Below are 144,179 nucleotides of genomic sequence, written 5' to 3'. Positions count from 1 at the left end.
CCCAATGTGCATTCTCCATAAAAACTGAATGTGAATATTATACAAATCACCTTGTAGGGAAAGAAATTTTTGTTCAGGGAGACTGGAGTGTAAGGCCTGTGAAATCTTGATTTTGTCTAAGACATTAGCAAGCATTTTGTTGACTTCATTAAGAATAAGACATCACTGCTGGGTGGTTTGTGCCTTAACTTCCTACACTGACACAGGAGATGTAAAGCAAGATGCTAAGCCTGACTCAACTCTGATTGAAAATTAGCACAGACCTTAAATTTTGATGGAGCAGGCAGCAAGAAAAGCAAGAGGAAAATGTATTTCACAATGAAAGTCATAGGATGTCTTTGTGCCCATCAATAATTTATTTATTTGTTGCACCTGTTTAGTCAGCCCTTCCTACACTTTTTGTACTCGACCCTTCCCAGAAGATGTCTCCTGAAGGATGTGCAGAAAGTACAGCCCAACCCTTCCAGAGAGAAGCAGCCCAGTGTGTTGCACAAGTAACCTGGCACAATGCAGCCATTGGCAATAACTCCAGAGCACGCTGAGCCTGCTTGGTGGAACACCTGGAGATGTTTCTGTGCATCCCAATGACTTCTGCTTCTCACATCCAGCCAGGGGGGAACACATCCTCCCATCTCACATCCTTGGGAGATTCCCAAGGAATCTCATATAAGCAGTAAAAGAGAAAAGCTGTAATATGGGTTTGGAATGGGGCTACACATCACACATTCATGTGTTTTCACTTACTCTGCTCCTACTCTACTTTCAGATGGTTGGCAATACCCAAGGGTGTGGTTTGTGTGTGAGATTAGACAGGTTGAGAGGCAGGCTTTTATCATTGTTCCTGCAGTGCATATGATTTTTTTTTTAATGTGTTCCTACTTGCAATTTTATCACTTGGTTATTATTTCACAGTGGTTTTTATAGCACGTTTTACTGCAGTAGTCTTGTGGGCATTGGTGTTAGCAATCGGAGAGCAGGATCCTGCCACTGCAGCCTGCCTGTGATAAACAGGTACATAGGTGGCCAGTGCAAATTGGTATTTTCCATCTGTGGTGGTGAAATCTCAAAAGATGCCTGGTGTCATTTACCCAAGAGCCACCTGCATGATTGGTGACTACTGGAGACTTCCTGAAGACATCTCTAACACCAGCCCAGGCAGACGGCGAGTGCTGCTGGAAAGAGCTTACAGGCAGGTTAGCTCTATTATCCGAATTGGGTCACTCATTCCTAATTATTTATAACCTCTGTCTGCAGTGTACTGCACAGCATGAGGAGTGCTTTGAAACAGGAAACTTCTTGGACATCAAACTTGTGCTGTTTTGTCTCAGGAGGAGTCCCTACGCAGAGTCCCCCTCGGGCACGCCGCAACTGCCGCTGGTCCGCTGGGCCTCGGGGCAAGTCAGCATTGTGGCTGTGCTCCCTCCTGACCTCCACCAGCCTCAAGAATAACATTGGCAGGCTCCTTGCATAGCTCCCGATAATGAGGGCTCCCTCATTACCAAGTCTAATTATCAGAGAGTGATTGTAGAGGACACAACCTTAACATCCAGGCTTTCCTGACCCTTTTCTTTCCCTGGTTTCTCTGGATGCCTCACCAAGTCGAACTGGCAGCGTGCAGTTAAACATCCTCACTGAGCATTTCCCCTCAGTCTCACACCAGCAGTCAGCTGAAATCAGTTTGATGAACCAGTGGGCCAGCAGGAGAGGAACACAGCACATTAGTCCTAAAGCCTTCCTGGATAAAATGTCCCAGCAAACTCTGGCAAAAAGAATCTGAGTGGGACCCTGAAGTTAAGGGAGGGGAATTAATGGAGATTTGTTGGGTTTACTGTAAGGAAATCAATGGATTTGCTGGAGACTGGGTGATGGAACACACAGCTGGTGGAATGGACAGCCAAAGATCACTATTTTTCTTTTAAGCAAATCAATGTGTTAATTGGGATTCTGGTGGGATTCTGAAGCTGCTAATGGAGGCGGGGGCCAGTGGAGGATCATTAGTCTTTATTGTAAGCAGTACAGTTACTTAATTGGGGTGTGACTGTGGTGCTGAAAGAGAGAGCAGGAGAAGAATGAAAAGTGATTTTTAAAAGCTGCCACTTTAAACTTTCCCTAATTAAATGAATTTATTAAAAAAGCTAAGGGGAGATACAAATTGTTACTCCTTCAGGTCTTTGAACTTGGGGAGATCTTCACTTTGATGAGGCCATTTTTTATAAGGCAGGTTTTTCCAGCTTTCCAACCCATCTTAGGGAGAAATTAAGTCATGCTTGGAAAGTTACCATTTATCAGAGCCTTCTGACGCTGATGGTAAGATGAGCTTAGGTCTTCTCCAGACACCCTTACGGACACAGACACAGCTCCATCCTTTATTCCAACTTGGAATTTTTTATGGTTGTGCAGTTTCATAGAGATATTAGGGCTGTGCCTCAGACCTAGATTTCCTGCCTAACTGACAGATATCCCTTTGTCCTACCCTATGGAAACCTTCAGGATAGATTAGGCAGTAAATTGTAGAGTGTGCAGAAAATCAGGACAGCATATTTGTGCCCTAGTGTGGACTAAAAGAGCTAGACCCAAACCTTTATGAAACTTTCATACTAATTATAATTTCATGTCGACCTTTCTGAAATTTTACTTTGCAAACAGAGAGCTTATTTGTCTCATTTCTAAAAATCCAGTCCCAGTTTAAGGACAGCACAAACTTTTGCTTGTAACTTCTCCCCTGGCTTATCTGACTGTGAGAAGCTCCGAGCCTGTCCATGCTCAGGAGTCACTCAGGGAACAGAGCAGCACAAAGAGGAGCAGATTCGTGCTCAGCCCTCAGCCTGCCCTCCCAATTCCAGCAGCTAGGAGTGGGGAAGAGCGGGCTTATTCTCACTGAAAGAGAGAGAGATTTCCCTTGGAGAGCAGGTGGAGGAATGGCTGTTTCTGTGAATGCATTTAAGGATTTCTCATGAAGGGGATTTGCAAAATTGTACTGAAAAATTGTGGAAGAAAACATTTGAGGGTAGATTCAAAATCAAATCCCCCCCCCCCTATTTTAATGAAATGAAGAGAATAATTTAGGCTGAGTAAAATCTGTCACTTAGTTTCAAGTAAAAAGTGTCATTTCACTTGTAAGCATTTAAAAACTAAACCCAGGTACATTTCTGAAAGATGTACTGTTTCATGTTAAAATGTTGAAAGGGAACATTTTGACTTGCTTGAATTTTAAGAATGAAACAACTTGTTAAACTGAACATGAATTCACAAAATGTTTCAGTTGACCCAAATCTGTTTTCTTCAGAGCAGGATGTTCTATCAGAATGTATCTCCCAGTGTTTGCAATAAATCCCAGAAGTGCCCTGTTCACCACACGGAATTAGACACAAGTTTTTCTCCAGCTACCTCCCTGCTCAGAAGGTATTTGCTTTTTCCTTACTGTACAAACCATCAGTGGACTTCTCATGGATTCCCAGCTTTTAGGGCAGCTTTTGCTTATTCCACTGAAGCATGTAGCATCCACGTTTACCATGATGTGATTCCCTAATCGTCTTGTTGAATGTTGAAAGGAAAGCCGGCAGACTTTCTGGTGTTGCTAAAAGCCCTCAGGCCAGGCTGGCAGATAACAGCTCTCTTATTTATTTGTCTAAATAAGCATACAGCATGATGGATAAGCTGTCAAGGAAAAATCAAATCAGTGGGGACATAGCTTCAAGGGAATTACTCACTATCTCTGCCAGTTCTGCTGCACTACTCTTAAAAAATACAAAAATTTACATAGTTGGTGGTAAGCACCAGAAATTATATTTAAAGAATAACAGTGATATTTTCTACAGAACATTTCAGCTGGAAGGGTCCTGAACTACAGTATACAATAATCACACAGATAATTTCAGAGAGTTATTTAGCCCAGAAGTGAAAGCAGAGTATGTGTGTGAAACTGCAAATGACTCCAAGTAGGTGACTGACAGGAGGTGAAAGCAACTTAATTGTTCCAGATTATTATATACTCTTTATATATATTTGTATTTGTGTGTTTGAGAAGAAAGTACGGGGGTTCCTGAGAACCTGAAAGCTTTTAACAAACTCATAAAACCAGACACTGTAGGAAATGAACTTGATCCAAAAAAGAAAAGCTACTTTTAGAAATATAGCTCCACGTCTGGCCACAAAGTAATTAAGTTTCTTACAGCTTTCCTGTCCAGATGAGTGGTTGGCACAAAAATAATAATAACTATACAGTAATAACAGCAGTGACTTGACACTGAAGGGAACAGGCAGCAGTAAACAACTTCCAGTAGAAGGGTCACAGAAAGGAGTGGTGGGAGTGTGTGGTAGGGTAAGGGGTAGGAAGTGCATGTGCCTCTGAGTGGGTGGGTGTCGGAGGAAATGTAAGGGAGCAGAACAGAGACTTCTTAACAAAACAATGCAAAACATCTTGTCTTAGAGTTCAATTCATAAAAAGAATATAACTGAGTCATATTCTTTCCACTATTCAGTGTGTGTGTGTGACATAAGATGCAAATTCCATGTGTGATTCACAGAGTTAAATGTCAGTTTAACAAAAGTCTACAGGTTCTAAAAGCTGGCTCAGGTCAGAACTCAGCCACTGCAGGGAGGTGACTTTTCTCTTCTATCTTGTCCCTCCAAAGGCAGAACTCGGGGGCCTGGCACAGACCAGGGTCACCCACCTCTTGCAGTTCATTTAGCACTTTCCATTCTTTCTGGCATGAAGGGAAGAAACTCGTCACATTACAGAACCAGATCTGCAAAACTCATCCAGCTCCACCGGAGTTTTCCATGAACACCGATGGGCATCGGACCAAGCCACAGAGGACAAAAAACGCTTCAAATATGAGCAAAACTGCAGAACATCTTTTCCCAAACATCTGCCAAAATTCTGATGCCTCTGTTTAGTGAGTACGTGTGCCATGACTAAAACTCAGAGAAACTGCAAGTTCAAGTAAGGTGGCATCTCCCAAAAATCCAAAGTGTGAGACTGAAAGTGCCTCAGTATAAATTATTTCTGGACTGACATTCACCTCGAATTGGGCTGCAGTGCAGTTACACTGTGAATGAAAACACATGAATGATGCCTGTTGCCCTTGGAGGGAGCATTTAGTGGCATTTTTCATAAATTTTAAGTTATTTCTAACTCTGATGCTGATTAGAAAATACTCATTTTTCTCAAGAAAATGGAAATAATTTTTCTTATAGTCATATTTTCTATTCAAATATTCATCTTTAAACACATTCACACATATGTATGTTTGTTGATTGAACATGCATTCTGTCTTGCCCTCATCATATTCCACATAATCCAGCCCTATCCTGGTGGCATGGGGTACTACTTTATCAAAATAACCAGTGAACAGCTACAAATGATGTTAAGAGGAAATGCTAAAGTCACACAACTTCCCTGCTTTGGCAGTTTTGCCTTTGAAAGATCCTTTTTAGGAAAGCTGCTGCTAAGGCCATACGCATCCATTCAGTGCAGAAGCTGATTCTGAATGGGGAGATTCAGACACCCATGAACATCAGAGTTCCATCCAGGGCTCAGGTTCTGCTGCGTGTTTGGATCTCTCTCTGAACGGTTGTAGGACATGGAGAGAGGCTTGGAAAGGCCTCTGAAGCCATGGAGAAAGGCTTGGAAGAGCCTGCAAAGTCCTTGAGCCCATCTGCTGCTGCTGTAGGTCAGGACAAAAGGTACATTCCAGCAGCAGCCAGGGAAGTGCTGGGAGGCTGCTCCACTTGAAAACCTCGAGTTCATCTGGATGGAATCACCCAGCAAACCTTCAAGGGTCACTTTATTTCAGCCATTGAGAAGGAAACTATTTCAGGTTCAGCTCATGGGCTGCATTAGTAAAGGGCACCCTGAGGAACTCACACTGCCTGGAGAAGCTGATCCACAGCCTTATTTCTCTCTCCTTTTGTTTTTGCTCCTGCAGCCCTTGCTTGGTTATGATTCATCCTCAGAGGAGGAAATGAAAGCGCAGTAACTGTTGACTTTTCAGCCAGGGAGGCATACAGTTTATGGAGCAAAAACTCCAGCAGGAACAGAAGTGGGCTGAACTATAAACTGACTTCAGATGGAATAAACAAAGGAACAAAAATATCAGCAGCAAAGAGCAACAGCAAGGTTGAACTCCAGTTTGGTGTTTGGCCATCAGAGGGTTACAAGCCAAAGGAGTGTTTGTGAGGCTGCAGCAGGGACTGCAGTAGAAGTACATCTAGGAAAATACCCTGATGGCAAAATCTCCTTCATTTGTCTTTCACTTTGAGTCTGGGCATAATGAAGATACTTTATCTCAAATAGTGAAAAAGGAAGTAAAACTTGTAAAAGGGAGGCCTGCTGCAATCTGTGAAAGACCAGTAGACTACCAGAAGGGAAGAGGGCAAACTTTCAGTGGGTGCAGTGTTTTACCAGCACCCTGAAATATTTGCATGCCTCCACAGAGATTTTGTTCTATCAGCTTCAAATGGTGGCTAGAGAATCAAACACTTCTTATTGTGTATTTCCACTTTCCCAAACTTTTACCAAGTTCTGACAGAATTGTTAACTCACTCTGCCCTCGCAGGTGTAAAGGGGAGCATGGCACTACCACTGGTTTGAGATGCTGAGGAGCAACAGGGCTGGCAGGGCAGCTCTCTTCACGTGAGGGCGACCAGCTCCGAATGAGCCCAGCAGAGATGAAAGGTGCTTCCTCCATGAGGGCAGTTTGGCATCAAGTGTCCCTCCCACAGGTACAGTCTGTGTGCTAGACAGCAAGCTGTCAGGAATCTGAGCACACAAAACAGCACAGGCTGAATCAAACAAAATCACCTGCTGAGCTGAGATCAGCAGCTCTCAAACCGACTGCCTCTGAGCCTCCAGGAAAGGGGGAAAATTTCTTCTTGGGTGCCATCAACAGATATTTTATTTTTTTAAAAGGAATGTAATGTACCTACCAAACTGAAAACTGCCCCTCAGAATGATTAGGAATATCCTGTACATGTTTAAATGAACCTAAAGCAAGAAGTGATGAGTACACACCTAATGCTGTCCACTATAACACTGCCATCCAAGTGATATCCACCTTGTGGGGCTGAACCAAGGAATGTCTGCCCATGCTCCTGGACTGCCCAAGGAATCACAGCAAAGTAACAGGAATCACTTGCTGTTATACTTGTGAAGCACAACCTTGTGCTCTGTAATGTGCGACCCAGCAGCAGCCACAGGCCCCAAACACATCCCATCTCCAGAGCCCCCCACGATCACAAACACGTTGCTGGTCCCAGATCCCGCAGGCACTGAAGGCAGTATCTGCTCTTAGAGCTGCTGGGTCTGTGCACAAACCAACCCATTCATCTCTCCCACAGAATTTAGGGGATATTACAGTTCCTCGTGGCACCACAGAGAAGTATGAAATCACTGTTTGCCCTGGCTTAGAGACAGAGACCTGAAACACAAGAGGATAAAGCGTCTGGATGGCAGTCAGGCGGGAAGTCCCTGGCAGGCCATGGGACTGAACCCATTTCTTCCATCTCCTCCTCTGCTGCCTGACTTCTGGCTGCCTTCTCCATGCAGAGGGAGACTGTCCCAAACCCACCACAGATCCCTGGCAGAACTGGAGGTGAGCTCAGGGGGCCAGTGTTCGGTTGGATGCCCCCAAAAGTGAACAGGGCTGAACCTCCCATTCTCTGCCAAGGCAACAGGAAAACACTGCCTGACTTCAGTTTGCTGCTGGCTAATTACAAATGGGAGAAGTGAAATGCACTCCTTTGCCCTTAGCATCTGATTTAGAGAGAGGAAGGTCATTAAAATCATGACTGCAGTAGATCAGCCCTGAGCACAGCAAGAGATCTCTGACATGAAACTAAGCCAGCAGTGCCTGCCCAGGTGGCTCCCCCAGTAATGCTGAGCTGGGAGTCCTCTGCAGGCTTAGACAATGCCAGAGGCACATCTTGGCCTGGGGAGTGAAGGGGAAGAGAAGGATGAGATTTTTAATGCAGTCAGGAATAGGATTCTGGAAGATGCCTCAAGCAAGAGACAGGTAAATGATGTGGCAGAAGGTCAGAGACATAGGTGGGTTGAAAAGGTACTGGGACCCTTAATTTTTCTGAGCATCCTTCCCACCCCCACAATTTCCTGTCTTTAAACCTCAATTCCCTGCTTCATTGGGAGACACCATTCAGTTACAGAGCCCACATCTCTGTAAGCTGCATGAGAAGAAGAAGCTCTGTAGCTCAGAAGTTGCATGAGAAGTTTTGAAATCCTGGAAATAATGGTCTTATCTGGAAGATTAGGGCAGCTTTCTTTCTTGAGCCCACTCATTTGGAGTAAATAGGATAGTGGGAAAATCCTTTAGATGTAGATCTACAGGTAAATCAGGAAAAGTACTTCTCTAGTTTGTATTTTGGAAGGTGCTTCCATTAAAATTACCACAATGATTGCGGCAATTACAGAAAACCTATGCAAATTCCATGAAAAAATATAGAATTAGTCATGGAAAAGAAAGAAATAAACTCTTTCTGGTTTAACTTAACCTAAAATTTCAGCTTTGTAGTAGTCAGCTTTAACAAAACTTGTATTTCCATGACATCTTGTTGTAAATTCCAAAGGGGAGGGAGGAGAAAATTTAGAACAAAGATTCTCTGAAGCCCTTGCTTTGTAAGAAGGGATGTGAAGCTGAGAATCTCGCAGTGAGAGTGACTTAAAGCCAGCTGGGGTGGACGTGGTCAGGAATTTCTGTTCCTCCGAAGGGATGCTGCTCCCGCTGCTCCCTCCATCACCTTCCTAGCAAGAGGCACTGATCGCTGCCAGCAAGTAGAGGATAAAAGCCTGGAGCAACAGTTTCTCAGAGCTGGGTTCAAAGAGTTAATTGCTGGAGCCTGGGCACACTTGCCTGAACTCTGGTCAGCTGAGGGCCTGGGGCTGGGTGCTCTCCAAGTGCCCAAGAGCCAGGGCTCCAGCAGGACCTTGCTGAGGTCAGTCCAGCCTGTCCGAGCTCCACCTCGACTGGGAGCCTGCTCCAGGGTCATGAGCTCTTGTCCAGCAAGAGAACAGCCAGCAAAGAACTGCTCACAGAGCTCTGCAGCAAAGAGCTGGGGGGGCTTCACAGATGGGAGAAAATTGGGACTTGTCCTCCAAAAATCAGCTGAAAATCCTGAGGGGTTCCTCTTCAGCAACAACCCTAGAGAGTCCCTCTCCCTCTATGGGAACTATGGCAGAGTTAGGGACCTATGGCAGACTCAGGGACCTCTGTCAGACTCAGGGACCTCTGTCAGACTCAGGGACCTCTGTCAGAATGTTGCCAGTTCAAAAGGGATCTCCAGGCATATAGAAAGCAGGCATAGCCCATGTGCTCACCTGTAAACCAGGAGAGAGGGTGGGAGGATTTTTTCCCAGTGAGGGTAGATTTCTTTTCCTCAAATTTTTTCATCTATCAGAAGTATTTATGCATAAATGTGAATTTATGGCACAAAATGAGAAGAAAAATTCTAAGTATTTCTGCTGAACACACAGCAGCAAACACACATAAAAGAATGGACCCTAACACAGATGCCTATGCCATCTTTCCCTACAGATCCCCTAGCTGGGTGACCTTTCCTATGCTCTGTGTTGGAGCAATAACAAGTGGTGAGTTCCACGTGGTGTGAGGAAACCATAATTCTTGGAAGATAAAGTCAGGCTGACTGATGCAATGAAATGGGAACAGGAAACATGGGACCTAAAGCTCCCACCACGCAGTTCACATTGTATGCATTGGTTTGATCTTCAAAGATCAAAAAAAGATCTCATAGTCCTTGCAGTCCCTCCAAAGTATTTCAATTAATCCAAAATATTTCAATTAATCCAAACCCCATTTTTGTGTCCCAAAAAAAAGAGATTTTTCATTAAGTCCTAGATAGGACAATATTCTGACATTAGGAAATCAATGCTGATACTGAATATAGAATGCAATACAACACTATGTTATAGTGAACAGGATTCTTGCCTTTACAAAACTTCTGGTTATCTCCTGCTGAATCAGACTGAGAACCTCATGGCTACAGTTTGGGCAAGAGAGCTGGAAGATTTTTTTTTTTTTTTTTCACATAAAAAACATCTTTGCAGTGGAGTTCCCCAAAAGACATCTCTAAAAGTGTTTCCAAGAAATACATGGACACTGAGGTATTCAACAGTAGTTTTACTTAACTTGAAATATGATTTTAAAAGTGTTTTTTAATACTTATTTGGCAGCAAAGCAAGGGGTTCTGATAAGCACCGTGTCAGAACAACCCCAGCAAATGCACAGTGTGGGCCCCACATTGGCATTTAGTTTAGTCTGGGGCTGGACCATCCAAAACCTGCCTGAACCTCTTAAGAGAACATTTCAAGGACACTTTTAGGCAGATTTTTAATCACAAGGGGGGAAAAAACCCAAAGTATTTGAATTATTTATCCCTGCCAGTGTATTTTTAGAGAGAAGAAGTTAAAATAAACTTTATCTGTAGGAAGCCTTAGCCTGATTGAAACCCTCTCCATCCATTTGGAGTCCTGCTAATAAGCCATCCAGACAGAGGGAGCATTCTTCTGGAAAGCCCGTTTGGCACAGCAGCCTGCAGCAAGAGCTGAGCAGGCAAATCCCACGGCAGGGGAGAGACAGCACTTTTTGACCCAAACAATGTCTAGACAGCCTGAAAACAGATAAATTAACAGGCAAGCAGCAGCAGCATCACCCAGCAGCAAAGCAGTGGATATTTGTCACCTCAGTGATGGGTTAAATGAAGACTCAAGGTCCCGGTATAGTCTTTATGAAACACAATGTGCTCCAGCTGTCTCCCTCCCTCCTCCTGAGCTATTTACTGTGTTAACAGCTCCATGCAGAAAGTTCACTGCCATAGGACACATTTCCCATCTCTTACAGACTGCCCTAATGAGGCAGCAGGATCAGAACAAATTAGTGGCAGAATTCCCCCGTCCCCTGGCTCTCAGTGAAGGAACAAACATCCTTCCCTGCTGCACATGCTGCAGAATCCGAACCCGGCCATTCAGGGCAGATGAGAGGAGCTTGCTCAGCCTAATGGTGTAATAATATTTTTAAATGCAGCTCCTGCTCGAGGATGCTGCATTTGCTTTGCAGCCCAACTCTCCTGTTGGAGAAAGCACATGGTTTGCTATATATAGTGGGGCTTGAAAAATCACTTCCGTTACTAAACCAAGCACAAATAGTTTCAGATGACACTTTTGGTAGAGAAGATCCGTGATTTCATGCACTGTGTTTACTGAAAATTATGCACACACAAATTACCTTAATGAGATGCAAACCTTGTCATCTGCACTTAGTGCACCAGGAAAAAAAATCTGGTAGCTGCAATGATAGTATATTTAACATACAGAAAATAAATAGTTTGTTACATCAATGCTGTCAAAATGAAACAAGCCAAACTGTGATTAAAGCAGTTATCATTAAACCAGAGGCTGACTTCCAGAGCTGTTGTGAAAACAGCAAAAGAGCAATTTTCCTAAGTGCATTTCAAGTGATTGAGTAAAAATTGAACTTATGGTAGACTATGTTATAGAATACTTCTTAAAGTGTTTGGATGATGATCCTTCATAACACAGAAGCCTTCATGCAGTACAGTTCTAATGCTTTTTTGTTGCTGAGCTTTAAAGCATATTAAAGATGGTGAGACTTTTTGTCGGTGAGACTCAGCCCCACCATTCTCAAACATGACAGCAAGGAACTTTTGTCCCTGTGAGGTTCCTTGTGTATATAAAGGGATGGAAGGGAGAGACGTAGAACTTCTTATATCATACAAGATGCATGTCTTGGCTCCTGCCAAGCAATATTCTGTGCATCTTCAGTATGGCAGGAGCTGTAAACATGTTGTATAATCACATAACTGGGCTGTGACCCATTTGTTAGCAGCATTGGAAAAATACATCAAAGTCACAGAGAGTCTCTTCAGACAGGCCTCGACAGATACCCATCTGGTAATAACCCCAGACTGTGAAGGATGGATGATTTATAGAGGTGTTAAGGAATCCTTCTTTTTATGTATATATAAATCCCTGTTTAAACTCTGTACTGATTAACTATGAAGTGCAAGGAAAATATAAGGAAAAACAATGCAATGTTTTAGAAACAGTAGGGGCTTGAGCAATGTGTAAGAAAAGATTGTGACCATACTAGAGCCACATGTAGTGCTGAGTATTCCTGAAGATCACAGAATCCTAGAGTGGCCTGGGTTGGAAGGCACCTTAAAAATCATCTTTTTCCACTCCCTGCCATGGGCAGGGACACCTTCCACTGTCCCAGGCTGCTCCAAGCCCCGTCCAACCTGGCCTTGGACATTTCCAGGGATGGGGCAATCACAGCTTCTCTGGGCACCCCATGCCAGGACTGCCCATGCTCACAGTGGGTTATTCAGTACAGAATGTGTTATTATCAGCAAAGAAGCCCATTTCATGCTGGAGTATCCCATTTTTTGCCAGGCACATACAAACACTTGATGGTAGCCCCTTTCTTAAAAAGTCTGCAATCTCAGTATCTCCTTAGTAATTTAAACAAGGGTGAATACTGAAAGCTGAGTGCATGTAGATATCGTTTCTTGCCATGAGTCCAAACCCACAACATGGATTTTCTTCATAGCACTATATTCTGTTTATAATAATTGCTTTGCTTGGGGCCCTTCCCTTTCCCAAAGCTCTTTGGGATTTAGGGAGGATACATTAGTGTTGGTATCTTCTGTAGTCTAGACTTGTAAGTTCCTACTCTGTTGTTACACTGCTCCAGTGGAAGGTTTGTAAGTCACACTACTTGTCAAAGTTATGAGGATGCTGAATCATTTTTATTAAGCATCAAAGTCTCCCCCCCACCTTTCATTTCTTTAACTGAAAGCTTCATTAGATTGCAAAATGGCACCTCTGTGCTCAGACAGGGCTGTGGGCAAATCAGGTTCTTTCCTTTGTTAAATCTGATTGATTTATTGCACATATAAAATGAGCAGTAAATGTTGAAGATCTAAAAAGTTATTTAACAAGTGTCTGAGTGGAATGAAAATAGCTTTCTAAAATAGTGCAAATACTTATCATAAGCATATTAAAGAGACTTTTCATTTTCAGACGTTACCAAATGCCCATAAATTCTTGGATATTCAAGCAGTCAGGCACCTGAGGAAGCTTAGGATAACAATTAATTATGAAACATGCTGCTCAAGAAGCTCTTTACAACCCTGAGTTCTGCAGCACTTTAGGAAGAAGGAAGGCACCATTCTATTTAATAGCAGGAAACAAGAGGCAGACAAGGCTTGACTTGTGTGAGATGGAATATCACCTCAAGTCTCCCTCCAGCCAAGTCAGAGGGCATGTACTGGACATCAGTGGACCTCCAGATGACTCCAGAAGGACTCTGGACCCTTCTTCAGGCAATTGTCAGTTGTAGCGAACGCGGGTCTCCAGGACGGTTTGGATGGATGAGAGATCTCTGAAGTCAGGTCTTAGAAAATGTGGTTTATTAAAAGGGGGAAAGGCCCTGCTTGGAGTTGCCAGGCGCAGCTCGTGGCAGGCCCAGGGGGAGACGGAGAGGGAGAGAGCGAGGGTTCCAGGTGAGGGTCCCAGGGGAAGGTCCAAGAGAGCGTCCGGTCCCTCGGGCACACCTTATCAGGGGGCTTCAAGGTGTGCTGGAGCAGGACTTGGGCCAATGGGGTCACAGATATCTGATACTTCAGGGGAGGGTCACAGGTGTGGGATGAACCATACATTGGGGGTGAGACAGAGCATTCCATTTGACCCTTGGACCTATCTGCAGGTAAAGGGCATTGTTTAATCAGAAGGGGGATTGCTTTCAGCCTGGCTATACTATTGTTTTCTAGTTGTTCAGTAGTCAAGGTTTGCTATTTCAAATCTAGTTCTCGTCTCAATGTCTGTATTTTCCAAATCTTTTGCCAGGCAATCATATTTATAAGGTTTTCCTATTTCATCTTCCCCAACAGTCAGTGATCTCACTAATTCAGGATTGTGCTCTCTCCTTAAACCACTCGGCACTCGGCGCCTCTATCAGCTTGCTGAGCTCATTGGGAAGAGAGGGCACTTTAGAGAGACTCCCATCCCTCTCTGCCCTCTGCAGGGTGCTGCCTCTCCTGGGACAAGCTCTGACATCAGAGTGCCTGCCCCCTTCCTGGATAGATCCTGGAGCAGGGAACCTCCCTACAGGCAGGAAGATGGGTGTTCCCTTGGGGCTTAACCAAGACTTGGAGGAAGGAGAGGAGAAGAATCATGGAGTCACAGCTTGTAAATGAGCAGAATGTGCCTAACAGAGACTTAGGGAGAAAAGCAAACATGGAGGTGCAGCTGAGCAAAACTTAGTTCCTATTTCACATTAGTTTTGCTACTGGTGCCTTGTCCAACTTCAGATTTACTGTGCTCACAACCAGTTTCTTTTCTAATTTCCACTGACTATATAATAGAAGAAGAGAAGCAAAACAAAAAGGGAGAGAAATGTGTCAGAGATGTGAAAAGATTGAAGAAAAGAGAAAAATTCAGTTGAGAGGTGGCAGAGGACATCTAGGGATTATGCTCTTGGAAAAAAAAAAAAGCTAAGAGCAGAGACTTTCATAGCAACTGAAGGGGAAAATAATAATAAAAAAAGGCACAACAAAAAACCCTGTCTCCTGTGGTGAAACTTCAGTGAAATGCTATTAAGGATAAATCTTTTATTGTATTGTCCTGCAGGCAGTCTGGTAAAAACTGTATTCTCAGCAGAAATGAACTCTCCCATTATAAAAAAGGAAAAACTGTCTGCTTTCAGGACTGGCTCCATGTAATGGCTGCTGAGGTACCCACAAGGGGATATCTGGGAGCTGCAGCAAGGAAAAGTAGGTCCAGATATTTCCTGCTGAAATAAGGTCTTCTGACTGAGAAGAGACATCAGTTGTGTTTGCCACCAGCTTCCCATGGGCTGTCAAAAGACTGCAGCTCACATAAAAGATTTAGCCCATGGAGAGCATTTGGAGAGGAAATAACTCCCTTTGCAGTGATTTGTCAGGACCTCTTTTAACTGGGTCTTTGGCTGAGAGATAGGGAAAAACACTGGCCAAATTAGCCTTGGTGTAGTTACAGAAAGGAGAGATTTGACCCCCAAGCTGTGGAAGGGAGAGAAAAAGTTTTCCAAAGGAAAGGGAAACACCAAGCTTTTAAAATGTTGGTCCAGAACAAGAAGTCTCCGTTCCAATGAGAGATGATGCAGTGGGCTCCTGGTATAGCCCATCCTCCCCAGCAGTGGTACCTACAATAGCCAGGAGCCACCCAGCCACCGTCTCCCACAAGAAGCACATGGGCATGGGGATGGAGGCTCAGACAAACAGCACATGCAGCCAAGAGAGAACCACAAAGTTGTAAAATGCCAGAAGAAGATCCAGGAGGGGCTCTCTGGAGGCCATTTGCTCCAGTCAGGTTCCAGGCCAGCTCAGGGCTCTCTTCAGCTGAGTTTAGACAAACTTGAAGGGTGGAGATTTCGCTGCCCCTCTGGGAAGCCTGTCTGGGTGCTGCCCCACTCCCAGGGTGTGCCATCCCCATCCTCCAGATTGCTGGTGAAGATATTCAAGAGCACAGACCCATAACAGAAAACTATATCAGAAAATTCCTTTTCCAGCCCAATAAGTTAGACTTTTAACTCTCACTATTCCCACTGAAAAGTACATCTTACTGCCTTGTGGTCAAACACGTTTAATAATTTCATTCTAATTTCAAGCCCTCAAGACTTCATGACAAATATGCACCTATTTGTACCAGTTTATGCCTGTGTCCTATAACAATCCTTATTTTCCCTGGGCAATGTGAATTCCAGGCCTACTGCTGTCAGAAAGTGGCACTTTCAGACTTCAAATAACCCCTCTTAATCACCCATTTCAGGCCTTTTAAATACATTCTTCAAATTATAGGTTTGGCACTCTCAGACTTTGAACATGTGAGGAATTTACCTGAATCAGTTTTTATCCATTGCCTCATAGTTCCAAACACTTCCATTATTTAGGTCAATTTAGCCTCACTCCCTCCTTCTACTTAGATAAAAGATCCATTTTCTCACTGTATTTTTTTTTAACATCTCACACCTGAGACAATTTTGCTGCTGCTATGCTGAGCAAAGAATTGCTTTATCTTTTCAAGGGACTAAAGACCACTTTTAAAATCTTGTGTTCATTTGAAATTGCAGAACTGCTTTCTGTTTGTGTGCATTATTATTGCATTACAGAACAGGCTCAGATCATGACTGCAATCCCCCTGCAGTTGGAAGTGTTCAATGCCAAGTTTCCACAATTCTGTGAACTTACACATTTCTTTACATATTACATGGTCCTAAAACCTCCTTTTCTGATTATAAAATGCTATTCTGATTGAATCTTTCCATGTAGGCTTTGGGTTGGGCTTTTTTTTTTTCTGGCTTTTCTCTCACCTTGGAGAATAAAAGTCATTGTTACTTTTAAAGCCTGTTTCATTTTTTTGGGGTGCAGCAGGGATCACAAAGCAGGATGTTGGGTAAACTAGAATTCATAGTTTATCCCAAAGTAGGTTCCCTGCTGGAACTGGGTTTAAATGTATTTTTCTGTATTCAGTATGATTAATTCTGATGCCAGGGGATTCTTGGTACATTTCCTAAGGATAAATCCATGGGAATTGCAGTTCAATTGCTTAAAGATGATTGTTCAAAGTGCAAAGCACTAGGAAAGAGGCCTAAAAGTAAAACATGATCAAAATTCTGCTGTAGCTGTAGCCTGCAGAGATTTAGGGGTCCTGGATGTTTTGGAAGCAGAGTTACAATAAAATGAAACCTGCCTCCTAACCCAAAATAAACTGGGACTGAGTAACACACAGTGGCAGGCACAGACTGGCAGTAATGTGCTATAATTATATACAATTTCCTGCACAGAGAGGGATATTTCCAGGTAATTTCTGACTAGCCTTTAAAAACTATATTTTGGGCATTAAAAAACCCTCAAATTTTATTTAAATGAACTTTAAAGCTATGTGACACACTAAGGCAAACTAAGTCCCACTTGGCACAACCTGGCAGGTGGAATGGAGGAGAACACGTGGCTGCAGAGCAATGGTTCCAACCTGAGCCTGGGAGCAGGGAAGGGAATCAGTTCCTTCAGCAAAAACATGGCAAAAACAAAGCTCCTGCTCCTGCCAGGAGCCCCTGATCAGCAGCACCCACGGCATGTCAGCATCCTGATGCTCCACAAGGATAAAGATGCCACTTAGGCAGAGGCAGCTGCTGCTCCCAGCTCTTTGGAACAGCTGGCTGCACAGCAGACGCCGAATTCCCTGCTAAGGAAGAGCCTGTTAAAAGCCTGCAGAGGGGAGACAGCAGCAAGGAATAACGCTGGCTATGTCTGTGTTAGCATTTTAGGCCAGGGCAGGAATGTGCTTTCAAAGCAAATCAAAGAGGAGGAAGGAATTGAAACCAAGAAACTTTTTCCAAGCCTCTGCTGGAACAGCTCTGCTCAGTGGATGTGCACAGTGGGGCCTGAGAGGCTGCTCCTATGTTTTCTCACTCTCTCTGCACAGCATTCCAATTCCTAGCACTTGAGTTCTCTCTTCAAGATATTCTGGAAGAGCCAGGTTAAGCCAAAGAAGCCTTTGACTAAACGCTGGAGCAAGACAATAACACTGTTCAACCATTTCCTGAACATTTGCAGAATGACCTGAGTGCACAAAATTAGAGATGGTTCATGCTCTTACTTGAAGGCTAATTTAGTCCCTTGTAAGCAGTATTTATATTTTTTGTATGAGGCTTTAATAACAACCTAGACTTACTAACGTGTAAGTACGAGATGTAAGACTCTGTAGAGCATTTTTTAAACCCTGAGAGAATTCGAGACAAATGCACTGGTCTAAAAATGAATTGTCTAAAGCCCAGGAACTATAGGAAGCTTCAATGTGGCCTGGCTGAACTGCAGATTGCCCAGCTGAATTCTTCCTCAGTATGGGGTGCACAGACACTGGAAGTTTGTGCAGCACCAAGCACTAAGGGACCATGTGTTCCAAGCTTGAGCTATGCTGCCGTTAGTGAAGTTATCAGAATTTTACTGGTCATACAGGTGGGAGAAGTTAAGCCCCATGCTGTTGGAATTATGATTGAGAAGTCATGGTAAAGTAAATTTCACATCTGAAAGAACTTAAGGCACAGGAACCAAACTGGCAACTTTCCTCTTACTCAAAATGTTAGCACAAAAAACTTTTAGATGCTTTCAAAGACACATTTGGTCCCTTCACACTAAAGTGGTGCCAGAGCACACATTACAGTCTTGGATTTACCCATAGCAACTGATGAATTCCCTATTAGGAAAAGATTTTTTTCAGTTCCATCAAAATTAATACATTGAAAAAATCTGGGTTTAAATGGAGAACACAGGCTCAGAGAGGTGGAATATCCTCTGAAAGTTAAGCAAGGGTATTTTTTTTTCTTTACTTACAGCTAAGGTGGATTAACAGAGGCATATGGAGAAGATCAAATATACCTTGAAATAATGGATGTATAAATCTGCAGACTAAATCTCTCTTGAGTACTGGACAAGAGAGAATATAAAAATGTGGAGATCATTTACTGAGGGAATATAACACTGCAAAGCCAGAGGGGTTCTAGGATCTTCAATATTTTATAAGAGGAAGCTTAAAGCTATTTTAATAAACCATTGAGGCCAGTTTTTAAAAAATGTAAATGTACAACTGTGCACACAATCTGCATATGCAAATCATCACAATTGGACAAGCAAATCAGATAATTGCATGCAAATATGCCTACTCACTCCATGCCTGTGTCTACAATGGTAGTAACTGTGCATGCAAATTAGGTACACATTTTGTACACATAAAGGTGCAGCTTAAGTGGCATATGGCATGGAAATATGGCATCCAATGTAACAAAAGAGGGAGAAGGAAATAGTAGGGGATAGAGTTAGCTGTAAATAATAACATGGAGCAAACACAAACACACACACATGGATCTATAAACACAACATTATCAAAAAGAAAATACATGGGTCTTTTAGTGCTTGAGGAACTGAAATGACACACGTTGTGTGGAGAAGGCATCTGTGCAAGCTGAAACAGCTTCCCAAGGGACCCCGTGCCCATCCACAGCACAGCCTAGGATGGCTTTTCAAAGCCACACCAGCCTCTCCCTGGTTTGACCCAATGACCCTCTCCTTGAGGAGAAGTTGGAGTTCAGTGTTTCTTAGACTGACACAGGCTGAAGACTCAGCTGCAAATGCTGCCAAATGAACATCAAAGGTGGTGGTGGTTTCTTGTGACACACGGACGATGTATTCAAGGAAAAAGGTTTTGTAACTCTTTTGTCTTTCAAGAGTATTGATTTTGCTTCAACTACTTTCCTTTCTGCTTTGAAGCTAACCCAGTGTACCATCCTGGCCCTTCTGCATCAGGCTCATTTGGATTCAAAGTGCACAAGACTGAGATGACTGGCAGACAGGATGGATGGATGGAGCAGAGGAAAGGATTCTAACCTTAACAGTATCCTTGAACTTAAAACCTATGTTACATTTTTAAACACACTTAGACCTTTAACTTAGTAGTTAGCAGATTAATGAGATGCACAGACTGACATTTTATTTGAAATTTTCCAGGCAGAGAAACACAAAGTGCTCAGCATGAAGAGCAGGCTGAGTTGCGATGACAGCAAGCCCCCTCAATCACTCCAGGCTTCAGCATACTCAGATATAAAACAATGAGCACAAGTTGGAGAACAGAATAAAAATGTTGATTAAATTTGGATTCAGTCCCCTTTATGTGTGATTCCGCATTTTTGCCACACTCATACGGCCAGAACAGCAAAGGTCACTGCCCAGTCAGTGCCTTCAGCCCTGGGCTCATGACACTCTGGCTTTGAAGAGCTCTTTGGAGGCTCAACCCAAAAAGGTCTTCATGGTTCAGAGACAAGCTGGAGTCACAAGGATCAGCCTGGCCCATGAACAGCTGAAACACATGGCTGCATAGGGAATTTAGAGGGAAGGTGGACAGCTATCCAAAACCTCCCATCTCCAGCTTTTTCCATGCTTTTTTGTCTGGCTGTCCTTCGCACCTCAGAAACCCAGGCGATGTTTGTCCTTGCCCACACATCTCTGCAAATCCACTGCTCAGTCCCACCACATGGATTCTTCTGGCCATGATGTTTCCCTCCTTCCTGCCTGAGGAAGGTTCCAGAAAAGAGACCTTCCCAGGAAAACCAGGTACTGAAAACAAGGGAATGGCTTTGAGAATCCATTGGGCATCTTCCTTTCTCCTACACTAAGAAAGAATTTCTCTGCCCAAATCTCATCCTTGTTTACCTTTCTTTCATTGTTCAATGCCCTAATCTTCTAAAAGCCTGAGGCAGAAACTGTGGAGGTGTTTGTGTCATGTGCACCACTTGGCTCAGTCCATCTTGTGACACACTGGAACGAGCAGCCCTGTCTCCTTATGACTAATAACCCAATTGTTTTATTTCAGAGCAACTCAGAGTTTTAAAGTCTTTAAGTCAGCTTTGGCCCACGTTCAGAGCACATATTTTCCCTCCCAGTTCTGCATAGCCTTACAAGCCACAGCAACAGAAAGTTGGAGCTGCTTCTCACCCACTGAGCCTGGGTGCCCATGCACACATTAAGAGACTGTTCACTTTTCAGTACGTATCTAGGCTAAACTGATTTTACTTTCAAGAAAGAGGAAAACTCAGTGCTTAATGGATTTTTACTAAACTCCAAGGCAGTTTGGAAGTACATTCTGACATGCAGCATTAAACACTACTGCAGCTGCACTCAGAGGAATGGGCAAATACATGCGAGCTCACAGAGCAGAGCTTTTACCTCACCTCAAATTGCTGCCTGAGCCTTTGGGGGCTTATTCCAGCACCCAGTGGAGTTAATGAGAGAATAACCAAAGGATTTGGGAACACTTGAGTGAATTTGTACTATAAATTTGCTTATGGAAGCAGCTATCTTGGTAAAGATAGATATTCCCAAGCTAGAACAGGTTAATTTTACACCATACACTACACGCCCCCAAAAATGTAGCAAAACTTGGTGAACAAATGGTTTCATTCTGATCAGATTTTGTGTCTCTTAGTGAAATCACAAATTTACACACAACATGCTGGGTGACTGATAGCCAGGTGGGACTTGGAAATACATCTTAACAAATACATTCGGCATCTTTGTCACAGACTTGTATGTGTAGGAACTTTGCCTTAGCTGACAAAATACACTTCTTTTTCCCTGTCAAATGTAACAGTCAGGTATTCAACTAATTTGAGCACTGTAGATAGTAAAAATTGCACTTAAAAAATTAAAATAAAATCACATAAACCAAAGGCTATATCCATCTTGTCCATTTCTCCCTGTCCATGCAGTTTTCCACTCCTGCATGTATGTTGTATTATTTTTCCTCTTTTCTTTATGGATCCACACCCTTCAGAGCAACTATTTTCTCTTTACGTATTCATAATCTCTAAAATAGGGGCATCCTGGTGTTTGTAGGCATAATCTTAAGAGAAATAATAGTAAAACTCTATGTTAGAGGCACAGAGAGACAGCCAGCACAGTGACACCCACCTCAACCTGTCTTGAAGTTGGGCAGACAGCCCAGGAACCAACACTGTTACAGATGTGACAATGGAGGACAAGTTTGGATTAGGAAGTCTTATTTTATTCTTTTTTTTTTTTTTTTTTTTTTGCAGGCTTTTCCACTCAGCTGGCTTTGATACCATTTACCCTCAGGTACTTTGGAAACAATCTCAGCAGTTGTTAGCAGTTGTTTTTGAGGATTCCTAAGGGACAAGGAAGGGCCAGGGTTCTGGCAGAAGACCAGCACAGCACCCACCAGAAAGCAGGAGATGAAGAACTGGGAAATTACTGTCTGGCAAATAAATTTCAGCTTCTGCACAGGTACCTAAACAAAAGAATGAAACCACTTCTAAAGCCACAGAAGATAACAAGAAAATCAGCAAGCACAAACATACAGCTACTGGGAACAGATGATGTCAAACCAAGCTCTATTCTTTCCATGACAGGATTACAGGCTCAGGGATAGAGGAGAAACAACAGTTGTCATGGCTTGTTTTAAGCAAGTCTTTTGACTCTGACTCATGAGACATTCTTATAGGCAAGCTCAGAAATTTGATCTTCAAGTAACTCAGTGGTGGATGCAAGAGGCTGAAAAACTATGCAACAGAATATTTAATAGGAAATCATTGTCAAATTGGAAGCATGTTGTGAGTGGATATCCTGAAGAGCTGTTCTGGGTCTAGTTCCATTATTTCTGTTAATGTCTCAGAGTGTGGAATAGGAAAATTTGTAGAAGACAATAGAAATTCTTCAGCAAGGTTGGGCAAAGATCTGTCAAGAGTGATGTGAGTAAAGCTGATCTTGCCACAGGGCACAGTTGGACTTCAGTCAATTCCTTTAGTCCCTGTTCTTGTGCTGTTTGTGCATGTGGGTAAAAATCTTAGGGCCCAAGAGCAAGAGGTGGAAAGTTAATAGTTAACAACTTGCTTTTTGAATAGTGCAGCCACAGAAAATCTGAAAAATATTGCCAACTACCCCTTCCCATAGTCCTTGTAACCTTACGAGATAATTAATAATAGCAGAAGGTTGCCCTAAAGCCAAGGACCAGGGGGCAGGTGATGATCTCAGTGCATTTCCTGCACAACTTTGCTGCCCAGAGCCAGCAGAGGTTGGGGTCAACTAACTTGGATTATGCACCAGTGTCTTTTAATTTTGTCTGCAATGAAATATGGACGTGCATAGACTCCAGAAGTGCCTGGCATGTGACACCTAGTTATCATGGGCTTCATAAAGCCTAGGTTAAATCCTCTAAGAGATCAGAGAAGAGTGCCTTGTCATCACAAATCTTGAGCCCTTCCAGCACAGAGAGAATGACAAAGTCCTTCAATGCTTTACAGCCCAAGTCCCTGTGAGATTCCTTAATTATCCTTTGCAATAATTAAGGCACAAACAATTGATACAAGAACCTCCATTTGTTTAGAGTGTGCAGATTCCCTTCCCCCAAGGCTGGAGAAAGCTCAAATACATTTATACTCCAAAGCTGCTCTTCTCCAAAGGGGGATTGTTCTGCTTGGCTGGGAATGAAAGCCATCTCGGCGCTGTGGCAGGTAGGGCTGTATTAAAGCAGCAGTTGGGGGCCCACAGGAGCTACTTGATTACACATTGGAACAGCTTCATTCTTCAAGGACTGGCATCAGGCCAATTAGTCCTATAGGAAGACTGATGTTTTAACTAAGACACATCCATCTACACTGCAGCTTTATAAACACACTGTTTGCTGAGTAGGGACTGCCTGTGCAGTTCTATTTCTGATTTTCTAGAAAGGTCAAAGGACATCAGGCAGATATACTGGTAACCTGAAAAGCACATCAGTGAAATTCAGACAAGATCTAAAATTATTCAGTACAGCCTTCACTTGATAATCTGCTATGGATTTAAATGCTACAAGCAAAACAGTTGCATTTTGTAAGTGTTTTTTAAGGTCCTCTCTGCTTAGAAAATCCAGCCAGAAAGAAAGCAGCCCCTCAGGAACCTGTAGACACTCAGCAAGGAGGGAATAAATGTACAGCAGGCAAAGCAACAAACCCAGCTACCTCAGAGGAAACCACAGCCCTGAAGGCGACCCTGGACACATTCAGACTCACAGTGCAGAGGGAAAGTCACACAACTGGCTCTGGGGGCAGCTGGTGGCTACAAATACACATCCCTCACTCCAGCCCCGTGCCAGGGCCTCTGCTATGGTGCAGCTGATCCAACAGATCCCACGCTGGGAGTCGGAGCAGCAGGGGGAGGCTGCGGATGGATGCTGCCTCTGAGGCTGCTGTCAGTGCCACCAGGCTGGAACTGCCACTCCTGCTGGTGGCTCTCCAGAGCTCCCAGGTCTGCTGACCCTTCCCTTCCACCTTCCCACCCTTTCTGTGACCTGATATGAGACTTGTGCACTGGGAAAGAAGGAACCTGAGAGGCTTTTTCCCAACTGTTGACTTGACTCACAGGGTGTGTTCCAGCATGGAAGCCAAAGGCCACTCCAGGTTCACTGGGAATGGGAGGTGCAGATTCTCAGTAGAACTTTGGCAAGAAAGCTGCTTTTGTCAGTCTGTCTTGCAGCCAGCAAATGGGAGGGAACAGCCCTGAGATTCCAGATTCTTCCTAGCACACACAGTTGTAAATGAGAGCCTCCGTAGCTTCCAACATTATGCAATCAGTTACATCAGAAAAAATAAATTAATCATCACCATTTTTAAGATCTACAGTAAATATAAAGAAGATAATTTTAAAAGACCCTAATTATATTACAAAATGTAGTCCTCTTAATACCAAGCTATAAAAGCTGGTTGCAGATTGTAACTGGGCTTCAGTTTTACAAGTATGACTATAAGCTACAAATTTGCTTCTTCAGAGAAGCATGAAGACAGGATGGGGAAGAAGCTCTTGTTCCTGCAATGCACCAAAGCTGATCTGTAGCCAGGAGAAGTTTTGGACATTATGTATTTACAGCACCAGCACGTAAACCAGGAGTCAGCCAGGGCAACCCTGCCAGGCTCTGCAGAACAACTCTGCTATTCTTCCCTCTAGGGATAAACTCAACACTCAGATCCTATGAGGGAAAATGCCCCTGAAATTCACACCAGGCAGCTCTGAAGGTGCGAAACCCATGTCTGCCACAATGCAGCATCTGGACCACTGCACCTCCGAGTATCACCCACTCGAATGAGCAATGCTCAATGAGAAAGGTCCTGCATGCACAGGCACCTGAGGAGGGTTAAACAGTCCCTAATTTCAGGTATATCCATCAAAATTCATTGGGTGAACTTCCTTTATAGTCCATGGGCAATCACACTTGCAGTGTGATTCATCCACCTTTTTTAGTAGCCAGCTGCAAGTCCAGGTGTGACCTTTGAAGTGTTTCTTTCTCTTCACTGAGTACAAAAGAAGTAGAGAGACTGTTTCATACAGGGGTGCCACATTGTGGACATCTTCAGTAGGTGAGATGAATCCAGCCAGGCTGTGTAAGAGCAGGGAGAAAACTGCAAAGCTGAAAAACTGCTGCAAAGCATTTGGCAGCATCCTATGAGTTTAGTCTTCTAGTTTTGCACAAAGTCTTCAAAGATCCTGAAGTCAGGTCTGATTTTTAAATTACTCAAATTTTCTCCCTCTGTTGGCAGCACTCTGTTAGAAGAATTACAGAACCACAGTGCTTGTTCTCTGAACAAAATTTAAAAAAAAATACTCCCTATGTGGAGTTCTTTATCATCCGTTTGGTAAATAATTTCCTCATTAAATGTTGACCATGAGTTTACAATAAAAAGTAATTAAGCGAGGCCGCAAGCTGCAGAGGTTGGATGAGCTTTTGAGCACTCCCTAATTGAAGGCCTTGCTGTGTGCCAAAGGGTAGCTGGAGCATCTTTCCAAAGGTGAGATCAACAACTTCCAGTGAAATGACAGCTGTCAGGACAACAGCTTCGTTAACCTCAGCCCACCCAGGGCTGCCTGAGCTGTCCCAGCACTGCCAACCCATTTCCTGCTTGTCACATTTCAAATGGCTCAAGTCCCTTGGTAGTCCCATCTTCTAATTAGTCACCAGTTACACTGTCAGGTATTTTATTCCCACAGCTGTGTGTGGAAATGAGGATTAGCTCTTGAATTCTGCAAAAAGGAATGGTTATCATTGGTTCTGTGCCTCCTTTTCTACCCACAGCAGTCCCTCTTCCAGCAGCATGAAAGCATTCTAGAAAGCACCTGAATACCTTCCTGCATGTTTTTGGTAAAAAAACCTCTCCTCTGTAGGGAAATGTGCCACAATTCAAGACTGTTCTCACACACATCCCCAATTATTTTCACTTTCTTTTAAAGCACCAACCTCTTGTTTACTCACTGATGTACCTCGACATGAGAATCTCCTAAGTTCAAAGCTTATCTATTTTTTTTTTGCTGATACAAGTATTCCTTCCAGTGTTTACCTAGCTCATGCAAGCCCCTATAATTTTGTCAGTGTTATCTTTTCAAAGGTATTTTGTCTGTTCAAATACACTAAATGTAAAACAAAACCAAAGGCTGCATACAGTTTGAAAAGAAGAATGCAAAAGGCAGTAAAGCAAGAACAGCCTTTCCAGGGCCTTTCCATGAGGGATCCAGGATAGCTGGGGCTCAATTCTGACAAAGGCAACACTGCAAGCAGTGGAACTAAAAATGCTCTAGTGGGAAATATGTGTAAACTGGTTTTAAACTGCAGTACAATACAACACCTTTGATCTGAGGGCTTAGTTCAGACAGAACAAGACTGAAAGATAAAATAATATTCCTTCAGATATGTAAACGGCTGCTGCAAAGGGAAAAGGAATTATCTGTCCTCTGGTGGGAAGGATTGGAAGACTGGGCTACTACTTAACAGGTGAGGCATGAAGAAAAACTTTCTGCTAGAAAGAGGGGGAGTTTGTAGAATTTGAGTAATGGGAAAGGGTCAGAGAGACAGTGTTGGAACAGTGTTGGACTGTCTTGGGACAGCTGATGGATAAGATGATAGTTTGATGTGCAAAATATTTTCTAATCACCATCTCTTCAGAAAGTCAGAGTTTAACATATTCAAAATGTGGAACCAGCATTAATATCCAAAGCAACTCAAACCCTACTCTGAACTACAAGTCTCACGATAGTTCATGGGTTTACTTTTTTAAAGCCCCAGCTGCCAGATTCATGCATTGCAAAGCGATCTCATCTTTCATTTTAAAAAGTTATATTTCCACTTCTCAAAGCTGTGGAAAGAAGCCTGAAAAGATGAAGTGCCAGTATCCTTAACAGCTCCAAAGAGAGAAGGCAAATAAAAGGAATTCAAAGTACATTGGTTTAAGCCAAACTCATAATTTCTTTTTCCCAGGCCTAGCTCATGATTTTTGAGAACTGGCATTTGGAAATGCTGGAAACACAAAACTCTTAATAAGGAACAGGGGGGAGTTACTAAGAAGCTTGAAGAAAGCTGTAAGATTTGTTCACTACAGTAAAAACATGAGCATTAAGGAACCGAAGAGGGAGATTTGTTAAAGGCTACCAAAATTCTGGTACTTTCTCACACAACAATCAGCTCCACAGTCCCTGGTGACTGAGCTGTGCCTCTCTTTGTTATAGTTTTACCTTTAATTGTAAGTCAGCCTGCTGGCTGGAATGTGACTAACTCATTTTGTTTCCTGGGGAAAGAGAGGGGCCTTTTGGGGCTATAGAGAGCCTGATACCTGTGACCAAAACAATCAAACAAATACAGACAGAGAACAAACCCAGCTTCTGTATTAAGTGTTCATGGACTCGTTTATTTTGCTCTTACCAGCATCTCTGTGGTGAATTATGCTATCAGAAAGCCTTTTTTACTGACTTTCGGAAGTATATTTTTTTGATAAAGGAACAATTATCGAATTAATTTGTTTTTAAACAAGCTTTTCTTACAGGAATTTTTCTTTTTTAATGAGCTTGAGTAGCAAAAACATTCCATCAAGCTTCTGTTGATGTACTTAAATATGTCCAAATAAATAGCATATTTTCAAGTTAAGTAAATAACAAATCTGGATCCTGTTTAAGCCCCAAGAAAAATAATAATATTGTCTATCCATGCTGAGGAATATGCTATAATGTATTATATATGCTTTGAGATTGCTAGACAAAAACCTACATATGTAACAGAATATGACTGAAATTCAGTCAGACATGTTTTCCATTCCTTAGAAACTGAAAATCCACAGCAGATCTTCAATTCTCCCACTAGGACAAAAATATTTCTTTATTGCCTCTTGCCCATCCACCAGCTGAAAGGAGCTAACTCCTCATGCACACTCTTATCTCCACACAAGCTGTACACTTTGGGGAGCATATGCTGAATAGATTAAATGAGAAAACAAGTTGTTGCAAATTTTTTTTGCCTTAAAACATCCCAGGCAATTTTTGATGTAAGATAACCTTGCATTTGAGTAAAGGAAGAATAATTAAAAATATTTATTAATTTTCATGAAAGAAATTTAGTGTTTTGTGATCAATTTCAATTTTACTGTAAGTACAAAACTCAACTCCTCTAAAATTGCAAAATGTCTCATTGATAATACAGAGACAGAGACCATAGATCAAGCAATTCCTTTACCCAAGGTCTTTCTGTGCAGTGGTGGGAATTTATAGTCCTAAAATTCCCTGCCTAGCCTTTTCAAATAGACTATGGAAAGTAAAAGAATGTGTAAAATTAAGGAGGACACTGCTCACATTGGTCGTGTGATCACCCTGTGTGTGCATGCACAGCTGCCCCAGCGCTGTCCCCTTCAAATGTGCTGCTGCATTAGTGCTGAAATACAACAAAATGCAAAACATTGAGATGCTTAAGAGGCTTTTAAAGAAAATGCTGTGACAACTCAGCCTTGCACAGAGTGGTACCGTGTTTGACTACCTGAATTAGATTTAATCTGGCTCCCCCAGCGGTAATAATAATATAATGTGCTGTAAAAAGGAGTCTAAAAATCTTAAATTGAATCTCTATGTTTGCTAAGAAAGTGGCTTTGTCGGCTGTACATTACAAAATTTTAATATTTTCAGCAGGCAAGCAATACATCTTGTCTAGACACTGGTGAAATTTTCAGACACAAAATTATTTTAAATTCTAAAACAAATAATGCAGACTTCACCCCCCCATCCCTAACAGATTGTGGAATGTCATTTACTTTAAATTTGCAGCCAGACATCACATAGCCAGAGAAATTGCCTGTAAGAAAAATAGGCTGACACTTATCACTGCATTCCAGGGGGACCAGGGGGTGATGTCAGCTCTCTCTGTTTCTCCCAGACAATTGAGCGTCCTACAAATCAATAAAAACAAGGTTTATTGGTATGTTTGCTTTATCACACTTGAGCCACTTTCATTGTCCTAGTGACAAAGTCTTCACAAATTGAATCATTAAACACAGTAATTGTGTTTCAAATACATTTTAGAGAGAAGGAAGGGAAGGGAGGGTGTAAAAGATTATTTGCTGCAGTATTTACGGCTACAGAATTTAGGTTTGTAACAGTTTGCCGTACCTATATTTTATTTTTCAATATGGAAAAAGGAGTAGGGGGAGGGGACAGAGGAGGGACCCCAGTAAGTGGAACAAACTCAAATTTAGCCCAGCAAAGCTTTTAATATTTCGCTGAGCTAATGTTATATAAGGAATTTCTCAACAGCTCCTCGCGCAAAATGTCAAACTTATTTTAAAATTATTTTTGTAAAAATAGATGGGCTTGAAAAAAAAAAAAAAATTAAAAATTGCACCCTGGAGTCAGGATCTAAGGACTGTTACCATCCTGGTGGTTAAAATAATTCCTTCCCGGGTGTTGCTCAGTCCCTTACGCAAGCCTGTAAACTCATTTCGCCCCAGCACTCTTTAAATCTTTGTCGCTCTTTGCATATGTGGTTGTGATTTACATGCCACCCACATTTAAAGAGGTATTGACATTTTCAAGGCGGCTATTTTAGCCCCTGGATTTTTTAAATGGAATCAATCACACTTTATTTCTTCCCTCAGGAGCGCAGACCTGTGTTTGCGGCTCGCCCACCTCTCTCTCCGCAGCCCCAGGGGCGTCCCAAAGCCCCATGTGAACGTTCAGCATCCCCTCAGCGATTCCAGCCATGGATAGCGGAACCCCGGCAGGGCTGGGTGCCCCCGGCGCTGGGGTTTCGGCCTCCCTGCTCTCACAGTTGCTATGCAGGCCGAGCTCGGGTGTCAGAGCAAGAGAGGCACATTTCACAGGAGGGTCCAGCGCTGCGCACAGAACGGGCAGCGACCGGCGCTCGGGCCCGGCAGCTCCGTGCCAGCGGCTTTGTTGGGCTCAATGGCGCTGACTGGGCCCACGGAGCTCACATGGCTTCCGCACGCTCCAGGCCTGCCTCGGGACTACAGCACCGATTGCTCTGGGCAATGGCGTTTGGTTTTTTGTCTTAGCACCCTTGTGCAGCAGGGAGGGGATGGGGGCACAGCAGAGGTTCTGTGGCTGGAAAAGCCAGGCTTAGCTGCACCCACACAGCCACGAGTCTGCCTAAAGAGCCACCGTGCAGGTGACACTGCCCTTCCCCTGCGTGAATCAGGGAACGCGTCTCCCTCCCCTCCTTTGACCTTTGCATTTTTCTTACTCAATTAGCCTGAAATGGAACACGGTCATGCTTCCAGCTGCAGTTTCCTTCGAGCACAGAGGTATCAGACCTTTCCACGCATTATACAAATTGCACTTCATCGCTGAAAATCAAATCTAAGAGGCAATGATATCCACGTAAAAATACCATAAGGATGTACAAGTGCTTCCTACCCTGCACTGTCTCCTAAGATGAATAGAGGAATGTCAGTCAGGAGCTCTGGCTCCTCCAGCAGCTCTCAGTTTTTTGGGGCCCTTCCCCACATTCCACTGCTGTTGGGAGTGTCAGCAAGGCAGTGTCTTAGGGAAACCCAGCAAAGCACACTTAGTGCCCAGCACACATCACAGCGCTGATCTCCAGGCAGAGTGTCTGCAGACTCAATTCCATCTTGGCCAGCAGCAGAACTATAGCTGTGTCCTGATGTTTGGCAGGGATTAATTCAGACATCCTTCATCTCACACAGAAACAGCCTTATATGGGCCCTGCCAGAGATTTCGTTTAAAGACAGTTAATGGTTAGTGATCCACTTTGATCCTGCCAAGTGAGGGTGGACAGGATCAGTGGACTTGCTTGGTGACTCTTCTCCCTTTCTCTTTCTGAGGTAGTTGCTGAGGCAGGAAAAAGCTCCTGCTGTGTGTAGAGAAAATATTCTCCAGGAGCTCCCTGGTACCACTTCAAGTCTAAGGCAGAGCATCCTCCAGCCCACCATGCTTCCACCCAAATCTGCTGCTGCAGCCACCAACTGCAACCCATTGGTGATCCTGCAGTGACAGCAATTCTCTTCCCCCTCTGCTATTCACAGCAATGCCACTCATGGGCACTAACGATGATAAAAGTCTTCTTGAAACTTAGAGGGGAGGGATATAAGTACATTGTTCATGTGTGTGAAAAAATTCACCTGCATCTGGGTCATTCCTTCCATCAAACCATGCAAACCAAACTCAGCAAGCTCACGACAGACACATGGGCTTACTGATGGCTGCACCTTACGTTTTAAAAAGATTCTTGTGCAAACTGGCTCCCGTGGCTGTATTATACACCATTTATCTTGGAGGAGGTCTGCTCCAAAAGGAGAGTCTGGGTTTGGTGAGTCTGTCAGTGACGGCTCTATTTCCCAGTATATATTTACACTACCATCAGACTTGGTGAGTGGGTTTGCTGTCAAACTCGCAAAGCACAAACCTGACAGTTTGGTTTGAAGTTCCCTTCCCCACTCTTGGGTCGCATGAGAACACTGAATAGATGCATTTGCTATAGGTTATAGCAATCCTGACAGTAGTGAATGAATGACTGCTCCTAAAAAGTACAGCTTGTTCTGACATTATCTCTCCATTGCATTCTAAAAGTGGCTAAACCAGAGACATCCTTCCCCGTCTCTCCCCACCCCGCTGCCATTCAGCATCTCTTCTGGTTCAGCAGCCTGCATTTCCTCACTGATGTGAAGGGGCTATAGATTTACACCAGTGGGACGTGATGCCCAGTGGTAACATTTACAGCATAACAACCATTTATTTTTCCAGAGAAGTGTTTAGCTTATTGATGAAAGAAAAAGTATTCTACCCTCTTGTGTGTCTAAGTAGTCAACATCCCTAGTGAAATGAATAAAATTCTCATAATCTGTTCCGCTGGAGCCTATTTCTGTTACAACTGAAAGCAGGAAATGTTGTTGCAGACTTCCATGGGAGCAACGTTTGCCTCATGAAGAAGAATTGGTTAAACATTGCATAATTTAGTAACTCCTGACTTAAGAAAACTCCGAGACACGCTCCCCAAGAAAGCCACACTGTTTGTAGCTGGGAACAGCCTGGTTGGATCAGCAGCACTGGCAGCAATGAAAGACTCTAAAACATAGATATGAAAAATGATTAACTGACTTCATATGACTATTTGTGCTTAAAATTAGGGCAGGCACTCAAGAACTCTGCTGAATCAGGTCCTTGATTATTGGTACCAGTAATGAATGCAGACATTTGGGAAGGTATGTTTCATTGCTGCCATCATGTTTTATTTTTGGAGATGTTAAAGAAAGATATCAAGAAGATATAAAACAAGTAATTAAATTCCTGTTTTGTGTAATGCAGAGCAAATATTTGCTTCAAGTTTTATGGGCATCTTGCAAATCAAAATCATAAAGGCAGATGAGCTTTTGTTTAAAAAAGGCACGCTGATGGCTCAGCAGAAAATAATAAGAGTTTGTTTTTGGAAGAAAAAAAAACTGACATGAAGCACAAATACATTTCATTAGGTGACACTAATAGGGGCTGTCAGGTGCCTTCAGTAGCAGCAAACATCCTCTCATATCTCAAGATTGTGTGGAAGTCAAGAGCACAGACTTAGCTCAGATAAGATATTTGATTTGTGTTTGCTCAGGAAAATGCTCTGACAGTTTAGCTAAAAGGAATTTGTATTGAATTGGAGTAAAATTTGGACTAGATAACAGCCAAGAGAATACTGGGGCTGGGCTGGACCCAGCATTAGACAATGGAAACAAGCTGATGAACAAGTTACTGGGGAATATTTACTGAAGCACATTCTTTCTTTCTTTCTTTCTCACATGGACCTTGGAGAAAGTTAAATTCAAAATGCCAAAACTGCCTGGTTTGGACACAGTAAAAAAAAATGGTCTTCAAAAAGTACAATCCTACCATTTTCATTCTTTCTCTTTTACTTGTATTAACACTTTCTGACCCCTCTAAAATCTGCCTTGAGTTTGACCTACTCAGAAACCAAAGGAATACAAAACAGTTATTATGGTATAGTTTCAATACTATTTTCATGTTTAAAGGAGGGAGTAAGGACAAATACTTGGTACTGGAAGGGGCAGAGTTTGAAGCTTTGTAACTTTACCCTCCTCTCTCAGCTGAGCTCCCTGTCCATATTATAAATCCATGACTGGGCCTTTCCAGGAAGAGAAGGGAGGGCAGCCTGTGGTGGAAGTTTCTGGGTTTCCAGGTGTGTGGCAATCCAGCCACAGGGAATTCTAGAAGCACAAATTGAGAGCTTTCGAATTCCCACCAGGCAATGCTGGCATTCCTGGATTTAAATATTTTCCCATTTTAGAGAAAATATTTCATTTAGGTTGATCTGCTCCTATATCCATTATTTCCATAACATTTTATAAAATAAGGGAATTACTGCAAAAATTGTCCAAGATAGATTTTTTTTTACTTGCTCTATTTCAGATTATGCCCACATTAGATTTTCACCTCTCTGTTGACATTCCCAAGGTAGAAACCAAGGTTGGTATTGACATAATTTTGATATTTAACATACAGTTAGGTGCACAAGAAAGATCCCATAAGGAATAACTTGTTTTCCTCAGGTAAATTAACCCTGTGGTGGAGTAAAACACATCCCCTCTTTGCCTCTGAATTCAGCACTATAGATGACAAGGAGAAAAGGTGAGGTCTGTAAGAAGAGCCAGTGATTTTATCAGGGCAGCTAATGCAGACGAAAACAAGGAAATAAAACATACTAATATATTTTCTGCTGTTCTGTTCTCAAGAGGGTTGAAACAATGAAGTAGGCTAAGTAATGCACAGAGCAGACTGGATTTATAGCTGAAGGACCATCCTTGACCTGGCTGCATGGGCTGCACTGCCACCACTGCACTGCAAACCCACCCTGCTGCAGATTCCTCTGACACACCACAGCACCACAGAGTAACAAATCTGGCCATTAAGCATCCTCCCACTAGCACAGGAAATACTCTGCTGTCCCCACGGAGTAGGTAGGACAGACTCTCTGTCATAATGCCTTTTAGCATATGGTCAATGGACAGAATTTGGGAGAGTTCCAAGGAAATTTGTACTTCCCCAGCTTTTGCCATTTGTAACACCATAGTACTGTGCCCTGGGGGTAAATAATCAGCCCCATTTTCCTAATGAGGAAATTCATCCAAGGTCATATGCTAAGTCAGTGGCACTGCAAGCCATGAAATTCAGGTCATGGGCAGGAATTACCTCTGCTGTCTCTGCAGCTTAATTGCATTTCAGAAACTACATTTATTTGGTATGATAATACACCAGCACCTGTTGTAACGAGACAGTACAAGAACAGCAGCCAAAAAGAGGCAGAAATACGTCAAAGAAATGTGGTAAACAGTAGTAACTAACAGAAACTATAATAAGCTTCAGGAATTAGTAGCTAAGAATATTTCTGGGAAAGAGTATTATGGCAAAACAATACTGATCAAAGCCTGTAGACTCTAACCCTGCCAGTGCTTTCTTATATGTAGAATCATCTTAGAGGAATCTCAGCAAATTCAGTTTAGTCCCAAATTATAAGGTTATAAATAGTCTTTCAAAACTCTTTCTAAATGAGTCTACACCAGTTCCAAATGTGAAGCTACCAGAGGGGCAAGTGATCCTGAGTCAAGCCAAGAATTGGTCTTGTGTAAAACCAGCCATTCCTTCTCTTTATTTGGACTTTTTTTTTTTTTTCACTTGTCACTGATTCTAAATTTTTTTGTGCACGCTATCTGGTTAGTCTTAAATTATACAGAGCTTTTGCACTGTTTTCATTATGGATACCCAAATTCTACCTTCCTCAGTGCTCACTTTGCCAAAGCATCAAAGACCAAGAATGAAATGTATTATAAATCCAGGAGCAAATGCACAGAAACGAGGTGGGAAATGGCACTATCAGTAGCAACAAATCTAGTGCACTTAAAAGGTGGAACCTTTTTAAAGGAGGTATCTGGGTGGGGGTTTGCCTTTCTAATAAAAGGCACTATCATTTGAGCCATGTCACAAAGTCAACTAAATATATACGAGATTAATGATGCCTAAGTGAGTTCTTGAAAAATATTGAAAAGCAAGTCCTGAAAGTTCTTTACCCTCCCAGATCAGGCATATTCAATATCAGAGCTACTCACCAGTTTAAAGGCATTTTGCTGCTCTCACAGAATCTACTTACCTTGCAGAATGCAATTTAGCTGAAAGTTTGTCTGGGAGTTGAGTTTATTTTCTGGAATTTCTATTTTTATATCCTAATGGGGAAACACCCCTCCTCAGCCAAAAAAAGAACCCAGCAACCCACATTTTTTTGTGTCTAGCTACAAGTAGGCCATGCTTCTGAGCTTCCCACCACGTCCTAGCTCTGGTGCCTGGAATGATTCTTTAGGCTGCAGGTACAGCTACATTTAGCTCCTGACCCCTCTGTACTCAGAGTCTTGGTTTATTAATACACTTATTCTTCTCTTTCCCGCTGGCCTTATTGATTTCCCTTTACTGTGAAATACTGAGGTTATTTTCAAACCTGTCTTACACCAAAACACTTAACTTTTCCCACTTGCACTGTACCATGACAGACCTGCAAGTGGCAAGTGTGAGATATGAATTAAAAATCAAACCCGAAAGATGTACTGCACTGAAAAACAAAGAAAAGTAAAACTCTCATTATGCAATGTTTTTTCCTAAAGAAAGTTTTAGAGTAGGATGCATGCTAAGTTCATTTTCCAGCTCTTTCTCTCTCTTGCTTGTAACAACAGACTTTAGGGAGATGGATACTAAGTTTGTTAGAAGCAGCACCCACAACCAGAATAGTTTGATGGGAATAAATTGTTGTTTGTTACTGGAAAGGGAAGGGATGAGAGGCAAACCACAGGAATAAAACCAGGCACCAGATGTTTGAACCTGGAGGCTCAAGCTCATGGTAACACTGTCCAACTGTAAAACTGGCTTTGAACAGAATTAAATCCTGCTCACTCCGAAATGAAGACAAGAGACAAAACCATGAAGGCACAGTCATGCAGCCAGCTCAACACTTTCTGGACTTCTATGTGGATTTGATAAATTCCAAGCTTCCCTAAAAATGATTACACTTCCAAGTATAAATCAGGTTTAACTGATGTCCTTGTGCTGGTGTTAGAGAGATTTTGAAAGTGACTTTTTTCTCAGGAAAGAACACTTGTCAGGCTTTTAGGACCAATGTGTACTTGGAAAATTGTTATCACAGCTGCAAAAATGTCATTGTTCTTGAAATAACAGGTATATTCCATGGAATTTCTCCTTGGTACTATAGATCACTGCTGCAGGAGGCCTCTAAGCTGAAATGCCGTTGCTAGTTTTATTGCCTGTTTTAAGTAGAATTTCACAGAACTCTCTGTTCTGGATCTATCCCACCTGCTGGTATATTTTTGTTCCTAATGATGGGAAGGCTTGCAGCACATTAACCTTCCAGAAGAAAAGTATTTCATATTTCTGTACCACATCAGCAACAAGACTCGTGACTTACATAATTTCTCTATCAAAAAGAAATAAAAGCAGTGGTATAGATTTTAAATGGTGGAATAATGGCAATAGAGTCACTCTTGTTACCATCACAAGACATTTGTAGCAATAAATATCACTTAAACAGGGAATGTTAATGGATTAATTGTGTTTAAGGTGGTTCCATTCCTTGGAACACTCACAATATTGCACAGATTTCTCATCCAACTGCATTAAAACTGTGCTCAAACCCCTGTTCCCAGCTCACAGCCTGCTGCAGTCCCAGCCAGCAGTGGGATTTAGCCCTGGACATCAGGAAAACTGCTGGGACCTGCTCCCCAGGACACAGTGATCCTGCAGCAGGATCCTCCCTCTGCAGGGGCGGCGTGCTCAGAGCCCAGCAGTGCTGTAATGCCATGACTTCATCCCGAGCAGAGGATACTGCAGCATCCTCAGAGCCCAGCAAACTGCAGAGCCCACTCAGCAGCTTTATTGAATGCAGCCATTTATTTTACTTATTTTCAGAGTTACCAGTTGCTTTTTTCTTTCCTGTTGTCATGTTTGTGTCTGCAGTTCTTTACTGTGGTTGCAGAAAGAGGCTGGAAGCTCGGACCCCTGGGCTCTCCCTGCTGTGCCTCTGTCTGGCTGGCTATTTATAGCCTTTCTCTCACTAAATTGCAGAAGTGTTGAGTGTTTTGCAACTGCATTTTGGGGACAGAATCCTGAAATGTTTACTGACAGGCAAAATGTGAGTGAGATAGAGGTATTTTTTTGTCTCAACAGGAGTATATATGAAAATAAAATTTTAAAAAGCCTAAAATTATTTTGATCAAGTTTTAGGGTGGCTTTCATTCTATTAAGTAGTAAATTTTCAGAGGAAAAAACTTGCTATTTTCCTGCTCTGTAAGAACAGTCACTAAACCCATGTCTGCCAGTCCAGAGGACACAACCCGCAGGGCTTGCAACAACTTTCCATAATGCTGTGTAGAGAGAAAACGTAAATATAAGAGAAAATGAGAACTCTGCAGTTAAAACTCTCTAATTCTCTCTAATTCTGCTCCATCCCCACCACACCTCCCATTGTAACAGCTGTATCCATAACCAGGGAGTTTATTTTCCTTAGCTCTACTTTGATATTATTTAAATCTAAAGAAATCTGAAGTTTTAAATAACAGGGAGGACAAATTGTGCTTTCAGAGAAAGGGAGTTGGGACTCCTGCTTGAACAGATGTTAAGAATGTTTCTGAGTGTGCTAGACTCATTTACGAGTCTCTTTCACACATTTGAATCTTGGGGACATCAGCAGTTTGTTCAATATTTTCAGCCTCCATCCTAAATGCCACACTGGGAAATGAGAGGAGGGAAAAAAAAAAAAAAAAAAAAAAAAAAAGAGAGAGAAAAAGAAAAAAAAAAATAAAGGAAAAAAAAGAAAAAAACCACACACACACACACACACGCAGAGCCAATCTTCCATCAGTGTGACAAACTGCAAGCAAGAATCACAGCAAAATAGTCAAGCCAGACAGTTGGTAAGATAGAATCAGGCTGGAAAAATAGTGCAAGATGATTTTAACAGACAGATGAAAGTAGTCACCTTCTGGCCTGTGCTCCTGGGGCGAGTTCGCAAACAGAAGGTTCTCCCTTCCCAGGGAGGATGGAAGTGTCACTGGCTCAGCACTGCTCAGGCTGGCTGTGGGCTCTGCAGACATGACGTAAAGAGCAGCCTGAGCAGCACCTCGAGCTCTGATTCTCCTTTCTCCCAGCAGATCTCAGTCACCTTTAGCAATGCACTTGGGGTTCCTGGGCTGGAGATGCAGCCAGAAGACAAAGCATCCTTTTATACCAAGTTTATAGAGGGCACAGAAGAGAGGGGGCTCAGCTGTGTTCAGAACAGAGTGATACAAAAATATAATTAATGGCAGGGCACCAGTTTTGAATGAAAATAATTATGGGCTTTGGCAGATAATAAAACTCAACCATTTGAGTCTCTCCAAATCCCACTGATGGGCACAACTCTAGGAATGGACTAGCCAAGAAATAAGAAGGTTTTCCTCTTGTTAAAAATACCAAAAGGAAGGAAGAGAGGTCTCTATGGAGGCTTTGCAAGACTTAGTTTCTTTCCTGTTCAGCTTTTCTTCTGTCCTTTATTGATGCAAGCAGCTAAACTTGTAAAAGGTTTAATATTGGCAGTTATGAAATTCCTCATCAGATTACTGGAGATCCCAAAAGACCAGCTGCACTTTGTTGTTTCCACTGAGCAGACCACAAGCCATCAGCACTGAGTCTCCTTATCCTTTGCAGGGTTCTGTGCCTCAGCAGAAAGAACAGAAAGAATCAGAAAGCCCAAATACCAAGTCTTGGTTCACCAAGTGCCAAGTCTTGGTTCCAGGCAGCTATTGACCTGCCATACTCTTTTGAAAAAGTCATCTCCCTCATCCTTGCTTTGTTTCCCTTCTCATATTCAGTGTGTTTTGTTTCTGGAATAAAGTTTCCTGGGGTAGGTATTTTTGCACCCATGTTCCTCTAGGGATGACAGTTTAACTTTGCTTCTGCATTGAGCTACTGAAGAATCATTTTTTGTCAAGCATCCTTCTTTCCTCTCCTTCTGTTATAAAGCCTTCTGGTTTATATTAGAACACTAATAAAATTCTCCTGCCACTGCTAATTTCAGAAAGCTGAAGCTGGTGCACAAAAGGGACACTATCAGATAATTTGCTCTCCCTCCTACATTGACAAAATATAACACCAGTTTTATTTGTGTGTGATTTCCTGTTTTCAGCTGGAAGCATTTCACCAAATTTAAAACACTCCGAAAGAACTTCAACAAATATTTTTGTTTGGGTAGAAGGTTTCTTGTCCCTGGTGATTTTCCATCCTACTTTGAGGGCCAGCCCTTGAGCAGTATATTATCAGTGACATGGCACAGTGGTTGTGGATAATGGGGCCAATTTTGCTCTCAGGCAACCCCAGTGACTTCATTGTCTGGTCTATCTGATGAGAGGGTAGAGGCTGGTAGAATGACTCATCAAGAAAAAAAAAGAAATGGGAAAAAAAAGCAAAGGCAGCCAAGTAAAGACACAAGGCTGTCTCCTAAGGATAATTTAAATAGCAAGAGAGCTTCAAAATGCAGCAAGGAGCCAGAAATCTCTGCAGAATGGCTCTCAACAAAGAGCTGTGATGCTGTGCCCCACAGTGTGGAACAGAGGGTTATTTAGCTTTGGCTTTTTTGTTTGTTTGTTTTGAGGGGGGGTGGGTGCATCTCTTTTTGGCTTTTCTTTCAATAAAGGCAATCTCTTTTTTCTTGTTCCCAAAGAGCCAGTGTCTCCTCTTTCCTCTGAGCACCCAGGCCAAGGAAAGGGAGTTGCTTTAGCCCCCTTTCTGTGCATGTTAACTTGGGGCAATAGCAACTCCTCACAGTCACTGCCTTTGTTGGACACAAGCTTTTTCATTTCTGCTTCACGACCAGCAGGGGAGGGAGGGATTCTGCCCCTCTGCCCTGCTCAGGTGCTCAGGTGAGACCCCACCTGCAGAGCTGCCCCAGCCCTGGGCCCAGCACAGGGTCCTGTGCAGCTGCTGGAGAGAGCCCAGAGAAGGCACCAGGCTGGGCAGAGGGATGGAGCAGCTCTGCTGGGAGGAACGGCTGGGAGAGCTGGGATTGTTCACCTGGTCAGGAGAGCATTTGGGGTGACCTCATTGTGGCCTTCCAGTACCTGAAGGAACCAACAGGAGAGATGAAGAGAGACAATTTTCAAGGGTCTGGAGTGACAGGACGATGGGAAATAGCTTCAAACTGAAAGTGAGGAGGTTTAGTTCAATATTAGGGAAAAATTCTTACCTGTGAAAGTGCTGAGGCCCTGGCACAGGGTGTCCAGAGAAGCTGTGGCTGCCCCAGCCCTGGAATTGTCCAAGGCCAAGTTGGATTGGGCTTGGACAACCTGGGATAATGGAAGGTGACCCTGCCCAGGCCAAGTGGAACAAGATGGGCTTTGAGGTCCTTTTCAACCATGATTCTATATAATGAGTCTATTCTATTATTACTTCATTCTCAGGAAACAGAAGGCCCCAAACAAGGTCAGGATCCCTCCTGCAATGCACTCTGCAAACCCCTGCTGGGAGAGAGCCCCAGTTCTTAAAGCATTTAAATAGATACATCAATAGAACAGAGAGGAATAAAATGGCTCACAGCCAAATTAGATGAGCAAGACATTTAAATTTCCAGTGCTCCAAGTCTTCTGCCCAGTGAACTTGGTTCCAGCTCCTCCCTCAGGGGTACAATACAACCTGGTGGGAGAAGCAGCCCAGGATAAACTATTCTGCCTGTCTCTAAAAACATTTTAAAATGTCTTTAGCCAGAGCTGGCTGGGAGTTGTCTGGTCACTAGGATCACCAAAAGACTTAGGGAGAAAAGCTGCAATATTTTTCCCCTGAGAGTGGGAAAAATTCTGCAAGTCTTTCATTTTCTCAGTTCATCCCACTGCATCTATTTACTCAACTCAGGAAGATTTGAAGGAACATGAGTAAAGGACTGGAAATTTACACTGAAAAAGAATCAGAGTAATTAAGCATCAGGAGAGCCAACACCACAAGAAACAACAAAAAAGGAAAAATACTTGTGGGTACTTAGACTGATTCTAATTAATGTTTCAGTTTTTGAAAAACATTCCCAAGCTAGAAGTTTTTAATGTTACCTCAGGTCCACTTAAATTTTTTTACAGTACCTTTACAAAATCCTGAAAATAAAGATTTTTAATGGGATTAAGAGTCAGAAGAGCAATAACAATGCTGAAAAAGATGGACAACAGAACATTCATAGACTCAAAGTATCTGAGGAGTCATGCTCTAATGTACGAGATGCTTGAGAACATACTGTTGGTATTCTGCAGTTATTTAGATAATGTTCTGATTGTGGCTTGAAATCAGTAATAACAAGCCATATGTTCACTTTTTCTGAAAAATTATTCTTTATTAATTCTATCAATAGTTACTCCTTGAATTTTAAGGCGAAAAGCATCTAATTTGTGCCTATGGTATTTAAATAAATTCCAGTTTACTTTAAAGGTCAGAAAATACTATAAGGTCTCTTCAGAAGATTTCTTACTATGAATCTATTGGATACATCTCCAAACTTAATTCCATTTATTATTTTATGTACCAGTAACAGACACATAAATCTGTCTTGATTTAACTTGAACAGAGATTTCCCTCTACAAAATCCTCCTCAAAAAGGAGAGAAAATACTACATGAAACCCACAGCTCCTGCCAACCCTAACCCTTATCCATTGGTTTTAGAAGGAATATCTCAATTTATGAAGCTGGAAGTCCAGCTGTCCACTACCTTGGCCTTCATACGCAGATAAAATCATCCTAAAGGATGAAGAGAATCTATCCCAACAGCTGCGAACCCAAGCACCTGGACTAGGTTTGGCCATACTGCCAGCTTGGGGACCTAAAATCATGACAGGGGGATGCATCCCCTCCAGGCAGGGGATTATTCTACATCTCCTTCCACCCAATTTATGTTGAGAGAGGACCAGGTTAAGTGGTTTGACATATTTCATCTCATCCTCAAAACAGAATTCTACTACAGATAACTACATTCAGTTTGAAACTCAGTCCTTTCATTTAGAACAAAACTCAAGAACAACAACAACAAAAAAAAACCCAAATAGAAATGCAGCACTTGGTGATAATCTCTCTCTAATCAAGGACACTTACTGTTTGAAAAATCTTGAATATCCAAAGTAATGATCCATGTAGGACAGAAACCCCAATGTTCTCAGCACAGTAAAAGACAATGCTTAACAAATAATAATAGTTATTACTAAGTCTTATGCACCATTGCACTTTCTAATACTGCCTTGAAGTGAAAAGGACACGATGACGTGATAAAAAAGCTGTTCCCAGGCTATTTCCCTCTCTAATGGAATCCCCAAAATCCAGAAATATCAGACAAATCCTTGTTTGGGGACATTCCCTATTTGTTTCTCACTAAATTAATTTAAAATTTATTTCAGAGAAATAACCCCTCACATTAATGTGACTCACTGAGTACACTGTGTGCCAAGCAGGATTGACACACTGGAGATTCCCCTTCATTCTAAATCTCCAAGGGCAAGGGTAGTGAGGCAACATGGGGAAACCAGAGCTTTGTTCATTATTGTGGCAGCCAGGTACCAGCACACAAGACTGAGATTAGAATGAGATTTCATTCAGCAGGAAAATGAAAATCCTCCCAAAGCATTCAGGATGCAGGAAAACCAAGTGCATCTGTTCTACCAGCACAGACATTTGGTTTTTGGATTATTGGGTACCTTCTAACAGACTGGGGAAGTGCTGTAAAATCTGTCTCAGCTCCCTGTGGAAGCAGCAGGTACCCCCATGCTGGGGTCCCTGCCGGGGAGGAGCAGGGAATGCCCTGGGGCTGCTCCAGGCTCAGCCGTGTCCTGCATGGACACACGGACACGGCCGGACAGGCAGCAGGGGGACAGCGACTGCCGGGACCACAGGGACACTGCACAGCCACAGCGACAGGGCACGGCACCCACCGGTGACGGTGACGGTGACGGTGACGGTGACGGTGATGGTGACGGTGACAGTGACAGTGACAGTGACAGTGACGAGGGCCGAGCGCTGAGGATGGAAACCCAAGGAGCCACGCGCTCGGCGGCACACGGGAGCAGGGTGCAGATTAGCTGCAAGGTCAAATAAACATCATAAAACATTGCCTAAGCTGTCAATTAAAGAACAAACAAGCTCATCATAATTATACAAGATAATTGTTATCTGCTGGGTGTTAATTAGATACTTTTTATCAGAGTTGTTGTCACTGAATGGAGAGTAAAACTGGTCAAAGTTATTTTTTTCTAATTGAAATTATTTCATAACTAGTTTTGTTCTTCCTTCAGACGAGACTAACATCTTGTTTTCCCTGGGTATGTTTTCTTAATTGTACTCCTAAGAAGCTTTAAATTTTCAAAATAAAATTACATTACTGTGTAACTGAGCTTAGCAAAGAAAAGCATGTGCAAATAAAGATATAAAAATAAAAATTCTAAGCAGTATTCTCACTTTAAAATAGAAATAAAAATAATTTTTTCCTATACAGTTTTAAAAAATAAAATGTTCCATTTAATTAATTTTAATTTAAATGGAAATCACAACACTCCAAATGATAAATAAGGACTACACTGCCAGAGAGATCAGTGCAGGTATTGAGCAGTGCAGGGTAGATGAGGCCCAGTATCCAAGGCAAACACTTTCCTGAAGGGTTTCTCACTGCAGGAGACAGGCTTTGGAAAATGCAGGTGAAGCAGACAAGATGGTCTGGGTCAGACAAGATGGTGGTGTGGAACCACCTCAGTGTCACAAGGACAGAGCAAATGCTGGAAAACACACACGTGTGGAAGTTCTGATCAAAGACTGATTAGTAAAATATCAGCTTGAAATAAAAGTAAGGGGAGAAAGAGAGGAGGAACCTTAGAGTGTCACACACTGGCTTCCCCCATTACAGCAAGCCTCCCTCCATGCCTTTTCCTCCTCAGAATTCACTGTTTATCTCTCCAGGAAACAGTTGCCCTAATGTATCACTTTCTGGTGAGAAGAGACAAATGCCCCATATTTATTCAATCAATAGAAATATCTAAACTTTCAGCCATCAGGGCAGGGGCCTTTTGTTCTCTGTTTGTACATCACCAAATACAACAGGAACTTCCCGACACTATTGTGTGGAGCAGCAGCAATAAAAAGGAGAGTCAGTAGGCCAGCAGAAATATCAACCTGCTTCGTTTCAGGATTGGTTCATTATGAAGATAACCAACATTTATTTCATAAGATAAAGAGCTTGATATAATTTGTATTGGGTTTAGTAAGAAAATCCCAGAATTTTTTGAGGAGAACAGTGGCACAAAGGTTTACCACACACAGCCTAAAATAGTGTGAGAAAGGAACTGACTTAAACTTGAATAATAGTCATTAACTCAAAACATTGGGAAATGCATTCCTTGTAAGAACAGAGCCACTGGAGCCTTGCCCAGTCCTAAACAAAGAGTAGCAGTTCACAGCTGTAGGGGACATAGTGTGGGTATACACTAAGCTAAGGTTTAAAATATACTTGTGGTTTGCAGCAAACCTGGGGATTCCTGGGACTGTTGGGAAACGACATTTCAGGTTGCCTTCATTTCTCTCCTTGATAACAGCATTTCTCTGGAGTTCTTTTGTCATCTCTGCTTAAGTGATTGAGCAATTGCATGGTTCAGCTTTATACTGAAAAAAATTAGGAATGAACATCTTCCAGAGCTATATATGCATGGAAGAGTATGTGCACTCACTGACTATTTCAAGCAACAGGGAGGGTTTTCATGGCAAAGGTGTTGAGGACAAATTCCAAAAAGTGCTCCTCTAATGCAGTAACAAAGTTCAACGTGACTCATGTGTGCAGGTAATTGACACTATTAACACAAACAGAAAATTTGAGGTCACTACTGGCAAGCAGTATAAAAATCAGGTTTGTTTTCTATGAACACTGAAAAGGAATTACAAGAAAGGAAAACTGAACAAAGATCAGGTTAAATATTTAATATATACATCTATATTTAATATTCATCCGACAATGCCTCATTCATAGCTTAAGCAACCCAAATGTATCACAGGTTGAAGACATTTCCTCTTGTTTCACAAGTTAAACATTATAATACAATGTCCTTTTTTCCTTCCTTCCTACACTAAATGTCTGTTATTGGTAGCAGCAGATACACCTCATACTCAAGTGAAGAGCTGAGACCTTTCATATCTACAGAGTTAAATGAACTCAGAAAAACTGGATAAGAACTTGGAGTAGAGACTATAAATCCTTTGAACTGTGCAGAACCAGACCCAAAGCTTAAGTGAAGCTAATGGCATGATCCAAAGATTATTGAAAGCAATGAGAACCTTTCTCCTGCTGGATATTGAGAGATTTTGGATCAGCAAGATGAGAAGCAGCCAGACATTCAGATTAAAAAACTAATCTGGAGAGCAGACAGCAGAGGAGGGGATAGAAATAACAGCCAGCAGAGCCTGTTACCTTTCCAGATTCTTTACAAGTTTGGTCTAAAACAGAATTGCTCCTTCACACTTGGGCTTCTGGCCAAAGGAGATTTTCAAAACCATTTGAGATAAGAGGAAGCAGGCATCTGTCACAGGGCACCTGGATGTGCTCTGGGATGAGTCACTGACAGGAGGTGCCACAAGAATGGAGGAAGCCAAAGCCATCACTGATGGCTCTGCCTCCCTTCCTCCCTTCCCTTCCTGCTTCTGGCGGTCCAGTCTTCCAAAAGAGCGATACTGAAAAATGCCCTTTCTCCAGAAATGGCCATGTTTGGTACCAGAAATATCTCAGGCACATCTCTAACACTCTTCTCATGAAAGCCACCGAGCCCTGCAAAAGGTAACTGAAGGGTTTCTACCTTCTCCACAGAGGATGGCACATTCCAGGGAGATGGGTGGACTCTCTCAGGAGAGAATTTTGTGTGTGAAAAATACTTTGAGAGCCAATCTGGAAGACAGTCTGTATTTTTATATCACAGTTGGAATAATGCAGGCAACAGAATGAAATTCTTTATAGCAGAGGGCCCTAAGGTGTTTTAGCATCAAGAGTTTCTTCCCCTTTTCTCCTCCTATATAAAACACCTGATTTAAATGTCATCTCTTTGACCCACTCAAGAAAAGATCAGTTGTTCTGCTGTCCTAAAAATACATCTATGTACCAGATTTCTGGAAATTCTGCAGCATTGTAATTTCAGACCAGAAACACAAGAACATGAAAAGACAAAAACAAACACTTGAGCTCCAGAGCTCACTTGGAGACCCTGACATTTACAGAAAAAGGAAGATGCAGCTGCAACCACCAGTTTTGAAGGCAGCATCAGGGAAATCAATAGCAGACATAAGATGCCACCTTAGCACTGCACATACTGCAACGATGAAAAATCACCTATTTAGTGCTGACGGAAACCTTTGCAACCTAAAGAGTATAAATGTTGCTGCGTTTCTGCTAATTCAACAGCAGCAAATCTTTCACATGTCTGTGACACACACAGGATAGCAAACCCTTCCCAGAGATGCTGTAAGTGGAAATCTTAGTTATCATTTGCCTGCACTGGGCTTGGAGCACCTCCACTGTCCTGCTGCTCCAGCTGAATTTCTCCTTTCTCAGTAGCTGGTGAGCTCCTAGGAGAGCAGCTCCAGTGCCTGTGTTTAGGGAAGAGAAACCCAGAATTCTGGTATCAAACCCAGCCAGGCTGGGACAGAGCACCTCGAGGAGAGCAGAGAGGAGATCTGGAGAGTGTCACACCCAGCCCGTGCATCCCTGGCTGGTGAATAAAACCCAGAACTGGTTAACAAATGATGTAAGGGTTTTTCTTGTCTCCTGAAAGTGAGATTGTTGCAGGTTAAGTTCTACATGTAACATTTCAGTCCACCTGTGCAGCGCTGTGAATTTTTTTCCACGGGATGTTTAACATAACACCTACCTCATGCTCCACTAATTATGATTTCACTCACGCCATTGCCTTCCTATTCATCATCACTGGTGGCCATTAATGTAACCTTTAGCATGGCCATGCTGTAATTAGGTAATTGCTGTTATTTTGGAATGCTACTGGAAGCCTTCCCGACACAGAACTTATTTTTGCTGCAGGACTATGGCAGTGACCTGCAGAGGAACTGGCTGATGATAAGGTGACTAAGCCTCTTTACAGTTTACAGACTAAGTTTACAGATTTAATTGAACATTTGTACAAAATAGAAGAATTCAGTATATTGTATAGTAGATATTGTTTAGTCTAGTGCACTGATTTATGCTCAAGTGGGATAAAAATCTACATTTCATCTTCTCTATTAGAGCTTCCAAAATACTGCCAAGAACTACTTCTCGGAATAAAAATGAACATTTGTTCTCATGTTTGCAATTTTTTTATCCCTTTCACTAGCAAATCATCTGGCTATTTTATTTAATTCTTTGTTCTATTTTTAGGAACATTGACAGAAAATTCAAATCATGTAAATATTTCTCCAACTCTTCTCCTCATTATATTTGCTTTGGGAATGATTTGTCTTATTGTCTTTATGACTTTTTCTCCATTTCTTCATAAAAGCTACAATTAAGCAGGCAAAGAATAATAAAAAAGGCAAGAAACCAAACCCAAAGGCCCATATGGCTAAAATTGAAAACTGAATGCCATAAACCAGGCAAATGTGAAGAGCTCCCGACCAGACCAGTGATTTCAGTACATTTGCTTGAAGAATATGCCAAACAATCCAGTAGAGGAAAAGCTAAGAAACTCCAGTCGTGGGAAATACAAAAGCATAAAAGGGATAAAGCTTTTGAATAAAGAATTTAATACACCCAGTTCATCCAGTTCTGCTCCCTCTTCCTTAGCCAGAACCAAGGCCCATTCAGATATTCTGAATATAAAAAGGGCTTTGCAGTTATTTTGAACTAGTCTGCAGAATTCTAAGGACTATAAAACATTTTACATATTGGGTGTTTACTGTCTTCAGGGTTTCTCCTTTGCCTGATGAAAACATCATCAAGAAAATGTTTACTGATGTGTATTGGCACACACAGGGCATGAGTCAGTGCAAAGGACATGCAGAAATGAAGAAATTAAGTAAACAGAAAACTCCAGGTTTCTCCCCTATCAGACCATAGTCCCATAAATATAAATGCTCAGCGAGCAGAATCTATAGAGAATATTTACATACTAAGTTGTAATATTTTTCTTTTCTCTCCAAATCATAAAGTATCTGCCCCAAAACATAATGCAGAGTATATAGTTTAAATATATATAAGTGTACATATTTCTTTAGCAATGAAAAGGAAGAAACAATAAGGTTGTGTGTGCTGCTACAAAAGAGAGATTTAAATTCATTCATTTTCTAAATCTAGACCCCAGGAAAATATCTGAATAATCCAGAAACAGCTTTTGGATGATCCATTGCTCAAGAGATGGAGTCACGGTGCAAAATTGGTGTTTGAGTCATCATGTCCAAAAAAAGCACATCTGAGGCATTTGGAGCTTTGAGCCTCATTTAGGGTCTCCCCGCTGGGAACAATCCCAAATTTCAGTCAGCTACTCCACTGGCCTATCACCACCTCTGAGCTACCTTTATTGAGGTGGTTAACGTGTATATAAGCATGTTCCTCATCGTAACTGAGCACTTTTGAGACATAAAACATTGTACAACTTCCTCATTTGAGTTTTGTCCTGAGTCAGTCAAAGTTTGTCCAAAAAAAAAACCCCAGGTTTTTTTCTGAGTCATAGCCAAGCATCCTTCCCACAGGAGAGGCGAAAAAGGGGGTTCTCATCCTTTGCTGCGGCAAGTGACAAGAATTACATGACTAAATGGGGATTTGCTTTCTGAACAAGACCCACTTTGTCCATTCCTCTTGAAGGAACAAAGACATGTAAGAGCCTATTTCTTTGTATTGTTGCCAAATAGTGGAAATTTATCATCATAATTAAAGAAACAAATTGGCAAAAACAAATATTATTTTCAGATGGATTTCTCTCTCTTCTGTGAAAATTCTCTTTTTACATTTCAAATGAGTGTAAAAATCAGATTACACATTTGAAAAAGCCCCAGGGCAACTATTAGGAGAGATAGTGAAGCTCTGAACTTTCTCCTGCAAAACACACCTGAAAGACTTTCTAATTTCTCAGCATGTTGACAGTATTAAAAATCCTGTCTTACTGAAATATAGGCAAAAGCTGAAGTTCTAGCCTTCAGAAAATAAACTCTTGTTTAATAATGTGATGGGTAAATGTATCCAGGAAATGTCACAAAATAAAATCTGAGATAAATTAAAGAAAGCTGACTTCCTTTCTATGTCAGATGCCTCTAATTTTGGCAGTTTGGGCTAACAAAGGAAAACAAGCAAGTACTTAGAGATGAAAATGTCTGTTTAGCAACAGAGTTACAAAGAACAAGTAGCACATTTCCAAATCTGTAACAGAACCTAACAACACCCAACCTGAGTCCTCTGGCTGCACCCCACACAAATCCCCCTTGGTTTCTACCAGAAATACATTATTATTCCTCATTATTTACAACATCCCTATTGCTCATGAACAGGGGGGTAGGAGGGCTGTGCAGAGAACACCAGAGGTTGTATTCACCCTTCCCTCCCATGCCAGATTCTTGCCACCCCCTGTATTTCAGAGGATTTTCCTACAAACCATCTGCTGAAAGAACAGAATGTTGGGGTAGAAGATAAACTGTCACCAACACCAGATGTGTGGAGTTACAGATCACAGAGCCATTAAAATCGTGGTAGCCATGGCTCTTCATCAGCAGCAATGCAGAGAATTGGCAATCAAGACTCACACAGGCTGCTGATAATCAGCCTTTTAAAATAAAACAGATTAATATAATATATGGGGAAACAGAAGCATTTACCAGGAAGGATAATCTGGGGTCGGAGCAAAATATGGAAAATTGAGACTGCAGTCTTTATCTCTGTGATAACCAAACTTCTCCTGCTCCTTGTTTTCTCCTGAGGTGCCTGGCTCACTCTCCTCAGCAGAGTTGCACTCCCTTAGCCCAGTGCTCTTCACTCTGAGTCACACAGGCTTTGTCTGAGCAGGGCTGGAAGCCACCAGAGCTCCAGAGGTGAGACTTGCAGGCTGCTACCTGAGCCTGTCACCTTTTACAGATGAGCCTCCCAGATGGCTGAGCAGATGCTGCCTGAAATAAGGAAACAATTATCTTTGCACCTGGCTGAGTCCTTTAGATCTTGCTAAGAGACAGATGACCAAGCATGAAAATATGTCGAATAGTCGCCAAGAATATTTAAGGATTAATTATAAAATTTGCCTAAGTCCTGTGGGTAAAGATTTTTTTTTTTTTTTTTTTTTGCCAGATACTCTCTGGATATTGCAGGATGCTCATGTATCACTCTGACCTTACTCACTACTCTGGACTGGGGTTTCATTTCTTTCCAGCACCAGATGCTGCTCTCACCACAGTCACCAAAGGCATGCCCTTTTGGGTACGCCACACTCAGCAATACATTTTGGGTGAGGGTGAGGAAAAAAAATCTGTCAAATGAAAAGATAAGTAGGAATTAAGAGAAAATACTTGTCCATTGAAACAATGCAGGGTAAAAAAAAGAACTCTCAGCCAAGCTCTGCCCCTCTAGAGATTTGAAGAATGTGCTGTTTGTGTTTAGTTCACTACAATTGCCCGTTTTCTAAAGAATAATGTGATTTCAAGCCTTTTCCCCACTCACTGCTTTCCTCTAACATCTTTCTGAGTCTCCACTCTTACTGCTTCTCTGGGAGCACAGAGGTGATGCTGAATGCTAAAGACACAAATAAGTACTGCAGTCCTGGACCAACAGGATGCAATTCCATCCATTCAGCTGGCAGGTATCTCATCAGGCACTGGATGATTCCAGCTGTCCAGCCCTCAGTGAGCCATTCAGTGGGCAGTCTGGAGGTAATATTCCCACAGCCCTTACTTTAATCTGTGGGGCTGCTTCATCAGGACCTTAAACACAGCCATAAATGGGATGAGGAAGATACAAAGGATAGAAAAACAACAGCAAATGAGAGCAGCCTTTCCAGCAGTTTACTTGGAGAGGGAGGGTGGAAAAGGGATCTCTAAACTAGCATCAGCTTTCCCTTATGAATAAATCAATTACAACAAGATGCTTTGCTCCCCCATGGCACCCAACATCTGGTAGGGGATTAAAAAAAAAAAAAAAAAACCTTCATAATCACCCTCGAGAAAGGAAATATCACCTTCTTCACATGGATGAAGAAACAAAGGGGGCAAAGAATGATGTCCTCAGGATCACAGAGAATAGAACAAAGACTAAAGAAAAACATCCAGAGTGTGCTTATTCAGCACTGGAGGAGTTCTTGGAAGCCTGAGATAGTTCCATGTGTTATGATCACAGAGCATCACATGGGGCAAAGGAGGGGATGGGAAAGTCTCAGTACTTCCCACAAAAACCCCCACAGTAATAAGCCTGGGGAAGGAGTTTTCCCAGCAGACTTCTTCCCACATCACTTATTTGAGAGGGTGGGACATCAAACCTCAAAATATGCAGCTTGACCTGACATACTTGTTTTTGCACAGACAGACAAGGCAGCTGCCTGCTGAAGGCATCCTGTTACTGCCATGCAATTCCAGAAGTTTATTTGGAGGGTTTTCTTAGCCAGCTATCTCCATACCAATCTCCCAGTGTGTTGTTATGGGAGGAGAACTAGGGCAAGGGAGCTTTCCAAAGGGAGGAAAACCCCCTAAGGCCTGATTAGTGGAAGACATTGCATGCCCCATGTGGTTTCTTCCTCTGTGGGAAGAGAGGAATGCAGCTGCCTTATGCACCAAAAGTAGAGTCCTGAGGGCCAGGTAATCTGTGTTTATCCTGTGTTTGACACTGACACCTCTCCCAGGAAATAGATCCCTGAACCCCAGGGCAGGCTCTATTAGAACAGAGGATCCTTGAGGTCCCTTGCAATCCAAACCATCCTCTGATTCTATGACCCTGAGTTTTCTCTTTGTCACCTCCATGAGCTGCTTCACTGCTATGAAGAAATATAACAGTGGTAAAGCCCACTCAGAATGGGAAAGCATTAATCATTATTCTGAACTTTCTGTTCAGTTCTGCAGTTGCCCAAGGTAGGTCACAAAATGCCTGTTTCCCAAAGCAAATGAAATGAGGAAATTCCTCATCTCTTTCTTGAGTAATGATACCAATAAATGCTACACCATTATGTACTAAATCAGCATAAACCTTCATGGCTCATGTGTCTTGAAAGTGTTTATTGAACCTGTTTTGAACTGAAGAGGACTGCGGCACCCTCGTGAAAAAAAAAAAAAGGGAGGAAGGAGAGCTAGAGAGGCCAAACAAATCCAACTTCTTTTAACAAATAAATCTCTAATCTCACAATGATGGAAAATTCCAGGAGAATCTCTTCTTGCTCCCTATTTTGGCTCCAAGTAAGAGCCAGAAACTCTGAGCAAGAAGGAGCTGTTTGTATGAATGCATGATTTTTAAAAGCCCAGCCAAGTGCATAAGAGAAACAAGGCAACTTCAGCCTCCAGAGAAATAACCTTCAAATCGCAATTTGACAAACAATATCAAAAACTATCAGAGAAGCAAGAGATCTCGCTGACTGCAGTGTTTTCACTCCCTTCTCAGCAGTGTGACCTCATCACAGTCGCACTCACACAGAATCCTATTACTGCTGCCTCAGCTGCAGAGCTGCAAGACAAAGGAAGGTTACAGACATCACTCCCCTCTGTGCCTTGCTAATCAATAGTTTTTATCTAATTTCTTTGCTTCAAGATACAGGAAAACAAGGTGCTGCATTTGAAATGGAAGGCTGGGAATAACTGAGCTTTGTGGAAATCAATACAAAATAGAATAGCTGACAATGTCATCCTGCTGAAACGCTATGAAGACAGATTTGAAGTTCCTCTAATTATCTAGATGTTTGTATTTTTAAACACTGACTTAACGTCTGCAGAAAAAAAAATTGGCATTATTTAATAACCATTGTGGTTTCAGAACTTTTTGTGCTACTGCTCAGTCTGCTCGATTTCCTTATATTTCCAATCTGGATGGAAGTTTCCCTTTTGGTGTCAATTTAGGACTCGGCATGGAGCAGCTCTGTTAGCTTGCTGCATTTAGGGAGGTAATTTACACATGGCAGCACAGTGGGCTGAACCCTGGCTGGCAGGGATCCACACAGCCCAGGTGATGGACAGGAATTACTGCAGTGGACACACTTTTTTCCCATTCATCTAAATTCTGGGTAATTTTTAATAACCCCACATTACTCAATTTCCTCACATTAGCTAATAAGAAACATGAAAGCCCTGCACTATTTAAACTAGAGCCAGGAGGATTAAGAAATCCCCCAAAAGTCAAAGAAGGAACCCAGAGATAATTAACTCCAAAGAGGGCAAGAAGCCAGAGTTAAGAGATGTAAAACCACCTCCATTGTGAAATGGAAGTGCCAATATTAAGCCTACCCTGCCTCTTCCTAAACATTGGAAGGCTTTTTAAGTTAAATCACACCAGAGAGAATCGAAATGAGAGCTGCTCAGCCACCTCCACTGGCTTTAGTGCCTCTCCAGAGTCTTCCCCCGAATGCCACCAGAACCCCTGTCCTTTCCCCTCTCAAACTCCTACAGTGCTCCCGTGGGAAGCCACCAGTTCCTTCCAGCCCTGCACTCAGGAGAGGCAGCAGAAGGGATCTTGGAGTAGAACCCAGGCTGTGCTCAGCTAAACCCCTCCCAAAAATGCAGTGCAAGCACCAACTACTCCATGGCGCCGCTTCACTGCAGATTCCGACCTTATTTTGGAATGTTGGGATTTTAGTCTGGAAGGGGTTGTTTTAATTTAAGGATTTAGATACAGCAAACTCTAAAACTCATTCAGGGTTATGGACTTGCTTCTGTTTAATGGATAAACCATTTTTTCTGTAATGAACTTTCATAAATCTGCCACTAGGCAGGTTTTTAAATAAAAATATAATTTGAATGCAATGGGAAATTGCTCACTTGTTAAACAGTAATCATTTCTCTCTCCCTTATTTCTTTGTGCACCATAGAACTGCTAAGTTGAAAGCTAGACACTGTACAGTGCAAAAGTAAAGATAGATGATAGATAGATAGAGAGATAGATAGATAGATAGATAGATAATCACTAAAAAGTCCAAATCTGAGCTGCAATAAGGCAAGAACTGCTTTACAAACCTGCTTGTACAGTTCCTTGGCTGTTGTTTCATTGCTAACCTGGCAGGAAGATTAGCTGCTTATCCAGGGAAAACTACCAACGCAAGCAATTCTTATTTTCTAGACAAACAGTAAATTCAATTTAAATTTGGTGAAGTTTCAGATTGAAAAAAGGGAGACATTTTTCAAAGTGTCAAAACATTTCATGTTGTCATTTTTTATCTAAAATGTTTGTTTCAGAAATGCCAAAAAGTTTTCATTTTGACGTTTTCCCAATTGAACTTTTTTTCAAATTGGCATTTTTCATGTAAAAGTTCAGGTAATGTTTAAAAAATGAACCTCATTTAAGGCAAGCTAAAAAGCACAAAATTTCAGTTCAGGTCAGATAAAATATTTCCCATTGATCAAGTAGAACTTTAAGGTTTCCCAAAAAAGATCACTTTTGTCTGAACTCAAAACAGTTTTTCTCTAGTTTTTTATTCATTAAAGAAAGAGAAGTTTTGCCTGAATTTATAAACATCATGTTGATTTTTAACAGATTCCTTTGGTTTTCATAAATGTTATGGTCAGGTCCACAAATGGGTACTTGCATCTTAATAAATCATTGTGAACTGCAATTATTTTAGAGGTCCAGGTACATCTTTTAGCCCACCACAAGCATGAGATAAATCAGGTAATTTCAGCTTCTTTAGTGAATGTTTAGGCAAATTTATTGTGTTTTTGCAATGGGCTAAAATTTTTGCTAAAGATCATTCACCAGCAGAGGGTTCAATTCACACACATATCTGGGACTTGGTCTTGGCTGGGGAACAGCCATGATTTTTTATTTATGAAGCTTCATTAAAACTTAGGAAAGGATCCTAAATATTTTCCCTGAAAGAACATCAGCCAAACAAAATTACGAGCTGGAGATCTGGAGATGGATTAGACCAATTAGGAGATGAGCTGGGACTATGCACTGAATGTTGAGATTCTGCAGCTCCAGCAAGTTCAAGATCAGTCAAATATTTCCTATGCATTATGTCTGATTTATTTTATATTAGGGTGTGTTATGAGCTGGCAAAAGCAATCTGAGAGCTCTTCCTGGGGATCATGGACACATTGCCCTCTGTGGAGAGTAGATCAAGTTACAGATGTTTGGAAAAGGTCGATCCCAACATTTAGTCTTTAAATGGGGAGGGGGAGGGCGAGGAGAGCCAGAAAATAGGAGGTCAAACATCTTGAATCACCAGATAAATATTATAATATACTACAAAATATGCTTTTATAAGCATCTAAATGAAAAAAAAAAGATGAAGGTGAAATTTAACATCATCCAGGGATTTGTCAGCATCAAAGAAAGAGCTCCAACTATTTTCCTCCCTTCTCTGAATTTCTACTGCTCACTTTAGAGCTGGTCCATCTTTTATTGATGGACCAGCTCTGTTCCAGATAAGGAAAAAGGTGCCAATTCCATATTTATTTATATTAATAACTTCAATATTTCATATGGTATCTCAAAAATAAATTAGGAAAGCATAGTCAAGATCTATAAAATTAATTTATAACTGGTCATAAAATCTTCTGTAGGTAGTGATGATCAGTGGAACAATAAGTGTGGTGCAATTGTTCATCTGGCACTAAGTCAATGTTTTCATCATTGATTTTGGTGATGAGAACACACCAAAAACTGCTGCAAAGACATGAGAATGTAAAAGGATTTTGACAAATTGGTGAAGTGGAATGAACAAACATTCAATAAGGAGAGGTGGAAGGCTCTACAGGTGGGCACAAACACAGGCAGAAGACTCAATGGAGGACCAAACAAGCATCCAGGTGTTCCCAGAGAGCACCAGCTGAGCAAGAACCAACAACATAACATGAATTTTTGAAAAGTGGAATCATTTCTGGGACATGGGAGACAATCCCTCAGATCTAGTGATTATTGGAAAGGCCTCACCTTGAGCCCTGCAGTGTGGCACCTCCAGAAGGCTGTGGACACTGGCAGAGAACACAGAGGAGCCCATGACAGAACCACAATTCAGGTGCATGAGGAGACTTTGATGGAATGTAGAGAGGGTGAGATGGGAGATGCAAAAGCAGTTTAAACAAAGGTAGATCACCAGAATATAAACTGTTCCTCATGTCCCTGTTTAGCCAGATGAGAAGCAAATTGCAGCAAGGAATGTGCCACATGAATGCAAACTATTATTAATTAATTCTCATTACTAATTTACTAGTACTATACAGCGTGTCTGCCAACATTCCATTAAACGCTGCCAGGCTGTGGGTACTTATGGTTAGTTACCACTTCTAAAGTCCTCCCCAGGGACCAATTCTGGCCATCAGCCAGCTGGTGTAGTCTTTCTTTAATTTACAAGTTGTCCCACTTGTCCAGACCTATAAGGAAGGCATTCTACATGTTTAATGTTGGACTAGGAGTTTAGGGTCCCTTTGGTTGGCTATTTACTGAAGGAGAAGAAGAGACATGACAGCTGTAAAATTCTTCAGGAGTTGGATGAAATTGTTTGGGTGCATCCTGGCCAAAGGAAGCAAAACAAGTGGCTCAGGATTTGGGCTCTGCTGGAGCAGTAGAGCAGTGGGAGCACTTTCAAACTGCAGCTTGATTGCTTGTAACTAACTGATATTAATTTTAATTAATGGACTTTCTCAGAAGAGTTAACTTTTGTTTTTCCAAAGAATGCCAGTTAAATAATAATTGGTTACAAATATTTGGCTCACTGCTGCCTCTGGTAGATGTTTGAACAGAAAGAGAAAAGTAATAACTATTTGGGCTTGAGCAAAAATGAGGTTTTGGGACACAGAGTGTCAGAAACCTACCTAAGTCTCAGTCTGATTTTATTGGTAGTTCTGAGCCTCAGGAAGAAGAAAAGATAAGAATCAAAAATCCAAATCCAGGAGTTGCACTAACACTCTGACATATTCTATAGTTAACTTGTGGCATACTCTGACTCATGGAGTCAAGGGGTTAAGAGCCTGTGCAGTGTAACAGAGAACCAGTTCTATGGATAACACAAACATTAGTCAGGATCAACATCTGTAAGGAACATCTGTCCCTGACACTGATTACTTGCACCTTTCTCCCACACACCATCCTATCCAGAAACAAGATACTCAAAGAGGGAAAATTTTTCATGTCCAGCCTCTTTTCTGTGAAGAGGAAGAATCCAGCAGGAATGACACATTAATTTTTAATGACTGTTTCATCTTGAATAAAACTTCAGAGTTCAAAAAGGATCATTACAAATCTCTACAGGAAACAGTCCCCTTTTCTGTTTGAGATCAGTTTCTGTTTCAAAGGTTTTAAATATTGGTTTAAAATGCACTTTTCAAAAAAGCTCGAAGTCGAACATCAAAATTACACTTTCCAAAGAAATGAAAGCTTAAAAAATTTCATGCCAGCAAAAATTTGAAAAAAACAATTTCAAAATACCACAGAATTTAATTTCATTCATTTCCCATTCAAGTATTGCCAGGAAACCAAAACCATCAGATTTCTACCATCTCTAAAAATACTGGAGAATTCTCTGTGGTTGTGAATCATTAAGGCAATACCCACATAGCTGTGGGCAGGACTTGTCTCACCTAGTCTGAGACACTGACAGTGTTGAAATCCCTGTCTGAGCGAGTCATCACAACTTCCTTTAATATCAGTGGTAAGAACCTTGGGTGATGCAACTCTGTTTGATGGTAGGCATCTAAAATAGGTCAGAGCATTCAATTTCTCTCCAATGACAGTAACAGGAATCTAGATCAGATGGAGAACTTCTGCTTGTTGATGTCTTACACTGAGCATTCACGTTTTATAAATGAAGCAGTTTTCAGACTGGGAATCAGACTCAAAAGGGATCACACAGCATCTGTTAAGACAAGCACAAGGAAGACAATGTCTACAAGAGACACTGCAGAATGGATTCTCTTCACCACCCACTGAGTGTGACCTGGAGGATCTTCTCCAGGGCACTTGCAAGGCCATCTGCTTTCTCTTCTGTTGTGTCTGCTTTTTATTTGTTGCTCAAGGCAAAGATGTGTAGGTGTCTTTGATAGTTTTGCTTTCTGTAGCCCCAAAGACTTAGGCACAGAAAATAGATTTCACTTAGACATTGAAAAGAGAAAATGTGTGAAAGAGATTGCAATGATGTTCTCAAGGTTGTTGGATTAACTTCCTGTTGCTGTCACTGACAGTGATTTATCCTGGTTGTTTAAATTCTGCTGGTAAACATGACGCACTGAGGTCGGCTGTGCCTCACTGTGCTGAGACAGAACTTTCCAAAGCCAAGCACAAATCTCTTTTTTTTTCTCTCAGTGCTCTGTGGACCATGTTTTTAGTAACACGTCCAAGGAAAATAATAATTATAAAAATAATCCTTGCTACTTGGACAAATATGTGTAGGTCACTTATTGTTCCACCATACTTCTCTGGTGTAACTGTTTAAGTTCCTTAAATGTCACAATTGGAAGAATTCGGCTTGTGCATAGGAAGCAGGACCTCCACTTAATAGATGGGAATTAGAAACATGGATTCTTCTACCTCAGGGTCATTTACTTGACAGAGTGTGCTTGGACTTCCCAAGAAACTAAGGATTCTGTCCTGTGAATTTACAGCTGGTACCATGTGTCGTCATTACTTAGGATGTATGAGCACAGCATTTCACAATTCTATGAAGTCATTTCTTTCCATGTGATGGGGGTTACTGGCTAAAGCAAAAGGAAGGAAAAGCTGTAGTGAACTGTGCCTCAAAAATACACCCTGAGGATGCAGCAAAGAAAAGAGCCCAGTGAGTGATGGAGTGGTGAAAGGCAGGAGTTGGCAGTGGAGAGGACACTGGTTCCACAAAGCACAATACAGTAAAAATGTGGTTATCCTGCTGCAGACATGAGCTGGCTCAGATGGAGACAGGTTGGCCACAGCTCCTCCTGTGAAACAGTCAATCCACCACCGTAATCAAGATTTATTTATCTGATGCCCAAATTCTATCATCAACATGAGCAATAGCAACAGCAAGAAGTAAAAAAATCCCTCTAAATCCCTTTTGATGGTTTTATCATCCACAATATCAAAGGAGCTATTGACAAGGAAAACCTTCAATTAAAGCATTGATGTGATACAGGGGCAAATGATTAAACTCATCAAAATAATTCAAAAAAGGTTTGGGGTTTTTTTTAGGTTTATGAACTAATTTTTTTTAAACCTCTCATTCTTCCTATCATTGTAGTACTTCTTAAATAAACCCAGGCAGAGGCAAATTGCCCTCTGCAGGAAACCAGAGCACATTCTCCAACGATCAGTGCTCAAGTAACTCTGGCACTCAGTAGTGCCAAGGAATCTGAGGGGTGGATCAGCACTTGTGTCCTGTAAAGTCATACAGCAAAATGACAGAAGTGCTCCAAAAAATCCTTGTCCTGGAAGGATTCTCTGCTGAAGGATTCATACTCAGTTCAAGTCAAATGGATTATCCAGGTTTCAGGGACTATTTCTTTGGAATGCCCAAGTCCATTTCAGTCCAGTTGTGGTGATGGGAACTGGACCTGCAAGCCTTAGTGTGTCCAAGGTCACAAGAAAGGGAGAAGCTGATTCTTAAACTTTTCCAGCCGCAATCCAGGAGGGATCATTCTGTCTTTGGTGAATTATAAATTATGTTTGGCACCATTTCGAGCAGGACTGAGCCTAATACCCACAATCAGCCAAATCTGCCAGCAGACACATCACATGAATTTGCATTGAAGCTTAGTTGCCTGGGATTTTTTTAATGGACAACATAATCAGCTCACTATATATTCTCCTTGTGTAACCATCTATCCGTCATCTACAATATGCACAGCTATAAAAGCACAAACCAGATTGTCATTGTTATTTTTTGAGAAAACATTTCTTTGTTCAAGTGCAAAGCTTTGTCTCCTTCAGTTGTACTGGGTTTTAGTTATTCTAAAATCTGACTTTATAAAAACCTTCTGCAAAAGCAGATAAAATGAAGGCTCTCTCTGTGTAGGAGTGATTAGTATTCTGTAGCGTCGCAGTACATTTTCATGCTGATTTTTTGTGTGTTTTTCCCCCATCAGAATAGTACAATTGTGGGCTCTACATATCTTAATATAGATTGAAGATAACATTTTTTAAATCTACACTTGGGCCCTTTAATTATCCAACTTTTTTTGCAACTTTTGATGGAGTATTATTCATTTTAGGAAATAAAATATGAGTGACTACACAAAATCAAATAGTGTTTGAAAGGAATGCTGAAAATATTTTGTTCATGTATACTTTCCTCAGGTGGAGAAGTGCTTGGAAATGTAAACAGTGCATGGTGTAATTCTTTCTGTACATTAGTGGAAAACAGATATTTCCTAATTTTCCAAAATTAACATACTCACAAGGACACAGCCCTGTAGCTACACCCAGACCTCTTCAGCAGTGCTGAGCACCCAGTGCCCCTCTCCCTGCAGTCCCTGGGAGTTGGGGTTCCTCAGCTCCCTGGAGAACTGGGACTTCGTTACCTTGAAGTGCATAAAATGCCCCAGAAGATGTAAGAGGCTGTGCCAGAGCCTGGGCCTCAGGTAAATCAGTGGAGCATTTGAGTGAGCACAGCATCAAGACCTGAACAAATATTTAAACCTGAAACAACTTCAAGCAAGTGCACAAAAGGATGTTCAAATTGGCCTGGGCCAAATGTCAGGGAAACAAATTTGAAAAGAAAAAAAACCCACAAAGACCATTTTAATTACTTCAGTAGCTTTCAAACCAGATGCCTCTAAAACAAAAAATCACATCTTTTCCTTCCCTGTGTGTTTTACTGCACAACTGTAGATTTGTATTTTAATTCTTGTTGCCCTTGATCAGTGACTTCCTTTCTTATTTTCTTTATGGATACTATATACATAAGCAGCTGTGTTTCACCATTCCACTGACTCCAGTAGTATTACTAATATGCTTAATGATAGGCACATGCTTAATTACCAAGGAGAAAAGAGACCTTAAATAGTTCCCTGATATGGGAAAACTGGTTTAGGTTAACTACAAATGTGATTTGCCTTTTGGGAACCTTGGTGTCACTTCCATGATTGAGGGCAAACCATAATGGAGTAATGGACAGATAATGCACTTAACTCTATTTTTTAAAACAATATTTTATTGATTTACCTGAAAATCTCAGGTCTGTGGATTTGCTCTCTAAAATGCCAGCCAATAACCGTGAAAAAAGTGGGGGGGATACAACGCTAACATTTCACTCTGAAATTTTAACCCTTTCCATTTATTTTCCTTTCAAACATCCTTTGTCTCAGAAGATGGCACAAAACACAGCCAGAAGCATTTCCTTGGCAGACCAATGGGAAACATGGAGAGAGAAGAAGGGCAAAACAGGGACAGCCCAATTTGTGTCGCAGCTCACTACATTAGAGCATGTCTGAGCCCTGGATTTTCTCTCTGTTCATGCCAGTACTCTTTTGATGATTACTTTATCTGAAAAAGATAAGACATTATGAATTTGATTATGGCATCACTCCACATGGTTTGACAGGGCCTCAAGCACATTGGTAAATTGCTGTCTGAGCGGTTCCATTATTATTACATGGCATGGCTCGCAGTTAAGGACTAAGCTGGAATAAATATAGAATTAAAAAAAACGATAACAGTCACTCTTAGCCTTTAAAGAAATTACTCCTTTAGAGTTACAGTGTCTTCTCATTACTTTCAATGTCATTCAGTTAAACATTAATAATTGCTGGCCTGTGCATAACCTGCAAGCTCAAAGCACTCCCAGAGCCCAGCCAACTCTACAATGTTGAAATGTCATTTTTGACCATCTTTGTAGAGTTTAATCAGTACTTAAACTGTACAGGACTGACAAGGAGAACTGTTGATGGCAGTTGCTTTGAGACTGCTCATATAATTTTCAATCTGAATTTTATGACTGCAGTATTTTAAGCAGAACAGTACAGTAACTGTAATTTTAACAAGAGGAAAATTTTACTGGGTTTTTTTCCCTATGCATTAGTCTGGAATTCTACACACTTAATAGTCTCTCAGTTTAAAGACCTCAGTCTTGGTACAAAGAAAAATAATGCACGCTACAGTTCAGAGTAGGTCATCTGAAGAGCAAGCAAATACATCACTTTGTTGTCAATACAATTTCAGAAAACCCATTATTATTATCACTATGCCTTAAAAACACAGGATTTTAGTCATAGGGGAGACTAGAGAATTCTGAGGGAGGACCATTACATTTCCTTCTGACTGTTCAGAGACATTAGAGCTGCAGGCAAGGGAGAAGGTTTGTGGAAGACCTTAAAGGATAAATGTCCCACTTGAAGAGGGAAAACTTTGGAAACACAGTTGGAGTGAGTCGGAGGTGTTGCAGCAGCCTCTCTGTAGGGTCCAGTTGGGCACAGCTCCCTCCCAGAAGTATTTCCAACCCGGGCAAGTTTCCTGGGACTGCGTTTGTGTCTCAGGTTCACAGAGCTCAGGGCTGGGCTCGTTTCCTCCTCAGCTGACAGGGTGTGCACTGAGCCAAAGCAAAGAGGGGCCCCTGCTTTGATGTGCCTCCCTAGAATCCAAGAGAAGTGTATAGAGAGTCTTTTAATAATTAAGAGTTATGGATTTGAACGCAAATCTACCACCATTGCCAAGCTCGACCAAAGTCTTTGAAAAGAACTCTGTCAAAATGCGTTTCTAAGAAGAAATTATGTTATAAATTGTTTTTATGGAATGTTCCAGTGTTAAATGAATATTTAGGTTGCAGTTCATGAAAACCTCCCCCTTCTGAAAAAAATGTTTTCATTTTTTAGATTTCTCTTTGTCAGCATTTCTAACAGTAAAAATGACAAACTTTCATGGGTAGGTGCCAATGGAGACAGCTGTATTTTATTATTGAATACTTCTGGTGCTTAGTTTGGCACCAGTCCTGTTTATATTGCTAGTAAGATTTCATGCAAGCCTTTGCAAGGTCTTGTGTTTAAACTTAAATGTCTGATATGGTTTGTAATTGATTCCACCCAGTTCCCTCCCTCCTCCTTCTCAGTCCAGTTTGTAAAAGAGAATTTATCACTGTGTGGGGAACACAAAACTTCCAGTGCTGCAGATTCAAAGACAGAAATTCCGTAGCAAGATCCTAGAAACCTCTGGTTCAATTATGATTCTCTTCAACTGCTAGGAAAATGTATTAATCCCTGCTGTTCTTGCCCTTGGATTCTTTTTGTTTTGAGTGTGTGTGTATTTTGATTAATTGACTTTGCTCAGGGTTGAATCAAACCAATCCATGTGCTTTCCATCTTGGAGCAAAAATTTATTTATTACCAGAACATCCTAGTTATTTAGTCATTACCAGTGTATCCTTTATTTCCCTGCTTTTTGCGCCCTTACCTGTCTATACCAGGCAGTTTGCTGAATGCTTGTATGAGACTGAATATAAAAAAGCAGCTTCAGAACAAAATCCCTAAACCAGGAAGGTGGATTTGCTTTGGTGCCTTTCTACAAAACACTAAATGGGTGAACTGCACTTCTGTCAGGGCTCAAATTACACCAACATGTAGTCACTAAGATCAGAGGATTTGTTTTATATGAGTGAATTTCAGCAGAGGAAGAGTGGTTTTTAAAACCTTTCTACTGGAGCTCCATAATGATAAACAAGGCAGGTTCATCTGCCATGGTCTGGTCTATGCAGAGCTAAATATAAACCAAGAACAAAATACCCACTGGCCGATTTAGCATGTAACGAGCTACTCCTCATGGAAATCAGTGAGCTGCAGTTGGCCTTGAGAATCACTTGTCATTGCCAAGACCTCTGCGATAGCCAGTCTGCTCACACCTCTTTTATCACTGCCATGTCTTGCAGCAGATCCTGCTGGGCCTGAGATGCTCTTTTTGGCGTTGGCCAGTATGGTCAGAATTACAACATCCATGTCTTTGGCTGAGGTCTTCAGGGTTATTGCAGTACAAGAACTGACTGTGTGCTCCATTTTGCAGCATTCTGATCTTGCCCTTATCAGATCAGGCAGAGAGTTTCACGATATTTGAAATTCGGCCCTGCTTTTGCATTGTTTTATATCAGAACAGCTTTCACGCCTTCAAAACTCATTCTCTATGTGCTGCCGATAAACGTTACGCAGATAGATAAAATGGTTATTCACAATCCACTCAGGTTCCCATGTTACTCTGTATTCTGTGGTGGGCCCCTGTTAAAACTGTAAATATACTCCCTTACCTCATTACTTTAAATTTTGTTACAGTGAACTGCATGTGCAGCTTATCTCAGCATAACAAATTTCTCTATAGCCATGGCTGGAAAGACAACGTGTTTCTGTAGAGGAAGAAAAACTATACAGAGCTTTAAACGTCAGTGTTTCTCTCCCACCCACCATAAAAAAAAAAGGGGGTCTAGAAACTTCCTGTAGCCATAAAACTATGAAAAGTGTTGCACAGGGTATGATTGTCCTTCAAGGGAAATGAAAGAATCCTCTGTAGATTTCAATATGGAAAGAAGGCTATAATTGCATGTTCTGCAGATATCATTCATGACAGAATTACACCAAATATCATATGCCAGTAACTCAGACGAAGAGCTGTCGCGTTTAGCTAATCCCTCTCTCAGGGGGTGAGCAGAAGATGGTGCATCAGTAAATTGGCACCAGAGTCTAATTAGTGCTCTCATTCAGCGTACTAAGTAGGAAGAGATGGCAGAAAAAGAAGATAATATTCAACAAGCAGAGGGGCAGGCAGGCAGATCTGGAGTAATAGAAATTGCAGACCCAAAGATCTCCAGAGAGCGCAAAACACAAGCTAAAATTTTATCCAGCTTAATCACAGTAGAATGCCAAACAGAATTCTCCTAACTTCTTTTGCTGTAATGGATACAAAGCCAAATGAGCACAGGTTTCCTCTAACTGTTTATTTCACCTTCTGCTGTGCAGCAAGGAGGGAAAGCGGGGCTAGGGCAATAACTTATCCTGAAACATTTTTGGAGCTAAAGGTCAGGTAGAGTTCCAGGAGCAGCGAGTTCCAGAGGAATGTAACTCTGAGTAAGAATTCCCATATCCAGCTCCCACTCCCATCCTGATGGGGATGATTAGCTGAGGTTTCCTGATGAATGTAGGTGTATGTAACAAGTCAGAGGGAGAGAAGTGATAGATTAGGTCATTTAGCCCAGTCTAGCAACTCTATATAGATAGGTCAGCCCTGCAGATTTGACAATGGACTTGTAGGCAGCATGAGGCTAAATAACATGGGCTAAATAACACCAGATAATGAAGTTCTCTTCCAGCTGGAAGGTGCTTTGCAGCAATTCAGCATTTGTCAAAGGCTCTGGACAGGATTCAAAACTCCCCTGGTACAAAAACTTCACTACAGGTCTGCCTAGAAGCTCATAAGCTTCTTGGTTTTAACATCTGAGGAAAAGAAAAGCATGTCAATTCTTGACTAGGGGCAGATAAAACAACCATTTTGCTGGGCTGGGATAGCATTTCAGACTCTTGGGCTGAAGGTGCATCGAGCAGGACCTTGACATGATGCACATTTTGACAAGAGGCAGGTTTATTGATTGAGCACAAGTCAGGTAAATGGGACTTGCTAAGAATTGACTCTGGTAAACAGAGCTTGCTCCAGTGCCAGGCAAGCCTGTGTTGCAGCCAGCTAGATTTTATGATTATAATAATCGGCATTAGATTTAGCATCCCTTTAAGTGGAACTTTAACTATGATTTAGAATTTTCTATACAAGGGAAAAAGTAAAAGAACTACAAAACCACTGAGATAGAGTATTAGTTGGAGAAACCCTTGCAGAAATCAGTTTTCCCTGCCCACAGACAGTAAAGGCTTTTTCTTCATCTCCTTATTGACTGAACCCTATTGACAGGATCCTATAGACTACATCTAAATCCCACTAACATGTCAGCAGGTGGACCTAGAAGAAAACAAATCTGGCTCAGTGCAAATTGAACAGAGACCTAAGAAGTTCCAGACACCTTTGCTCATTCTTTCTTTTCTCACTTTCAACATTTGAACATAAATTGACCTTCCAGATGCTCAGTTCCAGTCTTGATCCAGCTTTTATGAGAAAGATTACAGAGATTTGAAAAATCAGGTTTTAAATGAAAAGGCTTGTGCAATGACATCTTTAAGCCAGGCTCTGGAAAAAAATTGTGAATTGCACATTTCAGCAGAAACGCATCTGTTGTCACACTGCAAAATGTAAGAGGTGCCATCCTTCAGCCTGCTTGTTTAAGAAAGGCAATGAAAGAAAAAAGACTCATCAACATTAATATCTCCAACAGGGAATACTCAGTGTCCAGGAATGTGATAGGTCCAGCCCATTTTAACGCCAATGGGGAACTAAAGCAGAAAATCATATAAATTTTAACAATCATTAGAGTAACACAGCTTCAGAAACACAAGGAAAAAACTCTATTGGACTTGCTTTGGGGCTTTAGCAGTTGGAAAAGATTCCCAAATCATTCATGCTCATTTAATTATTTATCCATGATTTATACAATTGCCCACCAAAATGGTTTATTATAATTTTTACTTGGGCAAACGTGACAGCGCTTCTCCCATCCGTGCTCTTTCCCTCACTGCCTCCCCTGGCTTCCAAGAGATTTACTGCTCTACTGACACAAGTTTTTCAAAATCCATGGTACACAGCATGGAAGCTGTAAGGGCTCTTAATTCATTTGGCAAAACCCATTAAGATTTTGTGAGTGCTGTAGAAGTTTAAGAGCCCTCGCGAGGCAGCGATGGCTCGGAGGACGACAAACGGCTGCGGCTGCTGTCACCAGCGGAGGCTGCTCGTGGCTGCACTGAGGGAAGGCTCTTAAAAGCAGAGTCAGACTGGATTGATTCTTGACTTTGCCACACACTTTGGGTGACCTTGAGCTTCTGAGCTTCCATGAGACTGAGGGAGGGTGGCACAGATCAGGATTACAGCTGCCAGCGGCCTCATCGTTCACAAATAAATATTGTGTGTTCTGCTCATTTCCAAAACCCAAACCAAAGGCTGGTTCAGCTCCAATGCAGAGAATCTGCTCTTAGAGAAAAGCTCTGATGTGAATGCAAACTTCAGGATTATTTCAGCCACAACTCTCCATAAAACAAAAACTCCTGGGTCTGGATATAAAAAACAAGTGAAGATCATCCCAGTAGCAAGACTTTTCCAACCCTGCTGACAAGGAACCTTACTTAAGATCACTGAACAGGTATAGATGGTGTGTTCATCTGTTACTCAAATCAATTGATTTTGGAAACGTTTTTAATTCCTACGAAGCATCCCTAAATCTTCTGTGCATCCATCAGTGGAAATTCATTATGATGATTTGCTTCAAATTGGAAAAAAAAATAAATGAAGGTTCCAGAGAAACATGGGACAATTAGCATTTCCTCAGCTCCCTTCTTATTTTAATCTGCCTGGATACTTTAAACTTTTCAGAGAATGAGAAACAGCACGAAATGGAACATTAACTCCAGTGCTTGCTGCAAGATAGAACACACTTCAGAATACACTTCCTTGCATGCTGAAAGAGCTCTGCATTTTATCTTGTTCGATGCCTAAATTAAACCCAGTAAAATATTCCTTGGTTTATAAAGTGGTATTAATTAACAAAGTGCCTCATTTCCTTTCTATGAGTAGGTTAAAACCAACAGATTTTAAGGGAAAGTTTCATCAGAGTTTGGTCCTAACTAGACACTGAAAACCAATAATGCAGCTCTCACATTACAAGCTAGAAAAAGAATGTTCAGAGCAGGGACACTAACATGAAAAGGAATCATCAATGTTTTAATTACATGCAGTAGACTTAGATCACCAATGCTTTGTGTGCTGCCAAATTTCCAGGCCCTGGTGACAGATGTGGAGTATTTAGAGGTTTATTGAAGTGGGTCAAAATACTGTCCAGAGAGAAACAAGAATTTATGACAATTTATAAAAAGATTGGTGATGCCCTATATGTTTCTGAAAATTTTCCTGAATAAAGACTGTACTTTGAAGGATCTCTGAGTTTTGCGTCCACAAACACAAAAGTCTAATCTGTGTAAAGTGAAGAGTTTAAAGATATATTCAGTACCAGTAAGGCTGCCTATGGGACAGTGTGCAGAGAAATTTAAGTATTCCAAATTCTTGTACACGTGAGAGAGAAACTGCAGTCATCTCCCCTCTCCCATTTCATATTTTTCTGAAGCAGGAGAAATAGCTTCATCCAGATTTAGATTATTTTTTTCCTAAAGACATCAGTGTCCTAAAGGTTAAAAAAGAATCAGTAACTATCTACTGGAAAGTTTGCCAGACAGAATCCTCAGTTAAATATATGATGTGGTTTCTACCTACTAGACAGAAGACCACATCACATTTCATTTTGGATAAACCTGCTATTAAAATGGCAATTCTTTTGACAGAGCAGGGATGGAGACTGTTTACCACAGAGACACCTCAAAGTCACCTCCAGGACACAGCAGACGAGTGTGCTCTGAGGTTTTGTGCCTCAGAAAGGTACAGTCAGCATTGAAAAGGAAAGCCCACGAGTCAACAGAAAATTTGGTTTCTCTCGGTTGCCAGTTCTTTGGACTCTGCAAACACAAATATTCCCTACAGAAAAGAAATGCATGAAAGAAAGATACTGTGGGCTGCCTGGAGTTGTTGCTTCCATACCACCCACCATACTAACTCTCAGAAATAGGACTGCATTAAAGTAATCCCTACACATTTCCTTTACGTAATGGTGGTTAGGCACAGGTACCCAAATGTCCACTCTTCTTCCATGGCATCCTTATTTAAATTACCTGATGTTAATTTTCAGCCCTTGCAATTACTGAACAATTTCTGTGTTTTATAGAAGTTGTAGCAGGAATATTCCTCTTGGGGTGAATCAATGTCAGTGTATACCAAGAAAGAGATTATTTTACAGGAGATAGTTACCCTTCCTTTTTTTCTCTGCTTCATAGAGAGTCATTAATTCCGTGGGTGATTCTAATATTAAGTGTATATGCATGTGGTAGGTGGGTGGCAAAGACAGTTATTGATTATTATATGGACATATCTGCCAGAGCTCATGCCAGTGTAATTAGAAATCCATGGCAATGAATACTGGAGTGTGCACAAAGCTTAACAGCAGCTTTTGGAATGGCATAGCAGAGCAGATATCCATGGAGAGGGAAGATCGCAGCTCACAAAAGACAAGGTATGGAACAAGCAGCGGCAGAGCAATCCAGTGTAATTGGGTTGGTTTTATAACACACATGTACTGTTTATTTGTTTAGATAAAATGCGTGCGAAACTTTGTAGGGGTTTGGATGTGTATCACCCCAAATCTTCCCCTTGAGGAACAGTCTAAAAAGGTAATGGGGCAAATTAAATCTATGAGAGTTCCTCACTCCTCATGCAAGAGAAATGAAGATCTACTGCCCTTAGAAGGAAGGGCTTTGATGCACTGGACACTGAAGTTTGGGCCAGAGATGATTTTCTGACAGTTCTGGGCTACATCTCGTTAGGAGGTTCTTGTTTTGTTACAAATTTCCCAGCTTGCCAATCTCCTTTGCTATGGGGAGCTATTTATACATTGCCTTGCTGCAATTGTAGAATTTGAGATGCCACCAACAAGCTCAGGAAGGAATTGTTTTGCCATTCCTACACCACATCAACATATGTTCCCACTTGCCCTTTAAATTAAATTACATTTCAGACACTGAGGTGAGAACATACACATGGAAGAGTTGTGTGAAGGATAAACACCCTTGGACAACAGCTTGGATTGTAACAGCTCTGGAATCTCTGCATTGGAGGGCAAAAATGAGTCTTGAAAAAGGAACTCAAAGAGCTCTTTAGGAAACAGATCCTTCCTACAGACATTTCTCCTCTACAGAAATTACATTGTACAGAAATCCTCAAAGTTACTAAATCCTTCTGAGAACCACTAATGAACTCCAGTATCCACTGCTTTTGGCAGATGTTCAGGGTACAAAGCATCTCACAAGGGTTTTACCTTGAATCATTCACCAGAATGGAGCATCTAAATTAAGCAAACCAAAATTAATTTACTGTGCTGCAGTCTGCAGCAGCCATCTCATGAGACAGAATCCAACCTCCCAAGGAAGAGCTGGCAATGCAGCATTTGGAAACCCTCAGGACACATCAGCAGGGCCCAGCAAGGTACAAAGAGCAAGATTTGCAAATCAAAATGCTGAAATTATTAGTAAATATCCAAGGACATGCAGTGGCCATGAACCTCATAGTTGATATTCTAATGAACTTGGAATTGGAATGTGAGCAATTGCCACAATATTGTGGATAGAAAGCTTGAATAAAGAACAGAGTTGGTTACAGCAAGATTTGCACTGGATAAAAAAGTCTGCTGAGCATGACATGGAATTCTGTAATATCCAGCAGTGAAGAACTGTGTAAATCCAGGTAAAACTCTGCAGGCACGAGTTTTTAGCTCTGCTAAATCCACTTTCTAAAACTTCAGCATTCATATTTTAAAACAGTAAATTCTACTTGTCTCTGTCATTTGTAAAATGCATACTATTACCCAGCAGAAAACATCATAAAACATCCATCTTTGGGTGGAAAATTGCTTTTCCCCATTGGTTTGGTGTTTTTTTTTTTTTTTTTTTTTTGTTTTTTTTTTTTTTTTTTTTTTTTTTTTTTTTTTTTTTTGTTTTGTTTTGTTTTTTTTTTTGGGGGGGGGGAAACCTGTCCACTCAGTTTTCATTTAAAAACAAATAGGGAAATGAGAATGACAAATGTTTCTCTTTTTTTTTTTCCACAATAGGGAATTTAATTTAAAAAGAGAAATCTGTATTTTTACTGCAAAAAAACATATATATTTTAGCTTCACTGAAGGCATGAATACTGTCTTGAAATTTGGTGCAGGAGAAAAGAAAGCAAGCATGACTAGCTCCTGTATTTGTAAAATGTTCTGAAATCCATGGAGACAGAGCTGTATCCTGACAGCCTCCTTCCCACTCTGTGTCATGTAGAAGGCCCCGAGCACGAGCAAGGCCAAGAGTCTCTATCAGAAAATTACAAATGGCTACATGTGCAATTTTAATTAATGAACTGGTGACCTGATGATGTAGATTTCAGGAAACACCAGCTGGTAAAACTCTGTTCAACAAACTAAGGCCAAGCAACTGGAAAATCACTGACAGCACAGTGTCTTTTAGAGACAGCTTCGGCAAAGAAATCCTTTTACTTTAAAAAGAAGCACAAAAGCAAGTGTTTAAATAAAAAGTATGGGAGAAACATCTTCGTTATCAGTCTTACTCTCATAGGAAATACTCCTTTTCTGCTATACTGAGTTTAATTGAATTAGTACCAGTGTAAGAAATCCCTTCAAAGCAGTTAAAACCAAGAATGAGTTAAGGCTGATCAGAGTCTTCACAGAGAAGAAAAGTGAGCCTGAAAACACCAGAGCTGGGGTTGTATCAGCACTAGTGGCACAGAGTTGTAGGATTGTTTGGGGTGGAAAAGACTCTTCAGATGATTGAATCCAACCTTCCAGCCACCACTGCCCCGTGTCCCCAGGTGCCACAACCACGTGGCTTTCAAATCCCTCCTGGGATGGTGACTCTACCACTGCTCTGGGCAGCCTGTTACAATTTCCTAGTCTTCCATTTTTAAACTCAAATACTGTTATTTCTGAGTAGATCAATTTTAAATGTGAGTGCAATGTATTAAACTTAAAAGTGGAGTTTAAATTATTAAAATGATTTCTATTAGCTTCAAATGCCCTGGCTCCATTTAAGCAAACGAATTGAGGACATGCTTAAGTACATTTCTATTGAGTTAAGCTGTTTAGCAAATGCATTCCCTGCAGGCCTACTGAAGCCAAAAGCATGGAATCATATGCAAAATTTGGGGATAGACTTAACTCCTTGGTGTTAGTAGAGGTGCAACACCAAATTTGAGATTAATCTTGGGCCCAGGATTACATTTTATATGAGCAAGTAAGTACCTGCATGGCTTTGTTTTGGGTTTGCCTTTAGCAGTGTAAAATACTGTTGGTAAGAAAAAAAAAAAATCAAAATCCTTTCCAAGTATTTACAGAAAGGTAAATTCCAGGAATGATCAATGAGGTGGTACCAGAGGCAAACAGACCCCAAAGCAGGGGAGAAAAGAAACCCCACAAACACTGGATCATTCCATTCTCTGTCAGAGCATAATAAACACCTTGCTCTTCCAGGCTACAATTCACCAGATTCAAGATTAGATCATTTAAGAATCTCTGTGTGACACAAATAGAAAAACATATCAGCAGCAGAAATGCGATGATTAATTTTACATGTAGCAAAGATATTTGCCTGTTCAACTCCCCCTGACAGCAGATTTTTTATTTTTATTTTTTTTTTATTTTTTTAGTCTACAACTGACACAGTGTTGCTGCTGACTTGAAATGGGGTTGTCAGGGGGAATGAGTATCACTTATGAGGAGGTTCCACTGACCATGGGTACTAAACCAGCAGCAAAACTGTCCTGCAAAACCAAATCAAATGTTCAGGGCAAAATTGCAAAATTTAAAAATACACAGAAAAGCATGAAGTTAAATAACCATTTACAGCAGCACCAAATCTGCTCTAGTCTGAGAATCTGCATATTTATTGGTTGTTGTGACTTGGCTGAATGTGAGAACCTCAAGGACAGGCAGATTCAGGGCACAGCTCAGGTCAGCTGGATCCAACCAAAATGATGCTGTTTGTACCAGCTGGAAGGATGGAACCATGGAACACATATTCCAATAAATCAGCAGTCATGATACTCGTAGAAGCTGCAGCAGTTGTGGAGTCATAGGACTAATAAATGAAAGGAAATGTTGTATAGTTTAGGGAAATGTTTTATATAATCTCACAAACGCAATGAATATTTGCAGGGAACAAGAGCAACAGGCCTAACCCTGTACCTGACAACAATAATGGGAAAATCCCGCTAATAAAAGCTCAGGAGAAAGGGAAAGTTTTGTAGGCCACTTCAGTTTGTGAAAACTTCTCAGTATTGAAGACTTTTAAGTTTCTTTGTCTTGATTAAACAATACAATCATACAATTAGCACTAATTACTAATACTACTGTCTGTCGTGAGTAGATACTGTGCTTACTCCCTGGCAGCATGAGGCATGTGAATATTCTTTCTCTTTCCTTAATTCTGCCCATTTCTGTTCTGAAAATTCTTTTCCTGAGATCAAATCAGATATTCCTGAGATCAAACCAGATTTATTTTTCCTGCGATCAAATAAAATTCACTCCATTTTATAATGTTTATCAAGGTGGAGTCCTTGATTCCAGTTGAAGTTTGAGCTTGCTTTTCCAAGGAAGCCCCACATTCCCAGAAGCAGGCTTGCTTTAATTTGTAATCTTTATCCTGTGCTATAAAATAAATGCCAGGATGATGGAGAGCTGCTTTTCTAGGTCAAACAATTGTAGAAGAGTCAGGGAGAGGCTGGAGGGGAAATGCCTGTTCAATCAAGAAAGTTCACTAATGATTTCTAAAATGTCTTAATTGCTTCAGCACAATCTACAGGCATCCCTTTCATGCCTCAGACAGGACAAGTAACTGAGTCTAATACTTCAGAATTAGCAACTTGCTGAAGTAACCAGACTATAATCTTCCTAGTCATGGGTTAGAATTTTTGAGGTCTCATCAGCACACCACAGCTTCTTTCTTTAAGTGTTTTGTGTAACTGCAGGCTTATCTTCAAAGAGCAGATGTATGAACTATCATTTTTGATTAAAGCCATCCAGTCGGAATTAAAAAAAAAAAATCATCTGTTCATTGCAGTTAGAATCATCTATTTTAAATACATTTACATATTCCCTTAGCTGTCCAACTATTTTTTTCCTCACTTTCCCTTCTTTTTTGCAGCTTGGAATCCTGCCACATTTATATTTTGTACTAACTACTCAGGGTCCTAATTAGCAGAAATGGGATGTCAGCAGGGTACCAGCCAGCACGGGAGGGGTTTTGCTTCATTGGGAAGATGTGCAGCATGTGGCATGGATCAAAATCTTTGCATCCCATGCAGAGAACAGCATGACGTGAATTGCAGAGCAAGGTAAATGGGAGAATTTGGGTATCTTGGAAATCTGTGAATTGACAAAAGGTACCAACTCACATGTTTTAGCTGTAGACAAAATGAAGGGGGTTTTGCCAGCAATAAGGCAAATTATTCCAAAGTTTAGTACTTCAGCATGTAACAGACTGAAAAATAATCTGCAGTTTCTGAGCTCACACTGTTTGGCACAGCCCAGTCCCATCAACATCTAGGACTGGATAAAAATAAGAGATTTGTATGTAACAACAGATATCACACATTTTTAAATACATATATAAATATACATATATATATATATTTGCTTATTATAACTAGCCTTCCAGTTTAAAGTCTGTTCTGCTACCAGAATCTGTTTTATTTCATCTTCTGCTAGTTTGTTATTCCTCACATCTGCTCAGCACATCCTGCCCAGCTCCTGAAGGGAGCTCAGGAGGCCTCCCCTGGCTGATGTTGATGGACAGAAGTGGCACAATCAGGGAGTCTGAGTGCATTGCACAAGCCACAGCATTTCACCAAGGGCTTTCTGCAGCATTTCTACTTAAGCTGTGCTTTCAGGACAGCATCTGGTCTTGCAGCAACAACTCAGAGAGGTTGTGTCAGTGGTTAATTGCCTTCATAGTTTGTGAGTAGATGCTGATTTTCAGTTGGTCATAGGCAGTAAAAAGCTGTTTTTTCACTAGTTTAAATGGAAGATATTTGTCAAAATATCCAGACTCAGTGGAAAACTGAGTGAATTGTACCACTGGTCAGACTGATGGCTTTGGTGCAATTTGCTCATACACACTCTCAAAGGGAAATATAATCCTTGGAATTACAAGTATGGTCCTTTGAAGTTGGAAATGTAGTGCTGTCAATGGCTTTCAAATGGAATGTTGAGCATCACTCACTAATGAAACAAGAGTTGCCATAATGTTTGGTAATGATAATTCTTAATATGCTAACTGTATATCCAGTATTAAAATCTTATCTAAGCACTGGAAGGTACTAAAAAGTGTCAGACTGCAGGGCTGAGGCTTTAATCTGTGGTGAGGTCTGGTTTTATTGTAGATACAAGAGGAAAAGGAAGAGAAGACAGGATTCTGCTGACAGTAAACAGTAAAAATACTTTTTCTTTGCTTTTGAAAAGTTTTGGGTTTGCTTTAAATTCTCTCACCTTCATTTTTCCCTTTTTTTGCTCTCTAACTGCAGAGTTTATGAAGTGACAGAGATTAGAGTGGCACTGAAAAGGGAAAGGAACTACAAAATACCTTACACTCACCCTTCCTTTGTAGTCAGGGAAAAAAAGGTCAGTGGGAGGGGAGAAGCAAAACTCAAAGCAGAAAAAATGCCAAAATATTGAGATTTCAGAATTTGAATAAACTCCTCAAAAATTAAAGAATTAGAAGAGACTTCACAGTTTTGAACATATGACCCTTTTTCCAGTGTTACTTGAGAAAGTGCCACAAATGTTATTCCACCTTTGAGGCTGGAGTGTCCTTGGCTTCAGGCTGCCAGAACACCAGGAGGAAGGTGTTACATCTGAGCAGGGCTCACAGTTAGAGTGCACAAGGGTGGGGAATGAGTCATGTGGGTCAGAACTATGAAGGGAAGATATTAATGAACCCTCGGAAGCCACAGGGTTTTAATTAAAAATTCCAAATGACATGAAAGCCAAGATTTATCGACCTGAAGCACAGACATTACTCAGCAGAAAGGATTTATTTGACCCAGTTGTGCTGGGCTTGCTTCATCACTCCTCCCTGGTATTGTGCTAGCAGGATATTGTTATCCCTGGCCACAGAATTCCTGGTGATGAGGGTGGTGATGAAACATTGCTCTGTGTCTGCTGTATTTACATTCAGTACCATCAGCCAGGTGGCTGAAAAATAACAATACAGGTACCTAAAAAGAACTGGTTCTGTGGTCTCTTTGTTACTTTCTTCGTAATGACTGTGGACACAGTTAAAAAAACCCCAAAATCTTGGGCCATAAAGATTTCTCTAATTAGAAACACGAATACTCTGATCAGAGCTTGTGGGCAGTTGTTTTTATCTGCCCAGTGGAATGCAGCTCCCAGCAGTGAATAATCTCAGGCACCCTCCCTGTTTCCTGAGCACTTTGTAGGAGGTCAGATACTATTTTGCTGTCATTGTTCTGCATTACAGCAAAGCTGAAATATCTTCGGATTTTTTCATGGAAAAGTTAGTCTGTGGCAAGGGAAACATGTCTTTGGCAGTGTAGAATAATCCTTTGAATGACTAAATAGTTACAGAGAGTAAAGACAGACAAAGCCAAGTAAAGAGAGTCTGCAGGTTGCCTTCTCCTCTGAGCTGGGGAGTGAAGGATTAAAGCTGACCACTGGAAAAGCACCGTGGCCAGTGACAGCTCTGGCAATGGCCCACGGGCTCACTGGTGGAGTGAAACTTCTCCGAGCAAGTGAAACATTGCAAACGTGAGGCTTTGACCAGAAGGTGTGCAGGAAAAATTTGCTATGGATTAGCAACTCCAGCATAAACTGTCCTTCTTGGAATAATTCCTTAACAATTGCTGTTTTTCCCAGGAAAAAGAAATCCCTGGACTCTGTTCTGGGAGGACACAGTGAATCAAGAGCACAGGCACTTCATCCTGGAAGAGTCTGCCCAGTGCTTTTCCTCTGCAAGTGGAGTTCTTTCAGTTAATGCCACACTGCAGGCAAACCACAGAGCTTAAGGAAGAGAGAGAACAGGTCATTGCACTTATTCTCTTTTTTTTATAGAAGTGAAGCCCATCAAGCACATTGCTGCAAGGTGCTCCACACCCCTGATGCCAACCAGAACAAGTGAACATCTTACAAGAAGTGTTGGTGTCTGCAGTGCTGCTCTCATCCGAGGGCTCTGTCTCCTGCCCCAGGGTATGAATAACTCTGAGCAGCATCCATGTACTTGCTCCTGCAGCAGGGGGACAGGGCCCTGCAGCATCACGAGCTCTGTTCTGTGCAGTGCTGTGACAGGGGCTATGCGACAGGATGACCAAAGGCAAAGCTGACCCTGAAAGTTGTTATTCTCCTTAACCATTGCACAAAAACTGTTTTATCAATAGGTTACATCCAGAATTATCCATATACTTTAACTCTGTACCTTAAGGATCTGTCTAATTAGCACAATACAATGTTAGCATATTAACCACACTCCAGCAGACTGGGACTATTTATTACTGAGAGAACTCCTACCAGAAACCTTGGAATTTTTACAATACATTTTTGTCCATACTTTTTGAAGCAATAATAATGTAATACCATACTCCCTCCCCAAATAGCTGCAGGGTCCCTTTTAATGAATAGGAACAAACAAACTATCCAGCTAAGCCCAGAAACATGACCCCTATCAAAAGCAAAATCAAACAATACCCTGAAACAATCTACATATACAAAGAACAAACTTTTCTTGTTCTTCCAAAGATTAACTCAGCAGGTATTTGGCATTCAAAAAATTCTACAACAACAGAATGATTCTGTGTTTGAAGAGGGGTTTCTTTAGAATTATTGTTGCAATTATTTGGAAAAAAAAAGAGAAAAGGTTTTAGAAAACATTTTTGAAATATGAATCTACATAACATTCTGTAAAGGCAGTACCCCTGTGCTCTCTCTCAATGACAATTTGTAAAGTCTGTTATGTTTTTTATGTAAAACTTTTTTCAAATCTCTTGGCCATCTACTACCAGCTTCTGCTCAACATTCATTGCTCAGTCAACAATGGTGGCATTTTCCATTTCTCCACAGAACAGTATCTGGTGACCTCTGCGCTGTTCTGGGCATGGAAGAAACTACACTTCTTTAGCCAATTTTATGGGAGGAGATGGAATGGCAACGAAAATATTAAATAACCTGGTCATCCCTCTCAGACATGGAGCTTCAAAGCAAATATCGGCAAAATTTCCAACTTTCTATTAATGGAAAATTCAGTCTCCATGTCAGTAATTTCCAACAGAAGGGTTTTATTTGGCTTATTATTAATACTATGGATATTAATATTTTCACTAAGAAACCTAAAATGACTGCTCAGCTCAGCTCAGATCCAAATGACCCCAGTCCTTCCTCTGAGAGAACCTTTCTCTGTACGTGGGCATCATCACAGCAGTTTGCCATGAGGCAACTGCTCCCATTCCCTTCACCACTTCGATCCATCCCAAACTCAGGATTTTTAATTCTGTTGTGAAGCCATGGGTGCTCCTAAGTAACAGGATGAATGTGTCTTCAGCTTGAATTGGGGGGCTCATTCTGAGGAGGATTTATTGATTTGAAACCAGTCCAACCATGAGTCACTGTGCAGAAATGTCACACGGAGATCCTCGCAATCTTACAAAGCTCTGAGGGCCCTCGAGTGTCGCAAATAACCCTGGAGCAAGTTCCTTGGGCGCAGTCCCGGTGAGATGAGGAAGGGCCGGGGTGGCTCCAGCTGGGCAGGGCAGCTGAGCCCTGGCCGGGAGCGCTGCCCCAGCCGTGGGCAGGGGAGCGCTGCCGCCTCCCGACAGCTGCGCTCCCTGCACCGAGCTGCGACCCGGGACAGCCTGGGGTGTGGGACAGCTTGGGGTATGGGACAGCTTGGGATATGGGACAGCATGGGATATGGGACAGCTTGGGGTATGGGACAGCTTGGGGTGTGGGACAGCTTGGGGTGTGGGACAGCCTGTGGTATGGGACAGCCGGGGACACGGGACACAGGATAGCCTGGGACATGGGACAGCCTGGGACCGGGTGCTGCTTCAAGGGCATCCTCAGTCTGTGGGGATAAACAAAGGGTGTGGTAAGAGCTGATCACTCAAAGTAATCGTTTGTATTTTTACCACTTGCTTGAAAAAAGAAATGTTCAGTCACAGAGTTTACAGCTGCTTTTAGGATGTCCTCAGCACAGGAGCGATGTGCACACCTGCACCACCCCTACACCACCCCTACATGACCCCTACAACATCCCTACATGACCCTTACACCATCCCTAGCTCCCCACACTGCACTGCTTGAGCACCAGGAGCATCCTCCCCTTCTAGAGGCAGCAGGGCAGAGCAAGCTGGCAGTGTGGGGTGGGTACCACAGGGAACAGGGCAATACACAATTCCTCCTAGACAGGACACTTCAGTCACACAGGCAAATCCTGCTCTGACCCACAGTCACCAACCAGAGGTAGTTTAACACTATTTTATACCAATTTTGAACCTAGCTTTGCCTTGTCTACATGTCATCAGCCTGGGCCGTGCATTTTTTAGCTCTGGGACTCTGACACACTGTCTGAACACTGCTACAGGAGGGACGGAGCAGTTGCAGTTCTTTAGCTTGAAGCTGATCACCGAAACACAGAGGTCTGTCATTCCTGAACACTGAAGGTGAGAGAGTAACTAATTTTTCCTGGCTAATTTTCTTTCCATTTCCAGCCCCCTAATTACTTCTCTGCTTCGGTTGCCATTCAACTCCACCTGATTAGGCTGTTGTAAAGAGCAGCTATGGCAAAGGAACACATGAGGTAGGAGCCTCCTCAGAAATCTGCAGGTGATGCATTTTCTGATTGCACAGACTCATGTTTCTTTACACGCAGATGCAAAGACTATTTTGGATGTCAAAAATATTCAGCATCTGCTTCAGTTTTGGAAGGATAAAGTCTTTTTTTTTTTCCTTAGTTACCAGAGCACACTACCAAGCATGTCTTTTTCTCATTAACGTGAGGAGCTTTTGTGTTGGTTCCAGTGCCCAACTGTCCGGTGTGATTAGAACTGCCAAAAACAGTAACCCAGGAAATTTCATTTTCCACAATATTTTAGCTCTGGCTGACTTGGTAGAATCCCAGCAGTGAGCTGTGAGCAATGATATATGAAGTGAAAAATGTTTGCCCTCCCTCCCAAGCCTCTCTTCACTCTGCATAAACCGCTCACAGTCCGTGCTGAGGTCATGGGCTCTGCTGTCAGACCCAGCTCAAAGGAGATGTTCCCTGCCTGTTTTCCAGGTGGTTTTGATACCACTGTGGCTTGATAGAAAGCAAATTTCCATCTCAGGAGAAGTTCTCCCTATTGCCAGTATTACTTTCAGATCAGAACTTCCCATGAGATAATACAAAAAGACTGGCTTGAGGCCCAGGGTTCAGCATAATTTGCCTTAAATTTGTGTTTGTTTAGTTCATGTTATAAGGAAATAGTTTTGTATCTAGTCACTGCATATTATGTAGAGCAGCCCTGAAAAGAGCCTCAAATGCCATATTCTAAGGGAAGTAGAAAAACTATAACAAAGTTTGTCTGGCAGTTGGAAAGTTGGTGAGTAATGTGAAAGTGTGCCTGGAACAGGAAACAATGCAGTTTACTGTAGTGGGATCTGCACTCAGAGATCCTTCTGAAAGCTGCTCATGTGGAAAGAATGAAAAACTAGAGCGAGGCAGGCAGGTAGAGTTCATAACAAGCCATAACAGGCTTTCATCGATGGCTTTAGCAGCTCTTCACTGCTCAGATGCTATTTCTGCATCCTGAGGTTAGGATATAATGGGATGTGCAGATGCATAGATATTTTCCCTTCTTTTGACTGACAGATTTGAAGAATATGAACCACAAGCTCTGTGTCATAAATGGGAAAGGCAGTTCTTCAAGCTTTCATGAGAAGTTGCTTAAATTATTAGTTTCAGCAGTAAAATGTTGGCTATATTTATGTTTAGAGAAGAAAAAGTTGGGTAAAAACTTTCCAACAACTATACAGACTCTGAAAAGTTTTTCTGTTTCCTCCCTCCCCCCTCTGGCATGGCTCTATTTGCTAAATATGCTGTAAGTTTATTTTTTACTCTTAAAATCACACAAGAAGGTCACCAATTAAACTACTCTTCCCATATGGAATTAAGTAGAAGCAGATTAGTAGTTAAAGCAGGGACTCTCTTGTGGGACTTCTCTAGATCTTAATGGATTACTATTTTAATATTTGAAGTTTACTCTGAGTATCCAGTTTAGCTGGAAAAGAAGTCACAGACCTCACAGGGTTTTCAAATTTGTCTGTGCTTTTTATTTCTCTTCTTTTAGGACACCAGAATCCTGTTTATTCAAAGGTCACTGTGCTGAAAGCAATATCTGCAGATAACAAGAAATCCTGAAGACAGTCACAGAAGGTAGAAAAATATTAGTTCCATAACCCTTCACCTCTATTCCTTTTTTTGGTCTGTCTATTGGTTTTGCAGATGAAAACAGAGGGAATTCTATTGTCTTGAGTTTGCCTGTGCAAAATAAATTAAATTTTATTCTTGGTTCCCTCCCCCTCTCAAAAGAACACACTAGATTCTTCAACAAGGCTTTGGTTTTTTAACCCTTCCATGGTTCCTGCATCCTCAGCAATCTCTGTTCTCTACTTTCCAGTCACATAAAAATTTCCACACATTTTAAATGAAATCATTGTGGGTAGGAGGAAATATCCTCCAATGGTAAAGAAGCACATTTACACCCTCTCAAATGTTTTGATTAGATCATAATTCAAAATAAGATTTGAGTCTCACAAAACCACTGATCTATTAAAAAACACCTCCAAGATATATTCTTCCATGGCAGACACGGAGCACTTGTGTACATGGCTGGAAAGGAAACCTGAGTCTCCAGAGTCCCAGGTTCTGCTGCTCAAGGCTGTTCCAGCGGTGTCTGATGTCAAAAGGACATCACTACACAGGAATTAGCCAAGGGGGTTGACTTGCTGGTATCACTTCTTTTCCAGAGAAATATCCCCCATGCCTCAGTGACCTGAGGGCAGCCAACAGCCCCCACACTGCCTGGGACAGAGGTGCCACTGAAATCAAACAGGTCAGCAGGACACAAGGGGACAACACCCAGCTGCCTTATTCCAGATTTTTCGTTTTGACTCCTGGAAGGAGTTTCAGGAAGGGGGCAGGTGAGGTGGCCACAGCAACCAAGCAAGGCCCTGCTGTGAGGGTTCTGTGCCCTCCCTTGGGCTGTGCAGGTATAGTGTGCACATAAATGTGTATATAGGTACATCTGCAATATCTTTTCTGGGATTGTTCTCTTCTCAAATTCTGTAAACGTTACGTAACACTCCTGGAACAGAATCCTACTGAAAATAAACGTCTCCTGTAAGGAAAACTGTCTATCCCTTCAGAAAGAACAGCGAAGATTTACAGACAGTGCACACTGGTAAACTTTTTCCATTCATTACACCAACGAAAACGTTTCAAGAGAAGTAAAATTTCGGCAAGCACTGAGCTTGGAAAGCAGAACACAGGAAGTTGACATGTGCAGCCAATTCAGCCAGCGGAAACTAGACATCAATATCCTCAGACTGGATCTGGGGCCCACAGCTGATCATGTACAATTCAATAGCCTTGGTAACCTGTAGATTTCCAATGGAAGCCAAAATCTCATATTATGAATTTAAGCAGAACAAAAGCTGTTCTACTGACAAGAAACGTGGAGATTGACCATAATCTCATCTTAAGGCAGCCTTTTCTTTGGGTGTATCTGTCCCACAGCCTCCTCTGAGGCCTTTAGACACACCAGGATTTCCTTTGAGCTGCAGAAAAAGGGCTGCAGACAGCCCCAAGCTGCAGAGGCATATGGCACTCTTCCTCTCTAACCAAGGACTGGTCTTCACCACTTCTGTAAAGGACAAGCTCCCAAGCAAATCCCTAGAGCAACCTGCATTTTTTCCATTAAGCCTTTGTCAAATGAGAACATTGATTTTCTAGGAAAGAGTCTGCCTTCGTAAAACTTTTTTGTTATTTCCCCACAAAGTAAACAAACATGGTCCAAAAAAGTGAATTATCTTGTGTTTCTTGGCAATTTTTCAGCCAAAACAATTCATAAGGTTTTCAGTTTTTGACCTTGCATGAAAAGCCTCATTTTCCCACGTGAAGGAAACTGTTTTCCCTTTTCCCGGGTGTTGCTAAACTCAGCAGTTAAATAGCAAATAATTAATCTGTAAAAGGATAACAAGGAAAATGTGGGTCTGCTGCTGACTGGGGCAGGGGTCCTGGTTAGGGGGGACAAGGTCCTCACTGCCTCTCCCATCCTGGGACCAGCTTTCCTGGGGGCTGTGATGAGAACACAATTCTGGTTTGGGCGGCAGCTGCTGAAGGCACCGTACACAACGTGTGGCTGCCCTTTTTTGCTGTGAAGGGAAGGTGCTCCCTATAGGCATCAGGATTCCTGAGGCCAGAGTGGGAGCAGCACAGGCTCTGGGCTGCCCTCACACCCCAGCACAGCACAAACTTCCTGCCCCTTGGAACTGAGAATGGGTACTACACAGCTTCAGCTCTAACAGTTACTAAAATGATAAACACCTGTCTATCTAATCATCAAAAATGCCAGCTTAGAGCACCTATTAAAGCTCTTTTTTATGCAAACATCTCCCATTTTTAGCTGAGACTTAGAAGAAGCCTGCTGCAATTCTGTAACCCAGCCAAACCCCTGCCTCTTTCTTCCATTTGCTCTCTCTCCCTCGCCCTTCCTTCCTTTTCCCACCCACATATTATTTACTCAGAATACGACCTAATTACAGTTTGTGCTTATCTGAACGACCTGCACTCCTCCATTTCAGCTAAGGGTGATCTGAATGAGGATGGACAAAGGACCTTGCTTGTGAGAGAGGGAAAGAGGGATTGTTAGACTTGGTGGAATAATGAGCAGAACCCCTGGGGGAAGGTACCAGAGGAAAGGCAGTACCTCCTTGAGACTTGGATCTAAGGCTCTCCCTGCAGGTCTGGAGCACAGCTTATTGTTCCAGCCAAAGTCAGTTTCTCCTCTATTAAACTCAGTTGGGGTTTTTCCTGGCCTAATCTCACCCACACTGAAGTAAGTGGTGATTTTGCTGGAAGCGATGCCGTGTCCTTTGTTGCTAACCATAATGACAGTGCTTGCTGTGTTTCTAGCCAAGATGCTGAAGAAACTCCAGAGAATTTTTTTTTCCTCCCTGTAGTCTCACAGAACTAGTTTTACTTTTCTCTTTTTTTTTAGGACAAATTGAAAGAAACAAGCAGAGCACAACACCGGAAAGCGGATGAAGAAACAAAGCCCTGCCTTTGAGAGATCTCTGTGAATCTCTGGCACGTAGCAGCAAAAGGAAGGAAATGGGAGGCTAAGAAGGACGGAGCATCTGCTCACATTGTGGCTGCACTCCCCATCCAAACATCAGCCTCTGGAAGGCCAGAGATCAAGTTCTGTCTGTGAATATCTTGGCTCATGTCAATGCTCTTCCTGCACCCACCTGACTTCAGCTGGATTTTTGCCACTGACTTCTTTGAGGGTAGCATCACCAAAATCTGAACTGGTTTAATCTTAATACCTAAGGATTAATAAAAATGTTCCCCAGGACCTACTGGAGCAAGTAAATTGAGTAAAACATGAGTTAATGTGCTGGCTAACATGTTTTCCAGCAGCTGGCCTCCAGCAAACAGCTAAAGGTCCTCACTTGGTAATCAAAGGTGCTGCTATGCTGAGAAGTTCTGGCCACCACCAAATCCTACAGCAGCTTGGTCAGCAGCCCTCTGGGATTCCTGCCAGGTAGGGAAACACCTGCATTTGCACAAGGGTTTATTGTCACACGGGTCAATCAGATACACTGATGAATAACCAAGAAAGCCTGTCTGTGCTGCATCCATCTCATTGATCACTCCTCTCACACAGACCTCTGCACAGCTGGGACAGGGTTATCCTTGCATCTGAAATATTACTCAGTGCAAGAGTCCCAAGAGATTTTCACCTTATGGAAATTTAAGGAAATGTGAACTGCCCAGAGAAATTTGAATTTGGAGCCCTATGGTGCGCCAGAAAGCTGACTGCACAGAGCTGAAAAAGTTAAACAATTGGAGATGATACAACTGAAACTCAATGGGAAAAAAGGACAAGAGAGGCCAATGGGAATAAGTGAGGATGTGAAGATTAGCACCAGCTAATGTCTTTCAAACATAAACAGTCTGGGAAGGAGGCAGACTGGGGAGAGCTTGTCTGAAAAAAAACCCAAACCAGCCTGAGGCTGGAGCAAGTTAAAAGACTAGTTAGAAGACAAAAACAAGATACAGAACTGCTGATAACAGCCCTGCATTGTGCAAAAGCTCTATTTTTGCAAGCTAAAGGTAAAAAAGTATGGGTAAGAGCAGGAGAGCCTCATGCCTGGCCTGACTATCAGAGCTGTTCCAAAGAGATGGGAAACATCTGCGTGGTAGGGACGGTCATTTACAGGGATATCTGCCCGGATGCAATTTGAGACATATTAAATGTTGTTTGTCAGGTTTAGTGTGACAGCCTAATCTATTATGTGAGTCAGTATGGCTTTATTGGTGAAGGATGACTTGGCTATAGAAATCTTGGGAGTTTCCATCTACACAGCTGCCATGACAAAATGGGAGAAATGCAGTGGACAGGAAATAATAAGGACTCAATCCTGCCTTCACTGCTATTTATGCAGCTGAGCTGAAATCCACAGGTCCTTTGTCTCTCATAAAACACTTGGGGCTTTCCCCCAGTAATCCTTCAACAGGCTGACATGGAGTTACCTTCTCAGACCAATGAAGTGCAAGGAGAATTTTGTTCACTGATCTCTTATGAACACATTAACAATGGAAGAATTTGGCAGGTGGCATTTTGCATTGCACTTTATTGGAAAGAGTCATAAGTTGAAGAGAAAAATGATGCTTTAGGGAATTAAGTACTTCAACACACAAGTGCTGTCTAAGAAACTGAAATTAGCACCACAAAGTTTTTATGGCCAGAACTGGCATCTCCCAACTTTCTTCTTCCTCAGTGACAGCACTTGTGCTGGAGCTTTTCAGGCTCTTGATGATGTCTGTGGGAAGATTCCCACTGATGTCATTGTCCCTTGGATCATTTCCAACAGACATCTTTTACCTTTCCAGACCAGGTAAAATCAGAAGTTTTGCATTCCATGAATTCTCACAGGTTTCATCAAATAATACCACAAATCCCAAGATAACCTCATGGGTTGTCAGGAATTCTGAATGGGTTCAGTAAGAATATAAAATGGAGATGTTTGTGTCTGCTGACAGCACTAACACTGCCAATATGAAGACAGACAGAAAACACAGAATCAGAGATATTCTGGTCTTTTAGAAGAATGAGATAGAAAACTGAAAGTGCTGCTTTCCTGGGGCAATGATCTAAACTAGAAAGGGTTCATTAAATTAATCAGCTATTCAATTTATTCCTTCAAAGAAAGGAAGATTTAGAGTGCTATAATACAAAAATCTTTGTCTGTCCAGTCTATGGCAGTTATAAAATCAAGAAATAAGAAGGATGTGATAAGAATGAGACAGAGAAGGAATCAAGGGAATTATATTGTTGCCATATACAAGGCTGTGATTCATTCTTCTGGAGAAGGTTGAGCCAAATTCAGTTCCAAGTCACATTGGTACCACTACTTTGTCCCCAAAAGCTTTCAGTGCTATAAAAACTGTGGAATCTCTTTCATTGGATAATTTTTGCTTTTTTTTTTCTTTTTTAAGAAAGTTTATTCCAGTTGTGCAAAAAGATGTCACATTGTCACATGAAGCTAATAAGAGAATTCTGTGAATTACGAGTATTTGTTATAAGAAAACGTTTGATCATGCAGTTAAGAATTTTTCCAATGGATCAGAAACAGAGCTAAATCCAAAGTGATTTCTTGAGATAAAAAAAAAATAATATGGTCACACAGTTCCTTTTTCTGTTGGCTTATCTGAGAATGCATCCTAGAAAAGTGAAGAGCTTTGCAGCAAAACAGAAATGTGAAACTCACAGCAAGGTTTGCTAAAGTTTCCAATAGGTCTGCTAGTTTCCAGCACAGCAGGAATAAATGCAGCAGCATTATCAGGAAAACCTGCAGGGCTGTGGGGTGTAATCACAGACACTGTGCCCTACAGGACTCACTCAGGACCAAGTACTGCAAAACCTCCAGTTTCTGGCTGGCTTCTGCAAGGGGTAACAAGCCAATATACAGCTTTTCCAGTCTGCAATGAATAACCTGCGTTGTCTATTCCTTATTTATAAGCATTCAAATTGCAACAAATGGTTCTGATGACAATTACAGCACTTCTTTATTTACAGAAACATACAGCATGTAGATAAAAGCCCAGCTCTGCATTGATAGTTACAGATATATATAAATCTGGTAATTATCTCTGGACTTGTTGAAAATGCACAAGCTGATCAGGAAAAATAGCACTATATTGTTTGTTAAAGTAAAAGAAGAATATCTGTTCATCCTTCTGTTATGCTGAATCCATTTAGAGTTAAGTTCTCTGACCTGGTGCTTGGAATGTGAGGCCTTCCTTTATGGAGGGAACATAGAGAGCTTTAGAGAAATCAGATTCATGAGTAAGGCAAGAAGTGGAGGAGATATGCACAAAGCCAAAAATTTGTGAGGAAATTTGCAAGGAAGGAGAAAGCACTGTGTCAGTCACACACAGGAACGGATGGAAGGCAGGAATGAAGGGGCAGGAATAGATCCAAATTCTTCCTGAGACTCCTAGAACACAGATTTCAGTGGCAAGGGTTTATTTGGAACATGGATGAGCCTCAACACCTCAGCATCTAGTGAGTCATATGCCCTCTTTAGCCCTCAAATCAGCACTAAAGGGATACACAGGTTTTATGTAGACTTTCTGCAGCCTGACTCTGCATCACAGTCCAGACTACAAGGCAAACATTCTCTCAAGCAGTAACATTTCTCCAGAGCAGGGTTGTTCCAGCAGAACTCAGCTGGATCAGAGCATGAATCAGTCCAAGTTGAGGTTTCATGATTTTTCAAAAAGAAGAGGGTTTGTTCTCTACATTAAATATTCAGTGGCTGGATATTACCTCCTCGCACAGTGAGACAACTCAGTGAGGTGTTCTCTGCGTTTTGTCATGTGCCGTTTATAGAATCCAGGAGACGGGGCTTAAGCTCCTCGAAATGCTGGAATGTGGAATCACTTGTCATGAGCTGCACCATTGTCCTTCTTTTCTGCACCTTGGCTGGCCGGGGAGAGGTGTTGTAAAGAGAAAAGAAAAGAGTGAACAGTTTGACTTTCCTCCAGCTGGGGAAAGAAGCAGAAGGTGCTGAATTAAACAAACATCTGCCCTGGTGAACAGCAAATAATGTGTTTGTCTAGTAAACTGAACAAAGAGGACTTGGAAGTCAGAGAGAGGGGAGGATGAGACAGAGGAAGCCAAGAGGACCATTTTGCCAAATGACTTTTTTCATGCTCCAGCAGTCTTTGTTGTAATTACAAGGATCTCTAGGGAAGTGAGCAGTCTCGATCTTCAGTGCTTTAGAACATTGCCAATAAGATACAAAAATTGCTAACACAGTGAAAACATTCATATGCAATGGAGTTTGGGTTTTTGCTGGGGATTTTTTCCTTTTTTTAACCAGCGAAATGTCTATTATGCAAAAGAAAAATCCACTATAAGTTCTTTCATAACACAAATTCATGCACATCAAAAGGGCCAATTAACAGTGGCAGGAACCAATGTCCAGTGTCCATTCAAAGGTGAGGCACAGCCACTAACAGGGAATGTTTTCCTGCCAACACATCCCAACGCTGCCAGGGTTGGCAGATCCAAGGTCAGGTCAGTGACAATTCATGGACAAAAAACCCATCCAGCCAAGGTCACAACAGAAGTAAGAGTATGATCAAATGAGCACAAGGCTGTGAGGAACACAGAGAACTTCTCAGCACAGCTGCCCCGGGTTATGTGCAGTTTCTAGATTTATCGAAAGCAGCCCCGAGATCAGGAACACACAACTGCATATTTTCTGTTCATGTGGGACACCCAGTTAATGAAATTATACAGACACATACACAAAACCTGAAAGCTCTGCCAGAGGCTGTGTCACTTTGTTCTCCACCATGTGTGTGGATATCACAGGCAAATCTGCACCTTTGTAGGATGAGGTGAGGATGGAAAGAGCAATCCCCCTTTCCTCACACTGCAGAGGTTCCTTCTCCTCTGACCTTTGATGGATCTAGAGTGAGCACATCGTTCCCAATAAACCTTCAGGCCTCCACATCCCCCAGCCTTGTCAGACCTTCCCACTGCAGCCCTTAGCCAGGGATCTGCATTCCCAGGGCAGGCGCTTGGCACTCAAAGAAACCAAAATTTTCCTTCTTTCTTTCCTTCCCCCAGCCTGTTCTCTTCTTTTGTAAAACCACTTCTATGTTGGGTCACAGCTTTTTCTCTTCTGTCTTCAACTTTCGTGAGAATTTGTGCCTTATTTTGTGCTTAGGAGCTCTAAATATGGATGTTTAAATCAGTTTTTAGCCCTGAACTCGGCTCTCAATAAATGATGGCAAGTGCTGAACATATGGCTCCCATGTGCCATGTTTCTGATCCCTCAAGAGCTCCATATAAGGTGCAGTTTGAGACACCACATTCATTCAGGGTGGCAAGAAGCAAACACTGACCCCACAGACACTGAAGGAAAGAAACTAAACTTGGAATTTCCTGCTTTTATTAAAAATTTCCCTTCCCATTTTTTTCTGTCTCACAAATAATTTTCCACCACTTTTATATAAGAATGTTTCTTTTTCTATGTTAAAAGCAAGGCTGGGCCTTCAACCATTGGTCTTGTCCATCTTCAGGAGACAGGAATGTGTATTTTATGGAGACAATTAAACCAGTTAACTCTCAAAATGTGTGTAAGGTTTTTCCTTTCCTGTAAATGCTGAGCACTGGTGTAACCTTCAGTGGTGGGTGACAATAACTCAGTAACCACTTCCTTTGATTCTAATAACTACAATGGTTTTTGTAATCATTTTGTTGCTGTGCTTCAATGATTTAAATTTATGGCATATAGGGTATATTTCTCATCTGCCTCGTTTCAGAAAACCTCTGCAGGCACCGAGAGGACAACAAAATTTGCAAACTGGGGGAAGGAGAACCAGCACTATAAGCTGGTGGCTGGTTTAAGATATTCCAGTCACACAGCCTTTGGTGGAGCAGACCCAGTGCACTGCAACAAAAGGAGAATTTCATTTTGTTTTTTAAATGCTGTTATTACATTCAGGAAATTTGCAAAGGCACCTTGACAGAAAATGATCAAATATCTGAACTTCCAGTGCAACAACATTTACTTAGTAAATGACATTTTAATGCAGAAAGTCAAATTTGCATACTAATTAAAATTTTCCTTTAAAACATTTAGACTTTTTGGCCTTCCCACCTACCCACAGTGACAGAGATTAAAAGATTTTTTTATTAAGTCCTGTCAAACAAAACACACTTTCATAAAGTGCTACAGTACAAAGTGGCACTTTTAACCTATTTTCTAGTCATTCAGAATTTAGTCAGTGGAAGCATTCCCAAATGCTTCCTGATCTCAGAAAGGCACTGATGGCAGAGCAATGGGGAAAATGGAGTTTTCTCCCTCACTAAATTTATACATTGTGGGAAAGCAGTTTCATGTACTGCATGCTGGGTAATAAAATAAAAAGTCATTACACTTGTAAAACTACCCTGGTGCTTTACTAAGAGATTTATAGAGGTGCTGTGAGTTAGAGTAACACTTCAGCTGCCTTCACCTTGTGTGACTTCCAGGCAGGGCTGGAGGGTGGCACGGGTAGAGCAGCAGTGAGAAGTGTGAGGTGGCAAAATGAGGATGACAACAGCAGAGTGGAGCTGGGGGAAGAGCTGAGCAGCTTCTGCCTCTGCTCTTCCCAAGCATCCAGGGTCTCCCAGGCCAGCCTTGGGTTGATGTTGCTTTGTTTTTTCTAAAAATCAACCACTGAAATAAAATTCCTCCTCTACTAACTTCCTGGCCAAGGGGTTTCTTAACAGTGAAACGAGCATTTCTGTATCTTTTAATGGAAACAAAAATATTTCAGGAGGATCAAGAAAAACTTGTTGCACCATTTTTTCCAATCTCCCCTTTGCATGTGCCTGTTACCAGCAATAACTTCCTAAGATGTGGCCTCCCCACAAACCACTGGGATCACTACAAACAGACAAGCAATTCTCATAAGCTTCAGTTGTTTTTCACTCTTTTGTAAAGCCAGGAGCTGAAGGCTTTGCCTCTATTTTGCTTGACACGACAACTTTCAACACTCTTCAAAGGCTGTTTTTTTTGAGAATTTATAAATTTCTGTGTATGATCAGACTGGGCCATTCTGTGCTACAGTGTGCCAGTAAAACACATTTACACCAAGTTTACACCTTGACAGGATCGTTTCAAAGACACCTGAGAGGCAGATCCTACAAGCCCGGAAAGGCTGCAAACATTTAAGTCATTGATGTATTACCTGAACATCACCCAGACCCCATTCACAGATTCCAGAACTGCACAGACTTATTTTCCCAGACCTTAAAGATAAAATGTGTTCCTGGTCTTTTCTCCCATGGACACTTAGGCCATCTTTTGCTGCTCTGCCAGATGTCTTTAAGGGATGCTAAATTGCATTTGGTTTAAGTGCCATCTAAGGGTTTCCCCACACAGTGGAACAAACAGGGCAGCTCCCATCACATGAAATTAATGTCACACTATTAATTAATGTCTCATACATGCTTTATGTGCATAAACAAGGGCCGTTCTGGACCTGGAATAGGAGTAATTTCTGATTCTCTCCCCCACCTAATAGCCTGGCCTTTGCATCACTGTCCTCTGAGTGCACAAATGCCACAAACAGATGTTCTTGGAGAAAAGGAAAATTCTACACAACATAAGGCACTTTGTAACTTGGGTAAGGACTTACACAAAAGGAGTTCCAGTGATACAAATAATTCACTGAAAATTATAACTCTGAAGGCAAATTATACCCACAAAATGCACTATCATAGTCCAGGCATCACCTCAAAACAAAAAACAATTCTCTGCTGAAGCACAAGCTCTCTTAACCAACAGTTTGGGGCTTTTTTCCCCATAATGATGGGCAGCCCATTGCTTTCTTTTATGTCTTTTTCTGCAAAGTTCTGCATATTCCATTTAAAGGTGCCAATAATTTTCACATCCTGAAAAATGTTCAAATAGTTTCACTTGAAACCCTTACTCTAATTTCTCCTTCTTTCTTTTTCCCATTGATTTGGAGCTCTGAAAGGATATTTCAAACACAAGCACCTGTTCTACTTCTTTCGTTCCACACAGTGGATCCCTTTCCTCCTCCTCTGTCTCCTCCTTATTCCCCCTTTTACAAATTTAACAAAGAAATCCCCTCCACCCTTTAAGGACAGTTCTATGTCTGCAGGGGACTGTAGCAACTTCCTAATTTAACTCTTTAAAATAATAATGCTTTGGCATGAAGTTCCAGCACATCAGCTGCAAGGAGAGCAGGCACAATAATGGAATAGCACGGGGAAAACCAGAAAACTAATTTTTGACAAAGAGCCTAGTTTGTCTTTAAAATAGAGGGAGAGAGGAACTTTGCAAATGCTCCTAAAATGTCGATATGTTATTTCCACATAGGGAGATGTTCTTAACTTTGCTGTCTCTGGAGGGGACTTGAACATCAAGATCACAGAGTCTGATATCAGTTGCAGCAAGGCATGTACAACCCTTGGGCCTCGAATCTTAATTATATCTGCAACTGTTTACAGCTTATAATTATTGCTGTTAATTTACTAAGGGAAGTTACACTTCTCGCCTCAAGTTATATTTTTGGCATGTTAATCCATTTGCACACAGACTATTACATCTGATTGTGCAGACTGAAATTAAAGCATATTTTTCATTTTCATTTCATTGTATTTTACCATGTTCTATATGATTTTAAAAAGCAAAAGTAATTTGACTGTTTCTAGTAATATTATTTATATTGTTTAAGTAAAGCTCAGCTTCCCACTGCCCAACAACAGCAGGATGTCGGAGGCTGTGAAGGACAGCAGAGCAACCTGCATTTTTGTAAGATCTTTGCAATCTCTAAAGCAGTGGAATTATGACCATCTGACAGCAAAACCAAATCATGAAGTTAGTATTGCTGAGCTTTATTGCTCAAGAGCTATGTCCTGCCAATACCTGTTGCCACACAAGGTTTAGCTCTCTCAGTGTAAACTGGAGCACTTGCAGAAGTTTTAATGGGATCAGTATTAATTCTTTGTAGGCCATAGCTTTGTGATAGCTCAATTTGAGATACTCTGAGCAGCCACCATCATTAAAATCAGTGCTTTGGGACCAGAATTTTATTTGTTCCTGCTTCTTTATCGTCCTGGGCCAAACCCTTTCTCTGTTCCTGTCTCCAGGTAGCATGGCAGAGGAATTTGTACAACTATAACAGGAGGAGGAAATATTCTTCTAGAAGGAGTTCTAACTCATCAGGTTCTCCGGGAGTCCATGATGTGTCTGAGCTGCCTCAGTCAGTCCCAAATGTCCATCCAGGGTGAAGAACAATATTCCTGATGGTTCTCTCCTACCAAACACTCACCTACCCCCCCTCACACAGCTCATCCTGTTCTATCACAGCAATTCTCTGCAGTAACTCAGGCTATCAGAAAGAATGATAATGTTTATAAACCAAGGTATTGAATACAAGTCAAAGGGAATATTCTTGCCATATAGAAGCAAAAGTTTATTGCACACTCCTACTTCTCTTATCAGGTAATTCTAAGCTGATGTGATAGAAATGGAAGGTACAGGAGAGGGCAGACAACGATAGGGGGATGTTGGATTTTTTTAATCTTGTCTAGAGGATTAGAAAATCTGAGTGCTAAGAGGTTTTTTATCTGGCAGTACTCACAACTGAAGACATAAGATACCTCTAGAGTAGGCAAAGCAATGCTATTCTTAAGAATATGGCACTGGGGATATCCTAGAGCAGAGATGTTTCACTGTGGGCTGACTGGGAGGCAAGCCATTAAAAAACCACCCCACTTTGAATCATAGTTATTGGAAGAGCAAATTAATTTATTCTCTGCACTCTTTTTTGTTTTCATCACGACAAAGCCACTGGTAAGGTTTTATCAACATGAGATTCTTTTCATTAAATTTTTTAAACCCCGATTTTCCTTGCTAGGGAAATTCTGGTTGTTGCAGTCAATGCATTCAGAATAATCCCTAACATGGAGGCACAGATGGAGACATATGTCTACATTGCATCAGCTTCATCTACATTACATCTCTCAACACCACGGGAACAGTTTATCCCATAATATACACTTGGCACTTGTAAAGCAGCAGTTTTGTCATTCCCAGGTGTTGGTGAACTGTGAGGCCCTCTGAGGTGGGGATTTTATGTGTCACTTAGGTGTAAACCGAGGCATAAAACAGTTCCATGATTCAACCTGTAGCCATTAGGAAGGACTGGAAGTGAATCCAGGACTCTGAACTGTCGTGCTTTTATCTTTCCTACCAGGAATATGAACAGGCCTATGGAAGAGGAGAAGGAAGGGGAACGTGAAGGAGTGCAGCCCGAAAAAATGGTAACAAATGTGGATTTCCATGACATTCAGCACTATCCAGAGCTTCCTAAAGCAAATGGGACTGTTACCACTGACTCCAGCAGAAAAACATTTGGCTCAGTGGTGAGTGATTTTGAAAATGCTGCTTTGACATTTTAGGTCTGAAACCAGACATTTTCCCTGACATTATGAAACACAGCGAGGTAATATTACAAATAAGTGTAAAAAATAAATCCAACTTGGAAAACATCAATGACCTTTCAAAGCCTGAAATCATGTAATAATCACTGGCCTGACCCATTCCAAGGTTTTATTGTTTGAGCTTCACTTATGTTTCTGCCTTTCTGCCTTGGATAAAGTGAACAGTTGGGGACTGAAATCCCAGAACAAGTGCATGCCTATTTACCAACAAAATGAAAAATGTCTGGAAAGAGTTCCAAATATCTAATCTGCTGGGGGGATGGACAGCATACAAAGGAAGGAGCCCAAACCTTCTCACCCTGCTTCCTCCAGGGTTTGCCTGTATTGTTTGCTTCAGACAGCCCAATTCTAATGAATCCAATAATCAGCTGGAACTTGAACCTGCTCTGCCATCTCTCACTGTTCTTTCAGTTCCAGGAAAGCTGAAGCAAATGATATTTTTCTTGCCTAGCAATAAAAAAGCCATAATAATACTGATGTGCACATCTGGTTCCAAAACCCGTTTTGGGGCTTCAGTCAAAACAGAGATGAAATTTAATACACACAATGTTCAAAGTTTTGGGAACACATAATGTTTTTCCTTGGTTGGTTTTTCAAATCTTTTTCTTCTTAGAGCTTTTCTGTCTTGCCTTACACTGTTATGTCTCTAACATCTCATCCTTGACAGTTTCCCCAGGCTGCTCCCACATTTCCCAGATGTTTAGATGGACAAGTAGGACCATCCTGGTTCAGACTGCTGACACAGAATATTCTTGTTGAGGCCAACAGGTCTGACCTGCTCTCCAGCCTGGGAATGGTTGGATTCAGTTCCATCTCCTTTCCCTACCATGGAGACCCTCAGGGTCTCCTGTCTCAGTTGCCAAGTTCTGTTAACTTTGTTGGAATTCCGTGTGTTTGAAAACTCTTCTCTTTGGTCATTTCTCCTTGATAATGGCAAACAGATGAATAAATTAATAGGAAAGGACAGATGCTGACAGACAGAAAGGCAGAAAGGCAGACGGCCTCATTTCCTTAGGAAACAAGGCTGAAAAATGAACACACTCCCCAGAGGCTTCGGCAGCAGTGACTTAGGTACAGTTGCACAGAGCTACCTTTAATTGAATACTGTTGGATTATTATGTTCCATTTTTCCTCTTGTCCTGACCTGCTCGTTGAGTAAATAGAGCCATCTGCCAGAGCAATGGCTCCTGGATTAGAGAAGTGCACCTTCCCCTGGGACAGGAAAGTAGGCCAGAGATTCACCAGGGCTTTCTGCAGCTCAAATTATTATTCAGGTTTCCACACTGCAGGAGCAAGAGATCTGTATCTAGCTGAATAATCTGGCAGGAAATTTAGCTAAATCACAAAAACATACTATCTGGGAACCATAGGTATCTTATAGAGAGAGTTAAAGTGACATTTTCAGATAAAAGTTTGTCATTCCTTCCCAGCTCCAAACTGGTTTTTATTCACAGAATGCACTTCTTACCTTAGAACAAAGTGTTTGCAGTGGATCCTTGGCCAAACAGAGAAGTTAAAAGTCCTTAGCCATAGGCAGCTGAACTGTACCCTGACTGTTGTTTGAACTCTAGATGAACAGGAAAGCAGTTGTTTATCATGGGAACACATGGTGTGGTTTTTTTCCTCTTGATTTTTGTAAATAAAAACTAATTTTATTTTTACAAGTAGTCCTACAAGCAGAAGAGTTTAGATTCCTCCAACTACTGTCTCTAATGAAGAGAGTTTGTATTTCCAAGGACAAGCATTTTTATAGCGATACAGAAAGAATTTTCCTAGAATATATCTTTTCATGGTTGGAAGTTTCTTGTTAACAGTGTTTTTTTTTTCTATAATCTCTGCTGGTAAATGTGGTTTGGCTTTTTGGCAAAGACAGGGGAGGACTGAAGTCTGTTCACAACCTCCAGGCATTCCTGTGATGATCTCAAGAGCTCAGAACAAAAGGCAAAACCAGTCCTAGTCCAGTTTGGGAGAGAAGAGGGTGCTGCACAATTAAGCAGCCACATCTCTGACAGGTTTGTGCCAATAGGAGAGATAAGGCAATGCCTCCCTGCCCAGGAAATCTGCACCTCAGAAGACATTGCTGGAGAACCAACTTCCCAACTCCATTTCACCTCTGAGACAAACCTACTGAAAAATAATGGATTAAGATTCAGGTTTAAATAAAATTTTAAATAAAGATTCAGTCTGCCAACCCATATCACTCTCCCTTTTTCATTTAAAGAAGCTATCCATCAGTAAAAAAAATTTAAAGTGATTTTTTTTTCCTCAGAGAAATACTCCTTTGGCATCCTGAGCACCCTGTGCTCTCCTACAATCATGTCAGACTGTGGGAGGCTGGCAGAGGAGAGCAAGGAGTGCTAATCCCCCTGGATCCCACACAAACCAGCCCTGCAGACTCATCTCTGCCTTTTAAGTACAGCACATCCTTGATGGATGTTATTGATGTCTCCACAGGGACTGTCTGGGCACCTTCTCCCCGCACAATGATCTTGCCACATTATTACAGGATGCTGTGGGAGCATCTGGGAAATTATCCCAACTCCCTGCTTGGATGGACTCTCTGCCCACGTGCAGGGGAGGTTCATACCCTGAACACTCAGCCAGAGCTGGAGGTGTTTGCATCATTTGCTGTCTCTGGCATGCTTTGGGCAGCCAGGTGAGCTTCTCCAGCAGAGCCTTCCAGGTGCTGCAGCCTCACAACAGTGCTGGACAAGCTCAGGTACCCATTTCTGGAATCCAGAGTTCAGGAGAACTTGAATGAATCAGTTCTGCCAAACCAGTGCAAAGGAGCTATGAGACACCGTTAAATCAATACAAACTTAGATGATATCAATTTAAATGCAATTCATTGGGAAAAAATCATAACCAGTCTGAAATAATCCTTTGTTAAAGCACAGTAAGAGTGGCTTTCTTTAAAATCACTTAACTAAATCCACTTCAAAACTAATTTAAGGTATGTTTCTGACATATGTAGGAAAAAACCTGCTGTGAACATCACAAACAGCTACTGAGGGCTAACATCAGGGCTCTGAAGAGAGATGCTTCTGGAAATTAAATGTGTTCAGAAAAGCTTCACATTCTGTGGGATTTTTTCAGCCCTGATGCAAAAAGGACCACCCTAAGATTTTCCAAATTAAACCCACCAGTTTCAAATTCCAACTGTTTTTACAAAGTTTGAAAAAATTTTGTTCAGTGATTTTTCCAAGACTCCACAGGCATTTCGGTTAAAACAAAATAATTTTTTTCAAACAGTGAAGCAGCATTTTTCAGTTCAACAGCAAAGCAAGGACATCAAGAAATGAGCCTCTCAAGCAGAATGAGACATGAGTCATCAAGCCACTCTTTCAAAAGTGAGGGAGCTTCCCACCTCCATGCTCACACCTGCCCTCAGGACACCCAGAAATGAGAAATACTGTGGCAAGAACATCCAGAAACAAACCATTTAGGCAGCAAAGTCTGAAGCTCTAATGAACATAAATATGAGAAGTTTCTTGAACATGAGGCGCTTTTTGTCTTTCTTGTTTGAGTCGGCAAAGCACCTAATGGTGTGTGATAAAAGTAAAGCCAGGCAATTATTTTGCTCTGTTCTGCAATCTGTGAAAAAGGATGTGGGGAAACGTCATGTCTGCTTGCAAGTATTGTGCTGTAAGGTCTGGAAATCCAGGTTCTCCCAGCCCAGACAGACATGAATTGACAAGCGCTGGCCATTCCCAGAGCACACGTCAGGTTCAGAGAGCCCTTTCCTCAGAGAAGTGCCCCAGTTTTCCAGGCACACACGCAAACTGGGTCTTGATCCTTGACAACACAACAAGCAAGCACATAAGGAATCTTGAAATGCTGATTTTTGCTGATTTTTCCTCTTTCTGGCTGCTGGACTGGAAGGCCAGTTAAGAAAAGTCATAGAAGACATTTCAGGAAATAGGTTCTCCAAATCACATATTGGGATCTTTGGTTTCTTGACAAGTAAACAAAAAAATTCCAGTCTACCAGAAAATCAGCCTACAATGATATTGCTAAGTCTTACAAGAACATACTAAAAAAGCTGGATTGACTTATGTGCAAGTGCCAATAGCTGCTCTGGATAATGTTTACTTGTTGAAATTGGTTTTAGTTTGGGATAAATTGTCAGACTTCATTCTTTATCAATTCAGAATTATAGTCCAGTTCTCTAAGGCACACAGAGATACAGAAATATAAAAGGAGCCCCCCATTATATAACAAGAATCAGAGAAAAAAAAAGTTATTGTGTTAAGTCCTTTGACCCATTCTGGCTAAATTAGGAAGTCCAAAATATTAATTATAATGAGGTATAATATCAGTGTTTTTAAGTTAGTAAAGGTAAATTTAAATGTTAAGATTTTCAGCTAAGAAATTTCCAATTAGTCTAACCTCCTAGTTTCCTCAGGATCTGTTTTCATAGTACCCCGGACAACCTTATCTCTCTAGTCATATTCAGGTAACATATTCAAGGTATGTTATTTTACACTTACCTCATCCTAACCAGGTAATTATCTTGCACATCTTGTTTCTGAGAAATAATGAAATAAAATATTTGCTTCCCACTAACCCACCCACTCAGAAGCAGTGTCTTCTCATGCTTTGCTTGATAGGGCACATGTGGTCCTTTCAAACAGTCTGATTTGACATCTCGAAGAGATTAAAAGTCATATCAAAAAGCTATCTGTTGAGTGACAACATAAGTACTTATTTAATAAGTATATTAAATACATATGCATGGCGATATACTGTACATGCAAGGTTTTAAATATATACCCTAGCTAACTGCCATATGGATATGTTGTTGTGGAAAAAAATATTTATAAAATGTTTTTTCCAAATGTTTAATCTACAGCAGATGCGCCTTGCATTCATCTGTTTGGCTTGGCTTTCACTACAGGGAGATCTTATTAATCATACAGACCTCCTGTAGTAGAGGAAACAGAGGCTATTATGGGATTCATCTGTTTATGACTAAACAGAAAAAAGGATCTTCATCAAATGAGAGATCCCTTTCTGAAATGTAGAAGGTTGTGAGGAAGCCACATGCTGCCTCTCATCTCGCAGCATTGTACCCTTACTCCTCCTCTTTATGTCGCAACAACAAAGCAGGACAGGCTGTGTGGGTCTGGGGCAGAACAGAGCAGCAGGAGCTGCTCTGGGGATGGACCTGGAGACCTCCGGATTGCATCTGCTCCCTTTCCATACTAAGATTGTGGAAGTTTTTTTCTCCGGACCCATTTTGTTCCATTATGTTTGGAGAAATGCGTAGGATTTATGGAAGGTGCTTCAAAGTCTCATCGAACTCTCCACACCTCCTGTCCCTATCCCTCCCTCCCAGCACTGCTTCACAAGGCAAGTCAGTGCCAACACTTACAACAAAATCTTACAAAATCTTTTGACTTCACTGCAGCCCATGATTTTATTACTCTTCAGTTGTTGTGACAAAGGGAGTAGCTGGAGGTGACCTTCTGAACTGGGCAGGGAAGAAGCAGAGAATCCAGCGAGGAAAAAGAATGAATCAGGTTCTACTGAGGGGAGGAGGTCAAGTACCCCAAGCACCTCAGCTGAATGGAAACCAAACAGGAGGCAGCAGATCCCAGGCCCTTGAAGGGGGCTTGGAAACAGGGAAATTTCTTAAGCCCACTTTCTACTTGCCCAGTTTCGTGGGTCCTTACAACAACAGACATACTCACAATTTCCTTTCCTTTTAAACTTTACTGCTTTGCCGACATGCTATTAGAATTAAATATCTTAATTATAACAAATCCCATACCTAACAAATTTGTCCTTATTTTCCAGAGGCACACTGACAGATCACCATCTCAGCTTGTCTGCTCAGCCATTTGAATACCAAGTTATTCCAGCTCACAAGTGTGTGTACACCTGGAACATCAACACAAAATTGGAAATAAAACGTATTCAGGGACAAAACATTTAGCTAATTGATTTCCAACAACAGTCTCCAAGTCATTAAATGGACTGTGGTAGTTTTCATCTTTCTCTTTCGAGTATGATTAGCATTAGCCCTTTCTTATATAAAGTGCAACACTCTTGCTCAGCACAGGATTTGTAAGAATTTGACTGAAGTAGAAATATTTTGAAAATTATGTTTCTTTAATTTTTAGTACAAGATTTCTTGTCCTATTTTGATAATTGACCGTGAAAGTCATGTTATGAATTTTGTTTCATCACTGGATAAAAATGTGGCCTGTAAGGATGATTCATACTCACATCAGTTCTTCAGAAGGAAAAAGCTTCTAAAGGACAAGGGTGTCCTTACACCTGTTCTGGTGATTTAGAAATAAAGAGGTTGGGCTTGCAAAGGCTTGGCAGCTCTAAGGGGTCCAACACCTCTGGGGCACAGCTTAAAATCTGCGGGTGAGTGTGATTAGAAACTGTATTTGGGGTCACAGCCAAATGACCAACTATTCCATTTTCCTCCCTCATTTTCTTTATCATCAGGTTATTATCCCTTTAAAGATCAGTCCAATAAAGTGACTCTCCACAGTTCAGCCCAGCTCCACATGCACCCTCTGTGCCCTGACTTACAGAGCCCACTGTTATCACTCTGTTATTGTTGTTATCACATTGCTGTCACCAGCTCCCGTGTTTGGCCCCAGATGTTCACTCAGTGATTTCCACATGAACAAACTTTCTGGCCCAATATGAAATCGGTCAATTTACAAGTCTACACCAGAGCATATCTCTAAAAAGGATAATCCTAAATCCCCTTGGATACAAAACTCAGAGTTTTTATCAGCAATCCTTGTACAGTAAGGAAGCATGTCAAGTAGCATGCCAAGAGCAGGTAAGTTGCCCTGTACAGACACTGACAGGTCAAAGTCAATTCAGTATTGCAATGTGCACATCTCTTAGACTCATGTCAGAACAATTCTTTCCCAGAATCCTTTTGGATGTCAGTGAAAACTCTAATGAGGCTCTTAGAAGGCGGACTCATCAACAGAAATTGTCATGACATGCCAGCTGTCATTCCTAAGATGCTCAACCTGTTCAAGATGGAAATTAGAGCTTCCACAGTAGCATTAGCTTTTCCAGATATTTACCCTAGACTCAGTTTGAACTGAAGTTGGAATATTTTGGATACTTAGGTCACCCTCATGTAACCCCCCTCAATCTCAGACTCACACAACACCTACACTATCAGACAGATAATAAATGTTTATATCTGTTTTATACAAAAGCATTCAGACAGACAAGTTCTTTGATATGCTGCAGGTTCTCACGAGTGCCAGCATCAGAAATGGGATTAAACCAAGGTTCTGATGCTAATTCCCACTTCCACACTGTTCTTGTGGATATGTTTTTCTCCATACACATGAAATACCATGTAGGCACTGTCTGAACATGAGCCTTTTTTTCTTGACAGTTCACCATTCTTTGAGGGAAAAAATTGCTGAGGGAGGTTTAGAAGGCATTTTCTCAATCACATTGGGGGACACTGGATGAGAATTTAATTGTTCTCCTGGCCTCATGTAGTCATTGGCTCTTCCTCAATTTCAGTGACCAAGAGCTAAACCTATCTCCTGGTTCCCAGCCCAGTGCCCTATAACTTAAACCTGCTTGGAAAGGTTCTTTAGAAAAGAACTTCTCTCAATTTGGATCCAAGTTCACAGGCAAAATAGTGTACAAGAAGTGGAATCTTATCCCAAAGTATGTCTGGTTTTTAATCTGACTGTTGTACATAACATCCTGTAATACACAACTCTGTGTTAGCAAATGTGGAAGTCGGGAGTGAGTGAAGTCTTGAAAAACATTACAATACAAAGAAATAAATTTAAAATCTTTCCTGAATGCTGACAGCATCTGCTGAGGTCCAGAATGTCCTGAGCACTTCCACAGACACAAAAAAATGCAGAACTAGAGGCAGAGCATTCCCATGCTGATTCCAGGGGGATTTGTACCATTCATAAGGTTAAACTGAAAGCACCCACGGGAGGACCCACAAAAGCAGCCACGTGAAGGGAATGGGCATTGTATCCCCAAAGTCTTCACTCCTTCTGGAAGGAGTTTCTGGTTAACACACTGTTGTCTGAATGCTAGGCCAAAACCAGCACAAGTTGTCATCTGCATTTCTGAATTATTATGGTTTGTTTAAAAATACATCATATATGGGCCAAATATCCCATAAATGCAGCTCAGTGCTTGAGACTGAGCTCAGTGAACTTGCACCAGTTTATATTATCAGAGCAGCTGTCCCACTGAATCCAGATTTCCCTGCTCCATTTTCCTGCTTTAAACCCTAATCTGCCTCTCTCCCAATATTAACTAGATCAAATCAGCTTAATTTGCTGCTAATGTTAATTCAAGTTCATGCAGCATCTTCTTTTTAAAGTGGGTACAGTATTTTACAGTATCTGAAAAATGGCTCAGCTTAACAAACTGAGGGAAGAAGAATTCTTTAAAAATAATCAAGGGACAACTCTTGAATCCAGATTGCAGCATTACCCAAAGAACATCTGCACACAAATCCTCCTTCAAGGCAAGTGCTTGCATGACAAGCAATTCACCAACAAAAGAATTCCAATAGTATTTGAAATCCCTTTCTGGCTTCTACAGTGGAAATCTGCATTCTCCTCTACACACAAGAGCTCAGAGCTCAGACAGTTGTGTTCCACTGGGCAAGCACTGATCGTGCTCCCTGCCCATTCCACATGCTCCGTCTCTCTGTGGAGCATCTCTGTCTCCACCTACCATCCCTGTCACCTGGCTGGGACACATAAATGCTGTTCCAGTGCATGAATGAGCCTGGATACCTTTGGAAGCACGGCATCCTTTCAGGTTCATTTCCTGAAACATGTTAATAGCTTTTTTTAGACATTTGATATACACATTTCACTGAAGATGGTTAAAACCAACATCCATATTTAGATCACTTGTGTCTTTTCTAATTTGTTCACACTCATGTATTGTAACCCTATATATCATATACAGCATTTAATGCCATATTTTGAACTGCAGGAAGCAAATCAGCTTCAGCTCTGTTTTTCATGGTTCAGACATGTCTGAAATATAATGAGAGCAGGGATTTGTCTGCCCTGATTTAATTACTACAATCCAGATAACTCTGTCAATCAATTTTTCTCCTTGTGACTCCTGGCAGGGTGAAAAATGCCTTCATTATGAGGACTGATCATTAGTGGATGTGAAGTTGAGAAGATGATGAAGATGGGTTGTTGGCTCTGGCAGAGAATTGACCCATCAGTGTCATTAAGTGAACTCTGGCAAGCCCAGCAACTCCCATGGGCTAAATCATTGAATTCCTCAGGAGCAAAGGTCTGTGTCTGTCTACACCAAAGCACTTTGAAAAGTACACACATGTAGTTTGCAGCAATCTGATGGATAACCAAACAATTACACAGGCAATAACTGATTCGTCCTTCCCTTTCCACCACAGAAACAACTTTTAAGGTACCATATTTTAGATTCCATTTTATGTGACAGTTTAAATAACACCCAGTTACATCCATTGCCCTTTCAACTTCACATAACAAAAGTTCAGCTCAGAGCTGGACGTCCCAAAGCCCAAATGCTCTATTTCCCACATAAATCACAAATCTAAATCCATTTCCTTGTAAATATTGAAGGACAAGAGTGAGCCACTCCAAGAACTGTATTAGGGTAGATTTTTAATCAGTGTTTTTCATCCAGCAGTAAAGACAGTATTAGAAACATCTCACATTTACAACAGCCCTGAGTTATAAGTAATTCAATGACAAATGAGCATTATCTGCTCAATGTTTTTTCTAAATTATGCTTTAATTGCAAAAGCTAATTTCACATAATTGACTAATTAATCATTAATAAAATAAAAATAAGATAGATGCAATGATCACAATGCCAAAAAATTGCTAACAGAGCTACCCACACAGAGAACATTCTGCTGGAATCAAGGACATACCCAAGAGACCTACAGAGAGCTCTGGTGACCAAACTAGGAACCAGTGTGGGTGTGAAGGCTGCAGGCACAATGCTGCTTCCAGAATAAGAGGTGAAGCACATCCTGAGGGGATCCTGGCCTGGCTGTGTGTTCAGACCCCAATGTATCTTGGTCCAGCTCTGCAGCTGCAGTTTTGAGACTGCAGGGTTGTGCAGTCACCAGATCAGCTCCGCTGGCTGTGTTAAGCAAACTGATGCCCTCCACAGCAGCACCTGTCTGATCCTGAAAATTATCCCAACCAAACACCCCTGGACTGTCTTTCCTCTGGAGGACTATGAATATTAACAGAGCTGATTTGATTGCAATGAGTTGGATTTCTAGCACAGGCTCCAAATGCTGGTTTGAAGGGAATTTCAACATGTAGGTGTGCAAGTAGGGCAAGGTGAAACATGCAAGCAACCTTTGGGTACAGAAGGGAACACAGCTTTGGGTATTTCTGTTACTGAAGTTATTGAATCAGGTCTTAAAACTGAGAAAGAAGGGAAGGTGTTACTTTGATGGGAAAGGTGCTGGCTGAGCTAATTGATTCAGCAGTGAGACTGGAGCAGCTTTTTAATGCTCTGAGTCAGAAGATCTCAGCATTAACTGCACTAAATAGTTGGAACTTTTCCTCCAGCTTACAAAATCTCTGAAGTATTTTTCCATCTTGATGCCTGGGATGTGTTTAACCACTGAGAAGGCTCTCGGGCACTGCTGTGACACTGACATCACTCAGGGTCTCGTTCTTTCCTAGCCCACAGCTCTGAGAACAGAGCATTAGCTCCTGGACAGGCACTATTTAAAAGAAATTCTCTTTTCACTGGAGAGGGTCACAGCTGGAACCAGAGATGCTCTCCTCTAATTCACACAAAGGGCTATCCAGGACATGCTGGCCAGACTAATTATTGGTAGTGTTTACTGAAATAGTGAGGCAACTTGTATCAATGAGGCATCCAGAGCCTTAGTATATCACAATGTAAGAAAAAAGTGCTTTCCCAAATATTGTCAAAGCATAATAAAAATGAAGGATGGGAGAGAAAAAGTAGGACTATGGAAAAGTGACAGTTAAATCTTCATTTTGTCATTTCACGGAAATCTTCAGCATGACAGGAACTGGGATTTCCAAAGCAGCACTGAACAAACAGTGCTCAGAGCTCTGCTGTGGCAAACACTTCTAACAGGGAATTCTCCTTCACTCCTGACCATTCCTGCCTTATAAGAGGGCAGGGTGGAAAATGACTTTTAAAAGTCAAATTTCATTTTTCTTCCCACCTTCCTTAACTAATGTGGGTTTTTAACCAATTTTCTTCACATTTTCCAAAGCAAGTGGCATTTTGGCTGAAGGTAGGTATAAAAGGCTTGGTCCCAAAATATTTTCTCTTCCAAAAAGCTAAAAAGGCATGGAAATGTTCCTTCCCAACTGAGCTTGATATCTGGCCTCATGACCTATGTCACTTCCAGCTGGCCACTCTGCACCTTTCTGAAGGTAAAATATTAGAGAAAAAATAACCTGACAGTGAAATGAAAAACAGCCCAAAACTTAAATTCCAAAGGGAACTAATCCTGAAATCTGAACATGGAGTTGTGACTCTTAGGCTTCACAAGCAGTTGCATGGAAATCCCCAAGGCATTTCGGACCAGCACCCCAAGGGACTTCACAACACAAAATTTGGGAGAACGTTGACAAAACCAGGAATGCAAGAGTGGGGAGTAACAACATGGCAGAGGTGTGATACTTTGTGGAATGTGTGAAAGAAAGAAAAACTAGCCAAATTGACCATTCCTGGGATTCAATCAAGACAACGGGAGCCTTACTTATTTCTGCCTGCTTAAATAGCTTGGATATCCAAATGTGTGGCTGCAATTTGAGATGGCATGCTTAAAACTGCTCCCTAAATCATTCATGAGCTGGAAAGATCAGAACCAAGAGATTCGTAAAGCAAGCCAGTAATCTTCAGTAATCATGAAAACTACATATAATTCAATATATTTACATTAAACAAGTCAACCAAGACAGAGCCATTGAGCTCAGAGCACATGGTGGTACTTCAGGAAGCAGTTGTGATGGTGGCTCAGATTTAGCCATGCTGTCATTCCACCCATTTCAGTGAAGTTACAGTGGTGATGAACACAGCCCATTTCTGAAGGCACAAAGCCAGTAAGTAGTCTGCAGTGGGATTCTGATAAATGCTGCCATCTGCAAAATGTTATATCAAATGCAGGGCAGAAACAGATGGAAAAGCTTTTCAATCCAGAGTACCAACTTAAAATAAACATCCTTAAATGTATCTGTTCCTTCAACGGGTATTGAAGAACAGGCAAAAATAAATGAATGAAATGAAGGAGGCTTATAAATTCTTTTTTTCACAGTGACCAAAGTAAAACCCCTTGAGCTCACATAAATCTTCCACATGCAGGGATCAAAAGCTTCTTGTTTTCAGGACAAAATGAGCATGTAAGTCATAATGGTTCCTGAAGATAAAAACCACATGTGTGCCCATTCTGGTTTGTTCTGATGAGAACCCCAATTTCCACCCAGTCATCTTCACCTCAGCTCCTTCCAAACACCCAAATTGTTGCCATCCTCTTTACAGTGGCTGCCAAATTTTCCTCCTGAGCCATCACCGAGATCTCCTGCATGGTCAAAGCTGGCCATTAAGCACTACAAGGCCTCTTTCTTTCCACCAGGACACCCTAAATATGCTGCTTCTATAAACCAGGAGTCCAGGTTTGAACAGCAGAGTTTCTGTTAGTCACTGCAGATATCAGCTCCTAAGCATGGGAAATAGTAGAAGATACAAGGCTCAGTCCAGCAGGCTCTTTGAATAAAAGCAGGGAGGAAATATGCTGCCAAATGTGAAATGGCTCTGCTTTTTTCTTTGTCAAATACTAAGGGAAGACTTTGTGTACATAGATTGGAGTCAGCTTTGAGCCCAGGAGAGCAAGCAAGCAAATATCAACTATCTCTGGTTTCCAAAACAAAATTTGAGTTTGGTTGCCCTTCATTATAAGACACCTTTTTGCCTATAAAGTCAGGATCATTTTGTTTAAGAGCCGCATGTCTCAGAATGCAAAATAAATGGCTACAGTCACAATGCTGAAAGGATTGACTTGGAAAATTGCAAATTGAATGAGGAGAATTACTTTGGCTAGACACACACGTCATTAAGAATTATTGGCACAGGGGTTTCAACAGCGCTGGATGTCTGAATGAGAGAATTTCAAGCTTAGAGGAGACAGATTTAAAAGGCTTTAAGATAGACTAAATACACTGCTTTATCTGGCAAATCAGTGTGCCATGGAAACATGCAACACACAATGAAACATATGTAACCAAGCCTAATTTTATGGAAACATTTAGGAAGGTAGTTTGGACATGCTTTCAAAGAGGTGGAACTGAGCTGAAGAACAGATGTGGTTTTTTACCTAGCAAATTTTATCCTCAGGATTTAGGAGATAATGAACTGGTGGTTGGCATTTGAGTCAGCAAGTCTTAAACTCTCCCAAAAGAAAATAGGATGTTTTTCTCCTCAGCCCTCTCCAGCAACTTTCTCCCTGTGCCACTTGCAAAAATAAATTTCAGGAAAAATCTTCATTCAGTATAAAATTGGTGTCTCTCCAGAGCAGTGATCTGTGCTGATTTGAACCAGCTGAGGGTCTCATTCCTGCTTTTCTGAAATAACCTTGAGGCTTTTATTATTACAGCTGTATTTTGGAGCTATCTTTGTGCTGGTGTTGCTCAGACAGGACAGTGGGACAGCCCAGAGAAACTGGGGTGTAATGGAATGCAGTGAAATAAACTGGAAACTATTTCAAATTATGACCCAGAGGCATCCAGACCAAGCCCTGAATCAATGGACTCACACCTGAGAAGCAAGAAAGAAAGCAGAGACAGCCTCAGTGAGTATCTCCAGCAGTTTACACTTTTATGTTGTCTTCCCTCATGATCAGTACTTTTCCTTCTCTGCAAATTCTGGCATAAATAGGAGTGACTTCACAGAAACCAGTGGCAACATCTGCAGTTACATGAAACGTGAATCCAAGGGGCCAGGACAGAGAAGGAAAAGGAAGTGTGAGAGCTAAGGACAACAAGCAGGTTTGGGTAAGGAGCATTCTTGGAAGCTTCTCCTTCAGTTTCCTGCCAGACTCACATCCCAACAAGTCCCTCTCTGCAGAATGTCAGATCTCCTTTTGAAGTCACAACGGTGCCAATAACAGGCCTCAACTTTTTGAACCCTCTCAGCTGCCCTTCTTAAAATACCCAAAACCCTCCCATTTTTTGTTTCCTGCATTCCTCACCAACATCTAATAAACATCTCCAGCTCTCTGTCTTTCTCTGCAGGGCTAAACTTTAGATACGCTGCCACACATCATAGATATTCTTCTGTGCTAGGAGTACTAATGGAAAAAACTGTCCTCTTGCAGGAAACTAATGTAGGCCAAATTTTGCTTTCTATTACACCACCATTACTCAAGCTTTTCCATCCTGAAACTGTTCCCTTCATCCTGGCATTTAATATGCTGCTTCCTTTTAAAAAATGTCAGCAGGTGAGAATGGCCCCTTGGACAAGTGCTCATGAAAATCCACGGCCGCCAAGCATCTGCTCAGACTGAGAACTGTTGTGTATCTGCATTGCAAATGCAGAATAACGCATTTATTCTGCTGTAACTAAAAAACGGAAGCTGGTTCTGCAGATTCCTCCCACTCCTCCTGGTGCTTGTTTCCATCCATAACATTTTTTCCAGTAAGCACCTGCCTGACTCCTATTTAATACATCCACAGCTGCAGTTTCCATAGCTGCCTTTTAACAGCACAGTCCAAAATGAATCATTCTCTCTGTGAGGAAATTTCTCCAAAATGCTTCTTCTTTCTCATCTTTTCCTTAATCATCTCTGGATTCCCATTCTTTCTAGAAGGTATATGATTAAATTCCCATTATAAGATGACACCACCCACTCAGAGTCAAATAGATGTCATGGCACTAAGTTGTCTGGTCGTTGTTTTAGTAGCCAGGCTCTTACAACTTCCTACATTGCCATCTCTCATGAGCCATCACTGACAATTCTGCTACAGCTCCTTTATGGAGAAAGTATATTCTGTCAAAAAATGCTTTGGATGAAGCCATGGTTTAACCTCAGCCAGCAAAAGCCCCACACAGCCCCTCACAGAAGCACAAGCTGTGTTTTGTCAAGCTCCTTCAACTAGTGTAGAATATTAATCCTGACGAGTATTTTAAAACATTCTGCCAACAAGCCTCAATCTTTTCAAGAGGAAAAAGCACTGCATGGCAAGATTTCTTGTGTTGAAATTTATTTTTGCTATGTGAAATCATCAGCTCATCCTCAGCAATTGTTACTTCTTCCCTAGGTCTTTGAGAAACCCAGCAATAAACATTGATCAGATACTCAGGTGGAGGAATTCCTCCCCGTTCCCTTCAATCTCATGTTGCACCTTTCCATTCTCAGCTGGTCAGGAAACTTCTACGTCACTTAAACGCACACAAATCTGTGGGGTTGGATGGGATCCACCCAGGGAAAGTGTGGGAGCTGGCAGGAATGTTCACAGAACCACCCACAATCATTTATCAGCAGTCCTGGCTAACTGAGGAGGTCCCAGTTGACTAGAACGGGTTGAGTGACCTACACTGGAGGAGTTTAAAAGTTCTGTAGATGTGGCACAGAACATGTAGTTGTGGTAGAAAAATGGTTTAGTGGTGAACCTAGCAATGGTTGGACTCAGTGATCTGAAAGGTCTTTTCCAACTGAACCAAACCCATTCTATTCTGTAAGGAACCAACACAAGATCTCAGGTGCAGGCAGGAAAACTCTCCAAGCATGGTTTCACTTGGTTCTCTCTCCACATTTGTGAACAGCCTGTGTTACTCTATGCAAAGGGAGAGATTTGGAGAAGAAACCAGGCAAAAATCAACCAAAAATGAAGATTAGCATGGAGATTTCTCCCAATCAGCAGTACCCATTTCTCACACATGCCACACATTTCCTTAGGAATGTCTGAAATTTCAGTGATGTGAAGTGTTCACTAGGGACACATGCTTGCCCAGGAAGGAAATCAGTACCATATTAATAACAACCTCTTATTTATATCAGTGCCCAGCACTGGAAATTAGGGAAAAGAAGGAGCATACACAGGCAAAGAATTTGTCCAGTAATTAAAAATCCAGTCAGTAACTACAGCAAGCTCATCACCATGGTAATAAATCATTCATATAGATTTGCATCCAGGTGCCACTGTGGGATATTTTTTTCCAGTCTTAAAAAGTTCCTTAAGGAGATTTATCAAGGACAGAGATTCCTCTTAGCAGTTGTGCTTCCTGCACTGCAACCTTCTGCAGTGGCTGAACCAGAGATGAGCAGACAGCCCCCCAAGAGCATTTGTTCCTGGCTTCCCTTATGGAGGGCCTGACTCCAATGGCAGGGGTGGAAAGGCCATGGCTCCTCACAAAGCTTCCAGTGACACAATTCTCCAGTGGGGAAAAAAGGCATATTGAAGCAAATGATGCTTTCCTATAAAAAAAATCAGATTTCCCCCAAAACAATAAGACTTCATTAAAAGACATATGGCAGAAAACCCATAAATTATTCCGTTTCAGGGCTGAAAAATATTAATATAAGCTATGGAAAAAGTGTTACAGTATTAATCTGAGTTTTAAGTGCTATATAAATACCATAGTCACTTCCAGCTACAGTGGGTTTTGATCCTTAAACCTGGAGGTGAAAGATCACCACTCAGAGCATTACTGTTTCTAAAAAAATATTAGATCAGAAGTCAAAAATCAGAGGTCCTGATACAACCACCTGCAACTGAAATCACATAAAAGCAAAAAAGAATGGATAGGAGCAGGAAATCAGAAAGGTGATACTTGATGTAGTCCCAATTGATGTAGATTCTAAAGTGCTCTTCCATATTGAAACAGCTGAAGTTGGGAATGCAAACAAAACCATTCTAGTAAAAATATTTCACATACTTAAAAGGATTGCCATGTGAATTTACAGAACTTCACTTTCCAAGTAATTTTCTTAGGTATTTTCTTCCCCCAGCTGACATAACAACAATGAGCTACTCTCACTAGTCCTTTCCTGTAGCCTTCCCACAATCAAAGCAAATCAGCAGAAGAAACAATATGGAAAGAACAAGGCCATGGTCATTAGGATACTTTGATGCTTCCTCTTGCTGAGACAAAGACCTCACCTGGCTGTGCTTTATTCCCTCTAGAGGAATAGCAAAAATGAGAGGGAAGGGGTGGGGGAGAGAAGTGTAAGATTGTGAACTCCTGTTAAATGGCACAATCTGTTCTCCTGCACTGGGAGAGTGTCCCGGAGCTCCCTTCCACCAGACCTTGACACAACACGAGCCACCAGGACAGGCTGCCTCCCATTGTGCTCTGCCTTTTCAAAGCAAACACTGCTCATAACATGCATGTTTTAAAAAGGGTGTGCTCCCTTCATAGAAATATTTTGGCACATGGATTTGGGCCAGAATCAACACAGATGAGTCCCCTGAGTTTTCTGCCTTAAGAATTGTCACGCACATGGCAAATGCTGTCAGTCTGCTCATGAACATCACTCCCTGCTCTCCCCTTTGGTACCATGGTTATACCAGCACATAAATATAGAGCACAGAGTGTCTCAAGTGGGAAGGGACCCATAAAGATCATTGTGTTCAACTCCCTGCTCCTCACAGTACCACCTACAAATAAACCAGAGAGCAACCACCTGCTCAGCAAAGAACCTTTTCCTAATGTCCAACCTGAACTTTCCTGATGTAGTTTCAACCCATTTTCATGCACCCATGATTTAGATTTCAGCATTAAGCCCTGCTCTAGATTTGCCCAAAGTTTGAGGGAAAGGATTGTGTTCTATCACTGAATAGTGAATCATCAAAGAGAGCAGAAAATGAAAAAACAAAGGGCAGAAAATGAACAAACAAAGGGCAGAAAATGAAAGTCTATTTGGAACAGACTGAAACTACAGGAAGCTTTCTGGAAAACAGCATTTTCCCCTTTAGTTTCTTTGGGCCTGGATTAAGATCAGCACTCCCAGAGCAGCAGATCCATTTCAGTGGCTAGAGAGAGATTTCCCCACATCACAAGCTGGTACACAAAGTTACACACACAGCAGTAGCTGCATGGGAGAAATCAGAAATGTGAGAAGCAAATCAGGATAAGAAAAAACACCTTCCCACCAGATTGGTCCTGGCCTGGTGACCATGTCTGTCTGCCAAAATACAAGCTCTTCTCATTAACAACTCATTTTCTAGCTGGACCAGTCCAGGGTAAAGCTGCTGAAAGCTCAGCTTTTTGTTCCTTTTGGGAGCAAAAGGTGCTTTGCATCTTCACCAAATGAAGTCAGTGGATCCTGCAAGCAGCAAGATCTATTGTGAACTGTAGCCTGTAAAAATGTCTCCCTTAGGATAATGTCAGGTGCCAGTACAGTTCCATGACAGTAATTCTGGAGATAGTGTGGCTCTTGCAGCCATGATGAATAAACACTGGCAGCCCAGGAGCTCATGGTATTGATTTTTGTGATAAATCTGCCTTTGTGCTCTGTGCTTCACCCTGACAAAGATGTCTGCCAGCTTTTGCCAAGTCTGGATAGTGATTTTTCTGGAAGCACCCACCTCAGATGAGCATCACTGCCAAACCACAATTAGCCAGAGGCATTGTCAGATTCTCAGCAGCTTTCTCTTAAAAGGGAGCATGTCAAAAGGAAACTGGCCAAAGAGGTAATCTCCACAACAATGGAAAAACACTCCCAGGAAGAGAAGTTCCCTGGCTTCATCTACAAGCACATTGCTGCAGTAGCACCATGATCTTATTTCCAGTCACAAGAAGGCCCTGCAGGCCTTTCTCCCAGATGAGGTGTTACCTTATCCTGCTTTGCTTCCCCCCTCGGTGATGGCTGTCATGGCCAAGGAAACCAGAGGGGAGGATGCTGCTTTCAAACAACTTTCCCAGAGCTGCAGTCTTTGCCCAGAACTGTGTCATGGAGTTCCTGGGATAGAACACAAGTCCCTGCATTTATACACATCTTGGTGATTTGAAGCACTCCACACCTGCACAGTGAAAATGAACTTTGCTTGTTATATCAACTTCTGTGGGCTTGTGGATGTCTATTCCCATTTCCTGATCTTGGGTTCCACTGATGAACATTAGGTACTGCAGAGGGCAGAAGGAAAAGCAAATGCAAATAAAGGAAGAGCTTTGTATACGTCCCCAAAAGAGCAGACAGAAAAGGTCAGATAACACATATTAAAAACAAATATCTGGAAAAATAAACAGGATGCCTTGAAAATGAACCAGATGAGTCAAAAGGGACAGGAGGAATCTGGGGAAAAAAAAAAAGGTAATGAAAGGGAATCTAGGAGAACAGCAAGATTGTTCCTGCAGGAAACACGGCTCCAGCAAAATCAGCAGCACACCTCTACAGAGGAAAAACCAGCTGCACAGAAATAATATAGGGAAAACAAATAAGGCCATAAATTCACTCAGAGGTCCAAGATTCCTAAGAGGAGCAGTGGAGAAACATTCTATAAACCAAAGATGCTGTTTTCACAAATCCTGATCCAGGGCTGGGGGACTTGGGGATTTCTGTTTCTCACCATTTCTGGTTGTCTCCTCCATGTCCCAAGCCATCTGCATTGCCATATTTGTTTGACAAGGTGTGTATATACAGCAACCTCTCTGGGTCACTGAATACAAGGCAGAGCTGGTTTCCCATGAAACCTTTTACAAGAACTAGAAGATTTTGAGGAAATATGACAGCTTGAACAAAAACGTTGCTTTGTGTCAGATATGGAGATAACTGAAGAAGCTGCAATCCTAAAGCTGAAATAACACTCCGTGGGACCAAATCTTCCATTGTCCTGTCCCTGGTAAAAAGCACAGCCTGCTCTCTGCTCTGGGGCCTGTATCCATCGACCTGTCTCGGCGAATTTTAAAAGGCCTTGCTGTCATTTCCTATTGGAAAATAAATACACTTCAAGACCTCAGAATCTTTTGCTAAACAGAATGGTTGTTTTCCCAGTCCAAGAGCAATACTCTCCTCTCTGCTAAATTCTGTCCTGCTTTGGAACCCCACAGCTTGTTCTCTGGATGTTGATTTTAAACCAGCTTTCATGGGCAGCTGCAGTAAATAAACCCCTCAGCTGGTTTTCCATTCCACAGGGGGTGGGAGGGCCAGGTCAGGTCCCACGCTGCAGAGATCCTGCTCCAGCAGAGCCAGGCACTCGGAGCTGCCTGTGAACCCCTCAGATCTCAGCTGAGCTGCACGCTGCCACACCAGGGCCTGAAAACTTCCATATGCCTGAGCTGGATTCTTGCCCTAAATTCACGACACACGTTAGCCAGGGCAGCTGATGAGAGGGTGATGAGGTGAAGAGGCACTGGGACAGGAGCAAGACATCTCCAACGCTGCTATAAACCAGAAGTGAGTGGTAGGTACTGCAGTAAATTCAAAGGAAGAGAAGGGAGTCTGCATTATCAACAGAAAGCTGGAGTTTAATAAGTTAAGCCTGTCAGAGCCTAACCATTATAGGGCCATGCTGGTAATCATGCTGAAGTGTATTTTAATGTTAACATCTGTATTGTTTGCACGTCTTTAACATAAAACTATAGTTCAGCTAGGGGTTTATGGCAGAATTGTTACTTTCTGATTGTTTTACTTAGTTTATTTGCAGGCTGCAAAACAGTAAACTCTTCCAAGAAAAAAATGTTATGATATTATGAAAAATCTCCATGCCTTTAAAATGTATTTAATAAATGAGTAAAAGGCAAAAATGCAATATACCTAAGTAAAAGTAGAAGGTTAATGATGAATGAAAGGCATTAATTTTGCTCCACGTTGCACAAAGACTGACACAGACTTTGGAACATCCCAGACATGAAGTTACTGAGCTCATCCTTTTCTGCAAAAACCTGTTTTGTGGGGCAGTACCCAACAGGAAGGTCCAGTTGTGAGAACTCATGAGCTAACAATCTAACCAGAGTCTGAGCTGAAGGCTTGAAGCATTTCATATGAAGAAATATCCATGATTCAGCTGAGATAATAATTTTTAAGTGAGGTAAACTAGATATTGCCCATATTTGATACATGCTGAATTGACACATGACCAAAATAGAAACACATTAACCCCAAAATCTAATCAAAATTATATATTGCTTTTGATGAGAAGCGGATTTAAGGGCTCGCAATGACCAGGAAAATGGAACAACAGAAATACACTGATCTTTTCCTTTCCTATAAGCTTACATGGAGCAAATTGAAAAACAGAACAGCCGTAGCACACCAGGAACCAATGGTGTGAATCATGCTCTGAAATAATTCTGAAAAATGCCCCAGTCCTGACCAGTTAGCCTAAAAGGTGAAAATTTCTAGTGACTTCAAGTAGTTCTCAAGCAAGTTATTTGAATTAGCTGAGATACCATTTATAAAGTGTCTGTCTTCATGCTATAAAAGCATCACCATTTCAAAATTCAGACAAGAATTGGAGATGTGAGCTCCACAACTTTCTTTCCAATCTGCTTTGCTTGTGGTCTTGGGGACTAACCCACATAAATATGAATATAATTATATCTTTAGAAATAGCAAAGAGAGTTCATTTGCTACAGAAATCTACAAAGAACAAGAAAGGGTTTTATAATCCAGTTTTGGATTTTAAATTGGATTCTTCATTGTCTGAAGTCTGTTAGTCATTATTCCCTGGGTGCAGTGCTTGAATTGACGTCTGCAAGGGTTTGTGTATGTATATGCCTCTAAGAAAACATTCTGAATTGTGAGATTCCCCAGGGAGTGCTGACACAAATAAAGGACACAACATATTTTATCTATTAGAAACACTTCAGGCTTTTAAGTAGTGCCAAAACCCACAATTAAATCAATATTAGACCCATAAGAAGAGATGATTCAGAGAAGTTCTTCCCAGTAATGCACAGGTGGGTATTTGCATTGTGGGAACAAGCCAAATGGAAATTATTTTAACTCTGAACATGCAGAATGTTTCCTGGGACTGACAATGATCCAAAGCTGTCTTATTCCAAAATTACAGCTCAGTTCCAGAAACTCTTAGGTGAAAGTAACTCTTTCCCAAAATAAAGATTCATAATAGAGAAAAATGCAGAGAAATCATGTTCTGATCATGCGTGTTCTAGGTGTTATTCAAAAGACAGATGTACAAGCATCTTAGCTCCAGAGAAATCAGGAATCTACAAAACGTGTAGATGTACTGTGTTGAGAAATCCACCTTTTTTTTTAACAGAAGGAATTATTTTCTAAAGAATTTTCCCTTTTTGTCTGATTTCCACATTTCACCTTTCAGCTTTTCACTTTAACTTGAGTTTTGATCACTTTTGCAACAATTTTATTCTTCATTCTGGCCATGAAGGTGTCCAGAAGACTGGGTTTAGTACTGTGGGAAAAGCACCTGAGTGCTCTCTGTGCCCATGGTAAGACACCTTAGAAAAATCACCTCAATGATTTCTGAGAAAGGGAAATGAAGAAATTATCTGGTCATTATTACCTGAAATATAGCACCTACTACATTAGTCAACACCGTCCCAGGTCCCTTTCCCATCTTAAGCTGTTGTAAATGTTATTCTGCAGCTCTCTGCAGCCAGGTTTGTCAGTGCTATAAGGCAACCGTGCTCATTCTTTTGTTCACAGAACAGATGCCACCAATAATCTCATGTCTCTGCATCAGCTCCTGAAAGCAGGTGCATTTTTTTTTCCTGCACTTGCAATGATATGTGCAAGCCTGCAGAGACTGGAAAAAAGCATTTTGCAAATTTTACCCTTTTAGATAAACCCCGCACCTTGCAAATTCCTGTCTCTAACCAGAAAAAGGCACAGATCAGTCTTGGCTTTGTTCTGAGAACAATTTGCATCATTACTTGCCCTGAAATCACGTGTGTCCCTTGTTGCAGATGTCTGCACAGTCCCTTATCTGTAACTTGTTCTTCCACTCATCTGACACAAAAATTCCCAACGTGCCAGAAGACTTCTGCAGTGCCAATGAGCCTCACTTCTGATCCACATTTTCCCATCTGCCTAGCTGCAATTTTGGATTATCTATTTTCTCCCACTCATGGAGAAAACACCCAATTGTTTGCTTGTTTTGCTGCGGAAGTGCAGAGTCCCAGGTGTGACCTGCTGCTATAAAAGCACAGCCAGCAGACACCACACCAGGCAAGGGAGAGCAGCTGACGTGAGGACAAGTCTCACTGTGGACCTTGATCCTTCCCCTTCCAAGGAACAGAAGAGACACACAAAAATTAAACAAGTCTTGTTTTGACCTCCACAATGGTATTTAATGTGCCTGTTGACTGAAACTGTTTGTGTTTGTTCCTCAAACTGTTTTAATCAGTATTTAGTTTGGAAATGTTTGCACAGAAGACATCTGTAAGAAGGAGAAGGGCCAGTCCAGGGGTCTGTGCATGTCACGGCACTTGTCTATGGATTGGTCTATCAAATAAAGTTGTGAAATGGTAGTTTATGTTCCATTAAAAAGAGGGGGGATAATTAAAAGCAAAGGAACAGAAGAACAAACAGTGGAGACAGATGTTTTCCAGATTTCCTTGACAAATTAATGAAATATTTTAAGCCCTATAGTCTCCTTCACATCACTGGTTATTTGCAAATATTTCACAAAGGCCAAGTTTCCCAGCATCCTGAGAAAACCAGGGTCTGTAAATATGAAAGCACTATTAGAGAAGCTGAAATATCTACAGCCAACTCACAGGCAGCCCCAAGGAGACTGAGAGAAGGCAAAAACACCTACCAGAAACCCCATCTTTACTACATTTACTTTTCATCTTGTCCCAGCATTCCTTATGCGCCAAACTCCAAAATTAAATGGATATTATGGGCACACAAATATTTTACCAACTTAAAAATAAATTTGAAAGCAATCCTTTCATTTCTGTATCCTTCAAATGTAAAACAGCTTCTTGTTTCTGTGCATCTGAATTATTAATAAGATTAGGGGTTAGACTCCATGGGTTTCATTAATTAAATCAACTTTAAATATACATATACAAGTAATAACATTCTTGTCATCAGTTTGGCATCCTCAAAAGAGAGAAAGACATGATTGCCTTGGAAAATTTATCTTCTCCCTTGGTTTAATTTGAAGTACTTCTTTGTATAGCAAATGGAGATTACAGTGGAAGAGAGGTTTAGAGACTGCAGGTAGAAGTCTAATTTGCCAGATTTAGCTGAACAAGTTTATTTTAACATTCCTCTTCCTGTTCTGTATTTCCAGCTGGGTATGCTGGAAAATCTGGTGCTCAGATTCCACTGGTATCCAGATCCCACTTTGACTCAGTTGTGATCTTTACAATTCCTTCCTGTCTTGCTACAAATGTTTCTGAATGGTAATAAAAGTGCAGACAGATTGAAGGACCAAAGAACTGCAAAGGATACATGCACAGAAGAGAGAAAAGTTCAGAGGGAAAGAGATGTCACCATATTCTAAAATACCTCGGAATAAAGAATTATGTAAAGGAATTTTGCCATCAGTCTCTGTAACATTTTCCCATTGATTGCAATGGAGATGCAAAAGTCTGCCATGAAAACACAGCTTTGGGAATCATTCCCAGCCTTGGAACACAATACACAGCACAAAGCAGTTTCAAATTAAGGCATCAAATTAGGAAAATGTTCTTAATAAAAAAGAGAGCGAGAGAAAGAGAGCAAAGTTCCCCAAGGGACAAGGCATCATCACTGCACAAACCAGAGAAGGGACATACACAGAAATGCTGTCAATAATCCACCAATACAGGGTTCCAGACCAACCTGGTCCAGATCTGCCAGCTGCCTTTCGCTCTTGGATATTAAATTCTAATATATAGGTACAACAAGAACCATAGCAAACAACCCATCCAAAATAGTTCTGGGGGTTTTGTGTTAAAATGACAGAGATCTTTGAAAACCAAATGGAATCATATGGAAGTGTTAGACCAAGTAGCAGTGAAGGCAAGCCGGGTGCCTCAAAAGAATCAGTGGTGTGGGACATGTGAAGAGTTGATGAAAGGCAGGATGAACAATTAAGGCTGATTTATAACATGTGACAACCATAAATGGCTCTGCACTGGGGCTAATCTAAAGCAGCAATGAAAAGATGACACAGGAGACAGACAGGAATGTGAGCAGTGCATGAAAAGCCATGGATCACATGGAGTCTGGCCTGTGCTGGGATGAGGACTCATTTGAAATGCAGGGAAATAGGATACAGAAACTAGAAATGCAGTTGTGTTTTGTTTGGGGGTCTTGTTTATTTGTTTATTTGTTTTGCATTTGAGAACAAATTGGGATGCAAAAAGAGATTAAATGACTGTGGTTTGGACCTCATTCCAAATACAAATCAGCCACAAAATGGGAATAAACAAAACCTGCACATTCATGGATCAGATTCTAGGATGCTTCTTTGCCAACAGCAGGAGAAGCTTTTATTTAATTGACCTTTTCCTTCTCAGCATTTTCTTCTCTTCCTCAGCATCTTGGGGCACCTTTTCTCTCCAACACTGCCAAAAATCAGGGAAGCCTGTATCACCAGATACAGGGAACCCTAGAATCTCTCTAGGGAACCTCACAGTGCAGTTTTTGATTTGCAGGGCTCGCTGCCTCACAGTTCTACGAGATTTGCCAGGTCAAGTTCATGCACCATTCTCTCACATGAAAATCTAAACCGCCTCATCAGTGTATCACACAGGTAATCCTTCAGGAATGTGCTGCCACAAGGGGACTGTGAGTATCAAGGTACTGCATATATCATTTCCCATAAGTACTAGTTTTGGAGCGTGAAACAGCCTCTAAATATCCCTGTATTGCAGGAGCACATGTGCACATACAGGTAGATGAGATGTTCAATAGCAAGGAGATTTCTGAGATTTCTGCACAAAGCCAATGTATTTTTCTTGCATGTCATCTATGCCTGGCACTGCCAGCAGTGTCACTGGAAATTCTAGACAAAGACCAGACTCTGGTCTACTGTTTATAGACACTAGAAAAGAAGGATTAATCTTCTGATTGTGACTGGCAGAGAAATTTTGCTTCATTCTTTGTTAGGCTTCTTTTCCACTTGGAAATGATCTGGAAAAGTGCAGTTGATGTAGCCAAGGGAATGCCTGTGTTTACATTTGTAGCTGTTCTTGGGCACATACAGCAATAAATTACTCTAATTTAAAGAGCGGCCTTCTGACAACTTCAGAATTATGATTTAGCTCTACAAAGGAAACATATGAACATGATGCTTCCCATGGTAAATCAGCCAAAACTTCATCTCTTTTTGCATGAGGATCCTGCCTGACATAGCTATGCACAGATCCTTATATGGCTTGAGAATGAAGAGGAATTTCAGTCTCTATTTTTAGCTGTGCCATAGTTATACCTTTTTGCCTTTTATTTTAATTTTGAAGTCATATCACCAGAGCTCAGCTCCTTGCAGTGACGACCTTTCCTCAAGGATCTCAAACATCATCTGACTATAGCTTCCAAGGAAGCATTTTTCTGGGAGAGAAGAGAAATATTACACAAGGTCTAGGGAAGGGTAAAGGAAAGTCATGGAGAACCAGTGCTCATGGACACATACAGGGAGCATGGGAGGTTTGAAGCCAGGGACCATTTATTTTAAACTCAGCATTAGTATAGGATGAAACCCAGGACTTATATGTTCCCAAAAGACACGCAGCTCATTTGCTAATACAAATAATTTTATAACTATTCCTCATAATATTTTGAATTTACACTAAATACGCAGATGAGGACAAAATTATCCAAGGAAAGGTGAAGCAGCAGCAGAATATGCAGAGGAAATATGCATTTCTGTACTGTCCTGTTTCCTTTTTTCAACTCTATTTAGTAATTTTTAAAAATAACCCCAAACAGGCCACAAGATATTGCAGCACCTTATTATACCACCTTAGAAACCAACCTTAGAAACTAATTTCCAGAACAAAATCTACCTTGCAAGTAATTTTGTGTTTTGGCATTAAGAGAAGGAAAAGATCTGTTAGATATTAAACCTCCAGGCATGGAGTCATTCAAGAGGAAACAGAGAACCCTGTATTCCACCTCACCATAGATGCTTAATTCTTACTGGTGAATAGTCTCCCTTGGATGCTTTCTCACAGCTTTCTCACTACAATGAAAAACAGACGCTCATGAATTTACAGTGAGACCCAAGATGTCTCTATACTAATCAGTGAGAAATACTTCCAAATACACATTTGGTATAAGTTTAATAATACAAATATTGTTGGGTTTAAAAAAAAAAAAGCCTCCTATAAAAATACTGAATTATATTTTTAAGTGAGTCACAGTTTATATCTGAGTATACAGTCTGGGGTGACTCGAGGGTCCCCTCTTTTCACAAATGCTCAGCTTCGGTTTTCTGAAAATCAGGCCTGGATGTGCTGTGGGAAAATGAGCATTCATAAATGGAGGCATTCCAAAGCAACAGGAACTTCTGAACATGCTGGGCACTGCACAGTCCATACAGTGACCTGATCAGACTGATTGCTGGAACATGGCTCCCAAAAGTTAAAGGGAAAAACAATGCTGCTCTTCAGCACACGTTGGGGTACAGGCACTGAGAGTTCATAAGCAGAACTTTTGCGTGCAAATTAGTCCCTGGCCAAGCCATTTTGTTCCTTTTTCCACACTCTCTGCCCATAGGCACAGAATGTCTCAGTGGAAGTGATGGAGAATCCCACCTGGGTATCTTGTTCTGATATGAAGATCTCTGACAGATGACAGTGCTTAAGAGTCACCCTCTCCTAGTCCTTCTCTGGGATAACTTTGGGGATGTCTGAGCAGTCAGGATACAAACCAGCCTCCACCAACACCCTCTAAATCAGTGGTGCATTAATGTACAATTCTACCAGGCCCATCTCTAAAAGTGTAACTACAATCAGCACTTGGATATTATTCCATTCCATTGACCATCCTGCTTCAGTTTCTCAGGATGACTGGACAGCCTGAGATCCAGCCTTAGTAAGACACCACTGGTCTTAGTACACAGCCCTTAGTAAGACACCACTTCCAATTGTGAGCTCCATTTCCCAACCAAGACCTTTCAATGTCCCAGTCTTGGCCTTGTTTTCTTCATTTCTTGCCTGGACCCAGTGTCACAGACCACCACTGAAACACATCCACCACTTGAAATCTGGTGTTCCATCAGACTGAGTGGAAGTTATCCAGCAAATAACAGCAGCCTCTTTTAACCACAGCAAAAGTGTGGCTTTTAGCCACACTATTCCTCCTTATTCCTGTTCCTCCTAATGTGGGATTGGTGGCTTATTCAGCCTTTTATGTAATCCAGCATTCAGTTTCTGTGTAGCCTCAGTTTTGTCTGCATTCAACACAGCTCATTTTTCATCATTTCCTCACTGGAGATTAGGATGCTGAAGAATACATGTCAATCAAATGACCTATTTTTTTTAAGATAGAAACTCCTAAGGGTGAAGTGCAAAACTCCAGTTTAATTAGCAGGCTTGCATAGCTCTGTGATGAGGCTTCAAGGGGATGAGGGGAAAGGGAGCCCTTGTTTCTTGCCTCTGTCTAGACAGTGGCATTGAATCTTTTCCAAAAGCCTGATCCTCAGCAGCCTCTTCACCGACACTTAGTTGAATGAGCAGTTTGCCATGGCCCTGTCAGTGTTTCCCCTGAGATATAAGAATTATAAAAAAAAGGTGTTTGCTCAACATGCTGCACAAGGCATATGGCTGAAATACAGTTAAAGCTACAACAAACATAGAAAGCTGCTCCACAGATCAGAACTCCCTGTTTTACAGTTCTACCTGTACATTTACTGCACCTAGACACACACACAGAGCCCCAAAACATGGAAGTAAACACCAGGTAACTTTAACAAGATGTTCTTTCACCTTTAAATATTCATAAGGCCATTGGGAAATGCCAATTTCTTTCATATGCTTGTCTGAAAGACTCAGGCATCGCCAGCGCTTGTGTGAGGTGCAGACAGCCATGGGACATCCAAACACAGTCCCAGCGTGGAGCTAGGCTGAAGAATGCACTGCTGTTCTCTGCCATAATTAGCACAGCTGCAGCTCCTGTCACCCACAGAGGTGTTATCAGCTAATATGAAGCTAAATAAACCTTACTGGATAATAGAAGCAGCCAAGGATAGAAGACCCAAAGCTGTTCTTGCTGATAGCAGTGAGTTTAGAATCCCAGATTCAAACTCCTCGGGTCTGTGTCAGGCTTTAATTTGTATAACACAGTCTCTCTTTGATTGGATATTCTCCTCATTTTTAAAGTCTTCATTCTTATAACTCATGCAGGCAAAATAATTATCAATACTTGCTGAAACTTCATTTGCACACAAAGAATGAGCTAGAGCTTGAAATACATGATCCCTCTAGCAGTCGTGTCAGTGAATGGGTTAATTTAATTCAATCACATCACTTTATATGTTTATTAGTTCCTGTTACCTCCTGGCTGTTGCTGGGTGGTGGAGAGGATCAAACAGAGATGCTGAGCTAGGATTTAAGATTTCTTCATGTTGCATTTATATGAACTTCCCTCACGTCATCTGAGGGTTTCAGCAGACTTCAGAGCCATAACCAAAATATGCCCCAAAGACTATAAATTAGGGAAAGAAAAATTGTAATGTTATTGTTATCTTTGTATTACAGTGATATCCAGGGATGTGGGCCTCACTTTAGGCACAAAGCCCTAAAATACTTGGGGAGATTTACTACATGAAATATAATCAAGATGCTACATGAAAGAAAATTGTCAGAATCTTTCATTGATACAAGCATGCAACATTTAAATTGTGTAATTCAGTGGTTATTGTGTCTCTCAGGGTGGGCACCAGGTCTGACTCTAGTGACAAAATTAGCCTTTTGTAAGTCCCTACTGGCCTGACCTTTGAGAGAAAACACTTGTAAGCCAAATCAGTTATTGCAGCAGAATTAGAAAACAGTTTTCCATCTTCCTAATTACAAAAAGTATTGTATCCACACCAGAGCAAACAAAAACCTCATCTGAACAGGCTGAGAATACTTATGTTGGTGCCTGTTCAGTTCCAGTGCTCTCAGCAGATGTAAAGCAGCTGTGCTTTTCTGCTTGTGCGCCAAGAACGTGACTGGAATGGTTTAACCAGAGAAACCCTGCTTCCCTCCTCCATGTTTTCTCTTCCTCTTGGCACCTCCTTCTCATTCTTCTGCTCAATTGTTCCTTTAATCCATGAAAGCAGTGCAATGATGAGGCTCTTTCATGTAGATCTCATTCACATTGGCAATGCCCTTCATCTCCTCACTCCCTTCCTGGGGCACATCAGAGTTTGTGGCTTTTGCTCTTTCACTATTGATCTTCAGTGGCGCAGGCTGGTGGGCAGGGGTTTGTGGCCTGTGGTGTGGTGCACACAGAAAAGGCAGTCTGAGGACTTTTCCAGGCTCATTGAGACTGAGAGAACCAAAGGCATGTACCCAGACTGCTGCCTTTCTGTGACCACAGCTGTGGGAAATCTGCTTAGGGGTATTTATTGAGTAGAGCCTGAAGCTGCAAAGACTTTTTAACACGACCATGAATCTGTGACTGTGGTCCCTTATCACTCTGATCCATGCCTGGCCTGTTCTTTGTAGAGTAATTCACAGAATCATGGAATGGTTTGGTTGCAAAGGACCTTAAATCCCATCTCATCCCACCCCCTGCCATGGGCAGGGACACCTTCTACTATCCCAGGTTTCTTCAAGCCCCATCCAACCTGGTCTTGGACACTTCCAGGGATGGGGCAGCCACAGCTTCTCTGGCAATCTGTGCCAATCTCTCACCGCCCACCGAGTAAAGAATTTCATCATAACATCTAATCTAAATCTCTCTTATTTTAGTTTAAAACTATCCCCTCCGGATGTACCAACATATGCCCATGGAAATTCAAGATGAACTGCCCAGAGAGCAGCATACTCAAGATCCTCTGAGAGCCTGGTACTGCATTCCACATGAATTTCCCTCCATAATTCTGCTCTCTGGAACAGCCTTCCTCTCCAGGTCATCAGGGCAGGGAAAGGGGGAAGCAAGCAGGGGAGTTTGTTCTAACCCTCTAAGAGGCAAAAGAAGATCCTGACCTGCAATACTTCTTAATGGAAAGACACACGGAGTTCAGATTTTCATTTTGGTCATTTAGGCATATCTGTGTTCGCCCTAGTTTTTTTGCCCTGAGAGTCCATTTCCTATCATCTGTCTCTGATGTCTCACGTCTTGTGCTTCCACTGTCTGCTTAAAACACAGCAAACAGGTCAGGTTCATTCAACAGATCAAAGCCTCCCTCACAAAGACATTCTATGCACAGTCTGTACACAGCTAAGAGAGCTTGAGGGAGCAGTTCCTGTGGTGTGGGGTAGCCAACATCAGTGCTGATATTCACTGGTCCTACTATCCTCTGCTTTCCTCTTTCCTGTTCTCATTAATGTCATAACTTGCTTTGATTTTAGCAAATGTAAAATAATTAGTTCTTTGAATCAGCACAATCAGCAGGGCTTTTGTACAGCACTTTGATGCTCAGCCAGGCCCTCAGTTCAGTGTCAGTTCTCTCCCCTTCCAGATAAAATTACATGAGGGATGGACTGGGTCCCATGGAACAGCAGATGAGGATTTTATGACTGACCCCACTGAAAACAGATATTTAAAATAATGTTCTTGATTCTGTCAGAGTATTTGCACATTTGCCATAATTATCCTGTCATTATTCTCTTCACCAGCTACCAGTTTGATTCTATGTGTTTGTTCTTTAGACCACTGTGGGTATTGTACCTTGTGTTCTGTTTTCAAAGCACAAGACACTCTAATGCACTATTTGCATATGCAAATGTTATGTTTCCATGTGCAAATGACAACAAATCCAAGAACTATGAACATAAATGATAGTGCAAGTAAAGTGATTCTCCTGTTAATCAGAGGCTAGATTTGCTTCTTCATTGAAAACAAAGCTCTGTGATGTTTGCCAGAAATTTGCCATTTAATCTCCAGCACTACAGTTGAAGACTTTTGGCAGCTTGAAGAAGAAAGTAACATGAGAATCAGAGGCAAATATAAATACAATTTGAAATGGGGGAGAAGGAAAAAAAGAGGATAAAAAAGAAAAAAAGACCAAGCATAATAATTTCTCTGCACTTTGAAGTTTTCCCTGTGTTATGCTATAAGCAGTTGTAAAAAATCCACTATTTGCTTCCTTTTCTTGGTAGGGGCATTGGTAAAGGAAACTCTGAGAAATAATAAAGATTTTGAAGACAAAGTCAAGATCTCAGCTATAAATCCATTACATCCTTCTGTGAAAGATTAAGTCAATCACAAAGGAGCTTGTCAAGCTTTGAATTTCAGGATTGTTGAAATCAAACCCGCACTGAGGAAAACAACTGTGAATATAGCTCACGTATCAGTAGTGAACTGAGGCAACTGTCAAGCCACTGTTTTGGTAAATCTGAAATCAAGAGTAATCTTGATCCTGTTATGAGTCAAATTCAGCTTTGTTGCTGTTTTGTTATTTTGTGGGAATTGCTGCAAAGAAGAGGCCAAACCTTAAATGTAAACAATGTCAGTTCTACTGTCCTCCAGAGGAACAGTACTTAAGGATCTTGACCACTGTATTTAGGATAAACCTCTCTGCACACACACCTCCAAATACTATTTCTTCTTTTTAATTAATATTCATGTAATCGTAATGAATGCTCTGATGTTACCTTGTTTTTCCAGCTTTAGGTACTTTCTCCTTATAAGCCACAGTAACAATAATCCTGATATTTGGATGCTGTGAAACACCTTATTAAAGGAGAGAAGTATTAAAAACAAATCTGTGTAGACTATGAAGTCCTTTCCCCAGGGTATTTTACTCAGTTATGGTGTAGAACCATCTATCTGCAACAAAAACATGCAAGTGTTTTGAATATTGACAATTTCATTTTAAACTCTGCACCTGCAGAAGTCAAGAACGATTAGGCTCTTCATAGTATAAACCAGCACTGGCTTTCCTTCAAAATGAACTTTTGTGCCTGAGTTTGTTTCTATCTGCTTAGAAGTGGCTCCATGGAAACACATAGAACCTCTAAGCTTTAAAGGAAAGTAGGGGGAGTTTAAAAAGTAAAGCTGTTAGAGACTATTGATTTTACAAGTAAGTACTGTGAAAAAAAAGGTGGAAAATGTACTGGGGAGATGTGGAATTTAAATGAATCCTATAAATAACTTTTATAGCATACACATCTGTACAAAGGCAGAAGGAACAAGGATAAGTAGATGTTTCAAATTCACTCTAGTTATGGTGTTAGTAAGTACAGTCCTCATTCAAGTGCAATGTAAAGGCTTAGCTTTCTCTATTCTTATTTCCAGATTATTATAGATTTTCTAGATTACACAGAACCAAGTCCCTGCAAATTTAAATGAACCCTAAACCTTTGTTAAGTACATCCTTCTCAGCTCTCTATTTCATGTAGTTCAGAAACCCCAAAGAAATATCACTCAAGATCCTTGTAGCAAAGGTGTACGTAGCCAAGAAACTTCTTTACAACCAGATGAAAAGGATGACACAAGCTCTGCTGAGTGAAGACCACACATATGAGAAAAGCAAGGAAAAAAGAAAACATCCTAAAGAGGAAATAAACTGTAAAGACTAATCCATAACATTAAACCCCAACCCACGGCTCCTATCCCTGGATCAGATTCCTCCTTTTTTGCATATTCATTTTGTTGCCATCACTTTTCATCTTCTTCCCTCTTTCACTGTGACACAAAGGAAGAGCCCAACCACCCCTGCACACAAACAGAGTCCACATGGGTGCAGTTGTTTACAAATGAGATGGCAAGCTCCAGACTTCCCAGTGGAGTTTCTCACCAGCAAATCTGCCTTTTGCTCCAGGATTTGATTTTTCCACACTCATTTGTTGTCATGTTGATGACAACAGTTTCAGAAGTACAGTATGTTTATCAGAAAGATGCATATTCAATTAATATTGCTTTAGGCAATCTTCACTAAAAATCAAGGCTTACAAATCTCTGCACAATTCTCACAGATCAGCCCCCTCCAGAAGGATGTTTCAGCAGGATTCCCAAGATAATGCTACCCTACCCTGTAAGACCCTGCCTTGCTCATTTGGAACTTGACTAGAACTTTATTTACAGTCAATCTAAACTAGATACACCAGGAATGGAAACCTAAAATGCTGATCCTTTGATCTGTCATCACAGTTTCCCAGACATTCATTATCAAGCAGTTTGGTACCAATAACTGTTTGAGCCACCTTAAAATAGTCTGTCGCTGCAAAAGCAGATATATATTTATAATTGATACATACACACAAGAGCAACACACAGCTCCTGCAACAGAAATACAAACCCAAAGCATTTACAAGTTCAGCTTCTCTCCATTATGTCTCTCCACATTTTCAATTAGGAGAAGAGATGAGAATTTGGGTTTGTTTTTTTTTTTTTTTTTTCATTAGAAGCTTCAATTCTCTACATTTTTAATTTTAGTCCTAAAGAGCAACCTGATGGGTCATGCCAGGAAAGCAAATACAAGCAGATGTGTACTCATCTCTTTCCAGACCTTCACTAATATCTCATTTTTCTTGTCATTATGTAGCAGAATGGCTTTGCTGGAACCAAATGACATTGGGTTAATTATGTGAGAACACAAATGTCTTTATGGTGCGCCCTTTTTCTGGAGGCATCCTATCTGTGGCTGATAATGTATCCAACTCACCATGCATCCAACAATTACCCTTTCAGAGGGGTGAATATTTCCAAATATTTATGTTGCAGAGCAGAAGAATTCAAACGCATCAAAATTATTTTCATTGGCATTTCAAAAAAGTATAAATTTTAACCTAAATAATTTGGAGAACTTCACCACTGACTTACAGTCATCATTAAATACACATAGGGGGAAATTAAATTTTATTTCATGCTTTATGAGTTTCTTTTCAAGGTATTAGACTGGAATTCTGCCATTTGTTCAATTCAGAATTGATTCATCTCTCTCTTTTGCTTCTGATTTTAAGAGAACATGCCAGCACTCACACCTCAGACTGGATCAGTCCAAAACTACACCTGCCCTTACCACAACAGAGACATCTTAAAACCAAGTTTCCCTTCACCTGTTTTTAGTCATGCATTGCATTGTAGCCCTATTCCTTAATCTTTAAAATTGAGAATATGTAGAAGTTACTATAAAAACTGATCTTGTATTATAGGTTAAATGTCACTTTTGAACTAATGATCTACTGGGTTTACCAAGGACGTGATTAAAATCCAGGACTCTGAGGTGTCAGGTAGGGAATCAATCCCTCAAGGTAAACAGCAGAACTGGTTTCATCAGTGCAGACATAGCCTGATAAGCATTCTTAATTTAATGGAGCTCCTGCAAATAAACAACCTTAATGAAGATTACTCACTTCCTGGAATTCATTGTGCTGCTCCAATTTAATGCTATCACTTCCATAAGAGGCTGTGACAAAGTCTCTGGAAAAAAATAAAATATGCAAATTCAGACACTTCAAAGGCTTTTATTTTAATTGTGCAGAAGGCAGAACAGAACAAGAGCAACTCCACTAAAAATGGAAAAAGCAAAAGAGAGGAAACTGATACATTTCCATCATTGCTTTCAGCTCTTCAAGAACTACTCCTGAGCACACAAGTTCTCTGAACTACCAGTTCCCCTGAACCAGTGCAGTTCTCAGGATGGGTTTGCTCAACTGCAAGAAATGTCCGCAAAAAGAAATTAAGACCTCACAATACTCTCTCAATTTTGGTTTTATTGCAACCACTGAGTTCTGCCTCAGTTTGCTGAGTTTCTAAATACTATGATTTAATTTTGGATCACGTTCAACAGAATCTGTGACCAGTTTTTAGTCATTTTCAAACAAACCTGGGCTGAACTGTGGCTTGGCACTCCGACCAGGGGAGTTTAGTGGTTTTGGTAGAATTTTGCCCAGAATTTGGGGGTTCTTTTGAATCAGAAATGAACTCAACATGAACAATTCAGATCTGGGCCAGGATTTGTGGGTATTTGGATCCACAGCTGTGGTTCTGGCCCAGTTCTAAACAGAGTCAAAACCACAACTCAAATCAAAACTGAAAAAAGGACATGTAAAGCCAGCCAAGTACAACAACCAAATTTTACACAGTTCCCTTAGTTTAACAGTTTTACAGCGAATGTTTTAGGCCATTTTGCATGTACTTATTTCTCTCAGTCTGCCACAAGACTGTGCAATGACTTTGTATCAAATGAAAATTTCTTTAATGAGTGCAAAATAAGTTTTTAGAACTTCACCTTATTTTTCCTTCATTACACTTGAATTGCGTGGGGATAGGAACTCTTTTGAATTTGCTTTATTTAGCAAGTCATTTTATCTCTGCAAACAAGTTTAGTTTCAGGAACAGGACTAAGAATAAGCTCCTCAATAATGCTGAAATAGCCAGGTGAGGAACTGTAATGTTAGATTTAGGTGGGGGGGGTTGATAAAATCTTGAACAACAGCATTAAAGACAAATAAATTATTCCTTAGTTTCTAGCTTCAGCTTCCCACATCATTTTGGATAAATTATCTGGTCCAAAACTGATATTGAAAATACCAGTTTGCTGTGTAATCTACTCCAGTTTCGACTGGCGGCATAACTTCTTCTGAATCTTTTGAAACTACCCTTCTTAGTCCTGAAATATCTGGCCCCTGCACCAAACATAATAAATGCCTGTAAAAGCAGGTTCTGGAGGCACAGGGGTTGTTTGGGAAAATGTAGATTGGAATACAGCAGTAAGCACTGTGATGGACAATGAACTGGTCTCCTAATGAAGTCCCATCTTTAAAAAGATGTAAACCCAAATCAGACAGAGTGATTTCTTCCTGACACAGGCCAGTTTCTAGGACAGAGTTCCTAGCTCATCTTCAGATCAATTCCTTGATTTTTAAAGAGTACATAAAAATTTAAGGGGGTGTGGGGAGGGTGTGTTTTCCTAAAAGTAAGACTTTTCTGGCGGCCAATTTTTAAGCAGAATTTTTCTAATATCCTTTTAGCACCAGGGCACCAGAAACTTCTGAGACACCTGAAGGGAGTCCAGGGGTGAAACTTTCCCTGCCTACAACATCTCAGAAATGCAGCTGTTCTGCAGTGAATTTCTCAATGCACACTTTGTTTTTACTTAAGGCTGTAGTTTGCACTGAGTAACATCATGTCTAGGGAAAGGAAACTGATCTCCTTCCAGTATTCAAAAATATTTTCTTTTTAGGTTCTTAACTCCCTCAGTGGTTAATACTTATAAAACAGCTCAGGGAAAAAAAATCATCACAGAAAATGAGAGATTCTTTGCTGAAGGGTCTCAGACCCTGGGCTTTCTTGGTTTACAGTGCATGCTTGTATAAATATTTATCTAAAAAAATGAAGTGCTGCTATTACTGAGCACCAAAAAAATAATTCTGAAACACATGTTTTCCCCAAACATTAGTTTGTAAGACGATGATACTGTTTTGTTCGGTGTGTAAATTCAGCCATTGGATGTAAGATAATGAAAAACAGCTCAAACTCTTTTGCTTTTAATTTATAGGTGTATTCATGAGGAAGAGGCCTCAGTTCTTCAAGCTATCCTACACAGCTTGTCAGGCTGAATTAGAAACAAGAAGATGAAAGGTAATATCAGGATTCCTTAACTTTGTATTGTTAGTTCCTATACAGCATTTTTAAAACTCATTTGAAGAGAATCATTACAGAGTGGAAGAAATTAAAAAAAAAATTAAGAGCAGGTATGAAAAGGATTCAGGAGAATCTATAATTAAAGCCACATGCAGAACTAGAGCACAGTGTTCTTGTGCTTCCTTTCAATAATACTTCATAACCCTAAGGATATTATCCCAGTCAGGGGTCTGCTGAGCAGGACAAAAGAACATCCATATCCCAAACCTCTTTAAAGTTTGTATTTGGCAGGATAAGACAAGGGAGTGATCCTCAACACTATTTTGTGTTCAGGGTGTGGGCTTATAAAGACATATGGAACTAAGAGCAAAGCTTTGTGATTTCATGAAGGGAGACTTAAGATCTGAAAAGAAAGACCCTGGAAAAAAAATTAAAACCCAACAGCCTACATAATAGCATGAAGAATTTGGAGCACTTTTTAACCAACACAAAGTTTTAGGAAGCTTGGCTGTATTTATGGTTTGTGGGTTTGCCTGAGGAATACACCTGCAAATCATGTAAGATCCAGCTTACACCCATCAGCTATTGCTGTCCCTGCCCTTTTTTTTTTTAACTTCATGTGAAATATTTAGATAAATTCAGTGGCACTACCTGTACATCCACAGACATCAGCAAAACAAAGGGATACTCTCACCAGAGAGGATGGAAACAACATATGGAAGAAGCATGGGAGAGAGAAAACTTTCTGGATATGAGTTTCTGAGGGCAGATAGGAGTTTCTGAGTGCAAAACAGGCACAAACACTGTGATTCTGCTGAAAGATGTTTGGTGAGCGAAAAGAGATGCAAAAAGGGGAAGAAGACAATCCTACAACTAGCAAATATGAGAAGACACAATAAAGACACACAGGGTTGAAAAAATAGATGAGGATTCAGGCTGCTTGGATATCAAAGATTAATATATCTCGGGAAATATTCAATATTTACAAAGGCTTTTTTTTAAACTGCCAGTTCATGGAGAGAGAAAATACAGCTGAGTTAAAGACCTTGAAAGGCCGATGCAGCTGCAGCAGCTCTGACAGGGTAAGGGAGCTGACATCCAGCCCAAATGTCCCTGCTGCAGGGACCCTTGCACACCGTGGAGCTCCTTCCTGAGTCGGGATTTTGGGAACAGCGGCGTGCGGGGCTTGGCACCCCACATGGGCAGTGAGGTGTGGAGGGAGCAGATCCCTTCTCAAGGCTTCCAACAAAAAACAAAGCATACAACACACCTTGGTGTTAGTATGTATTTGGTCAGTCCCATGTGCCAAAGGCTTTTCCTGAGGAATGTCTACGTACACATCTTTCAAAAGGGATCAGCTCCCTTTCAAAGACCTGTGGGAGAGCCAAATTTCCAAAAATGCTTCATGTTATCTGATAAAGCCAGCCTTTACTGGCATGTACTCTATTAAAAATCTGGACATTTATGCGGGCTCCTAAATGGAACACAAGTTCTTTATCTGAATTTTGGCCCTGGAAATCCTGTATTTCCATGATTCAGATACAGCGGGGGCAGCACAGCTACTCACTTCTTCTGCATTCCAATCCTTGCCTACAAGCAGTGTATGACTGATATCTCAGATATGTATTCCAATAGATGGAATGTGACTGTCTTGAATTTCCTTTTGGAAGAGGATCATGTCACTAGAACTCCTAACACCATGTGTTTGTGTTAGCCCAGCCCTTCTGTTGTCAGCAGAGGGACATGTGAACATGGAGCTGCATTAGCTTTCTATGCCTGCTTTTTCTACATCTTATCAAGATATTTACTGGACAAGGACAAAAGATTCTTATTCACTAATCTGGCAAGCTCGAGAGTTTGAACTACAAACAAAGTAAAATACAGATCTGTACATTTGGAAAACTTCCCTGGCTTTCATTCATTTCTGAAACTCCTTTTGTCTCCTTATCTCTGCACTTTTAGTGTCAGAAGTTTATGACCTATCAATCAATGAAGTATTAAGAGTAAATATTAAGGACATATTTATGTGAGAACCATGTGTAGCTCTTGGCATCGTGTATGGCCTCAGCGTCCCTTTGAGCCCACTCATTTCTCTGGGAGTATTTTACTCTTGAAAGAATGGCCTACTGTCAAATTAGTCATTTAACCATTGACAGAATGCCTGCTCCTTCCATTTTCAATTTCTGATCTGTGTAGGAATAACTGCTTGATCCAGGCACTTCTGTGGGCAGACAGCTTTATCAAATGAATCATTAATGGAGAATGAAATCTAAGCACAAAAATCAGCAGAGACACACCAGAATTTGGTCTGGTATCTCTTCCTAAAATGTGAGATAAACCCTTTGGTTCTACAGCTGGTCTTGCCCTTGGGATGGGTCTTGCAGCTCATGGCTTCATTCAGTAATATTTTTCTCCTAACCAAATTCTGAGATTACCGCTCTTCCCATAAAAAAAAGCAGATTTAATTCCTGGAGCTAATGCAAGTGTGGCCATAAATTTAGAGGATAAATTCTCAAGACTGTCATCAGATTATTTGATTCTTTAGCTCAGAAGAGAGCAGAAGTAGAGAAGGTTAACACAAAATCTGAGAGAAAAAAGTGACTGAGATACTAGATTGAGATTCAAAAAATCTATTTTCAGATTTTCTAGCTGATCTAAAGAACTAGTTAGTATTATCTTCATAATCTCCCCATTTTACCTATTTTGTCTGTTTTGTTTCTGAATGTTGATTAAATGCCAAAGACAAGAACTGGTTTTACTCCACAGGAGCACAGCACACCTATTGGCACTTCTTGCTGTAATACTAACAAAACAACAAAGATATAAAATCAGATCACACTGTCCTCACATGTTTGAATATTCTGAATTTTAGCACATTTTACTTTTGTATTTACATTTCAGAATTCCAACACTGATTTTAAATACTGAAAGTCTGGGCACAACTTAAGGGTTGCAAAATTTTCTGAGAAGAGCAACAGAAATGCAACAGTGACTGAAACAAATTATGCCAATCACAATAGAAATAATTAATATTTAACTTTGCTTGCTTAGTCTTTTCTCCCTGTGTTTTACCTCCATAGCATCCCACCTACCTCATACTCTGCAATTCACTCAGGCTGGAACAATCTGTTTGAAGGGCTTGAGGAGAGACAGGAGAGGAGGATATGGGGAACATGAAAACAGCAACAAAGCCACATCTCCTCCTGTGATTACCAGAGGCAGAAGATCAAATATGAACTTTAATAGTAGCAAACTCAGGACTAGACTTAATAGTTGCAAATTGTTCCAAGTGCTCAGCACACCAATGTGCAGCAACACTCAGAAATTAATCTAAGGAAAAGCTCATAAAGGTGGGGGGAACCCACCAGAGTGATAATGCATCATAGAGAGCTGTCACAAGAAATGAAAGTACAGCAGCAATTAGCAGACACAGTACTAAGCACTGTGCCACCTTCCCCATTTTAATTGCACTTCATCTTAGTCAGAAGCTAAACTCAAACTGAACTCTGTTGGAGATGGCAGAATTGACTCGTTTTGAAGAACACAATGGCCTAACAGTTAACTTCTACTTTTCTAACAAAATAAAGAGTAGGAGTTGGAGAAAAGAAATGCAGGAAGAACTGGGAGTAGCAACGGCTCAGAATGATTTGCTCAGAACAGTGTTCATGTTCTAAAGGAAGTCCTTAGAAAACTCTAATATATCTCCCATTGCTCTCTATTAAATTTTGTTTACATTTCTACCTTAAATACTGTTGAGAACTCAGCTGTTCCTGATGATCAGGTACTTTTTATTGGGTTCCTTTCCTTGTTGGCTGGAGAGCCTCCATCCTTCTGTCCCTGCTGGAGAGTCAGGCACAGACCTCATGGCAACACTCCTGGGGCCAGACTGGCAAGTTCCTGAGTGCAAAGGGCACTTTGGGAAGGCAGCAGCACAAATAAATCCAGTGGAGGTCGATGGGCAAAGCACTGGAGCCCTACCCCTGCCCTACAGCAGGGGTGAGACTTAGCCCTTCCCCATTTCTACCCTCACTGTACTTGGTCTAACTTCATAACTCAAAGGGGCTTTTTTTTTGATGGTGAAACACACAGTTCTTTCTTTCCAGCCTGTTTTTCTCCTTGTTTTTGAGGTGGCAAATGTTGGGAAACAGAGCTGCTTCCTGCATGGCACCTACCACTGGGTATCCCAGCATTTTGTTCTGCCTGTGGGTTTCTTTGGATGAATGGATGCAAAGTGCAAACTACACAGGACAGCTCTGAGGAGCAAGATTCAGTCCCATATATTTACAGGAGTTCTTCTGCAAAGTGTTCTTCCCAACAGATATCATTTTGATGAAGTGGTAGCTTTTCCTTTTGCAACGTGACACTGATTTGTTGAAGTTTTTAAATCCAAGATTAACAATCATTCTTCTTGACATGATGTTCTACTTTTTTTAGCTTTCAATGAGCTTTAATAACAGAGAAGAAAAGATAAGAGAAAGAATTTTTGGCACATTCTGATTCCTCACACAAAACAATAACTGTTTTGGTATCCAGAGATATCGGCTCCATACTGAAATATAATTTCACTTATTTTTACACATCGCTGGAGGAATTACCATTTGGTCTAACAAGCTCAATAAAAAATAGTGCCAATATGAGACTTCCCACTGAATAGAGAGTAGGTATGTAGATGATGTTCAGTGTTCACATACACATCATCACACTGCTCAGGAACACATCAAACAAGTGACCAAGAATGACGAGCCAGACCCTGGCATGTCTGCTGTGACAATGAGCCGACATCTTCTACATATTAATCCCTCCTTGCTATCTTTTTCTTCTTATTTCTTTGACATTAACAGACTTTAGGGTCTCCACATCTTCTATAGCAGAAGCATTAATAGTATGTAGCTCCTAAACCAAACCTGTTTTAATGTAGTCACGTACTTCCAGGAATTATATACCTGACCAGTTTGATCAAAGATCCATCTCCTTGTAAAGTTCAGTGGATTTTAAATCTAGCACCTTGCCACTCCTAAAATCACACACAATTTAAGTTAGCAAATTCCTAAATACAAATAGTAAGCACACAAGCAACAGAATTCATTATTGATGTCAATGTCTATTCAAAAAAAGTCTTGACATTTGAATAATTTCTTAATTATGATTTCTGCTACCCAAAGAATGCAGAATAAGACAACATAGATCAGCCATCCAAAGTCCATCATTCTCTCCGTATTTAATAGCCCAGGACAGCACCACTAAGAAGTACTAATTCTCCCTACTAACCATTCAGAACCTAATTTGTCTGACACAATGTTTTAACCCAGAATCGTATTATTTTTATCACCATTATTTTCATACAAGAACAAAATACCAGGTATCAACGAAGCAAAGGAACATTTCCAAGAACAGAATAAAGAATGATTCAGAGTGGCGGGGGTTTGAGACTGGCCCTGTTCAGAGCCTTGTGAGCAACCATTTAATGGCAATAACATGAAGAACCAGTAAAGGTCAGACTGACCGTCAAATGTCAGTCCCAGTCATTCCACTGGACCAATTCCCAAGGCTCCTGACTCATTTTTTTTATTCAGGCAAAACCAAAGTCCTGTGAGGAGGGGGGAAACTGTGTTTCCAGCATAAATATCAGACTGAAACTGGAGAACTGGTTTCAACTCACTCCTCCACAAACAGAATTCCTTTCTTGTTTCAGCAGAATCACATGAGACCACAACTAGAACCAGGTCCTAGTGATTATGAATGAAAAAACCCATTTGACTTGTACCTTTACTGTCTTTAGCTGAGGTCCATAAGCAACCTGACTGAAGTGTAAAAAACCCACAGTACTTTGAGCTTTTTGGATTATTTCTTCAATCAAGACTTAAGTCTGGACAGGATAAGAAATGTACACCAAAATCTGAGACATCACTACCTGCAGAAGAAAAGCACCCGCTGTACAGTTAAGTAAACCCAAAATAGTCCCATCATTAGTAACTGCTAGACAGCCTCCTTCAGTGAAATTATTGCTATTGTGTTTCCCATGGAGAATTCAAAGTAAGAACCAGATGTCTCTTACTTTTCTGTAAATTCAAACCTAAGTGAAGTGACAGCTGAATAACAGCAAAGGAGCTATTCTGAGATTTCCCATACAGAGTATGGAAACCACTTCCTTCGCCTGCAGGTGCTTGCATTGATTTCTCACATGGACTATGACCAGTAATTATGCCACTGCAAAAAGAAAGAACAAAAACACACAACCCTCAGCCACCTCAAAGTACAATTTTAAAGCTAAGAGAAACTCTTATTACCGATTTCTCCAATGAAATCCCAGGAATTTTGTCACTGTCACACCAATAAAGTCAGCACAGAACTACCACCAATCCCTCTGGAACAGTAAATTTTTAGCAGGTGTCAACAGTAAGAAGATTAAATATGACCATGGTATGCTGCAGTAGCAAGTCTCCAAATTTCATCCAACTCAGCTTCTTTTTTTTGCTTTTTTTTTTTTTTTTTCTTATAGTTGAGCTCTAACCATAAAGTGTAAACATGTTCCATGTCAGGCAGCAGGAACACTGATCATGGATATCAGGGACAAGTTGCTGAGCCCAAAGTGAATTAGTCAGCCAAGGAAAAGATGGGTGGGGTTGGCCACCTTATCAAACTCATTAAGAAAATTAGCAAGAGAAATAAGAATCAAGGAAGTAAAAAATTCTTTATCCTTTTAGAACCTTCTCCCTCATCAGAGTGGGGCTTTTGAAGAGAAATATGCAACCAGAGGACCAAACACCATGGTGGTTTTGTAGAGATAAGTGCATATAATTAAGAGTTTGTTGTCCCCAAAATCCTTGTTTATGTAGCAGATAAAAAGCATCCAGATGTCACCAAAAATAAATGCCCTGTTCCGTACGCTGCACTGTACGTCACTCTCACATGCTGCCGAGTTTGACATGGATTCAACAACCAGCAACAGATGGTTCAGTTCTCTGCTTCCAGGGTGTGAGTTTAATGCTTTTTTTAGGAGGTATTGGGGCAATTCTTCTCTGCCTTTTATTTAGGCTAGAAATTAAATTAATTCACTGCAGAAATACTTAAAATACAGAGGATATCAGAGATTGGTAATGAGATTTTCAATTTCTTTTTTAATTCTGAGAATTTATTAGAGCTTTTCTTCTTTTAATTTAAACCTAACAGCCAGAATTCATTGTGGCACTACCCTTCCAGGGACTAGAATTTATTTCTGGAGTGTAAAACAACCTGTAAATTTATGGGTGCTATATAAATAAATAATCCAGTGTTATTTTTGTAACTCCAAAGCATGTTGGCTTTTTCAAGTTCACATGATGAATCTGGAGTTGGGCCCAGGATTTTTGGAACAACAACTTACATATTGTTACATTAGTGCAAGATAATTCTTTGGGTGCAAAGATATTGAAAACTTTAAAAATCCTTGAGAATAGTGGTGGCTGAGACATTTAGTATGGAAGGAAATAACTTTCCCCCAACAATGTGTTCTGCAGTTTAGGCTTTAGGAAGTTTTTCCCTCTGTTTGAGGTTTATTTTATTTAATTGCAATTGGCAAAGGGTTTTAGGACATCATAAGGTCACTGTTTATGGCAAATCATCCCTCTCTGCATAAAAGGTATAACTTAGACATTTGGATTTAATTATTTTGTTGTTGTTTGTTTGTTGGATTTTGGTTGGTTGGTTTCTTTGGTTTTTGTTTGTTTTTTTTTTTTTTTATGCAGAGGTAAGAATTTATATTACCTCCGTTAATTTCCACAATAAAATGGCAAACCTTTCTTCACAGATATGAATTGATACCAGTGCCAACTTCCCCTGGCAAATCCTGACAACTTGATTCTTTCATAATTCCTAACAGTATAAAACAGATACAGACAAGAGCTTTGGTGATGTAAAAGTAATCTTGATACATTTACAAAAACTACTACCTAAGCAGTGAGATGTGAAAAAATAAATCTGAGAATTACCAGCACTGTAAGAGACCTTCTGAGTCCCTTTCCTTTTGTTGTAAATACAAAAATGCTGAGTTTATTTTATTTATTTGAATATTTCCCTTCCAGTGTGCACAGCTGAGGGACCAAGAGTGCTTTTTGCTGAGGTATGAATATCTCAAATTAATATTCCCCTTAGCAACATTCACTGACCAAATTAGAAGACCTGCCAAGTTTTCTCTGGCAGGTGATGTTGGTAAGTGCTGGAAGTCATATATCTTTACAAGGTTACTATCATAGCACGCTCTTCTAAAATGTTTGCCAGTACATTGCTACAACTCTCCAGTTCCTTTAATGAAAAAGACATTTTTTTAAGAGTAAGAATTCAGACTCAACAGAAATTCAGAACTTGATCCTAGAGATTTGACTCACATTAATATTCTTACTGGCTTATTGGATTTTCTCTGTGACTGAAATACAGCTACACAAGGTACTGTGGTCTTTTGACAGGGAATAAGGGAATTTCTCCCAACTAGTCCCATCTAAACGTCAGCATCCACTGTGCAGATTCCTTCTGCAGTCAATAGAAATAAGAACATCTGGAGAAAGTCAGCACAGATAAGTTCTCTCTGACAGTAATCCCAAGATACTTTAAAATATCCCTGTACCCAGGTCTCTGTCCTTGACCTTAAGAACCCACTGCGAATGTAAGGACACCATCTCGTCCTCCCCTGTTCAGCGTCAGCTCCCAGGTTTGAGATTCCCCATTCATTATGTCAAGATATTATAAGGCACATAAACCAAAGAGCAATTCTGAACTGGTTGACATTACAAGTAAAATAATTTTCTACCTCCCTACCACACAAGGTGGATCTAAAACATTTTAAGGAAGCCAGCACAACACATCACCTGGAGACCTGCAGGTAAACCACTGTTTTTAAATAATTTCCACTTTCCAGGCAATGCATTTCACTACCTACAGTAACTCTTGGGCTGCATTCATCTGCTTCAGAAATTCTTGTACTCACTTTAAGTTTAAAGCTGAAACACGATTTTTTCTGTAGTCAGTGTTGCCTCTGGCTCCATGTCATACTGTCTTACTCAAAAGTCACATCAGATGTGAAAAACAACTCGGTAATTAACCAGCAATTTGTGTAAGAGATAAAGTATCTTCATAGTAGGGGTATAATGGAATAATTATTGAAAGCTGTCTAAAAGCACTATGTGAAAATAGAGAGAAAGATGTTTGACCTCAGGAATACCAATTTCACAAATAAAGCCTTAATAATAGGCTGCAATCACACTTGGCTGGGCATTATTTCCCAGACACGCAAGCTCTGCATTACAGGGCCAGAAGCAATGACTCACTGCCAGCTGCCGTGATGGCACAGGGCAGCTTGCTAGTCTGTCATAAGTTGTTTGGTGCACATTGTGAAAGCTTCTAGACATCTGATCCCTCAAGAAAACAGTCCCTGTCTATGAGCAAGAAGGTAGGGAACTTTCTCCATTTCTGAGGCTTCATTTAAAGTTAATTTTTTGAAGGTGAGCAAGAGAATCAAATTATCCTTTCCTCAAAGATGCCTCAAAAGGTACCTTTTTAAAGACACAACTAATAAAGGAGGGTGGAATGCTTTCCACCCAAAGGCCACACAAACACGTGTGTTTGATGTTACGTGGACATTCACATCCCACAGCATCGCAGGCTGAGATCATCAGGCAGTGCTGGACTCCAGAACAAACCCTCAATGCTAAAAGGCTGCACAGCTTTTCTGCCCCAGTCCCTGTCTAGATCCTCAGCTGTCCAAATCCCCACCAGCTGCAAGGAAGAACTGGAAAGCCAACCGAGTCTAGCAGTTCTAAGACAGCTGATGATCTGTGTCAGTAGAAGCCCTTATGATCACTGCTTTACAGACTTTCTTGGTTTATGTCTTTTTGCCCATGGAGTATCTGCTATTTCCTCTTGTCTTACAGGCATGACAGTGGTCACACTTTTAGCAAGAGGCACAGGTTTATGTGACTCTCCAAAAGTTTGGAAATGAATCATTGGAATTCAGCAACTGACTAAAAGCATATACAACTTGTCTGAACATCTTCATTTTGGCTAGTGTATCTCAGTTCCTTAGAGACTGGCTTACCTCATAAGATTTCTAGGATTCCACATTTCTAAATTTCCTGGAGATAATCCTGTTTCTTACCATGCTGACACTGCTGAGTCTGCGCCTGGATAGTGCCCAGACTTTTAGAGGAGCAGCCAATGTTGGACATATTTTGCAATAGCTTCCTAAACATTCAGAGGGAAATCAGCAATATTTCTTGTTGTAAAGTGATGAGGGTCTTAGTTTTTCTGACACGTATCATCTGGTTCTCCAGTCTGCTCTTTGCAATAAGCAAGTAAGACAGGAGTCAAACTTCAAACACACACTGCTGTTTTCAGTAGTTTTTACCATTTCTCATTTCCCACTGACACTCTCTGCAGATCACATACGGTGTTCACACCTCTTCAATACCTTAGAAAAACCAAGGGAGCGAGATCAAGTTGAAAAGCTTGTACATAAATTTTTCTACAGAGGGAAAAATCACAGACAAAAATTTCCTGCTTGAGGGTATAAGGTAGCCTCTACATGCCTGAGGTTAGGACAGATGGGCCCTTTTGAGCATGTAATAATTCCAGGATTGTCTGCTGTAGGGCTTCCTTGCAACTTTTTCATGTGGGACTGGCCAATGCCAGAAGTATGGATTGGACTAGATGGCCATAGCCATGACAATATCATGGTACACTTCCTGTCACAGCATTATAATCGTTAGTTTCATCTGATATGCTGCCCCCTCTCATTATAATAAACATTAAACTTCCAGTTGCTACAAGAGAAGTTTTTCTCTTCAGTCAGCAACAGTATTTGTCCAGTAACGAAAGCTGGGCATCATTTAACATCAGTTTCTCTACTACCGCAGACAACAATTACACAATGGCTGAGTCATATCTAGGGTTTGAGGACTGAGCTTCTGCTCAAATTCTTCAGAACTAGGGAACTTGAAGCAATAGTTTTGCCGATTTCTGGAAAAGTACTATGAACACTCCAGCCTGAAATTCTAGCTACATAAAGGAATTCTGCTTTACTTTTAGTGCATCTTTCATAGTGTTCAGACTGAAGATGCAGAGGAAGCAAGTTGAGGAGGAACAGTTTTCACAAGAAAGGACAACTCTATCACTGTAAAATTGTGTGTGACCCAATTCAGAGCACAAAGCACCAGGAAAGGCAAAGACAGCTGAGACAGCAAATTCTCAGTCTGAACACTTTGGAGATTTTCCTGTAGGTAAAAGAAAGAATAAGACACAATGAAGGGGAAAAAGATAATTAATTAAATTACATAAATTGTTTGTTTGGATTCTAATAATGAAGGACTGAGATAGATCTTCACTTAAACAAGGAACTCATGCTGGAGAATCCCATGTTAGCTGTTCACAGAAGCTGAATACCCCAAACTGTAAGTACAATCAAGTTTATGCAATAACATTTATCACACATTATTTAGTCAGTCAGATATCCCAGTCTCATTCGGGGATGATACAGAATAGTACAAATCACATTTCATTACAAACACTGCTAGAATCTGGGAATCCAGTTACAACTATGTAAGTATAGATAAATATTGTGAATGGAACAATTAGAAGAGCAACAATCCCTAAGCTTCTCCACATCAAAAATATAGTAGGCATCTGTTTGTATTTGAACACACACTGAAAGCAGCTCCTTAAATCCACAGATTTCACAAGTATCTGCATTAGTAACTCTATAAACTTTCAGACTGTGATGTTTGCTGTATTTAAACCTGGTACTGATGCACCTAGAAACAATAATGAGAAAACTGAGGCACATACTGACTGCCCACCTGCTTCTGACCTCAGGGGGAGCTCAGCTGGAGTAAGGTAAAGCATTTCAAGGTATAAGCTAGTTTGAGTCTGAAGGTGCCTTCATGTCACATAGGCACTCAGATAAGGTTCTCAAAGATTGTTACAGAATTTTAAAAGGCTTTGTAGAGTGAATCCATTGCCTACCTGATAGATATGACAGATGATTGCAC

The 144,179-nt window shown here is 41.2% G+C and overlaps 2 long non-coding RNA genes across 2 annotated transcripts; one reads left to right on the top strand and one right to left on the bottom strand.

Annotated features, from left to right (window-relative positions):
• Window positions 1-28,539: 28,539 nt before the first annotated feature.
• LOC137484274 (uncharacterized) lies at window positions 28,540-142,474 on the bottom strand. Its single transcript, XR_011004810.1, has 2 exons — window positions 142,232-142,474; window positions 28,540-28,826 (listed from the first exon to the last, which is right to left on the bottom strand). It is a non-coding gene; the product is annotated as an uncharacterized lncRNA (long non-coding RNA).
• LOC137484455 (uncharacterized) lies at window positions 83,492-86,356 on the top strand. Its single transcript, XR_011004873.1, has 2 exons — window positions 83,492-83,867; window positions 84,030-86,356. It is a non-coding gene; the product is annotated as an uncharacterized lncRNA (long non-coding RNA).
• Window positions 142,475-144,179: the final 1,705 nt, after the last annotated feature.

The sequence above is a fragment of the Anomalospiza imberbis genome, chromosome 17, assembly GCF_031753505.1.
Source record: "Anomalospiza imberbis isolate Cuckoo-Finch-1a 21T00152 chromosome 17, ASM3175350v1, whole genome shotgun sequence".
NCBI lineage: Eukaryota > Metazoa > Chordata > Aves > Passeriformes > Viduidae > Anomalospiza > Anomalospiza imberbis.
Note: the sequence above shows the minus strand (reverse complement) of the source record. Positions and strands in the feature narration are given on the sequence as shown.